The sequence below is a fragment of the Erinaceus europaeus genome, chromosome 11 (genome assembly GCF_950295315.1).
Source record: "Erinaceus europaeus chromosome 11, mEriEur2.1, whole genome shotgun sequence".
NCBI classification, from domain to species: Eukaryota; Metazoa; Chordata; class Mammalia; order Eulipotyphla; family Erinaceidae; genus Erinaceus; species Erinaceus europaeus.
Genome location: NC_080172.1, coordinates 14,789,247 through 14,933,425, shown reverse-complemented (window position 1 = coordinate 14,933,425; position 144,179 = coordinate 14,789,247). Strand labels below are relative to the sequence as shown.

General features: G+C 41.4%; 4 protein-coding genes across 5 annotated transcripts; 2 read left to right on the top strand and 2 right to left on the bottom strand.

Annotated features, from left to right (window-relative positions):
* The first annotated feature begins 34,799 nt into the window (after positions 1 to 34,799).
* On the top strand, positions 34,800 to 49,283 carry LYSMD3 (LysM domain containing 3). The gene is made up of 3 exons (XM_007518964.3): positions 34,800 to 34,972; positions 42,516 to 42,778; positions 44,791 to 49,283. The coding sequence occupies exons 2-3, from the start codon at positions 42,524 to 42,526 to the stop codon at positions 45,451 to 45,453; spliced, it is 918 nt and encodes a 305-aa protein (XP_007519026.1). The 5' UTR covers positions 34,800 to 34,972; positions 42,516 to 42,523; the 3' UTR covers positions 45,454 to 49,283.
* Positions 49,284 to 56,165: 6,882 nt separating this feature from the next.
* Positions 56,166 to 102,735, bottom strand: POLR3G (RNA polymerase III subunit G). Of its 2 annotated transcripts, none has more exons than XM_007518965.3 (8): positions 102,588 to 102,735; positions 82,050 to 82,191; positions 76,635 to 76,764; positions 71,955 to 72,011; positions 67,259 to 67,309; positions 65,699 to 65,781; positions 62,358 to 62,501; positions 56,166 to 57,256 (listed from the first exon to the last, which is right to left on the bottom strand). In XM_007518965.3, exons 2-8 carry the CDS (start codon positions 82,164 to 82,166, stop codon positions 57,170 to 57,172), a joined length of 669 nt encoding a protein of 222 aa, XP_007519027.2. In that variant the 5' UTR covers positions 82,167 to 82,191; positions 102,588 to 102,735; the 3' UTR covers positions 56,166 to 57,169. The 2 variants fall into 2 exon arrangements, with proteins under 2 accessions (XP_007519027.2, XP_060057144.1); XM_060201161.1 differs by having other exon boundaries at positions 65,699 to 65,778.
* LOC132541303 (endogenous retrovirus group S71 member 1 Env polyprotein-like) lies at positions 83,344 to 93,218 on the bottom strand. The gene is made up of 2 exons (XM_060201159.1): positions 92,724 to 93,218; positions 83,344 to 85,905 (listed from the first exon to the last, which is right to left on the bottom strand). Exon 2 carries the CDS (start codon positions 85,480 to 85,482, stop codon positions 83,992 to 83,994), a length of 1,491 nt encoding a protein of 496 aa, XP_060057142.1. The 5' UTR covers positions 85,483 to 85,905; positions 92,724 to 93,218; the 3' UTR covers positions 83,344 to 83,991.
* Positions 102,736 to 103,249: 514 nt separating the features above from the next.
* MBLAC2 (metallo-beta-lactamase domain containing 2) lies at positions 103,250 to 121,934 on the top strand. The gene is made up of 2 exons (XM_007518966.3): positions 103,250 to 103,842; positions 118,455 to 121,934. Exons 1-2 carry the CDS (start codon positions 103,389 to 103,391, stop codon positions 118,838 to 118,840), a joined length of 840 nt encoding a protein of 279 aa, XP_007519028.1. The 5' UTR covers positions 103,250 to 103,388; the 3' UTR covers positions 118,841 to 121,934.
* The last annotated feature ends 22,245 nt before the right edge of the window (positions 121,935 to 144,179 follow it).

Below are 144,179 nucleotides of genomic sequence, written 5' to 3'. Positions count from 1 at the left end.
TTCGAGCCCCTGGCTCCCCACCTGAAAGGGAGTCGCTTCACAGGCGGTGAAGCAGGTCCACAGGTGTCTATCTTTCTCTCCCCCTCTCTGTCTTCCCCTCCTCTCTCCATTTCTCTCTGTCCTATCCAAAAATGACAACATCAACAATGGCAATAATAATAACCACAACGAGGCTACAACAACAAGAGCAACAAAAAGGGGGGAAAAACTGGCCTCCAGGAGCGGTGGATTCATGGTGCAGGCACCGAGCCCAGCACTAACCCTGGAGGGGAAAAAAAATATGTTGTTAGTGAGAAAAATGTTCCTCAAGAAGTTCATAAAGCCTATATTGAGATATTGCAAGGCCAATGTCAGGTCCTGAGTAAGGATCCTGGTTGGAGCCCCCGGCTCCCCACCTGCAGGGGAGTCGCTTCACAGGCGGTGAAGCAGATCTGCAGGTGTCTATCTTTCTCTCCCCCTGTCTTCCTCTCCTCTCTCCATTTCTCTCTGTCCTAACAACGACGACATCAATAACAACAACAATAATAACTACAACAACAATAAAAAGTCAGCAAGGGCAACAAAAGGGAAAATAAATAAAAAATAATTTTTTAAAATTTTTCAGGGGGACAGGCAGTGGGGCACATAGTACTATGCTCAAGGAACTGAGTTCAAGCCCCTGCTCTTCACCTGCAAGGTCTTTCTTTCTCTCCCTCTCCATCTTCCCTTCCCTTTTCTCTGTCCTGTCAAATAAAAATAGAAAGAGAAAAGAAGAGAAGAGAAGAGAAGAGAAGAGAAGAGAAGAGAAGAGAAGAGAAGAGAAGAGAAGAGAAGAGAAGAGAAGAGGGAAAGGGAAGGGAAGGGGAAAGGGAAAGGGAAAGGGAAAGGGAAAGGAGAGGGACCATCAGAAACAGTGAATTTGTAGTGCTGGCACTGAGCCCCAGTGATAAACATAGAGGCAAAAAAAAAAAGGATTCTTTATATTTAAGATTATATCAGTGCAGGTAGGTTGAACCAATTTGCATACGCATCTATGACTTTTTTGGAAAAAAATCTTTATTTATTTGATAGAGACAAGGGAAAATTGAGAGGAAGGGGGAGAGACTTAGAGAGGGAGAGAGACAGAGAGATACCTGCAGCCCTGCTTAACCACTTTTGAAGCTTTTCCACTGCAGGTGGGGACCAAGAGCTTGAACCTGGGTCCTTGCACATTGTAATGTGTGCACTGTACCAGATGTGCCATCACCCAGCACCCCCCCCCCATTTCTTTCTTTTTTTTTCTTTTTTGCCCTGGCAACCCTAAAGCTCCAGATGATGCAGGTGATGGTGGTGCTAGGGACTGAACCAGGGCCTCTGGTGTCTCAGGCATGAGAAACATTTTATTTTATTTTATTTATTTTCCCTTTTTTGTTGTTGCCCTTGTTGTTTTTATCACTGTTGTGGTTATTATTGTTGTTATTGATGTCATTGTTGCTGGATAGGACAGAGAGAAATGGAGAGAGGAGGGGAAGACAGAGAGGGGGAGAGAAAGATAGACACCTGCAGACCTGCTTCACCACCTGTGAAGCGACTCCCCTGCAGGTGGGGAGCCGGGGGCTCCAACTGGGATCATTATGCCGGTCCTTGAATTTTGCGCCACATGCGCTTTACCCACTGCGCTACAGTCCGATCCCCATGAAAAACATTTTACATAACCTCTACACTATCTCTTCGCTATTTCTGTGACTCTTCCACAATTTACTTTTCTTATCAGCAAATCAAGATTCTTATAGTGCCACGTACATAGACATGTGTAGTGAGAGTGAAGTTTGGCAAATATTAAAATGATAGTAACAAAAACAACAAAAAATTTTAATGATTTTTTTCTCTAGCTATATATGTTTGTCTTGCTTTCTTTAATTTTTTGATAGAGACAAAAACTGAGAGGGAAGAGGGGATAAAGAGAAAGAAAGAACGAGAGACACCTGAAGTATAGCTTCACCACTTATGAAGCTTCCCCCCAGCTAGGTGGGATCTAGGAGCTTAAACTCAAGCCCTTGGACACCGTAACGTGTGTGTGTTGTACTAGATATGTCACCACCCGGCCCCTCTCGCTGTATTTTATATCCAGTTAAGAAAGTTTTACTTCTGGGAATCGGGCAGTAGCACCGTGGGTTAAACGCACCTGGCGCCAAGCAGAAGGACCAGCATAAGGATCCCAGGTGGAGTCCCCGGCTTCCCGCCTACAGGGGAGTCACTTCACAGGCCATGAAGCAGGTCTGCAGGTGTCTGTCTTTCTCTCTCCTTCTATGTCTTCCCCTCTACTCTCTATTTCTCTGTTCTATCCAACAACGACAACAATAACAACTACAACAATAAAGCAACAAGGGCAACAAAAGGAAATAAATAAATAAATATTTTTTGAAAAAGAAAGTTTTAATATGGGATGATCTCACTCTCAGGCCGAAGTTGAAAAACAAGATTAGAAAAGAAAACAGAAGTAGAACCTGAAATGGAATTGGCGTATTGCACCAAAGTAAAAGACTCTGGGGTGGGTGGGTGGGTGGGGAGAATACAGGTCCATGAAAGATGATGAATGACATAGTGGGGGTTGTATTGTTAAATGGGAATCTGGGGAATGTTATGCATGTACAAACTATTGTATTTACTGTTTAATGTAAAACATTAATTCCCCAATAAAGAAATAAATTATAAAAAAAGAAAGTTTTACTTCTGAGTTAATTAAATCAATATTAAAGACACTGCAGTGGCAATCATGAATAAGTAAATATACATACAAATTCATAATTTCTCTTTAAATTTTTAAATAACTTTTACTGTTTTAATATGTCCTTAATATATATTGATACATTTAAACTAATAAAGAAACTAATAAATAATAATTTAAACTAATAAAGAAATCCTATAAAAGATTTTATATGAAATTTCTTTTTTAATTTATTCATTTATAAAATGGAAACACTGACAAGACCATAGGATGAAAGGGGTACAATTCCCACCACCAGAGCTCCGTATCCCATCCCCTCCCCTGATAGCTTTCCTATTCTTTATCCCTCTGGGAGTATGGACCCAGGGTCATTATGGGATGCAGAAGGTGGAAGGTCTGGCTTCTGTAACTGCTTCCCCACTGAACATGGGCGTTGGCAGGTGGATCCATACTCCCATCCTGCCTCTCTCCAGGACATATTGGTGCGGTCATCTGTCCAAGGGAGTCCAGTTGGCATCATGGTAGCATCTGGAACCTGGTGACCGAGTAATGATGCTGAAGGGTTGACATTCCATGCCTGACTTCTCTGGAACATTCCGAAGTGAAGCATGCCGAGGTGGTATTCATTACAATGAATAGGTTGGGATCAGCCAATGCAGTATCAGTTGGTATGAATTGAGAGAAGCATGCTGGAAAGTGAGCCCCACCCTAGACATTCCAGGACTGGGGGAAATTTGGGCTTTATAGAGGAAGCAGGAGGTTCCTGCTGTCTTAGGGTTTAAGAAGGCACTAGATAGTTATTGCTATAATCAAATTATTTGGCAATTGGGTTGACTTTGAAAATCCCATGGTTAGGATTTGCTGTATCATTATATGAAATTTCTAACTGTCTCTATCAAATGACTAACAAAATCAACTAACAGCCATGTATGCAGATTACTTTCTAACATGCTTTCACCTTCTTAAACATCTAAGCACACACAGTAGTAAAAGTTAATTATATTCAATACTTACTGTGTTTTATTTTCATTGTGGCCACAGATACTCATTTGTTCTACTATTTAGCAAAGAGTGAATTAAATATAACTTTATATTTTGTGGAAATCTGTTTCCTCAAAACATCTATTTATGGGACTTAGAGAAAAATGCTACCTGATTTGTTTTTTTTTTTTAGATTAACAAGAGGTTTGATTTTTTGATAAGAAGCATGTCTCAGTTTTCCTCATTTTAAAATTAATTTCCTGAATAAACCAGATGAGTGTCTATGGAATTTTAATCCTTTCCGAGGAGCTAATTAAATCTTTTTTTTTTTTCCTAGCTGCCTCTGTTTAGCCACGCTGTGTGTGGCACTTCCCATGGTCTGTCATTCTGCTTTAATGGCAAAAAGAGGAAACCAGCGAAGCTCAGTAAACCACATTGCATATCAAAATGTCACCATGGCAGCATTTGTCCACTTGTCGGAGCCCCTCTGAAATGACTCGCCCATTCATTTTGTTGAATCAATATTGAAGCTTTTGAGGTTTATTACTTGAAGTTTGGGAGTAGGCAAAGCAAACAAATCCTTCATTCCTAACATCAAGTTCTAGTTGGACCAAAACAAGGTTTCTGTCTAAGGACAGATTATAAGATTTCCATTCCTTATGCAATTATCTTGTGATATGCTTGTATTTACATGCCTAGTAACATAGTGAAAACAAGATTTTTTACTAGTTTCCAGATATAGTTTGTGGGCTGTTGTAAACTGATCAAATGCTGCATTGAAGTAACTAATTTCCTGAGAGGTAGGGAAGGCAAGATGTAGATCTTTGGGGGGGGGGGGAACACTTTAAATCTTTTTTTTTTTTTTCTGCTTTGTGTTTCTACTTCTTTTTTTTTTTTTTTTACATGCATAACATTCCCCAGATTCCCATTTAGCAATACAACCCCCACTATTTAATTCATCATTTTTCATGGACCTGTATTCTCCCCACCCACCCACCCACCCCAGAGTCTTTTACTTTGGTGTAATACTCCAATTCCATTTCAGGTTCTACTTGTGTTTTCTTTTCTAATCTTGTTTTTCAACTTCGGCCTGAGAGTGAGATCATCCCATATTCATCCTTCTGTTTCTGACTTATTTCACTCAACATGATTTTTTCAAGGTCCATCCAAGATCGGCTGAAAACGGTGAAGTCACCATTTTTTACAGCTGAGTAGTATTCCATTGTGTATATATACCACAACTTGGTCAGCCACTCATTTGTTGTTGGACACCTGGGTTGCTTCCAGGTTTTGGCTATTACAAATTGTGCTGCCAAGAACATATGTGTACACAGATCTTTTTGGATGGATGTGTTGGGTTCCTTAGGATATATCCCCAGGAGAGGAATTGCAGGGTCATAGGGTAGGTCCATTTCTAGCCTTCTGAGAGTTCTCCAGACTGTTCTCCACAGAGGTTGGACCAATTGACATTCCCACCAGCAGTGCAGGAGGGTTCCTTTGACCCCACATCCTCTCCAGCATTTGCTGCTGTTACCTTTTCTGATGTGTGACATTCTCACAGGAGTGAAGTGATATCTCATTGTTGTCTTGATTTGCATTTCTCTGACAATCAGAGACTTGGAGCATTTTTTCATGTGTTTCTCGGCCTTTTGGATCTCTTCTGTGGTGAATATTCTGTCCAATTCCTCCCCCCATTTTTGGATAGGGTTATTTGTTGTCTTGTTGTTGAGTCTGGTAAGCTCCTTATATATGTTGGTTATTAAACTCTTATCTGATGTATGGCATGTAAAGATCTTCTCCCATTCTGTGAGGGGTCTCTTGATTTGGGTAGTGGTTTCTTTTGCTGTGAAGAAGCTTTTTAATTTGATGTAGTCCCATAGGTTTATACTTGCCTTAGTCTTCCTTGTAATTGGATTCGTTTCATTGAAAATGTCTTTAAAATTTATGCGGAAAAAAGTTCTTCCAATATTTTCCTCTAAGTATCTGATAGTTTCTGGTCTAACATCCAAGTCCTTGATCCACTTGGAATTTACTTTTGTATTTGGTGAAATACAGTGATTCAGCTTCATTCTTCTGCATGTTTCAACCCATTGTTTCCAACACCATTTGTTGAAGAGACTCTGCTTTCCCCATGTAATATTCTGGGCCCCTTTGTCAAAGATTAGATGCTGTCTTTGTGGCCTAACATATGGTCTATCCTTGAGAATGATCCATGTGGATTTGAGTAAAATGTGTATTCCAGTTTCTTGGGATGAATGACTCTGAAAATGTCCAATAGTTCTAGTTTATCTATCTCTTCATTTAGCTCCCTTATGTCTTTACTGATTTTCTTCCTGGATGATCTGTCAAGTTGAGAGAGTGGGGTGTTGAAGTCCCCTACTATGATTGTGCTACTGTTAATATATTGCTGTAGCTCTTTCAGTAGAAGTTTGATGTATTTAGATGGCTTCTCATTGGGTGCATAGATATTAATAATTGTTAAGTCCTCTTGATTGACTGATCCTCTGAGCATTAAGTAGTGTCCATTCCTATCTTTTTAAATCTTATCTATTTTAAAGTCTATCATGTTAGATATGAGAATAGCTGTTCCTGCCCTTTTTTGTGGGCCATTGGCTTGAATGATAGTTTTCCATCCTTTCACTTTAAGTCTGTGTTTGTCTTGTTGCGTTAGGTGAGTTTCCTGTAGACAACATATTGTTGGGTTGTGTTTTCTGATCCATCTTCCTACTCTGTGTCTTTTAATAGGTGAATTCAGGCCATTGACATTTATTGATATCAAAGATTGAAGATATCTTAACGCCATTCTTGTAGAGTTTTAGAGTGTTTTGATATATGTTCTATTTGTGGTGGTCTGGTTGTTTATAGGAAACCTTTCAGAACTTCTTTCAAGGCAGGCTTGGTGATGGTTGCTTCCTTCAACTGTTGCTTGTCTGAGAAGGTTTTGATGCTTCCATCTAGTCTGAATGACAATCTAGCAGGATATAGTATTCTTGGCTGAAAACCTTTCTCATTGAGCACTCGATAGATATCTTACCATTCTCTTCTGGCCTGTAGTGTTTGTATGGAGAAGTCTGCTGCTAATCTTATGGGTTTTCCTTTGTAGGTGACTCTTTGTTTTTCTCTTGCAGCCTTGAGGATCCTTTCTTTATCCTTATTGCTTTCCAATCTAAGTATGACATGTCTTGGTGTCTTTAGGTCTGGGTTAATTCTGTTTGGGACCCTCTGGGCTTCTTGAATCTTTATGTCTTTGGTGTTGTCTAGACTAGAGAAATTTTCAGCTATTATGGCCTGGAGAACGCTTTCTTCCTCCCCTTCTCTTTCTTCCTCTGGTAAGCCAATAATGCGTATATTGTTTCTTTTGAAGTCATCCCATAGGACTCTGTTGTTGTTTTCAGCATCTCTTAATCTCTTTTTGAGATCTCTTACTTCTTCTTTAGTTGTCTCTAATTCATCCTCAATCTTGCTAATTCTGTCTTCAGCCTCATTGATTCTATTCTCTCTGCCCTCTACTGCTTTCTGGAGTTCATCTATTTTGTTGCCCTGCTCTGATACTGTTTTAGCTTGTTCAGCTAGTTGCCTTCTTAGCTCAGCAATTTCAGCTTTCAGCTCTCTAATAGCCATGAGATTATTAGAATTTTCTTCCACATTCTCATTTGTTGTTCCTGCAGTTCTGATTACAATTTTTTCAAATTCTTTACTCACTCCTGTTATTATTTCCTTAGCTAATGTTTGGATGTTGAACTCGTTGTTTTGTGCTTCGCCCTCTGGAGGACTTTTAGCTGGACTCTTGTCCTGGTTCGAGTCTCCATTATTTTTTCTTGTTGTTTTAACCATTTTATATAAGTTAACAGTTTTTTCAATCCCTGAGTTGGAGTTCAGTGGTGTAAAAGCCTTTTTTTGTTCCCCCTGTAGGCTATGGTAGCCTGAGGGCTTTTAAACTATCAATAGGCTTCTTGGCTTAATCAATGACTCCTGACCAAGAGATAAAGCAGGGTGTGGCAGAGATAATCCAGTGGTTATGCAAAGAGACTTTCACAGCCCTTCAGCTATGCCACCGAGGTATAGGTCTTCTCCTGAGTTTCCCGGTTAGATCTCTGTGCCCTGGTGTCCCTCCCTGTTGCTGCTCCAGATTCTGAGGGTAGTAGCAATGGAGACTCAGAGTTGTACTTGGTGAGTCTCTGGGGAGTCCTTTCCTCCCTTCAGCTGTCCCCTTGTTGGTGGAGCAGACTGGAGGTGGTGTCTCCACTGACAAACTGTCGAACTGTTAGCAGTCACTTAATCTCTCCTTAGGCCCCTCTCTCCTCTCTGTCACCAGCCACGCGTGTTTGTACTCACGGGTGATTTACTGGGTTTCTGTGGTCATTCTAGTCCTGTCTTGTTTCGGTCCGGGTGGTCTCCTTTGGTATTCCTAGTTGATCCGGGAGAGGAGAGGAGAGGAGAGAAAGCGATCTGCTGCTCGTAGCTCCGCCTCCGGAAGTCGAATACTTTAAATCTTTAATATAATATATTTTTAATTTTTTGTTATCTTTACTTATTTATTGGATAGAGCCAGACAGAAATTGAGAGGGAAGGGGTGATAGAGAGGAAGAGAGACAGAGAGACACCTGTAGCACTGCTTTACCACTAGCAAAACGTTTCCCTTGCAGGTAGGAACAGGGACTCAAACCCAAGTCCTTATGTTTTGTAACTCAACTGTATTTGTAACGCTCAACTGTAGCATCACCCTTTAAAACAGTATTTTTAAGTTAATATATTTGTTATATGGAAGAGAATGCAGAACACCACTTTATCATGGCATAAATGTGGGAACTCACATCTATAAGTTCTATCTCAAAATATAACTAGTAAGAACCTGAATAAAGTTGTAGATCTAGCGAATATTTTTCTATAACTCATATTTATTAATGACTTTATCATTCACAAAAATGAGTGACTTGTAAAATTCGTCTTTTGTATTTTAAAATACTGAGATTCTGCCAAAGGCACCATTATTACTATTATTATATTATTATTACCTCCAGGGTTATCACTGGGGTTCGATGTCAGCACTACAAATTCACCACTCCTGGAGGCCTTCCCCCCCCCCCTTCCCATTTTATTGGATAGGACAGAAAGAATTTGAGAAAGGAGGGAGAAAGAGAATTAGAGAGAAGGCTAGACACCTGCAGATCTACTTCACTGCTGCTTGTGAAGCATCCCCCCCTGGAAGTGGGGAGCCAAGGACTTGAACCCAGATCTTGGCACAGGTCCTTGCACTTGGTACTCTGTGTACTTAACCAGGTCCACCAATGCCCAGCCCCCCTTTATTTTTTAAAATAATGACCTACACTTCTAGTGAATTCAAACACTCATGTACTTGTAGCTATCAATGAACTAAATAAATTCAATACTGTCCAAAGATGAAATTATGAAAAAAAATTATAAATACAAATCTGCCTGACAAGACCATTAAATAAAACTTCATTGATATAGTGGACCAAATTAAAGTGAGAGAGGGTAACCCTCTTTTCAGTACTCCTCCTTTTTGATCTTGTCCCAGGATTGACAGTCCTCCATTAGCATCCCATGACATAACATTCCAAGATCCCATTGGGTTCAGCACAGGGTGATGCTGTGTAATTATCTTCAATGGAGCAAGTCTGCATGCACTGTATAACTTGGTGTTGGGTTATAGGAACAGCTCTCCCAAGCCCCCTAAGCTCAGCTAAGAACTTTTCCAATTTGAAGTCATATTTATTTTTACCAGTAGCTACTTGCAAACAAAGCCACCGCAAACAAAGCTCCCACTACTTATTTCCCCATGGGGTGGAAAAAATCACACCCAGTAAGAGAGATTTGACTGACTATTGGTTTGGTGACCCTGTTGGACCTGATAAAGTTTAGATGTGTATGTAGGTGGTCTGTTTATTTAACACAGACATCCTTGCCAGCATTTCTAGACTTATATTTAGAGTGCTGTAACTTCCAAATGTCTAATCAATTTTTTTTAACTTTATAAGGCTATGGAAATTTTAGGGGTTGGGAGAAAGCGTAATGGTTATGCAAAAGGCTTTCATGTCTGAGGCTCTGAGTCTCAGGTTCAATTCCCATGACCACGATAAGCCAGAGCAGAGCAGTGCTCTGGTCATTTCTTCTCTCTCTGTCTCTGTCTCTAACTCCTTCTCTCTCTCATTGAGACAAATATTTTTAAAGGAAATTTCAAATCATACCAAACTATGTGTAAGGTGATGACAAAGTTTTGGATGTAGATAACGATGGCAGTTGTATAATATTATGAATGTATGTAGACCACTGAATCATATGACTCAAATGGAAAGTTTTGTGTTATGTGAATTTTCCACAATTAATTTTTTTTAATTGCCATCAGGCTTATTGCTGGGGTTTGGTTCAGGCACTAAAAATCCACCACTTCTGGTGGCCATTTTTTCCTCTCTTTTATTTTTTTCTTATTTTTAAAAAAATTTTTATTTATTTTTATTACTGGATAGAGACAGAGAAATTGAGAAGGGAGGAGGAGATAGAGAGGGAGAGAGATACTTGCAGACCTGCTTCACTCGTGAAGCTTCGCCCTTGCAGACAGAGGACCAGGGGCTTAAACCTGGGTCTTTACACACTGTAGTGTGTGCTTAACCAGGTGCACCACCATCAGGCCCTCTCATATTTTTTATTAGATCAGACAGAGAGAAATTTGAGAGAAGACCAGAAGATAGAAAGAGAGAGAAATATTGGCACATCCAGACCTGTTTCAGGGCTTGTGAAATGGATTCCCCTGCAGGTGGGGAATAGGAGCTCACTTAAAAAAATTCATGATGATAATGTTATTTGTTTCTTAATCTACTGAATCACATATTTTAAATGGGTGATTTATATGGTATATGCATTATGTCTCAAGAAAATTATTAAACATAGAAAAGAAAACATTAAATAGCAAAAAACCTTCTATACCTTCTTTAAAGTTGATATGTCATGTAATATCAGAAATTTTAAATTGGAATTGTGTCATTTTTCAAAAAAAATAATTTAAAAAATTTTTTTCTTCTTGGTAGTATTTTAAGAAAGTAAAAAAGGGTTTTAATACTGTGCTTACAAAAAGTACCAGGCTGACAAATCTAGCTTTCACATTGCAGAAAACCAGTTCTACATGGAATACTTTTCCAAGCAAAATCTAATTTCCTTAACACTAATTCTTCCTTTCTTTTTTTTTCTCTACTTTCTTTCTTTCTTTTTCTTTCTTTTTTTTTTTTTTTTTGTAAAAGAAAGGAAGTGGATTTTGACAATGTCCTGTAAAAAATGCTGAGCTGGTTAATTTCTGGTAATTATAAAATCACGGGTGGTCACTAGTTCAAAGAAAACCTTCCCCAAATAAAACCAATTATGAGCAGAGACTTTAACTATGTCCCTTTATCCACTGCCAAAACTCAGTATCAATAGAGCAGAATGTGAATGCTGCAGCTTTGATATGAAAGGTACTGAAAGTGCTTCATCTTTCGGTCGTTGTTCTGCCACCACATGGAAAGGAATAAAAGGAAAGAGAATCATGCAGCATCAACTTGTATTTTACAGTTATAGAAAAAAGAAAGACAAATCATAACCAGGTGCAACTATATATATTTTTTATAAGTTTTCCTTTAATCTCATCGTGCACTCACTCACACAACGCACTCTACTGCCTATCTGGAGCAATTGGAAAGGATATCATAGAAAAACCAAAAACTAGTGTGTATTATCATCGAGACAGAAAAAGCATGCACAACAGAAAATCCCATCACCAACATCTTTCAGATATTATTTTTAGAGTAAACCACATGAGATTGCTATTTTGTTAAGTCACAGTGGTCGGATAGTGCGTACCAATTGTAGAGCATATGTCTTGCATGTGTGAAGTCCTGGGTTTGATTTGCAGCACTACGTATGATAGAGCAGTGTTCTGCTCTTTCTCACACTCTCTCGCTCATTAAAGAAGTTGATTTAAATTACAATTTGTAGTTTATAAATTAATTAAATGGTCAAACACGGGCAAAATGGTTGACTAGCAGGAATTCCATATGATCTAATCACATACAGTTTTCCTCCTAGTTTCCATGGCAATGTGTTTTGTTCTATATTTTCATCACCCAACAGACTAAAACGTAGCTACTTTTTATGCACTCTTATGTAACTTACTCAATTTTTAAGTGATTTATCATTTTAGTTACCGTTCTAGATAATGATTTTTTAAAAATCAATGTTCCTTTTTTCTCTCTCAACTGAGAAATATTTTGTAAGTTGGATATACTAGAAATTTCCACTCGTAAGTCTACTGGGGTCTATTCTTTACTAGTCAAGAGGCAATTGCAAAAGCCTTCTTTATTTGAAATCATGAAAAGACGACAGTCCTGTGACAGAGTCTACTCCTCTATCCCTCCCACAAAATGATGAGCTAAACTTAGTGCCAAGCTTTCTCCCTTTGCTACTTCGTGTGATCCATGGGCAAAGCAAGTACTGTGGATGTGTTGAGGTACCAAAGAAACAGAAGGCTTGGAACTGTGCGAGTAGAACTGAGTGAAACTTAACGCTGGTGAAGCTAAAAACAAAGGGCAAACTCAACTGGGAATGACCACCCTACTGCCAATCAGAAGTATCACCCCTTCTAGAGGTTCTAGAGAGAAAAATCTAACACTGGAAATAGAAGAAAAGCAAAAGTTTAGAAGATGACACATCTGATAAATAACATTGAAAAAAGAGAGGCAAAATAGGAGGCAGAGTGAACTGAAAAAGGACTTGGCTTCTAAATGCTGCTAGGACAAGCTAGTTTAGATGTGGGATGGACATGCAGAGTGGCACTATCTGTATTCCAGACAGAATCAGTAGCCAAATAAATGCTTGGCCTACGTTCAGGCTATAGCAGTTGCCTCCCATTGTAGGTACAGAATCGGGGTAGTGGAACTGAACCAAAATTCATGCTGTCAGAGATAATTTACTCCACTCAACAACTGAATAAGTTCTGTTTACAATTCATAGAAAGGCAATGCACCACACAATTCTGGACAATGTCCCAGGATAACCACTGAACAACTTCCCCTAAATTAGAGTCAAAGATCAGAGGCAGCCTAGCAGTGAATGAGAAGAGTTCTTTTCTAGAGTCCGTGCAAGGTTAACCTGAAGAGAAAATTCAGGAAAGGCACAATATTTAATAACTATTTTATTTTATTCAATTCTGTATTATTTTTCCTTTTTTTTTTTTTGCCTCCAGAATTATCACTGGGGCTTGGTGCCAGCACTATGAATTCACTGCTCCTGGCGACCATTTTTTCCATTTTATTGGACTGGAAAGAGAAATTGAGAGGGGAGGGTGAAGTAGAGAGTGAGAAGACAGACACCTGAAGACCTGTTTCACTGCTTCTGAAGCTTCCCTACTGCAGGTGGAGAACAGGGGCTTAAATCAAGTCCTTGCATGAGTCCTTGTGCTTAGTACTATATGCACTTAATTGGATGTGCCACTGTCCAGCACCCCCTATTTTTTTTTATTGCCACCAGGATTATTAGTGTGGTTCTGTGCCTGCACTATTCCACTGCTCCTGACAGCCATTCACACACACACACACACACACACACACACACCTGTGAAACAATAAAAGAGGGAATGACTGACTGCTGAGAACAGTGGAGTTGGCAACAGGCACAAAGACCCAGAAATGACCTGGTCTTAAAACAAAATGAATAGGGTTAAGCGCAGGTGGAGAGAGGAGGGGAAGACAGAGAGAAGGAGAGAAACATAGAAGCACAAGGACTGGCGTTCAAGCCCCCGGCTCCCCACCTGCAGGGGAGTCGCTTCACAAATGGTGAAGCAGGTCTACAAGTCTCTATGTTTCTTTAAAAAAAAAAAAAAAAAATTTGTTAATCTTTATTTGTTGGATAGAGACAGTCAGAACTTGAGAGGGAAGGGGGTGACAGAGAGAGAGAGAGAGAGACAGAGAGACACCTGCAGCACTGCTTCACCACTTGTGAAGCTTTCCCCCTGCAGGTAGGGACCAGGGGCTTGAACCTGCACACACTGTAACATGTGCGTTCAACCAGGTGCGCCACCACCTGGCCCCTGTGTCTATGTTTCTCTCCCCGTCTCTGTCTTTCCCTCCTCTCTCCATTTCTCTCTGTCCTATCCAACAATGATGACATCAATAACAACAAAAATAATAACTACAACAATGAAACAAGGACAACAAAAGGGAATAAATAAATATATATTAAAAAGTTAAAACTAAGAAGAATTGGGAGTCAGGCGTAGCGCAGCGGGTTAAGTGCAGGTGGCGCAAAGCGCAGGGACCGGCATAAGGATCCCGGTTCGAGCCCCCGGCTCCCCACCTGCAGGGGAGTCGCTTCACAGGTGGTGAAGCAGGTCTGCAGGTGTCTATCTTTCTCTCCCCTTCTCTGTCTTCCCCTCCTCTCTCCATTTCTCTCTGTCCTATCCAACAACAATGACAGCAATAACAACAACGATAAACAACAAGGGCAACAAAAGGGAAAATAAATAAATAAATAAATGTAAAAAAATTTAAAAAAACTAAGAAGAATTAAGACATATTTATTAATTTAACAAATAATTTCATGGTGGGTATAGTATGGAACTATAATTTTACAATCTTGTAAAACACTATTAATCAGAAATAAAAAATGATTTGAAAAAAATTAAAGAAATGTGCTTCACATTAACATAAGCAATGTTTTAAGGAAAAATACATTTCTCCAAACAAAAATACTTAAGACAATCAGTGGCATTGTTTATTAGTCTGCAAATCTCATTACTATCTAGCTTAAATAATAGAAGTCTTTTGCAGATAGGCAGGTAATAGTAGAAGGACTTTAACAGCTTTTTTCCCCTTTTTAAAAAAATTTTGTTTACATATTTGTTAGATAGAAACAGAGAGATTGAGAAGGGAGAGGTTGAGAGGGAGAGAGACAGAGAGACACCTGCAGCTCTGCTTCACCACTCTGGAAGCTTTCCCCCTGCAGGTGGGGACCAGGGGCTTGAACCTGGGTCCTTGGGCCTGTAATGTGAGCACTTAAGCAGGTGTGCCACTGCCTGGCACCCAGCAGCTTTTAAGATAATTGTGAATAAAAAAATATGAATGTGTATATTTGCCTTAGGTACTATATAAAGAATCAATCAATAAGATAGTCTCACAAAGCTTATTTGTAATGGTGGTATCAGAAATCATATAAAGAACCACTTTTTGCTTAGTCACATTAAAATATTTTGCTTACGCTTATTTTCTTTCAAGATTATTTATTTTGGTCAAGAAATATAGCTCAACTTGCTATTGTACCATCTTGCATGCCTGAGGTTGCAAAAGTCATGGGTTCAGTTTCTTAACATTGCTTAAAGCCAGGGCTGAACACTGTTCTGTTCTTTCTCTGCTCTTTCATAATAAACAAACCTAAAAGAAGGAAAAGAAGAAAGAGGAGGATAAGGAGGAGGAGGAGAAGAAGGAAGGAAGGAAGGAAGGAAGGAAGGAAGTAAAGAAGGAAAGAAGAGCATAAAGAAAATCAAATGAAAAAAGAGAAGAAAACCTCTTATGTTATCTGAGTTCAAGTCCCCAATTTCTAGCTGCAAGTAAGAAATTACACAAATGGGTGGCGGGGTGGTAGCGCAGTGGGTTAAGCGCACCTGGTGCAAAGCGCAAGGTCAGGAGTAAGGATGCCGGTTCCAGTCTGGGGCTCCCCATCTGCAGGAGAGTTACTTCACAAGTAGTGAAGCAGATCTGCAGGTGTCTATCTTTCTCTTCCCCTTTCTGTCTTCCCCTCCTCTCTCGATTTCTCTCTGTCCTATCGAACAAGAACAACAGCAATGACAACAACAACAATAAATACAACAGGGGCAACAAAATGGGGAAAAAATGGCTTCTAGGAGCAGTGGATTAATAGTTCAGGCACTGAGCCACAGCGATAACCCTGGAAGCAAAATGAAAGAAAAAAGAAAAGAAATTACACAAATGGAGGAGCAGAAAATGTTTGTCTAGTACCCAAGACTTATTAGTCATGATTTTTCTGTCAGTCATTCTTGCTACTGAAAATTGCATTATACAAAAAAAAAAAAAAAAATCGATTTGTTTAACTTTCAATTCAAACAAGAACACAGAACTTAACTTTCAGATAGTTGTTGTACTTTGAAGTGCTATAAAAGACTTGTATACATATTTCCCCAGTTCATCAGAAAGAATAATGAAAAACTGTTTAATCAAGATAGATATTTAATAAAATGAACACTTTTTTTTTTTGGTTATTGTTGGGGCTTCACTGCTCTGAGTTTTCTCAGAGAAAAAGAAAGGGAGAGGGAGAGGGAGAGGGAAAGACAGCACAGCACCACAGTTTCTACCAGTGTAGTGGGTATGATCTCAAACCTGGACCGTAAGCATGCAAAACAGACACCCTCCAAGGTGAGCTGGCCCAAATAAATACTTTTTTAAAAAAAGATTAATTTTTTAATCTTTTAAAAGTCGGGTGGTAGCGCAGCGGGTTAAGCGCACGTGGCGCAAAGCGCAAGGACTAGTTAGAATCCTGGTTGGAGACCCCGGCTCCCCACCTGCAGTGGAGTTGCTTCACAGGTGGTGAAGCAGGTCTGCAGGTGTCTCTCTGTCTCTCTTCCTCTCTATCTCCCTCTTCTCTCTCAATTTCTCTTGGTCTCTATCCAATAACAAAAACAAAAAAGAAAAAAAAAGATTAATTTTATATGAGATGTAGAGAAAAGTGAATTGCAGATATGTGAGGGAGAAGCCAGAGCAACACTCCAGTACACGTGATGCTAGGAATCGAATTGGGAACCTCAGGCATGAAATTCTTGAGCTCCACCAATGAAGTTGTTACCCCGGTCTAGATGTAATAAAATGAATAGTTTTTTTTTAGTTAAATACTTTGTTTATTTTAATGAACTCGATAGAGAGATACTAGAGGACTGCTGAGCTCTGGCTTGTGATGATGCTGGGGATTCAAAGGTTCAGGAATGAATGTCTTTTGCATAACCATTCTGCTATCCCCAGCCCTAAAATGAGTATTTTTTTACAGCTTAGTCAAGGAACATTCTTTTTTCTTTAAAATGTTTTATCATCTTTATTTATTTATTGGGTAGAGACAGTCATAAATCGAGAGGGATGGGGGTGCCAGAGAAGAGAGAGAGACAGAGACACACCTGCCACACTGCTTCGCCACTCACAAAGCTTTCCCCCTGCAGGTGGGGACTGGGGGTTTGAACTGGTGTCCTTGCACATTGTAACATAGGCACTCAACCAGGTGCACCACCATCTGGCCCCCTCAAGGAACATTCTTTAGTTCAACTCACTTTATTGGGGTGGGAGGGATAATAATTTACATTATAGTTTTTACTAATTTTTTTAAAAAATTATTATTTGTATTTATTTATTAGGTAGAGACAGCCAGAAATCAAGAGGGAAGGAGGTGATAGAGAGGGAGAGAAGGGGACAACTGGTGGTACACCTGGTTAAGTACACACATTACAGTGTGCAAGGACACAGGTTCAAGCCCCTGGTCCCCACCTGCAAGGGGAAAAGCTTCAAGAGTGGTGAAACAGGGTTGCAGGTGTCTCTTGCTCTCTCCCTCTCTATCTTTTCCTCCCCCTCAGTTTCTCTGTTTCTAGTCAATAAAAAATAATAAAAATATTGAGAGAGAGAGAGAGAGAGAGAGAGAGAGTCCTGCAACATGGCTTTACCACCTGCAAAGCTTTCTTCCTGTAGGTGGGGACTAGGGACTTGAACCTGAAACTTTCCCATTGTAACATGTGTGCTCAATCAGGTATGCTACCACCGGCCCCATAAATTTTGTTTTCTATCTCCCTGTGATAGGTGTTTGCATTCCATACCAATCTACCATCAACTGAAGTCTTCCTCTATCATTCCTCACTAGGTCCCAATGCACTCCCAGTTTCCTTCTACCTGCCCTTTTTAGAACCCTTAACTCTGCTTAAATAGACCATAGGTAGTCTAAGTCTCATCTTGTGGTTTTTTTTTTCTTTGATTCTTAAGACCCACCTGTGAGTAGGATAGTTTAGTATTCATTTTTCTCCTTCTGGCTTATCTCACTTAGCACGAATCAAGAAATATCAAGTAAACTTTTTTTGTACTGGACAGTAGACCCAGGGTCACCTACATGTGAGTCATACACTCTACCACTGCTGGATATCCTTATCTCCTAACCTTTGGCCCTTTTTTACCGTGTAAGCAGCACATAAAAACATATACAGTCTGCTGTCACTGCATGACTCATGCCAGGAATCACTGTGAATGAAAATGAAAAGAGAAAAGTGACCAATGCAAATAAGTTCTTAAAATCAGTGCAAAATTACTTTTTTGACCTGGAGAATTGTATGAATGAGTCTTGGTGGGAGGTAAGATCTACAGATCACACATTAGCAACAGTTGGCATCAGCGGTGAAAAGAAGTTCAGTTTTTCACAGATTGTCTTGAATTCAGAACATTGAGAGACACTATTATTGCCATTTCTTTATTTTAATTCATTTTCCCTTTTGTTGACCTTGTTAATTTTTATCGTTGTTGTGGTTATTATTGTTGTTGTTACTGATGTCACTGTTAGATAGGACAGAGAGAAATGGAGAAAGGAGGGGAAGACAGAGAGGGGGAGAGAAAGATAGACACCTGCAGACCTGCTTCACCGCCTGTGAAGCGACTCCCCTGCAGGTGGGGAGCCGGGGGCTCGAACTGGGATCCTTACGTTGGCACTTGTGCTTTGCGCCACGTGTGCTTAACCCGCTGCACTATCACCCAACTCCCCTACTATTACCATTTCTATAATACTGCCCTTGTTAAAGTTTTCCAATCCTTTATCAATACACTGGGTGCTCTCATATACTTACCCAACCGGGAATACTGGTCTCTAATTCCAGTTCTTAATGAAACTAGAGGTTAGTAGGTGAAGAGCAAGTATTTAGGGAGAGATGAATACAGTTCACGGAAGGTACAAAAGAGAAAGGAAAAAAGAGTGCACAATAAATGTTTCTGTATTTTCATATCATATTCACCTCTAATCCTTATTCCTCCCAGTTATTAAAACCAAACAAAGCAGAAGAGCCAATATGCCTATTTTACTGAAAAAGTAATGGTTATAATGGCTTTATGCTTTTACCTTAAGAACAACTATATTTATATATAAAACATCATTTTTCTCTTTTTCTGCCATTATTTATTCTCTAGTTAATGCTTTGTTTGCATCAGCATTAATTGCTGACCATACATAAATTGCCTCTGAAAAAAAGTAAAAAATGACATGAAATGAATTTTCTTTTGATATTGTACAAGGAGCAACCAGTGAAAAATATCTTTAAAACCAGAAGTAAATAATCTTGTGAACTTGGAAAAGACATTTTTTAACCAAATATATATTTTAATCTAAATATATCTGACCATCGATGTTTTTCAAGATTCAACCCAATCTCCACATTGCCTGAGTTACTGCAACAGCTTCCTAACTCACCTCCCTGCTTTCACCCTTGCTCTCCTAAGTGATACTTTAAAAAATTAATATATTGAGCAATGGCTTCATAGTGCAGGCACTGAGCCCCAGCAATAACCCTGGAGCCACCAGGTTCCAGATGCTAACATGATGCCAACTGGACTTCCCTGGGCAGACAACCCCACCAATGTGTCCTCCATCCCCACTTACCCAGACCCCTGCCCCACTAGGGAAAGAGAGAGACAGGTTGGGAGTATGGATCAACCTGTCAATGTCCATGTTCAGCAGGGAAACAATTACAGAAGCCAGAACTTCCAACTTCTGCACCATATAATAACCCTGGGTCCATACTCCCAGGGGGATAAAGAATAGGAAAGCTATCAGGGGATGGAATGGGATAAGGAGTTCTGGTGGCAGGAATTGCGTGGAGTTGTATCCCTCTTATCCTATGGTTCTTGTCAGTGTTTCCTTTTTATAAATAAAAATTTAAAAAATTAATATATTTATCTTTTTATGAAGTGACTGAAATAAGAACTAAAAATCTTTTTTATTTATTTATTCCCTTTTGTTGCCCTTGCTGTTTTATTGTTGTAGTTATTATTGATGTCGTCATTGTTGGATAGGACAGACAGAAATGGAGAGAGGAGAGGAAGACAGAGAGGGGGTGAAAAAGATAGACACCTGCAGACCTGTTTCACCACCTGTGAAGCGACGCCCCTGCAGGTGGGGAGCCGGGGGTTGGAACTGGGATTCTTACGCTGGTCCTTGCGCTTTGAACAACCTGTGCTTAACCCGCTGCGCTACCACCGGACTCCCTTTAAAAAAATTTTTTTTATTTAAGATTTTACTTACCCATGAGAAATGATAGGAGAGAGAGAGAAAGAACCAGACATCACTCTGGTACATGTGTTGCCAGGGACTGATCTTGGTACCTCATGACTAGAAGTCCAATGTTTTATCCACTGCGCCACCTCCCGGACCACCAAACTAAAAATCTTTACTAGTCAAGACTCACTCATATCCTATAGAAAACCAACTTTATCCCAACACCTATGGGCATCTAATCTTTGATAAGGGGGCCCAAAGGATTAAATGGAAAAAGGAGGCTCTCTTCAATAAATGGTGCTGGGAAAACTGGGTTGAAACATGCAGAAGAATGAAATTGAACCACTTTATCTCACCAGAAACAAAAATCAACTCCAAATGGATCAAAGACCTAGATGTCAGACCAGAAACAATCAAATACTTAGAGGAAAACATTGGTAAAACACTTTCCCACCTACACCTCAAGGACATCTTTGATGAATCAAACCCAATTGCAAGGAAGACTAAAGCAGAAACAAACCAATGGGACTACATCAAATTGAAAAGCTTCTACACATCCAAAGAAACTATTAAACAAACAGAGAGACCCCTCACAGAATGGGAGAAGATCTTCACATACCAGACATCAGACAAGAAACTAATCACTAAAATATATAAAGAGCTCAGCAAACTTAGCACCAAAAAAGCAAATGACCCCATCCAAAAATGGGCAGAGGATATGAACAAAACATTCACCTCAGAGGAGATCCAAAAGGCTAACAAACATATGAAAAACTGCTCTAGGTCACTGATTGTCAGAGAAATGCAAATTAAGACAACACTAAGATACCACCTCACTCCTGTAAGAATGGCATACATCAAAAAGGACAGCAGCAACAATGCTGGAGAGGCTGTGGGGACAGAGGAACCCTTTTACATTGCTGGTGGGAATGTAAATTGGTACAGCCTCTGTGAAGAGCAGTCTGGAAAACTCTCAGAAGGCTAGACATGGACCTTCCATATGATCCAGTAATTCCTCTCCTGGGGTTATACTCCAAGGACTCCATAACACCCAACCAAAAAGAGGTGTGTACTCCTATGTTCATAGCAGCACAATTCATAATAGCTAAAACCTGGAAGCAATCCAGGTGCCCAACAACAGATGAGTGGCTGAGAAAGCTGTGGTATATATACACAATGGAATACTATGCAGCTATCAAGAACAATGAACCCACCTTCTCTGACCCATCTTGGACAGAGCTAGAAGGAATTATGTTAAGTGAACTAAGTCAGAAAGATAAAGATGAGTATGGGATGATCCCACTCATCAACAGAAGTTGACTAAGAAGATCTGAAAGGGAAACTAAAAGCAGGACCTGATCACATTGTAAGTAGTTCACCAAAGTAAAAACCCAGTGGTGAGGGGTAGACATGTAGCTTCCTGGGCCAGTGGGGGGTGGGAGTGGGCGGGAGGGATGGGTCACAGTCCTTTGGTGGTGGGAATGGTGTTTATGTACACTCCTAGCAAAATGTAGACATATAAATCAGTAGTTAATTAATATGAGAGGGGAAAAATCAATTGTATGTCTCAAAGTTTCTCAAAACACAAACTGAATCCTTTTAATATATAGGCTGTGTATTTGATACACAGACTCTCTCAAAAGCCTAGACCAAGTAGATTAGAAGCATCCAATAGCACAGCTATATACAAGATACTGGATACTGTACAGCAAACCATAACAAAAGGACTTTTCAAAGTTAACCCAATTACCAAATAATGTGATGATAACATTAACTATCGATTGTCTTTTGGAACCCTAAGACAGCAGGAACCTCACATCTCCACTATAGAGCCCCTACTTCCCCCAGTCCTGGAACCCTTGGATAGGGCCCACTTTCCCGTATGCATCTCCCAATCCAAACCAAATAATATTGCATCCGCCGATCACAACATAACCAACGCAACGATTGCCACCTCAACATGCTTCACCTCAGACTGTGTCCAGAGACTTCACGTGTGGAATGACAACACTTCAGCTTCATTACTCGGGTGAGACCTTTCCTTTTATAGTACACTCTAATTTCATCTCAGGTAGTTCACTTTCTAACAAAGTCCTATAACCTAGATATACACCAGTTTCTGTGAGAGAGAGCTTATGTGCACACGTATCCATAAACTACTGCAAAATATATACCTGAAAGCAGTAGTACACTAGAGTTTGCAGTGAGCACCTCCCTAACACTTCCTCTCCACTATTCCAAGCTTGGGATCCATGATTGCTCAACAAATTGTTTGGCAAGGAGTCGGACTGTAGCGCAACGGGTTAAGCGCAGGTGGCGCAAAGCACAAGGACCGGCAGAAGGATCCCGGTTCGAACCCCGGCTCCCCACCTGCAGGGGAGTCGCTTCACAGGCGGTGAAGCAGGTCTGCAGGTGTCTATCTTTCTCTCCCCCTCTCTGTCTTCCCCTCCTCTCTCCATTTCTCTCTGTCCTATCCAACAACGACAACAACAATAATAACTACAACAATAAAACAACAAGGGCAACAAAAGGGAATAAATAAATAAAATAAATATTTAAAAAAAAAATTGTTTGGCTTCGTATGTTAACTCTCTTTTCAATCACCAGGTTCCAGATGACACCAGGATGCTGGCCAGGCTTCCCTGGATTGAAGACTCCACCAATGTGTCCTGGAGCTCAGCTTCCCCAGAGACACACCTTACTAGGGAAAGAGAGAGGCAGACTGGGAGTATGGACCAACCAGTCAACGCCCATGTTCAGCGGGGAAGCAATTACAGAAGCCAGACCTTCTACCTTCTGCAACCCTCAATGACCCTGGGTCCATGCTCCCAGAGGGCTAGAGAATGGGAAAGCTATCATGGGAGGGGGTGGGCTATGGAGATTGGGTGGTGGGAATTGTGTGGAGTTGTACCCCTCCTACCTTATGTTTTTGTTCATTAATCCTTTCTTAAATAAAAAATTTAAAAAAAAAAAGAAAACCAACTTTATAGTATGACTTTATGGATGAGATGTTAGAGAGAAGTTAATCAAATTTCTAGTAAAACAAACTGAATTTTCTACAAAATAACAACTTGAATTTAGTTTTCAAGAGTACACCAGAGAAAAATAAGTCATTTTCAAAACAACAAACCAAAGAAATAAGTTTTGGTGTGTTTCTCATTAACAGGCTACTCACTGATCAGCTTATGTCTATGCCAAACACTATATTCTGTGTGGAAGAGAAAGTTCCACTCCTGCTATATACCCTACTGAGTAAATCCAAGTGTGAAACACTCTTTGAAGTCAGCAGGCATTCTTCACACAAATCTGAAAAAATGTAGAAACCACATAGGATTAGAGATTGAGGGGAAAGTGTGTGGGGGGGGAGCAGCTCAGCCTTAACTGTAAATAAAAGAAAATATGGAGAGAAAGGAGAAGGGAAGTTTAATTTAACAGTTATTCCAATAATAAGTCTGGCTTACTTAGAACTAATGGGGAAAGTGACTATAAGTTAAGACTCACTAATCAAAATGTACAAGGAGCAACCAGTGAAAAATATCTTTAAAACCAGAAGTGAATAATCTTGTGAACTTGGAAAAGACATTTTTTAACCAAATATATATTTTAATCTAAATATATCTGACCATCGATGTTCTTCAAGATTCAACCCAATCTCCACATTGCCTGAGTTACTGCAACAGCTTCCTAACTGACCTCCCTGCTTTCACCCTTGCTCTCCTTGCTCTCATATATTTAAAAAAAAATATGTTGGGGCTGGGTGGTGGCACACCTGATTGAGTGCACCTGTTACAATGAACAAGGACCCCGGTTCAAGCCCCCAGTCCCCACCTGCAGAGGGAAAGCTTCACAAGTGGTGAAGTAGTGCTGCAGGTGTCTCTCTGTCTCTTGCCCTATCTCCCCCTTCCCTCTCAAATTCGGACTGTCTCTATCAAATAAATAAATATAATTTAAAAAATTTTAAAATATGTTTGGGGGGATAGATAGCATAATGGTCGTGCAAAGAGACTCTCATGCTTGAGGCTCCAGGTCCCAGGTTCAATCCCCTGCATCACCATAAGCCAGAGCTGTGCAGTGCTCTGATATATAAAATATATTTATTTTACATGCCTTAGGCATGCAAGTTTCACAGTCTAGCACTTCAGCTATTTTCTCATTTACTTGTGATCATTTATAAAGACAGGCAGCATTGTCCTCTGTTTAAAACCCTCCATAGTTTCACATCTTATTGAAAGTAAAAACACAAGTCCTGTAAATGGCTTTCAAAATTTTATCTCTCTCTAGTCTCATCTTCTACTTGTGTAATTCTTACGCACATCAACCCTGCTCTACTGGGTGTGTCACCACCTGGCCATTAAAATGTATATTTTATTTGTTTATTTTGAATAAGACAGAAATTTTGAGAGGAGGAGGAGATAGAGAGAGAGAGAGAGAGAGAGAGAGAGAGAGCTGTAGCACTGCTTCACGACTTGTGAAGCTTCTTCCTGCAGGTGGGAACCTTAAACCTTGGGACTTAAACCTTGGTCCTTGTGCACTGTAATCTATAGAATTATAGAATGTATAGAATTCTAAGAAGAAAAAGCAAAGGCTCAAGTCTATTTCCTTACCACACATAGTTATTTTCAACCACTGTTAAAATTTTCTTGAGATGAATGCCAGATGATATCACTTAAAGGTGTAACTTAAAAAACAAGGGCAGAAAGGCAAAACACAAGATGAGACTTGGACTAGGTGTGATGTGTTGCACCAAAACATAAAACTCTTGGGGAGGAGAGGATAAGTAGACGTGGAGGAAGTGTTGCGGTCCTGGTACATGACCCTAGTTGGAGGAGGTGAAAATGTTCTGCAGGTGACTCCTATCACGGGGAGATGAGAAAATGTACCCCATTTGTCAACGACTCCACTGTAAAACATTGTCGTCCCACCCAGTAAAATGCTTTGCAAAAATTCCTTTTTCTCTTGAGTAACTTTTCAGAGTGGCAAATCAAATTCATATCCCTGCATTGAATAAATAATGTGTGAGATATGGAGGGCTGGGTGGTGTAGCCTAAACATTTTATTCAAAGGAATCCCATATGGCAACTTGTGTTTTTCTGTTTAAAATACATTTGTCTTCTGCACCTCATCATGATTCTGGGTCTATACTACCAGAAAGATAAAGAATAGGAAAGCTTCGGGAATCAGGCTGTAGCTCGGCGGGTTAAGCACACATAGTCAACGACTGCCACTTCTCCAGATTCAAAGGAGGTCTCGAAACTTGACATCAGGCTCAACCTGACGCTGTTAACTGGCTATGGAAGAAAGGCAAACGCTAGAAGAAGAAGCACACATGGTGCAAAACTTGAGGACCAGCATAAGGATCCCAGTTCGAGCTCCCGGCTTCCCATCTGCAGGAGGGTCGCTTCACAGGCAGTGAAGCAGGTCTGCAGGTGTCTCTTTCTCTCCCCATCTGTCTTCCCCTCCTCTCTCCATTTCTCTCTGTCCTATATGGCTACAACAACATCAATAACAACAACAATAATAACCACAACAATGATAAAAACAAGGGCAACAAAAAAGGACAATAAATAAATAAATATATTTTTTAAAAAAGAGAGAGAATAGGGAAGCTTCCAGTAGAGAGGATGGAATATGGAACTCTGGTGGTGGGAAATGTGTGGAATTTTACCCCTCTTATCCTATGGTTTTGTTGATATTTTCTATTTTATTTACTATTTTATTTTTTAATAAATTAAATAAAAATACATTTTAAAGATTACTCCATGTGCCTACATTTATTTGGTTTTTTTTATTTGCTAAGACAAAGAGAACTTGAAAGGGGAAGGGGAAACAGAGTGAAAGAAAGAGAGACACTTGCAGAACCGCTTCTCTGTAGCAAAAGAGATCTTTTCTTTCTTTCTTTTTCTTTTTTCTTTCCTTCCTTTCAGCTAAGCAGTATTTTGTTTTGTATATATTCACAACTCCCTCATCCAGTTCCCTGTCATTGGACACTTGGGTTCTTTCCAAATCCATAAGTGATATTTAAGAAATATAGTAAAGGAAAATACATCAATAAACTGTGATGGTCTATTTCAGAAGAACCACAAAAGAGGTTCCTGGAGGAGATTGAAAGTTCCAATAAATTTTACTCCTGTGCTTTTGGTTTCAGACAAAATCTGCGATTGCTGTTTTCTGGATATTGATATATCTGGGGGCTGAAACAAATCTGGTATCATCTGGTATCAGGAACAAATCTACACACACACACACACACACACACACACACACACACACACACACACACACACACACACACACAGCAGAGGTGTGGAGTGAAGATAATTGGTAGCCCAAATGCCCTACTGTGTCATGAGAGGACAACTCGGTGGTAGGTGAGATGTGCTGCTGACACCTGTCTTAGGAGATGTGAAACTGTCTTAAAAAATCTCCTGGGGGTCGGGCGGTGGCGCAATGGGTTAAGCGCATGTGGCGCAAAGCGCAGGGACCGGCGTAAGGATCCCGGTTCGAGCCCCCAGCTCCCCACCTGCAGGGGAGTCGCTTCACGGGCGTTGAAGCAGATCTGCAGGTGTCTATCTTTCTCCCCCCCCCTGTCTTCCCCTCCTCTCTCCATTTCTCTCTGTCCTATCCAACAATGAATAGCGTCAACAATGGCAATAATAATAACCACAACGAGGCTACAACAACAAGGGCAACAAAAGGGGGAAAAATGGCCTCCAGGAGCGGTGGATTCATGGTGCAGGAACCGAGCCCAGCAATAACCCTGAGGGAAAAAAAAAAGAAAAAATCTCTTACTGGAGGTCGGGCGGTAGTGCCCCAGGTTAAGAACACAGGGCGGGAAGCGTAAGGACCAGCGTAAGGATCCCGGTTCCAGCCCTCAGCTCCTCACCTGCAGGGAGTCACTTCACAGACAGTGAAGCAGGTCTGCAGGTGTCTCTCTTTCTCTCCCCCTCTCTATCTTTCCCTCCTCTCTCCATTTTTCTCTGTCCTAACCAACAACAACGACGGCAATAACAACAATAATAACTACAACGATTAAATAACAAGGGCAACAAAAGGAAAAAAAAATAGCCTCTAGGAGCAGTGGATTCGTGGTGCAGGTACCAAGCCCCAGCAATAACCCTGGAGGCAGAAAAAAAAAGTCCCTTACTTTGTACAACTACTAGAAACTTGTTTCACACTACAAAAAATGGGAATAGATGGAAAATTCCTGAAGATAGTGGAGTCTATATATAGCAAACCTACATCCAACATACTCAATGGTGAAAAACTGGTAGCATTTCCCCTCAGATCAGGTACTAGACAGGGCTGCCCACTATCACCATTACTATTCAACATAGTGTTGGAAGTTCTTGCCATAGCAATCAGGCAGGAGCAAGGAATTAAAGGCATACAGATTGGAAGAGAAGAAGTCAAACTCTCCTTATTTGCAAATGACATGACAGTATACATGGAAAAACCTAAGGAATCCAGCAAGAAACTTTTGGAAATCATCAGTCAATACAGTAATGTGTCAGGCTATAAAATTAACATTCAAAAGTCAGTGGCATTCCCCTATGCAAACACTAAGTTAGAAGAAATTGAAATCCAGAAATCAGTTCCTTTTTCTATAGCAACAAAAACAATAAAATATCTAGGAGTAAACCTAACCAAAGAAGTGAAAGACTTGTATACTGAAAATTATGAGTCACTACTCAAAGAAATTGAAAAAGACACAAAGAAGTGGAAAGATATTCCATGCTCATGGGTTGGAAGAATTAACATCATCAAAATGAATATATTACCCAGAGCCATCTACAAATTTAATGCTATCCCCATCAAGATCCCAAGCACATTTTTTAGGAGAATAGAAAAAATGCTACAAATGTTTATCTGGAACCAGAAAAGACCTAGAATTGCCAAAACAATCTTGAGAAAAAAGAACAGAACCGGAGGCATCACACTCCCAGATCTCAAACTGTATTATAGGGCCACTGTCATCAAAACTGCTTGGTACTAGAACATGAACAGACACACTGACCAGTGGAATAGAATTGAGAGCCCAGAAATGAGGCCCCACACATATGGACATCTAATCTTTGACAAAGGGGCCAGACTATTACATGGGGAAAGCAGAGTCTCTTCAACAAATGGTGTTGGAAACAATGGGTTGAAACATGCAGAAGAATGAAACTGAATCACTGTATTTCACCAAATACAAAAGTAAATTCCAAGTGGATCAAGGACTTGGATATTAGACCAGAAACTATCAGATACTTAGAGGAAAATATTGGCAGAACTTTTTTCCGCATACATTTTAAAGACATTTTCAATGAAACGAATCCAATTACAAGGAAGACTAAGGCAAGTATAAACCTATGGACTACATCAAATTAAAAAGCTTCTTCACAGCAAAAGAAACCACTACCCATACCAAGAGACCCCTCACAGAATGGGAGAAGATCTTTACATGCCATACATCAGATAAGAGTTTAATAACCAACATATATAAAGAGCTTGCCAGACTCAACAACAAGACAACAAATAACCCCATCCAAAAATGGGGGGAGGACTTGGACAGAATATTCACCACAGAAGAGATCCAAAAGGCCGAGAAACACATGAAAAAATGCTCCAAGTCTCTGATTGTCAGAGAAATGCAAATCAAGACAACAATGAGATATCACTTCACCCCTGTGAGAATGTCACACATCAGAAAAGGTAACAGCAGCAAATGCTGGAGAGGGTGTGGGGTCAAAGGAACCCTCCTGCACTGCTGGTGGGAATGTCAATTGGTCCAACCTCTATGGAGAACAGTCTGGAGAACTCTCAGAAGGCTAGAAATGGATCTACCCTATGACCCTGCAATTCCCCTCCTGGGGATATATCCTAAGGAACCCAACACATCCATCCAAAAAGATCTGTGTACACATATGTTCTTGGCAGCACAATTTGTAATAGCCAAAACCTGGAAGCAACCCAGGTGTCCAACAACAGATGAGTGGCTGAGCAAGTTGTGGTCTATATACACAATGGAATACTACTCAGCTGTAAAAAATGGTGACTTCACCCTTTTCAGCCGATCTTGGATGGACCTTGAAAAAATCATGTTGAGTGAAATAAGTCAGAAACAGAAGGATGAATACGGGATGATCTCACTCTCAGGCCGAAGTTGAAAAACAAGATTAGAAAAGAAAACACAAGTAGAACCTGAAATGGAATTGGAGTATTACACCAAAGTAAAAGACTCTGGGGTGGGTGGGTGGGTGGGGAGAATACAGGTCTATGAAAAATGATGAATGAAATAGTGGGGGTTGTATTGTTAAATGGGAATCTGGGGAATGTTATGCATGTAATAAAAAAAAAAAAGAAGTAGAAACGCAAAACAGAAATTGACTGAGTTTGGAGTATGGCACCAAAGTAAGAAAGCAGAAGTATACAAGAGTTTGCAGTGAGTACCTCCCTAATACTTCCTCTCCACTTTTCCAAGCTTTGGGTCCATGATTGCTCAACAATTTGTTTGGCTTTGTATGTTAACTCTCTTTTCAGTCACCAGGTTCCAGGTGTCATCAGGATGCCGGCCAGACTTCCCTGGATTGAAGACCCCACCAATATGTCCTGGAGCTCAGCTTCCCCAGAGACCCACCCTACTAGGGAAAGAGAGAGGCAGACTGGGAGTATGGACCGACCAGTCAACGCCCATATTCAGCGGGGAAGCAATTACAGAAGCCAGACCTTCTACCTTCTGCAACCCTCAATGACCCTGGGTCCATGCTCCCAGAGGGATAGAGAATAGGAAAGCTATCGGGGGAGGGGGTGGGATATGGAGATTGGGCGGTGGGAATTGTGTGGAGTTGTACCCCTCCTACCCTATGGTTTTGTTAATTTATCCTTTCTTAAATTAAAAAAAAATTAAAAAAAAAAGATCTGTGTACACATATGTTCTTGGCAGCACAAAATAATAGCCCAAACCTGGAAGCAACACAGGTGTCCAACAACGATGAGTGGCTGAGCAAGTGGTGGTATATATACACAATGGAATACTACTCAGCTGTAAAAAATGGTGACTTCACCGTTTTCAGCCGATCTTGGATGGACCTTGAAAAAATCATGTTGAGTGAAATAAGACAGAAACTGAAGGATGAATATGGGATGATCTCACTCTCAGGCCGAACTTGAAAAACAAGATTAGAAAAGAAAACACAAGTCGAACCTGAAATGGAATTGGAGTATTACACCAAAGTAAAAGACTCTGGGGTGGATGGGTGGGGAGAATACAGGTCCATGAAAGATGATGAATGACATAGTGGGGGTTGTATTGTTAAATGGGAATCTGGGGAATGTTATGCATATAAAAAAAAAAAGAATGAGAGCTCTATGAATTACAGAAATAAAAGTCTTCCTCTGTTCAAAGAAAAAAAAAAAAAGAAACTTGTTTCTGTAAGACAGAATGATGCCTGATTCATATAATTGAATAAATCCAGTAAGATCTTATGTGCTGATCCTGTCAAACTGTTTTAAACATGTATTAGTAAGTGAATCCTAAGAAAAAAATTAACAACGTAATAGTTGATTCAAATGCATCTTTCAATTCCATACACATCTCCAAGTACCACTCTTAATAGGCTTATCAATTTTCCCTCTCATCATACAATTTTTATTCTGCATCAAATCATAAACCTTTATGACATGCTGAAGCACACATTCTTAAAACTCTGTATGCTTCTACTTGCAACCTTAATAAAACTGCATCAGATGAGATCTCAAAAACCCGAAAATCCTTTTGGCTTTGAGGAGCACTGGAGACATCCTTTTTCTCAGAGACAAAGGCCAGCTTTTTGGAACATGGCCAAAATTCATGGCTAACTGCTTCCTTTGTATATACTAATAATAAATGTAATTCTATTACTGTCTTTTTTTTGTTAAGAAATTCAATAACTGCACCTGTGTTAAATATAAATAATAATTCATGAGCTTGAATGTATCAGCGAGAAAATATTAACACAAAGGAAACAGGTAGCAGTTCTGTAGAAATGCTTAAAGTTTTATCACTTGGTCTCTCACAGAGATTCCACTGCCTATTGACATTAAAATAAGTAACCTATATGCAGAAAGAGGTTGTATTCACATTAACATTCATGAAGGCTGAGCAGCTGAAGCCCTACACATCAAGTGGGGAATATACCCTTTGTCCACTGATGAGAAAATGTCTCAGTGATAAATGGTTACAGACAGGGGTGACAGAAGGGCAACTGCACACAGAACAGCTCCAGCAAACCTAAAAAAAAATTTTTTTTTTCTTTTTTAGTCCTTTTCTCCCACAGTTCTTTTTGCAGCATTGTGGAGAGCAGGATTTTCCCCCCGCCCAGCTCACCCCAATATTGTCATGCAGAATACCAGTCCTCCACTAAGGCACTTACCAGAAATAAAATAACGACAATAACATACGCTTTGAAGACAGTTTAAGACAAAGCTTCTAAGACTTCAGTGTGCAAAAACTATTCAGTGATGGTGAGAAGTGCTTTTGATCCCTGCACTGCCCCTATTCTGGGTCTCAAATGTATACTGTCATAGGACATCCTGGTCTTTAAAGTGCAAAGTCTGTAATATCAACACTGGGAGACTCTGGGCACATTAAATTTTCATATAATTTACATAAACACATATATCATCATGCTCTAATTTAGTAGATTTGTGAGAATAACAACATATAAAGTCACCAAATTCTTAATAAATTTATCACAGACCCCTAACAGTGCTTACTGTCTTCCCCATTTTAAAAAAACAAACATGAAACTTTATTTGATAGAACAGAGACAGAGAGGGAAGGGAGGTAGAAAGGGAGAGAGAGACAGTCATCTGCAACAAGGCTTCACTGCTTGTGCATATTCCCCTTTGCAGGTGGGGGCTGCGGGCTTGAAAATGAGTCCTTGCATGGTAATTTGACCAGATATGCCACTGCCCAGCCCTTCCATTAATTTTTACAAACAAAAAAGGTTAAACCCTAGACAGCTTTGTTTCACATCACCACAACTATTGGAGCAGGCTGGAGAGACAGCATAATGGTCATGCAAAAGACTTTCATGCCTGAGATTCTTGAGGTCACAGGTTCAATCCCTAGTACTACTATAAATCAGAGCTGATTAGTGTCTGGTTTCTCTCTCTTTCTAGATATCTTTCTTCCTGTATCTCTTTCATTTAAGTAAATAAATATCTTACAAAATTCACCGAGAATAACTCTAGGTGGCTCACTTTCTTCATTTTAAAAAACACACCCCATAATGATCCTGGTTTACGCTCCCAGAGGCATAAAGAATAGGAAAGTTTTCTGGGAGAAGATCTTTACATGCCATACATCAGATAAGAGGCTTATAACCAACATATATAAAGAGCTTGCCAAACTCAACCACAAGAAAACAAATAACCCCATCCAAAAATGGGGAGAGGACATGGACAGAATATTCACCACAGAAGAGATCCAAAAGGCCAAGAAACACATGAAAAAATGCTCCAAGTCTTTGATTGTCAGAGAAATGCAAATAAAAACGAGATATCACTTCACTCCTGTGAGAAAGTCATACATCAGAAAAGGTAGCAGCAACAAATGCTAGAGAGCTTGTGGGGTCAAAGGAACCCTCCTACACTGCTGGTGGGAATGTAAATTGGTCCAACCTCTGTGGAGAACAGTCTGGAGAACTCTCAGAAGGCTAGAAATGGACCTACCCTATGACCCTGCAATTCCCCTCCTGGGGATATATCCTAAGGAACCCAATACATCCATCCAAAAAGATCTGTGTACACATCTGTTCTTAGCAGCACAAAACAATAGCCAAAACCTGGAAACAACCCAGGTGTCCAACAACAGATGAGTGGTTGAGCAAGTTGTGGTATATATACACAATGGAATACTACTCAGCTGTAAAAAATGGTGACTTCACTGTTTTCAGCCGATCTTGGATGGACCTTGAAAAATTCATGTTAAGTGAAATAAGTCAGAAACAGAAGGATGAATATGGGATGATCTCACTGTCAGGCAGAAGTTGAAAAACAAGATCAGAAAAGAAAACACAAGTAGAACCTGAAATGGAACTGGCATATCGCACCAAAGTAAAAGACTCTGGGGTGGGTGGGTGGGGAGAATACAGGTCCATGACGGATGATAGAGGACCTAGTGGGGTTGTATTGTTATATGGGAAACTGGGGAATGTTATACATGTACAAACTATTGTATTTACTATTAAATGTAAAACATTAATTCCCCAATAAAGAAATAATAAAAAAAAGAAATGCAAATAAAGACAACGCGATATCACTTCACTCCTGTGAGAAAGTCATACATCAGAAAAGGTACCAGCAACAAATGCTAGAGAGCTTCTGGGGTCAAAGGAACACTCCTGCACTGCTGGTGGGAATGTAAATTGGTCCAAAGTTTGTGGAGAACAGTCTGGTGAACTCTCAGAAGGCTAGAAATGGACCTACCCTATGACCCTGCAATTCCTCTCCTGGGGATATATCCTAAGGAACCCAATACATCCATCCAAAAAGATCTGTGTATACCTATGTTCATAGCAGCACAATTTGTAATAGCCAAAACCTGGAAGCAACCCAGGTGTCCAACAACAGATGAGTGGCTGAGCAAGTGGTGGTATATATACACAATGGAATACTACTCAACTATTAAAAATGGTGACGTCACCATTTTCAGCCGATCTTGGATGGACCTTGAAAAATTCATGTTGTGGTCCGGGAGGTGGCGCAGTTGATAGGGCATCAAATTCTTGAGCATGAGGTCCTGAGTTCAATCCCCGGCAGCACATGTACCAGGGTGATGCCTGGTTCTTTCTCTCTCCTCCTATGTTTCTCATTAATAAATAAATAAAATGTTAAAAAAATGAAAAGAAAAATTCATGTTAAGTGAAATAAGTCAGAAACAGAAGGATGAATATGGGATGATCTCACTGTCAGGCAGAAGTTGAAAAACAAGATCAGAAAAGAAAACACAAGTAGAACCTGAACTGGAATTGGTGTTTTGCACCAAAGTAAAAGACTCTGGGGTGGGGGAGGGGGGAGAATACAGGTCCAAAAAGGATGACAGAGAACCTAGTCGTGGTTGTATTGTTATACGGAAAACTGAGAAATGTTATGCATGTACAAACTATTGTATTCACTGTCGAATGTAAAACATTAATTCCCCAATAAAGAAATAAAAAAAAATGAATAGGAAAGCTTTCAAGGGAAGGGGATGGGACACAGAGCTCTAGTGTTGGGAATTATGTAGAATTGTACCCCCTCTTGTCCTATGTTCTTGACAATATTTCTATTTTATAAATTTTTTAAAAGTACCAAAAAACACACACACACAAAAGGTTGAAACAACCACCATCTCCACTCCCTCAAACATTTCTCTAGCATTCTGCTTCTTCTGTAGCAGTTCAGAGACTAGGAATAGACTAATAAACTAAACGTGGTGCGACTTTATAAACAGTGGATGCCAGCACCCTGCTTTTCTGTCATTCTCTGTACCCTACAGAAATCTGCAAATGCAGAGCAAAAAAAAAAAAAAAGTGCATAACTGGTTCCCCCGCCCCTCCCCAATCCTCGGTGTTTTCCAGACACTCTTTGTCCCAAGGCTGTAGACTAAGGACAAAGGCGCAAAGGTCGCGCCCAGCGTACTGAGCCCAAGGGGCGGAGCTGAAAGGGGCGGAACCTGGTGCTCGCCTGCAACTCGGCCCCGCCCCATCCCCAGCCCGAGGGTGTCCTGCGCCTGCGCGTTGGCTTTGGAGTGTGGTTGGGGAGACTCGCCCGCGCCAGCGCGTCTCCGCCTCCTCCCCCGCCCACCCCACTCACCTCCGCCCACTCGACGCGATGACGCAAGCGGGTCTGCGGACGTGGCGGCGACGCACGGCCCGGAAGGCGTTGACGTTGACGGCGGCGGACGACCAGGGGCTTGAGCGAACCTGGAGGCTCGGACATGAGTTTCTCCGAGACGGCTGCGGCGGAGGGCGACGTGGCCGGCGTCTCCTCGTGCCCTCCTCCCTGCTAGTTGGACAGGTAAAGATGGCGGTGGGAGAGGTGGAGGAGGAGGAGCAGGAGGGGTGCCCGCTGCAGCTGGCGGGGTTGGACCGGAGCTGCGTCCTCGCCGGGGCGGAGCGGGGCTGCCCTCCCGGCCGGACTCGGACCCCGAGCCGCTTGCAAGAAGCGCCCGAGCCTGGGAGCCCTTCGAGGCCACCGAGTCCCTTCACGGTCCTGTCGGGAAAAACCGAGTCTCGGAGCGTGGAGTCCTCGCTGCCTGCGGGATTCCCGGGGCGGCGCCTTGCAAAAACAGCTCCTTGCATCCGTTGATCTGGGGGTTTGCATTGAGTATTTTCCGAGACCATCTCATCCACAGTAATCCACACGTGAGGATGATAATGACTTTAAAAAAAAAAAACTGGGAGTCGGGCTGTAGCGCAGCGGGTTAAGCGCAGGTGGCGCAAAGCACAAGGACCGGCATAAGGATCCCGGTTCGAACCCCGGCTCCCCACCTGCAGGGGAGTCGCTTCACAGGCGGTGAAGCAGGTCTGCAGGTGTCTGTCTTTCTCTCCTCCTCTCTGTCTTCCCCTCCTCTCTCCATTTCTCTCTGTCCTATCCAACAACAACGACATCCATAGCAACAACAATAAAAGGGAATAAATAAATATTTTTTTTAAATCTGCAAAACAACCCCTTACAGGAGATGGTATGGACAGAATAATAATAAAAATAGATAGATAAATAAATAAGTAAATAGAGGGAGCAAAGTTGACTTGTTGAAAGCTGATTTGCTCTTGCAATATGATCCCTGATACGGATTTCTTAATGCCTGCCGCTTTTTTTTTTTTTTTTTTTTTTTGGTGGGGTGGGGGGTGAGGTGTCACAGCGAAACAGCCCAGCAGCAGCTATCATCCTGCCTGTGCCTTATTGAGTTGAGTGTCCGCGGGTAATTTTCAGTGACAGTGATGTACACGGCTCTACAGGGTGGTTTTCAGTTTTCTAAAAGGTGACTCATGCTTGTTATTACGAATTACTATTTTATTCCTCCCTCTATCCAAAGGGTAGGTCAAGACAGGTGAAGAAATCTGAGCGAGGTGGTTTGAAGACTGTGGACTTTTCTAATCTCTATATGGTTGACCCCGGCGGTGACCTGCCTGGGCCAGAGTCAACGTGGCTCAGGAACACAAATACATGATTCTGAAGTAGAATCCCCAATTTGTGGTTTTCATTCAGCATTTTATGACAGAGGAGTGGAGTCAGCTCTTAGATGAAGCTCTCTAGCCTCTCGATAGGAGTGTGCAGTTGGTCCCGGAGAGGTTGAGAAGGAGTATGGATAATGTAAAGTTGCTTTGGGCCACTGATGTGTGAATTTCAGCGGGCCGGCGAGACTGCGTCGGGTTGGAGATCTGAAGGCATCTGGATTACATAGCATTATGAGTTTACTTATTATTATTATTTTTTAATTATCTATTTATTGGCTAGAGACAGCCAAAAAATCGAGAGGAAGGGGGAGATAGGGAGAGACAGACAGACACCTGCAGCACTGCTTCAGCACTCTGTGGGGACCAGCGGGTCTCGAACCCATATCCTTGCACATGGTAACCTGTGCGCTCAACCAGGTGCGCCACCACCCAGCCTCTAATGAGTTTTATTCTTTAAACTTATCAGAGTTGTCTGTCACTTGATACAGAATTTCTTGAAGGAGGGGGGGGCATTTATCAAGGTTTTATTTATTTTTTTATGTTTATGAAAGTACACGTCAAGAGGGGTTTAAAGCCACACCATGCAGGGGAGATAGCATAATGGTTATGCAAATCAGACTCATGTCTGAGGCTCCTAAATCCCAGGTTCAATCCCTGTACCACCGTAAGCCAGAGCTGAGCAGTGCTCTGGTGTCTCTCTGTGTGTGTGTCTCTCAAAAGAACAAAATAAATAAAATTTAAAAATAAATAAATAAAAGCCACACCATTCCCACCATCCAAGTTTTGAATCTTCAGTATCAAGATTTTAAAATTTAAATGTAAGCTGTGGGTATATTACTTTGATGGCTGTCAAAGTTAGAATCCAGATCCAGGATATGGTAATGTGTATGTATGTGGGGGGGGGGGCATAGGTGAAATAATCTACTCAGTATATAATATAGTATTAGTTATTTATGCTATTTGAATTAAAAACCCTTATCCATGTGACTGTAAGGTGGGATCAGAAATTGCATTTTGCAGCCTGGGAGGCAGAGTGTATAGGGGTTGGATTCTCAGTCATGACAGTGGTGCTCTCGTGTGTGTGGATGTCTCCCTTCCCCACTCTGCCCTTGAGGAATGGAGAAATATTTAGAAATAAAAAAGTAAAAGAGGGGGCCAGGTGGTGGTGCACCTGGTTAAGCACACACGGTATAGTGTGCAAGAACCCAGGTTCAAGCACCTGTCCCCACCTGCAGGGGGAAAGCTTCAGGAGTAGTGAAGCAAGCCTCCCCCTCCTCTCTCAATTTCTTTCTCTCCCTTCAATAATAAATGTATATATTTTTAAAAAGTAAATTATTATTGTTATTATTGCCTCTAGGGTTATTGCTGGGGCGCAGTGCCTATACTATGAATCCACTGCTCCTGGAGGCTTTTTAAATTTTTTTTTATATTTACTTATTTTCCCTTTTGTTGCTCTTGTTTTTTATTGTTTTTGTAGTTATTGTTGTTATTGATGTCATCATTGTTGAATAGGACAGAGAGAAATGGAGAGAGGAGGGGAAGACAGAGGGGGAGAGAAAGACAGATACCTGCAGACCTGCTTCACCACCTGTGAAGCAACTCCCCTGCAGATGGGGAGCCGGGGGCTCAAATTGGGATCCTTACGTTGGTCCTTGTGCTTCGCATCATGTGCGCTTAACCCACTGTGCTACCTCCCAACCCCCATAAATTATTTTTCAGTAGTTGAATTAATTCTGAATGTTTTATAAATATATGCTTACATACAGCATATAATCTGTTAACTGTATTACAAATTCAGGCTTTGGGATTTATTTATTGATTTATTTGTTACCTCCAGGGTAAAAAATTTGAAAGTTGTACAATGCATAGTGCTGGCACTCCAAATCCACCACTCACTCCTGGTGGTCATTTTTTCCTTTCCCATTTGATTAGATAGGACAGAGAGAAATTGAAAGGGGAGAGGAAGATAGAGAAGGAGAGAGAAGGACACCTGCAGACCTGCTTCACCCCTTGTAAAGCGTCCCCACTGCAGGTGGGGAGGGGCCTTGAACTTCGGGTCCTTGCAGTGTAGTGCTGTGTGGGCTTAAGGGGTCCACCATCGCCCAGTTCTTGGGGATTGTTCTTTTTCTGATAGATTTTTATTTCACTTTTTAAAAATTTATTTATTTTCCCTTTTTGTTGCCCTTGTTTTTTATTATTGTTGTAGTTATTGTTGTTATTGATGTCATCGTTTTTAGGACAGAGAAAAATGGAGAGAGGAGGGGAAGCCAGAGGGGGAGAGAGAGACACTTGCAGCCCTGCTTCACCATTTGTGAAGCGACTCCCCTGCAGTTGGGGAGCTGGGGCATGGAACTGGGATCCTCATGCCTGTTCTTGAGCTTTGCACCACATGCGCTTAACCCACTGCACTACCCCGACATCCTATTTCACTTTTTTTTTCTTTTTCTTTGTCTCCAAGTTTATCACTGGGGCTCAGTGGCTGCATTACGAATCCACTGGTCCTGGCAACCATCTTAACCCCCTTGGATAGGACAGAGAGAAATTGAGAGAGGGAGAAGGACAGACATCTGCAGACCTTGCCTGCTTGTAAAGCAACACACACACACCCACACCCACCCACCCACCCCGCCCAGGTAGGGAGCTGGAGGCTCAAATCAGGATCCTTCCTTGAGCGAGCGGGTCCTTGCGCTTAGTACTGTGTGCGCTTAACCAGGTGAGCCGCCACCCGGTCCCCGATTTTCACTTCACTTGTTACTCATTGGTAGTGGTAAAAACTGAACTAAGCTCTTTTCTTGCTTTGACTTCTCTAAAACAGCATTCTTGTGGATTCTTCCTTCTCTGAAAATATTCCTTTTCTGTCATCTTACAGCATCAGCTAGATACTAAAATGTTTTCTTTCTTTTTTAATATTTATTTTCCCTTTTGTTGCCCTTGTTGTTTTTTATTGTTGTTGTGGTTATTGTTGTTGTTATCGATGTCGTCGTTGTTGGATAGAACAGAGAGAAATGGAGAGAGATGGGGAAGACAGAGAGAGGAGAGAAAGATAGACACCTGCAGACCTGCTTCACCGCCTGTGAAGCGACTCCCCTGCAGGTGGGGAGCCGGGGGCTCGAACTGGGATCCTTATGCCGGAACTAAAATGTTTTCTTCAAGGTTCATTCTTGGACCTACTTTTCTTATTTTATTCTTTCTATTTAGGTAACCCATGTATATGTATCCACAGTGCCAGTTTCCACCTGTGTGCAGATGAGTCATAAAATTATATCCTTGGGAGTCTGACGGTAGCGCAGTGGGCTAAGCGCACGTGGTGCAAAGCGCAAGGGTCGGAGTAAGGATCCCAGTTCAAGCTCCCGGCTCCCCCCTTGAAGGGAAGTCGCTTCAAGCAGGTCTGCGGGTGTCTGTCTTTCTCTCCCCCTCTTTGCCTTCCACTCCTCTCTCCATTTCTCTCAACAACAATAAAAAACAAGGGCAACAAAAGGGAAAATAAATAATAAAATAAAATATTTTTAAAAATTATATCATTTACCTGGGGGCTGGGTGGTGGTGCACCTGGCTGAGTGCTCACATTACAGTGAGCCAGGACTCTGGTTGGAGTCCCTGCTCCCCACCTGCAGGGGAAAAGCTACACAGGTGGTGAAGCAGGGCTGCAGGTGTCTCTCTGTCTCTCTTCCTCTCTGTCTCCCCTCCCCTCTCAATTTCTGGCTGTCTCTCTTCAATAAATAAATAAAGTTAATTTTTAAAAATTATATCCTTTACCCAAACCTTTCCGAACTTGACTTCCCCACATGCCTCTTGACATGCCTTTTGACTGCCAGTAAGTAATTTATAGTCATAGACCCTCCCTCCACACCACTTTTCATTCTATTGTTCCATGTCTTAAGAGAATGCTGCTATTGTCTTCAGTGGCGGAAATTAGCGGTTTTGCTGTGGTCATTTTCTATATTCATCCCCAAGTCACACCTATGAAGTTCTGAGTGGTTTTCCTCCAGTACTCCTACCCCTCCCTATACCTCCTCCCCTCCACCTTCACAACAGTGACTTGAAGCTGTCTACTAAACTCTCCACATGGGAACAAGTAGCATGAAACGAACTGAATGTGGAATTAATTAGTTTCTATGTCCTTCCTTGGATTGTTCATTTTTTTTAGTGAAAATAGGTCAGCTTTTGATGAAGGTGAGTTGAGAGTTGTAAGGAGGCATTCACTGATAGATGTTCACACTTAGCTCTAGTGGTTTGTCCACTTGTTTTCTGAAGTAGAAATGTGACTAACATACATCTGTAGACTGTCTTTATGGGCTGTGAATTGAGCTCGGTGAGAAGTTTGATAAGCTGTAAAAAGTTTTGTGAGGGAGTCTGGCGGTAGCTCTGCGGGTTAAGCTTACGTGGCTCAAAGCACAAGGACCAGTGTAAAGATCCCGGTTCGAGCCCCCAGCTCCCCACCTGCAGGGGAGTCGCTTCACAGGCGATGAAGCAGGTCTGCAGGTGTCTATCTTTCTCTCCCCCTCTCTGTCTTCCCCATCTCTCTCCATTTCTCTCTGTCCTATCCAACAACAACAATAACATCAGTAACAACAACAATAAAACAAGGGCAACAAAAGGAAATAAGTAAATACGTAAAAAAAGTTTTGTGAAAGCTTCCAGGAAAGAATATCTGGGTGAGTGCCAAGCATTGATGTATATAAAATAGAAAGTACATCCTGAACAGACTTTAAAAACGGAAGTCAGCATTATTCAGACACAAGAAATTTCAATTCTTCTTCAACTTTAAAGGCAGATTGGAGTTTTGAGTTTTTAATTATTGTGTGTATATACGAAACACATTGATTCCATAGGAATTATAAATTGACTTTAAAAAAATTTTAATTATCTTTATTTATTGGATAAAGACAATTGGAAATTGAGCAGAAGGGAGAGATAGAGAGGGAAAGAGACAGAGAGACACCTGCAACCCTTCTTTACTACTCTCAAAGCTTTCCCCCTGCAAGTGGGGATGGAGGGCCGCGGGGGTTCGAGCCTGGGTCCTTGCGCATAGCAACATGTGCGCTCAACCAGGTGCGCCACCACCCAGCCCCACAAATTGACTTTTTAAAACAGTGCAAAATTATGTCCTTTATTTTCTTTACTTCTTCAGCGCAGGAGTAAATTAAATTTTTTTCTTGCCTAAAAAGCAGATTTCTGGTCTGGAGAGACAGCTTAATGGTAATGCAAAAGATTTTCATGCCTAGTAATGGACAGTGACACCTAAAAAGTGTACAGGTTATCATGAGGAGAGAACTATGTTTGAGTCCCCCTCCCCCTTGCAAGGGGGAAGCATCAGGAGGACCAGGCAGGTTGCATGTGTGTCTGTTTCTCCCTCTAGCTGTCTCATACCCTATTTCTCTTGGTCTCCAGCATAATTTTTTTTAAGGGAGGGGACGGGGAATGGCATTGATATCAATGGGTTTGTAATGCAGGCATCAACCCCAGAGATAGCCTTGATGGTGAAAAAGAAAAATAGAAAAGAAAATATAATAAAATCTTTGATGTCTGAGGCTCTGAGGTCTCAGGTTCAATCTCCAGTATCACCATATACCACAGCTGAGCAGTGCTCTGGTCTCTCTGTATCTCTGTCTCAGTAAAATAATAATAATAATGCTGGGTGGTGGCGCACCTGGTTGAGGGCACATATTACAGTGCACAAGGACCCAGGTTCAAGCCCCTGCTCCCCACCTGCAGGGGGAAAGCTTTGCCAGTGGTGAAGCAGGGTTGCAGGTGTCTCTGTTTCTCTCCTCTATCTCCGCTTCTCCTCTCAATCTGGCTGTCTCTATCCAATAAATAAATAAAGATAATAATAATAATAATGAAATAAAAATTAAAAAATGAAACTGGATTTTCCTTGTTAAAATATAACCCCCTCACATGTTTTGTGATATATGGCCGGTAAGAATGGATTACCTCTTTCCTCCTATCCAGCTGTCTCCATTACCAGGTATGTTCATTTTATTTGAACCGAATACCGCTTGATCTTAAAATGTTAAGTAACGGGGCCAGGAGGCGGTGCACCTGGTTGAGCGTGCATGTCATATTGCGTAAGGACCCGGGTTCAAGCCCCTGGTCCCCACCTGCAGGGGGAAAACTTCACAACTAGTGAAGCAGGGCTGCAGGTATCTCTGTTTCTCTCCCTCTACCTCCCCTTCCTTCTCAATTTCTGGCTGTCTCTATCCAATAAATAAAGATTTAAAAAAAAAATAACAAGAAAAAGAAAAAAATTAAAAAAATATATTTTAAAGTAGCTAAAGCCAATTTTTCAAAAGCAAGAAATAGAGTGTCCACAGTGTAAGGTAGTCAAATGGATCAGTGACATTTCGAAGTTTTTCTCTGCCCCCCTCCCTCCCCTCCAGATTTTGACATGGCCGGGAGGCATCAGAACCGTAGTTTCCCGCTGCCAGGAGTTCATTCAGGTGGTCAAGTACACACGTTTGGAAATTGTACAGATAGCGATGTGTTGGAAGAGGATGCTGAAGTGTATGAACTTCGATCCAGAGGAAAAGAGAAAATCCGAAGAAGTACCTCAAGAGATAGACTTGATGACATTATAGTATTAACAAAAGACATACAGGAAGGAGACACTTTAAACGCAATAGCCCTTCAGTACTGTTGTACGGTAAGTTTCAGATTAATCTTGCCTGATTCATTTCAGAATAAATTACTTGCTCACTACATGACTTGACGTTCGTTCTTTTTTCCTTTCTCCCCTCATTTCTTTCTTTTTCCATAAAAGTCTGTATCCTGTTGATGGGTGTTTACTCTAAAGATTTGTAGTGAATCCTTGAATTTCTCTTCATTTCTAAATCCATGATCCTGTTTTTATATAGAACAACACCAAAATATATTCTCCCTGTCTTTATTCAATTTGTAAGAGCATGTATGTCTGCATCTATTTATGTTTGAACACAGTTTTTCTTTCCCAGTTTCCTGAGATTAGACAAAATGGTATGTTTCCTTCTACCCCCTATTCTGTACTTATTCATGTGTTTGTGTATACAGCCTTCAGCATAATATTGCAGAGTTTGGTGATTTTTTTTTAATTGATTTACATAGCATGTTACACAGCAAGATGCCTTTGTCTTCATTTCTTAGTATATTATGGAATTCATAGCCATTTGGTCTTTTGATTTTAATTTTCTTTGCTATTATTTATTATCCACCTTTCAAATCTTTTATGTGTTTAAATCCTTTTAATGACTACATTTATATTTTCTTCAATATAACCATGTAAATTTATATGTGTGTGCATGTATGTATGTATGTATGTATGTTTTAATTTATTTGATAGGACAGAGAGAAATTGAGAGGGAAAGGGAAGATAGGGAGAGAGACACCTACAGAACTACTTTACCACTAGTGAAATTTTCCCCCTGTAGGTGTGGACTGGGGTCTTGAACCTGGGTCCTTGCTCACTGTAACATTTGCATTCAACTAGGGGTGCTACCACCCAGCCCAAACTAAATATATTTTATAGTCATGAGATTCTGTGTTTTTTCTTCCTCACTACAATAATCACTTGATTTATTTACAACTGATCATAATTTATACTGTATATTTTCATTTTAAATTAAACCTATGTAATAAATACTAAAGTTTGGTAACCTAGTTCAAAAAGAGTTTTAGTTATTAATCAGAATAGGTAGTACAGCCTGCCCCATCCCTTTTTTTTTCTTTCACCACTGAGAGCAGCGCTCAGTTCTGGCTTCTGCTGGTACCAGGGATTGAACCTGACACCAGGCATTTGCATAACCATTATGCTTATCTCTCTAGCCTCCTAACGTTTTTCCAAGTGAATCTACTCACTCTTTTGACTTCATTGATCATTTTTGTTGATAAGAAACAAATTATCTAACTGAAGTCCATCTGAATTTCAGAAATAAATCTATAGATACTTTCTACCTGCATATTTCAGGCATTTCAGAGTCAGTATATATAAAATCAAGGTGGGAACCAGAGGCTTAAACTTGTGTCCTCACCATCATCGGGCCCCTGTAAGTGGTATTTTATGGTTCTAAAGTATGTTTTTCTACATAATTAAATATCTTTAAAATTGAAATGGTAGTATCTTGAAATTCAGTGTTTTTGTCTTAACAATACATGAATTGAATGTTGCATCTCAGTGTTGATGTTGTCTTAGTTTTGATAAAATTAATAGTTTTAATCAGACACACTGACATTTGCCCTTACTCTGTGAAACTGGAAGAAAAGTCACATCTATAATTATTCACAAATTGTTTAAGTTAGCAGAAGGGTGACAGTTTTGTGATTACATGAAAAATAACAAAATTCTAGAATCAACCTAGTTATCCTTTAGAGTATATATATATAATCTGTAATTGGTAATTTCCCATGACCTGGTTGGCCAAACGTGGGTAAGATTATTACCCACAAAAAAATTTTCTCTGGGTTCTTCTATTCTTCTAGCGTTTGCCCTTCTTCTGTAGCCAGTCAACAGCGTCAGGTTGAGCCTGATGTAAAGTTTCGAGACCTCCTTTGAATCTGGAGAGGTGGCAGTCGTTGACTATGTGGGTCATAGTCTGCCTGTAGCCGCAGGGGCAGTTCTGGTCGTCTCTGGCTCCCCAGCGTAATACTACTAATCAGCTTCACTCTTTTTTTTCTTTCTTACAGGTAGCAGATATCAAAAGGGTTAACAATCTCATCAGTGATCAAGACTTTTTTGCTCTCAGGTCTGTCAAAATTCCAGTTAAAAAGTTCAGTTCATTGACTGAAACACTTTATCCTCCAAAAGGAAAACAGACTTCACGGTCCTCATTTGTTCAGTATGTTCCCGAACAACAAATTTTGTCAACAAATGAGTCTTTTTCTTCTAGTGAGTCAGCAGGCAGCTTTTTAAAAGAAGTTGACCGAGACATAGAAGAAATAGTAAAATGTACAGACACCAAAAGGGAGAACCTTAATGAAGTGGTGTCTGCCTTAACAGCACAACAAGTGCGTTTTGAACCTGATAACAGAAGCATTCAACGTAAGGATCCTTATTACGGAGCCGACTGGGGGATAGGGTGGTGGACAGCTGTAGTGATAATGCTGATCGTAGGTATAATCACGCCAGTATTTTACTTGCTGTATTATGAAATTTTAGCTAAAGTGGATGTTAGTCACCACTCCACAGTGGATTCTTCACATATGCATTCAGGAATCACAGCCCCATCACAGCAGCGAGAAATGGAAAATGGAATCACTCCAACTAAAGGAATATCCTTTGACCCACAGAGTGATCATAAACCACATAGTCAAGATCCTCAGTTACCTGCGGCTCAGCACAAAACGTAGCATTTACCTCACAACCAGTATTAATCACATGCACATCTGGAATGTGATGAACTCAACATTCAGTAACCACTTCGAAGGCAGGATTTAGGGAGATCATACTTGCTTTGCTTTCACCCTTTGGAGCCATTTACAAATAGAATTGAGTTTAAGTCCCCCGAGGTGGCTACTGTTGAGAATGGGATAACTATCTTGTCTCAGTGCTTAAAGCAGAAATGAATTTAAATGAGTTTTGGAAGCTTGGCAGATGTGTTACTTTTCTTATTCCAGTCTGGCTATGTTTAAATTTTATTTCTTCAATAATTATTTTTTGATCTAAGTTTATTAATGTTCAGTTGACTAAACAAATAATAATAGCATCAGCTGTCTATAACTGAAGACAGTTGACCACTGTGGACCATCAAAATACTTAGTTGGAAAAAAAAATTCTTTTATTCTGAAATTACTTGAGATAGCTTTATTTTGAAACACACTGTGCTTTGAAACATAAGTAGAAATGAATAGGAAAAGTAATATATGGTGTCTATAATAGAGATTTTGACATAAGATTAAATATTTTTAAGCTCCATAATGTGTGATGGTTGGGAGCTGCCATGTAGCCACTACTACACTGGTTAGGTCAAGACCTAAAAGTAACCTTTACTTTTAAAAATGCTACCTTTGCTTCAGTTTTCAAAATGATTTTTCAGTTTTTTTAATTTGCTTCTGATATTTCAAAGCACTTTTGTAACTCTGGTTAAAAAGAAAAAAGTATGATGTGTGTTCAAATTAGTGTTAATTAGGTGAAAATTCCTTATACTTATATGCTGTGTAACATGTAACATGCCTTAATTACATTAATGCCTTAAATACCACTTTACATAGGTTAATATGGTTTTTTTTAGACGTAAAATTAAGCATCATTTAAGGTGGTTTAATTGGATGTTTGTTTTTTGGTTTAATTGGATTTTTAACATTTATAAAAATCCATCGTCACCACATTACAATCAAGCATAAATTAATTTCAAAACAGATTTCATTGTCTACCTCTGAGATCTATTATATGATGGTTTATTTGATTTAGCAATAACAGGCCAAACATTTTTTTAAATTAATCCCTTCTGTTTTTCAGAGGGGGAATGATCAATCTAGATATTTTATCCCACTGAACTATAGTAGACAACAAACTGGAAAATGGACAAAATCTGTATTGGTAGATAGTGCCAATAAGAAGCATTTGTGTACTGATTCCATCACTTAATTTTTAAAAGTATGTCTTTTTAACATTAATCAGATGATTCATTAAAAGATATGGTGGAGTCTGGTTTGTCTGTTTTTGTGCATAGTAAAGTGTGTAATTTAAGATATACCATCTTATTTTGGGGGCATTATTTCCTAATGTTAGTGGTTGAGCTTTTTGACTAGTCATTTTATATTCCAGACTAATCTTGGTGCAAAGTAGGATGAATATGTTTGATAAGTGGGGGTTTATAGTATCTTCAGAATTAAAGTTATATCATAAAAAGCCAAACATTAAAGCCTTTGCATATGCTAAAGGGAGGGCCTTAGGCAATTACCAAAAAGTGTTAACATTATGGAAGTTTTTCAGTGACTCTTAAATTTGAAATATTTTTGTTTGAATGTGTTTTGGGCATTGAAAAGAATCTATATTTATGTTCATTGCTTATTAAGCCTGCTGAAAATAAGTTTATGGGAAGAAAATAAAGATCTTAGGGTAAAAGTCCTTTGAAGAACTTTGGTTTACATCAAATTGATGAAATTACAGGATCAGTGTAAAACCTTTTTTGTTACTGGTAATTTGAAGTTGTAGTAGGTCTGATTCCTAAAGTATGTAACTTAGGAGGTATACTGTGTATGTGCGGATCAAGAACCACTTCTGTTTTGCAGAATATGCTATTCCTTGAAGGAATTATAGTCATGGCAATTTTTCTTTTTCTATACATTTAAACTATATATATTTGAATAAGACTTAAATTATATAATTACATATAGAGTATGTATAGAATTATAATTTTTTATTTTGTCATTTTAAAAGGAAGAAACTTCTAAGTACTTAATTGTTCTAATATTTTGGCTTTTTTTTTTAAAGGATGAAATGGAGAGAGAAGGGGGAGGTGGGGGAGAGAGAAAGATAGACACCAGCAGACCTGCTTCACCATCTGTGAAGCAGTCCCCCTGCAGGTCGGGAGCTGGGGGCTGAAACCGGGATCCTCATGCCGGTCTGTGTGCTTTGATTTTTTTTTTTTTAATTATCTTTATTTATTGGATAAAGACAGCCAGAAATTGAGAGGGAAGGGGGAGATAGAGAAGGAGAGAGACAGACAGATACCTGCAGCTCTGCTTCACCACTCATGAAAGCTTTCCCTCTGTAGATGGGAAGCGGAGGCTTAATATTTTGGCTTTTAGAAACCAATATTACACATAAAAACTTCGAGCAAATGAAGATCACATTATAAAAATGATTAAAATATGAAGTTACCGTTGTTGTAGCTTTTGTTTTTCTTTTCTTTATTTTTGTCTATTAGAGACAAATCAAGAGTGAAGGGGGTGGTAGGGAGAGTGACAGAGAGATACTGCTTCACCACTTGCAAAAGCTTTACCCTGCAGGTGGGAACCAGGGGCTTGAACCCGGGTCCTTGTGCATTCTAACTTGTGCTCAAGCAGGTGTGCCACCACCTGGCCCCTTACTGTGGCATTTGTGTTAAAACCCTTCTTTGAATGTCCCATCAGGCCTTTCATTAAATTTCCTTTGAGGTTTAAATTTTTTGAGAGATTACATTTTATAAATCTAAATGCAACAGAACTAGGAATCATTGCATTTAGTTCACTTAAATAATTCAGAGCAGAATTCTTTTTATTATTATTATTATTTTAAAGCCTGGGTACAAACGACTGAAGTTTGTTTTGAACTACAAAAATGCCAATTTTTTTTTTTCATCCACCTCCTTAAAATTATGGAATTCATGTCTTCAGGTGATCTATTCAAATGGATTATACAGTCTGCTGGCCACTTTAAGAGTTATAAATAATCAATATTAAATTAAATCTCTCAGGATTTTTCCCAGGCCTCTTTTTAAAAAATATTTATTTATTCCCTTTTGTTGCCCTCATTGTTTTATTGTTGTAATTATTGTTGTTCTTGTTATTGATGTCATTGTTGATAGGACAGAGAAATGGAGAGAGGAGGGGAAGACAAGAGAAGGGGAGACACCTGCAGACCCGCTTCACTGCTTGTGAAGCGACTCCCCTGCAGGTGGGGAGCTGGGGGCTTGAACCGGGATCCTTATGCCAGTGCCTGCACTTGCTGCACTACCGCCCGACTCCCCCCCCCCCCCCCCGGCCTCCTCTTTTCCTGGATTCTACTTGCTATTCAATGTCCTGAAGAATTTTTCAAATGAATCACTATCTTACTAATTAGTTATTTTTAAACATTAATTTCTAAAATCACCAACTTGGGAATATTAAGGATATAATTAAGAGTTCTGGAGATAGGAAGCAAGAAACCACTCTCAAGAGTTGACAGGGTACATACAGGTAGGGTTTTCAGAAGTCTGTATTTACACATCTTATTTTGGATTACAAAAATGCTGCTCAGGAAGTGAGTATTTTTCTCCAAGTATGTGCACATTGCACTGTTAGATTATAGAAATATCTGAATGCTTTATTTAATTCTTTTTATGTATGCAAACTTTTGTATAATGTATTTTATACAAATGCAAAATGGAATTGTAGATTGTTAGCATGTATGTCTGTAAAGTTTTTTAAAACTTCTTCCTCTGCTATTTTAAAATAACTGCAAGATGTAATAAACTTACTGTTTTATTCACTCTTAATTGGAATTGGTGAATTTAATTAAATAAAGCAAACCTCAAATTGTTTGACATAGAGACACTATAGAAGTGGTTGAATTTTCAAAGGTTTACAATTCATATTTCCCCCCCCTCCTTGTTAGTATTGCAGCAGAACTCACCAGGTCATTTACTGGAGAAAATTTTTATTTTTCTAAAACTTCATTTTATTTGATAGAACAGAGAGAAATTGAGAGGGAGAGGAAGTAGAGAGGTGGGGCTGGACGGTGGCACACATACCAGCATGTCCAAGGACCAGCATTCCAGCCCCCTCTCCCCTCCTGCAGAGGGAATGCTTCATAAGTGGTGAAGCAGAGCTTCAGGTGTCTTTGTATCCCCATCCCTATCTCGCCTCGTTCAATTTCTCTCTGTCCTGTCAAATAAAAATAGGAAAAGAAAAGGGAATGGCCAACAATAGCAATAGCAATGGATTCGCAGACACTGAGCACCATGATAACCCTGGAGGCAAAAAACAAACAAAAAAACACCTGCTGCACTGCTTTACTGCTGAAGCTTTTCCCCTGCTTGAACCTGGGTCCTTGTGCATTGTATGCACTTAACCAGGTGTGTCACCACCTGACCCCCCTTAGAGTTTTTTTTTATTATTATTGATCTAGTAGTATTAACATAATGAAGAAGAACATGGACTTACTGCCTAGTGCTATAAATAACCCAATCATTGTCACATAATTCTTGTAAGATGGAAAAAGACTATATTGCTGTTCAAAAGCAATGTAGGCAGGAGGGATGCTGAAATCTACCTTTCTGTACCTTTGTCCTAGGGGGAAATACAGGTAGAAGGGGCTGTGGTCTGGAGGCCATGAGTCATCCCTGATTCCTGGTTTTCCTCAATTCCCTCCTAAAGCAAAGTTTATAACAGGCCTTAAAGACTTCATTGTTCTGAAGGACTAACCTTGAAAGCAGGAGTAGAAAGGGGTGTGAGATTCTAATAACTCCTTTTAAAAATTTTTATGTTTGGGAGTCTGGCGGTAGCGCAGCAGGTTAAGCGTAGGAGGCGCAAAGCACAAGGACTGGAGTGAGGATCCCAGTTCGAGCCTCCGGCTCCCCACCTGCAGGGGGGTCGCTTCACAGGCGGTGAAGCAGGTCTGCAGGTGTCTATCTTTCTCTCCCCCTCTCTGTCTTCCCCTCCTCTCTCCATTTCTTTCTGTCCTATCCAACAACGACGACATCAGTAACTACAACAATAAAACAGCAAGGGCAACAAAAGGGAATAAATAAATGTTAAAAAAAGATAACAAAAAGCCAACAAAAAATATGGGGAAAATGGCCTCCAGAAGCAGTAGTGCAGGCACTGAGCCACAGCGATAACCCTAGAGGCAAAAAAAAAAAAAAATTGTGAGGGGGTTTAATGGTTTATAGTATAGTCTCCCCCCCCCCTTTTTTTTTTTTTTTTGCCTGAAGGGTTTTACTGCTGCCGGGCTCAGTGCCAGCATTATGTATTCACGTCTGGCGGCCATTTTTCCGATTTTATTGGGTAGGACAGAGAAATTAGGAGGGGAGAGGGAGAGACACCTGCAGACCCGATTCACCGCATGTGAAGCCTCCCCCTCCTCCCCTGAGGTGGGAACAGGATCACGAACCTGGATCCTTGCGATCTGAGCATAACCAGTGTGCCACCGTCAGGCCCCTACAGTATCGCTTTAACACATAGGCACAGCCTCTCATCTCTGCTTGATTTGTCTGGGCGTCATCCTGTCCCATTCCCTCCTTCTCCAGAGTCCTTTACTTTTGTGCAATATGCCACACTAAGTCCAGCTTTCATCTTGCGCCCTCCCTTACTGTGTCTTTAGTTCTGCCTACAGGTGATAGCATTTGATACTGGTGTTTCTCTTTTTGGCTTGCTGATTTCCTTTTCTCCAAATTCAGTTCTAATATTAAATGTTCTGTGCAAAAACAGTTCCAGCTAGAAAAGTACTTGTTGTTGCTTGCATACCCCAACTTAAAAACTATCTTTTCGGGAGTCAGGTGGTAGTACAGCGGGTTAAGCGTGCAAAGTGCAAGGACTGGCATGTAAGGATCCTGGTTTGAGCCCCTGGCTCCCCACCTGGAAGGGAGTCACTTCACAAGTGGTGAAGCAGGTGTGCAGGTGTCTATCTTTCTCTCCCCTTCTCTGTCTTCCCCTCCTCTCTCCATTTCTCTCTGTCCTATCCAACAACAACAACAATAATAACTACAATAATAAAAACAAAGGCAACAAAAGGGAATAAATAAATAAAAACTACTTTTTGGTTCCCTCCCTTGCCAAAATATTAAAGAGGGTATACACAAATTTAATTGTGTGTCTACAGGGGCCCCGGAGACTAATTTCAAGTGCAAATCTGGTCAGGATTCAACTAGCCATTGAGCTAAGGGAATGGAACAAGCCTACTAGCCATTCTGAGCTAAGGAATGGAACAAGGATCTAGGACAGAAGAGTACTTCACAGAACGACAGAGCAGGTGTTTTGTAACTAGGTATTTTCCTTGTCATATGTACAGTCCCTTCATATACAATTAATAGCTCTCCCACCTCAACACATTTCATTCACTTCGGATTGTGTCCAGAGATGCCAGGTGTGAATGTCAACCCTTCAGCTCCAGTACTCTACCACCAGGTTGCAGATGCTACCGTGACACCAGCCTGACTTCCCTGGACAGATGACCTCACCAATGTGCACTTCCCCAGACCCCTGCCCCACTAGGGAAAGACAGAAACAGGCTGGGAGTATGGATCGACCTATCAACATCCATGTCCAGCAGACAAGCAATTACAGAAGCCAGGCCTTCTACTTTCTGCACCCCATAATGATCCTGGGTCCATGTTCCCGGAAGGATAAAGAATGGGAAAGCTTCCAATGGAGGGGATGGGATATGGTAGTGGGAGTTATAGTTTCCTTTCTTTTTCTTTTTCTTGGCCTCCAGGGTTACTGCTGGGGCTCAGTGCCTGTACCCTGAATCCACTGCTCCTGGAGGCCATCCCCCACCCCCCCGTTGTTGTAGCCTTGTGGTTATTATTGTTGTTTGTTGTTGGATAGGACAGAGAGAAATGGAGAGAGGAGGGGAAGACAGAGAGGGGGAGAGAAAGATAGACACCTGCAGACCTGCTTCACCGCCTGTGAAGCGACTCCCCTGCAGGTGGGGAGCCGGGGCCTGAACTTGGGTCCCCACACCCCACGCCACCATGTACTCAACCCGCTGTGCTACCGCCCGACCCCCTTCTCTCTTTCTTCCTTCCTTCCTTCCTTCAAGCCCCGCAGCGTGCACTCAACTCCTTCTTCCTTCCTTCCTTCCCTTTCACCTCCAGTGGCTGGGGCTCAGTGGCTCAGTGCCTGCACTACAAATCCACTACTCCTGAAGGCCCTTCTTTTTTAAAAAAATTTTTTTTAAAGATTTTCTTTATTTATTAATGAGGAAGATAGGAGGAGAGAGAAAGAACCAGACATCACTGTGGCACATGTGCTGCCTGGGATCGAACTGAGGACCTCATGCTTGAGAGTCCAAAGCTTTATCACTGCGACACCTCCTGGACCACAGGCCCTTCATTTTCCTCCCCATATTTGTTGCCCTTGTTGTTAATCATTGTTATTGCTGTTGTTGTTGTTGTTGAATAGGACAGAAAGAAATCGAGAGAGATGGAGAAGACCGAGAGGGGGAGAGAAAAATAGACACTTGCAGACCTGCTTCACCACTTGTGAAGTGACCCCCCTGCAGGTGGGGAACTGGGGGCTTGAACCGGGATCCTTACATTGGTCCTTGTGCTTCACACCATGTGTGCTTAACCTGCTGAGCTACTGCCTGGCCCCCTGAATTGTAGCTTTCTTATCCTACGGTCTTGTTGATCATTATTAAATTAAAAAAACAAATGAGTAGCTCTGCCATGCCCCATATATATCTCCAGCAAAAGTTTGCCTTTGAATCTGCCTTCAGCTCATAATAACCTACAAGCCAAAATGATACTGGGGTAAAACTTGTTTTGAACCCCTTCAATGTAGAGAAAACAAACTATAGCTGAATATTCTCGGTGGGGACTATGAATCTTCAATATCAGAGAAGACTTCATGAAGCTTAGCAAGTGACCAGTCAGATAACAATAGATTTTTTTTTTTTCGAGAAATAAATCTTTCTAGTTCAAGGATACTGATATTTTGTTTTCCTTTCTTCTTGTTTCCAGGGCTATCACTGGGGCTCAGTTCTTCCACTATGAATCTAGATAACATATTTCTAGGGTTTTTTTTTGGTCATCTCATGGACAGTTTTCACTAAACTTGATAATAGGGAACCTTCTGGAGAAAGAAGCTTTGTGGAGTTAAGTGGCATTCAGCAGCTGTCTGATTAGAAGAATTTCAGTACAAAAACCTTAAAGTATATAACGCTCTCCTGTTTCTGTTTGAGAATTTGCCCTTTAAGAGTGAATTCAACATTCCACAATTACTTGTCTAGAAGGGTTGTCAGATAAGCCTATTCCATTAAGAGCAGAAACGACATGAACCATAGTCTAGAAACATCCACAGGGCTGTTGTCAGTTTTGATGTTATGAGGAATGCCTCTAGTAGCAAAGGCAGAGAAAAAGTGTTCACAGATACGGGTTGCTTTCTCTGTGACAAGTTCCATGTATAATGCGTGAAAAAGTATCCAGAGACATGAACAAATTTCAATTTACCAAACTGAGAGATGTGTGTAACATCCATTTCTTCTCCTTTTTTAAAATAGTGACTTAATTAGTATTGACAATTATAATAGGGGTGTAGTTACAACCCTGATATCTTATACTTTTGTAAATCAGTATTAAATCACTAATAAAACAAAACAAACAAACACAAAAGCTCTAGGTTCAATCCCCAACAACACAAGTCAGAGCTGAGCAGTGCTCTGGTAAAAACAAAACAAAATAGAGCGGCTGGGTGGTGGCAAACCTGATTGAGCACAGATGTTACAATGTGCAAGGGCATGGGTTCGAGTCTCTGGTCCCCACCTGCAGGGGGAAAACTTTACAAGTGGTGAAGTGGTGTTGCAGCTGTCTGTCTCTCTCCCTCTCTATCATTCCCTTCCCTCTTAATTTCTGATTGTTTCTATCCAATAAAGATAATAATATATATTATAAACACCATTCCATATATTATATTCCATAATATATCCCATAATATATTCCATTCTATATTATATATAATATATATTATAAATATAATATATATATTATAAGCATAGCAATATATATATTATAATCACCATTCCAACCACCAAAAAACTGTCCTATCCCACCCCCTGCTACCCCCCAGTGAAGCTGAATTTCCACCCTTGCCCTCAACCCAGAGATTTTTACTTTGGTGCACTACTACAAATTCAGTCAAAACCTGCTTTGAGATAGTAAAATTTTTTTTAAAAAAAAAAGAAAATCTTTTGAATTTTCTAGCATTCAGTATAAAATAGTCATGATCCAATGATAGCATCAATTTTACAGTCTGCCAAATCTTTTTATGACTTCCATCCCTTAGAAGTTCTCCTTTGTTAGTAGTCATGGCTTATTCTAGAGTCTTTGATACTAGCATCCCTCTCAGGAAGCGTTTTAGTATGTAACATCTATAGTAACCAAATTTCTCTATCAAACAAATAATAAACAGGTTCAAAATGCAGAACATTAAAAGAGAACACATTTTTGTTTTGCAGGAATTTAATGTGTAAACAAATACAAGAAAATAAAGCATTATACCAACATTTTTGCCTCTTAATGTAGCAATTTTGTAGCTATTTCAGTTAGTTGGCTATTTGCATTAAAATTAACTTTCCTATGGAATAATTTCAGTGTCAGATTTTAAGGCAGAAAAACAAGACTCAATTTTGCTATCAGCCATCTATCTGCAATCTACAAGTATTTCTTCCTATTCTCATAATTAGTCTAGTTCATACTTTCCCAAAGGAGGAAGACAATACACTTAAGAGACAGCTGGGGCTTTCTAGCAAATCCTTGCCCAATGTTGCTGTCTTGTTAGCTGTAGGGTTAAGATGTGGAGACAAATTGAAAATCAAGGGAGCCGGGAGGTGGTACACTTGGTTATTAAATGCCTAGATTACCAAGTGCAAGAACCTGGGTTTAAACCCCTCCGCCCACCACACCTGCAGGAAGGAAGCTTCATGAGCAGTAAAGCGGGTTTGCAGGTGTCTCTCTTTTTCTCCCATTCTATCTCCCTTCTCAATTTCTCTCTGTCCTATCCAATAAAAAAAAAAAAAAGGTAGGGGGAATGGGCCCTGCGATAGGTGGATTCATAGGAGCCCCAGTGACAACCCTGGTGGCAATAAAAATAAATAAATAAAAATTAACAAATTAAAAATAATTGAAAAATCAAGAAAAGAAATACCATCATTACAAGTATATTTGCCCAGTTGATGCAGTTTACAGGTTTATAATAAGTCAAATAAACAGAACTATATGGATTTCTATAAATTACATGGTATATAACTATGGTTAACTAAGGTAATAAAATAATAAAACAACAATATCCTAACTGATTTTATTTTCCGTTTACAATTGAAAACACATTTGTGACATTTCAAAGTACAGTAGAGCTTTAAAACAGATTTGCTTTTATCCATAAAGCAAAAGATAACTTTATAATTAATACAGTACTGAATAATAATCTTCACACCCATCGTGAATTATCTGAGGAAGTGTAGGAACTGAAAACGACCTTTTTCCTAAGAAATTTATGTTACAAAAGGGTAAAGACAATATAAATTTCTGCATTCCCCCCACAAGAAAACAAGATGAGAAAAATCAGATAATAAAATATTTTGTGAGAAAAACATCTTTTATCTTTGTGTGTCAAAATTGTTTTAAAACATTTACAAGTTAACAATTTTTAGAGAGTAAAAACTAAGTTTAACAGTAAAGGTAGGCATAGAATTTAGCACTCAAATTCTCAAATTACTGGGCAATGAGTGGTGCCTTTCCAAAGAGAAAAATAAATTGGTTCCTTTTGGTGAATATCATTAAAAATATAGAATGAATTTTTCTTGAAATTCTTTGGCATCTGTGAATCTTTGGAGACAGAGGCTACTAGGTATTTTTCTCCCCAAAATATAAAAAGGCAGAGGGAGATACTTTTTAATTGAAGAAAAAAAAAGATTAATCTTATTTCAAAATAACCTGAGTCTTACTTTGCTTTGTGTGTATATATATATATATATATATATATATATATATATATATATATCAGATAGCTGTGAGTCCTGTGAAATGTAACAGGTGCCTCAGAAATTTCACACATGCATTCTGCAGTGAGAACTATATAGAACTTAATTTGGTCTTTTGTTTTGTCTTTAATGTAAAGCTCAAGAATAACTCAGGGCTTCCTGTATGTGCAGTAACACTGAATGGCCGGCCTTCCTTGTAGATGTATGTAGTCATTAAGTACCAAGTAGAAATAAAAAAGATTATTTTCAAGCTTCTTTTAAAGTGCTGCATGTGCAATATTAAATCAACTTTCAGATGACAGAGATTGACTATGATCACTAGTAATAGTTTTACAAAAGATCAGTAATTGAACAAGAATAGTTTTTTCAATCATGAATATACAGTAAAAGATACAAAAAAACCTTTTCAGGCAGTTTGAATCCAAATAATAAAAAAACTACTTGAATAAACACGAAGGCTGACGGAGGAATTGAGAAGGAACATCAGCATATCAGCGACATTAATGGGTAAGGAAATCAGTATGTAAACTCAAAGTGGTTCTTCTGTTTCAGTAACAAATACTTATCCAACAAAACAGCAACGAAAATGAAATACTTTCTCATTCACCGTCAGAAATAGAAACCAAGCCTGCAAACCTTCAGAGGGCATATCTTGGAAGTATTTCTCTAGACTGTCCACAGTGTTTAGTAGGTTGCTTCATCCATATTGTCATCACTGTCTACGCCAAAATCGTCTCCATTGTCAAAGTATGAATTTATGTAATCATTTTCCTAGGTGAAATGACATATTCCTCAGTAAGCATTAAAATGAACATGCAGGAACATTATTGTTAAAGAATACAGGGTAGGCTGTCCTTTTATTTTATTCATATTAAAACAGGTAATATAGTATACGAGGCTTTTCCCTCTGCTTTTACTTAAATCTACCTGTACTGCTTTCTTCTCCAAGCCAGTCTCTCCTAACTGTTCGCAGATGCAAACTAGCTAAGAGAATATGAAGGGATGCCCATGGCTAGGATGGAACATCCTCTAGTTAGCTAACCCACGTCCCATGCACACACAATACAAAGTCAATTCATATGAACATTAGAGTATACGAGAACTGACTTTTTGAGTCACGGTTATATAAATGAGCAAGCAGAATGATCTTTGCTTTGTTTTAAAAAGAAAAAAGCAGGGAGTCAGGCGGTAGCGCAGCGGGTTTAGCGCACGTGGCGCCAAGTGCAAGGACCGGCGGAAGGATCCCAGTTTGAGCCCCCGGCTCCCCACCTGTAGGGGAGTCGCTTCACAGGTGGTGAAGCAGGTCTGCAGGTGTGTATCTTTCTCTCCCCCTCTCTGTCTTCCGCTCCTCTCTCCATTTCTCTCTGTCCTAACAACGACGACATCTATAACAACAATAATAACTATAAAAACAGTAAAAAACAAGGGCAACAAAAGGGGAAATAAATATAAAAAAAAAAATTTTAAAAGAAAAAAGCAAAGATGGCAGCTTGGAGACAAAACCGGGTGTGAGCTCTGCAAGGAAGCTGCTTTCAGCCTGGGACTCTTGGGTGAGGCCACCAGGTTCCAGATGCTACCATGATGCCACCAGGCTTCCCTGGGCAGACGACTCCACCAGTGTGTCCTGGAGCCCTGCCTCCCCAGACCCCTTCCCCACTAGGGAAAGAGAGAGACAGGCTGGGAGTATGGATCGGTCTGCCAACACTCATATTCAGCGGGGAAGCAATTCCAGAAGCCAGACCTTCCATCTTTTGCACCCCATAATGATCCTGGGTCCATACTCCCAAAGGGATAAAGACTAGGGAAGCTTTCAAGGGAGGGGATGACATATGGGGCTCTGGTGGTAGGAATTATATGGAACTGTACCCCTCTTATCCTGTGGTCTTGTCAATATTTCCATTCTGTGAATAAACATAAAAGGACATGTGTGGGGGCATGGTAAGCTCAGCTGTAAAGTCAGGACTTGCATGCCTGAGCTGGTGCCCTGTCTTCTCTTTTCCATGCACATGTGCAATTTCTGGTGTTGGTGGGTGGGGGGGGGGGGCGCAGAGATCTCAATATGCCAAAGCAGACCTAGAGAATGTCATGCTACAGTGCATAAAGAACCTCTTCCATTACCTGTAGGTTAAGAAGAACTATGTCACAGAATATTTCAGTTCCTAGGAAGGGGGGTGACCACTATCCATGTAGCTGACTCAAAAGTATTGCTGTAATGTCTACCAAAAATTCAAAATGCTGTTTTGGATATCGGTTAAATGAAATGTAAGAATTGTTAACCAGTTTGAGTATACTTGAATTCGGAGTGAGACAAGTTAAGAAACTTGAGACAACTGAAAGATGTGAAAAAAGTTTTGTCTTAATATATGCTTTTTTTAAAAAAAAAAGATTTTACTTATTTATGAGAAAGGAGGAGAAAGAACCAGACATCACTCTGGCACATGAGCTGCTGGGGATCGAACTCGGGACCTCATGCTTAAGAGTCCAAAGCTTTACCACTGCGCCACTTCCTGGACCACTGTCTTAATATATGAAGACATTCAGTGAATTATATATTACTATGTTAGATGCAGTAATGTCAGTATACTATTATAGAGTCCTTATTTTTCAGTAAATCCTGACATCTTTATGAGTGAAATGATACAGTGCTTGAGATATCCTTTCTAATCTGAGGGAGAAGGAGTCTAACATATGGGGGACTGAGAGTGGACTGGATGAATGAATCAATGATTAAAAGGTTGCCTATGAGTTGATCATTGCTAAAACTGGACAACCCAGGTTCCAACCTAGACCCCACCACACTAAGAGAAACCTTGGTGTCTATTTGAAAAAGTTGGTCTGGAATGAAGCCCCAGTGACAACCAGAAAATTAAGTAATTGCTTAAATGAACTTATTGCAGGGACCAGGTGGTGGCACACCTGGGGACTCCCCATGCAGGGGGAAAGCTTCACAAGTGGTGAAGCAAGGCTGTAGGTGTCTCTCTGTCTCCCCCTCCCATCTCCATTTCTCTGTCTCTATACAATAATAAGTAAATATTAAAAAAAAATTATTGCAGACTTGACAGAAAAAAAAACATGTTATTCAGCCAAATGGGTCTGTATCTCTCCCTTTATACCAATATAAATTTCAAAAGAATCCAAAATTAGAGCACTTTTAGGTGAAAAAGATTCAGAATATGAGAAGCTAAAATTGAGTGAAGATAAAGGTCATTATGATGGAGAAGAAACTCTCAGACTCAGGTTACTGTGTGAAGTCTCTACGTAGATGAAAAGAGACCATGAACTGGGGTTGGGTGGTGGTGCACCCGATTAAGTACACATAGTACAAAGCACAAGGACTGGTCAAAGATCCTGGTTCAAGTCCCCCGGCCGCCTCACAAGCAGTGAAGCAGGTCTGCAGGTATCCATCTTTCTGTCTCCCCTCACCTCTCAATCGCTATCTGTCCTATCCAATAAAATGAAGGGAAAGGAGAGAGAAAAAGAGAGAGAGAAGAGAGAGACCATGACCTGTACAAAATTATCTGGATTGACTGCAGCTTCTTTTTAAAATGTGTCATATTGTTGGGCCAGGTGGTGGTGCACTCAAGCAGAGTGCACGTGTGACAATGCAAGAGGACCTGGTTTCAAGTCCCTGGTGGCCATGGAGGCAGGAAGCTGCAGGTATCACTTTTCTTCTCCTTCTATGTTTTTCTCTGACTCTATCAGAAAAAGATTTTTAAAAGAATGGCTAGGGTGTTGGCGCACATGGTTGAATGTATATGTTACCATGTGTATGGATACAACTGCAGGGGGAAAGCTTCACAAGTGGTGAGGCAGTGTTGCAACCTTCATTCTGTTTCTCTCTAAAAAAATATTTAAAAAATTTTATAACATTTTTATTTATTTTCTATTTATAAAAAGGAAACACTGACAAAAACCATAGGATAAGAGGGGTACAACTCCACACAATTCCCACCACCAGAACTCCGTATCCCCTCCCCTCCCCTGATAGCTTTCCTATTCTTTATCCCTCTGGGATTATGGACCCAGGGTCATTATAGGGTACAGAAGGTGGAGGGTCGGCTTCTATAATTGCTTCCCCGCTGAACATGAGCATTGACAGGTAAGATATATTTTTAATTATCTTTATTTATTCGATAGGGACATCCAGAAATCAAGAGGGTAAAGGAAAGATAGACAGGGAAAGAAAGAGAGACACCTGCAACACTACTTTACCACTGGCAAAGCTTAACCCCTAGCAGGGCCCGGGGGCTTGATTGTAACATATGTGCTCAACCCCCCAGCCCCATGTTAAAAGAAAAAAAAAAAAGAATGGCCAGTAGGAGTGGCAGATACTTGACATGCAGGTACTGAGTCCCAGTGATAACTCTATGGGAAAAACACACACACACACACACACACACACACACACACACACACACACACACACACACACACCATGCTTCTGAAAGTTGGATATTCCAAATCCAAAATACGGTTCGATGTATGACTTGGATTATGCTATGTTCTCCGACAGTCTAGCTCTATGTGCATGCTGGGATTTGAGATGCGATGCACAGCAGCTACTGCCTCTCAGATTTATAAACTATGGCTTTCACCACCTTAATCTATGGCTAATTTTTTATGTAGGTAAGTGTCAATTAAGCTAATCTGAACAATTTCCTTAACCAGTGGACTTCTACTTATAAAGTTAACTTTCAGATTACTTCAACCTCTTACATTCAATCTAGTATCATTACAATTCAATACTATAAACATTCTCTCACTATCAAAGAACATCTGTTGGCAGTGTTTATAAACATACCCATCCTTAGCAATAACTTGCCCACTATCTACCTGATTCTTTACCAAATAATCTTTAAGCTTAGTAACATTATTATTATTATTACCAGCAGGGTTATCACTGGGGCTTCGTGCTGGCACTATAAATCCACTGCTTTTGGCGGCCATTTTTTTTCCATTTTCAATTGACAGGACAGAGAGAAATGGAGAGGAGAGGGGGAGACAGGGAGAAAGAGGGTGGGGTAAACAGCATAATGGTTATGCAAAGAGACTCTCATGCCTGAGGCTCCAAGGTCCTTCCCAGGTTCCCACCATAAGGCAGAGCTGAGCAATGCTCTGGTAAAAAAGACAGAGAAAAAGATAAGACACCTGGGAGTTGGATGGTAGTGCAGCAGGTTAAGCACACATGGCGCAAAGCGCAAGGACTGGTGTAAGGATACCAGTTCGAGCCCCCGGCTCCCCACCTGCAGGGGAGTCACGGTCCTGAGGTGTCTTTCTCTTCCCTCTCTTTCTTCCCCTCCTCTCTCCATTTCTCTCTGTCCTATCTAACAATGATGACAATAAAGCAACAAGGGCAACAAAAGAGAATAAATAAATAAATATTTTTTTAAAAAAGGGGGAGTCGGGCTGTAGCGCAGCGGGTTAAGTGCAGGTGGCGCAAAGCACAAGGACCGGCATAAGGATCCCGGTTCGAACCCCGGCTCCCCACCTGCAGGGGAGTCGCTTCACAGGCGGTGAAGCAGGTCTGCAGGTGTCTACCTTTCTCTCCTCCTCTCTGTCTTCCCCTCCTCTCTCCATTTCTCTCTGTCCTATCCAGCAACGACAACAACAATAATAACTACAACAATAAAACAACAAGGGCAACACAAGGGAATAAATAAATAAAATAAATATTTAAAAAAAAAAAAAAAAGACAGCTGCAGACCTGTTCACTTGTGAGGCATCCCTCCCCCTGCAAGCAGGACCCAGGGGCCTGAACATGGATCCTTGCGCAGGTCCTTGCACTTCGCACTGTGGGCGCTTAACTGGGTGTGCTACCGCTCAGCCCCCGGGCTTAGTGACTTTATAACACTGCCAAAAAGAGGCCATTTACCTCTTCTTGTTCTTCTTCATCATATTCCTCTTGTTCTGCAGCGTCATCTTCGTCGTCTTCATCTTCTTTATTTTTCTCCTTGCTTCCTTCTGTTTCTTCATTTTCCTCATCGGATTTTTCACCATCACCTTTCTTTTCCAATTCCTGGTATAAATGAGTTTCATGAATATATAGAGAAACCAATACTTTTTTTTTTTTTTGCCTCCAGGGTTATTGCTGGGGCTCGGTGCCTGCACTACGAATCCACTGCTCCTGGAGGCCATTTTTTCCCATTTTATTGCCCTTGTTATCATCATTCTTGTTATTATTGTTGTTATAGATGTCATTGTTGTTGGACAGGACAGAGAGAAATGGAGAGAGAAGGGGAAGACAGAAAGGGGGAGAGAAAGATAGACACCTGCAGACCTGCTTCACTGCCTGTGAAGCGACCCCCTGCAGGTGGGGAGCCGGGGGTTCGAACTGGGATCCTTAGGCCAATAAATTTTGACCTTCCTGCTCAACCATGAGAGAATAGCTACCTACCATTTTATTATAATCTCGATCCCCTCCTTTTAAAGGAGTTATTTATAATCTTTTAATTTTATTATAGAAACAAAGAAACTGGGGGGGAGAGTTAGAGAGGGAAAGAGACAGAGAGATACCTGCAGCCCTGCTTTACCACTCAGGAAGCTTTCCCCCTGCATATGGGGATCAGGGGGCTTGAACTTGGGTCCTTGAGCACTGTAATGTGTGCGTTTATCCAGGTGCACCGCAGTCTGGCCCCTTCTTGCTCCCTTTGGCCACCACTTTCAGGTCACCAGCTAGAAAATGCGAAGTTAACTTAAGGAAGAACTCACTATCCTGTTTTACTTCATAATATAATTGGGTCTGAGGTAGTGCTGGAGTATCAGTTCTTTTTTTTCTTTTATAATTTATTTCTTTATTGGGGAATTAATGTTTTACATTCAACAGTAAATACAATAGTTTGTACATGCATAACATTCCCCAGATTCTCATTTAACAATACAACCCCCACTATGTCATTCATCATCTTTCATGGACCTGTATTCTCCCCACCCACCCACCCACCCCAGAGTCTTTTACTTTGGTGCAATACTGGAGTATCAGTTCTAATGCATAATGTTTCATTTTTATGATTTCTATCCTCTTTTCTTTTTGCCTTCAGGGTTATTGCTGGAGCTCAATGCCTGTACAACAAATCCACTGCTCCTGTGGCGATTTGTTTATCTATTTTTGGATAGGACAGAGAGAAATTGAGAGAGGAGGGGGAGACAGATGGAGTCAGAGTCGGGTGGTAGCATAGCAGGTTAAGCGCACGTGGCGCAAAGCTCAAGGACTGGAGTAAAGATCCCGGTTTGGGTCCCTGGCTCCCCACCAGCAGGGCCGTCGCATCACAGGTGGTGAAGTAGGTCTGCAGGTGTCTGTCTTTCTCTCCCCCTCTCTGTCTTCCCCTCCTCTCTCCATTTCTCTCTGTCCTATCCATCAAGGACAGCAATAACAACAAAGACAACAAAATGGAAAAAAAATGGCCTCCAGGAGCAGTGGATTTGTAGTGCAGGCACTGAGTCCCAGCAATAACCCTGGAGGCAAAAAGAGAAAAAGACAGAGGGGGCAGGGGAAACAGCATAATTCTTCTTCTAGCGTTTGCCCTTCTTCCGTAGCCAGTCAACAGCATCAGGTTGGTTATGCAAAACAGACTGTCATGCCTGAGGCTCTGAGATCCCAGGTTCAATCTCCATACCATCATAAACCAGGGCTGAGCAGTGCTCTGGTATTTAAAAACAAAAAACAAAAAAGAAGGGCAGAGAGGGAAAGACACCATGGCACTAACGTTTTTCCAGTGTGGTGGGGGACATGCTTGAACCTCGGTCACACTTGTGACAAGCTACCCTGGTGATTTTTCTGGCCTATGTGAAAGATTTTTAAAATATGAAAGTCATTCAGTGCTATACAAGGTTAATTGTCTTCATTTCCGTTACTGTCATCTCAATTTTTTTTTTTTTTTTTGGCAGTGTCCAGGTCTCATAAATACTCCACTACTTCTGGGGGGAGACAATTTTCCATTCATTTTATTTCAGGTAGTGGTGAAGTGAGAGAAGGAGAAAGAGAAGAGAGAGCCACCACAGCACTGTTCTACTTTCTTGGGAGCTTCCTCTTGTGTCCCCCATGGGTCAAGGTGTGAATCTTGGGGTCTGACGCATAGCAGAGCCTGTGCTCTATCATGTGAGTTATCTCTGGGCTCCTCAAAATAAATAATGTAAACTGACTTCTTTCACACAGACTCAAATCAAGCTCCTGAAATACTTACATAGGTAACACATGGAATATTTCTACAATGAAAACAATGACCTCAAGACTATGCATATTACTTCATTCCGTTTGCACTGACTCTACTAGTTATGGTTCTTATACTTAGCAATCTCCATTTTTCTCTCCTGTGAGATGACTATTTACCCAACTATTTTAAAGACTTGAATAACAAACTATAAAATACTTTAAAACTGTTTTGAACAGAGAACAGTCAGTCCTAGACTACATAGTACATAATCACTCTACTGAGCCTCCTGTATGTTAAGCAGAAACCAGCCCAAATATTCAGTTTACTTATGATGATGCCAACAGGAGAACTGAATGACTACAGCAGGCATGGAAGAGGGAAAATTTCAGTGTCTTCACCTTCTGAATTTGACAAATTTTAGTTTTTGAAATAGGTAAACATGAAGAAACACAGATAAGTTCAAAAGACACAATTCAGGAAGAACTCATGCTTTTCTCCCATGCATAATACATATGTTGGGGGAAATAGGGATCTTGGAAAAGAACTGGTTAGTAAAAACTGAGGCAACTTGACAGTTTGAGTGATCAAGGAATGATGGAGCTCCCTTAAGAGTCAACAATGTTCAAACCTTCTCAGTTATTTATGTTGTGGGCTTCATTCTGCTAAATCTATTTTTTCCCCTCTCCAGGGTTATGTCTGGGGCTTGGAGCCTGCACCACGAAGTCACTGTTCCAGTGGCTACATTTTTTTTTCCCCTGCAGGACAGAGAGAAATTGAGAGGGGAAGGAAGATAAAGACGGAGAGAGAAAGACAGACACCTACAGATCTACTTCACCACTTGAGAAGTGAATCCCCTGCAGGTGGGGGAGCCGGGGGCTTAAACCGGATCCTTGCGCTTTGTATTATATGCGTTTAACCCGGTACACCACTGCGTGGCCCCGATCCTGCTAAATCTATATCACACTAAAAAGGTGAAGAAAGAAGAAATGCCCATCAAAAACAAAAGTGAAGAAAGTATGACTTTTTTTTCAGATCAGTTTTATAATTAAGAAGAAAACCTTACCTCGATTTTTTTCAATACATCTGCAGTATTAGTGAGTGAAGTGCCTTTGTCTGTATCTTTCATCTTTGTGGGTTTGGAGCCTGCTGAAGTAAAATTACTATTAATATGTTTTTCTATAATGGCAACTGTGCATTTATTAGATTTATTTGCCCCTGAACATGTGGTCTAGGCTAGTAGTGTGTCCTACCAAGAAACATAAAACATTTGGATTAAACTTTCTTAAATTAAGAAAAAAAAAAAAAAGTCAGCCATTTCACCAGCTTTCCATGATGAGGAGTAATTAATTATTACTTAATTTGGATATTTTCTACAACTGCAAGCAGCTATCTTTTCATCAGTACTTAAAATGTGTATTGGAAATTGTCACCAGGGTCTTAACTGCTAGAATATAAACTCAGTAGAAGCATGAGAGAAGCAGTAGGAGTCTCTCCCAGATCTATCGTCTGCACCATTTTCCTTTGCAATGATTAGTGTATTTCGATTATAATAATTTTTATCAGATTTGGAAAATTAAAAAAAAAACAAGTACAAGTGCCCTGGGCGGTGGTGCCCCTGGTTTAGTGCACACAGTACAGCGCACAAGGCTTTGAATAAGAATCCAGGGTTAGAGCCCCACTCCCCTCTTGCAGGGGGAAACTTCACAGTGGTCAAGCAGGTCTGCAGGTGTCTCTCTCTTTCCCTATTTCCCCTTCCCTCTCAATTTTTCTCTGACCTATCCAATAAAATGGTCACAGGAGCCCCCCCGCCCCTCCCAAAAAAATACAGGATAGGCATTTACTAATGATAAAATAGATGAGTAGTGGGCCGGGTGGTGACACACCTGGTTGAGCACACTTGTGTTTGCTCAAACCAAAGTTAACTGTTAGATTCAATGATGGGCGACTTTCAACAGAGATTGTTGATATTTGAACATATATAAAATACTATAGTATATGAACAAAACCTCAATAAACATAATATTGCTTGATGCCAGAAAATCTTAACTAGGAATATAATTTACTCAGATCATGATGTCCTTTTCACTAAGAATCTTTTATTAAATCACTTAAATCTCCTAACATACAAGCTTGTTAAATGGCTATTACTGAGCATGGTCTGAGTGCCCGAGGAGATAGCATAATGGTTATGCAAAAAGAATTTCATGTCTGAGGGTCTGAAGTCCCAGCTTTAGGGATTGAACTTGAGGCTTCACATAAACCAGGTTATGAGTTCTGCTGGCTAAGCTACCTCCATGTTGTAAGAAGACAAACAAGCAAATAAATAAACATCGCCAGTTGCTTAAGCAAGAAAGTTCTTAATTAATACATAATTGAAAAATGTTTCCAAGTACATCACAACACCATAAATAATGAAAAACAACCAGACAAAACCAAACAACACAGAAATCAAACAGCAAAACAAACAAAAAAAACTTTTGCAAAATAATACAAATGCTAAGCTTAGTTGAAGAAAAAAAAAAGTTTAGAAGCCTGAATGTAATTTCATGTTAACAACTCGATCTATATTACATAAAACTAAAACAACAAACCTTTCTTGTCTAGAATGTTATATTCAAAGTACCTTTTTTGCATTTCTTCCTGGGCATCATTTCTCTTGGGAGTCTTCTCCAATCTGTGTATACAAAATAATAAAAATAGCAATTTCCTTTAGGCATCAAAGAGAGAGAGGGAGAGAAAGAGTCCTGCAGCTCTGCTTCACCACCCATAAAGTGAAGATTAAAATAATACCCACCTTGTAAATCTGAAAACTCAAAGCATAAAAATAAAACAAAGATGCTAAAACATCTTGGGGACATTTAAGTCATTAAAAAGAAAAAAACAAACAACAACCCCCCCCCAAAAAAAAACACCTCAAAAAATAAAACGCTGCATACTGAAGGGTAGAAAAAAAACTCACTCAGTAGAGTGCACCCTTTACTATGTGCATGGCTCTCATGAAGCTTCCCCCTTGCAGGTGGAAACCAGGGTTTGAACCTGGATTTGACTGTACAGATTTCACCTAAGAATTAAAATATAACAGTAATATATATATATTTTAATATTTATTTTCCCTTTTGTTGCCCTTGTTGTTTTTTATTGTTGTTGTTATTATTGTTGTTGTTACTGATGTCGTCATTGTTGGATAGGACAGAGAGAAATGGAGAGAGGAGGGGAAGACAGAGAAGGAGAGAGAAAGACGCCTGCAGACCTGCTTCACCGCCTGTGAAGCGACTCCCCTGCAGGTGCGGAGCCGGAGGATTGAACCAGATCCTTATGCCAGTCCTTGCGCTTTTCACCACCTGCGCTTAACCCGCTGCGCTACCGCCAGACTGCTGCCCCTGATATATTTTTTTTACAAAGAAAAGTTCAGTAATATAGTTTTGAAATAGTGCTAATACTTCCACAGCACGTTCTTAACAGCTATCTAGCATTAACATAACCCATTTTAAATAGTGAGAAATTTCATAATAAGAATAATGATATTAAAATATTGGGTTGGAGAGACATCGTAACAGCTTTGCAAAAAAGGGCACCAGAACTTGAGACAGCAAGAGTCTCAGATTCAATCCCCAAATTCCCAGTACCAGCATAAGACATAACTGAGCACTGCTCTGGTAAAAACAAAAAGGAAAAATAAATATAGGAAAAATAAATATAAATATATATATATATATAAAATAAATATATAAAGAAGAAGGGAGGAGGGAGGAAGGTAGGAAGGAAAGATGAAAAACATTTGCGGACATAAAAAAACTTCATAAATAGGGTGGGGTAGACTGCATAATTGTTATACAAATGATGTCTCATGCCTGAGGCTCCAAGGTCCCAAGTTTAATCTCCCACACCACCATAAACCAGAGTTGAGCAGTGCTATGGTAAAACAAACAAACAAACAAACGACAACAACAAAAAAGCCTTCATAAATAAAAGTTTCTCAAAATCTTATACAGAGTTCCATTAAAAACAAAACATATGGGAGTTGGGCGGTAGCACATCAGTTTAAGCACACTGGGCTAAGCGCATGTGGCAGCGAAACTCGAGGACCCGCATAAGAATCCCGGTTGGAGCCCGGGCTTCCCACCTGCAGGGGAGTCACTTCACAGGCGGTGAAGCAGGTCTACAGGTGTCTGTCTTTCTCTCCCCCTCTCTGTCTTCCCCTCTTCTCTCCATTTCTCTCTGTCCTGTCCAGCAACAACTACATCAATAACATTAATAACCACAACAATGATAAAAACAAGGACAACTAAAAGGAAAATAAATAAAATATAAAAAAAACATACATTTATGTATACATGCATATGTAACAAAGATATATATAGATATAATATATCTATATATATTACAAAGAAAGTTCTAGGTTGACAAAACACTAGAATTTTATTTTTTTGAGAGTTCTTATGGTTTTATAGTTGTTAGAATCATAGCTATTTTTCTCGTTTCATATAAACGCTTTTTCACCCTCCTCTTTTTCAGGGCTTCATGCTTGACCAACTCCACAACTCCTGGAAGCCTTTATTTTATATTTATTTATATCAGGGCACCACGTAGCAATGGCTTATGACAGTGCTAGAGGTTGAACTCGAGACCTCGGAGCCTCAGACATCAAAGTCTTTAGCATAACCATTATGCTATGTTACCTTGTTTCCTACAGTTATTTTTCTTTCTTTCCCTTTTGTTGCCCTGGTTGTTTAATAGTTGTTGCAGTTATTATTATCACTGTTACTGATGTCGTTGTTGTTGGACAGGACAGAAAGAAATGGAGAGGGAAAAACAGAGAGGGGGAGAGATAGACACCTGCAGACCTGCTTCACCGCCTGTGAAACGACTCCCCTACAGGTGGGGGGGGGGGGCTTGAACCGGGATCTCTACGTGGGTCCTTAACGCGCGGCGCTACAGCCCCCTCCCCACAGTTATTTTTCTTAAGAATAATTGGCTTACTATTTAACTTCTCTGTTTTTACCAAGTTTTCTGTAGTCCATTTCTTTTGTCTCTCTTTTTAAAGATTGATTTCTTTTTTCTTTTTTGTGTGGGGGAGAGAAGAGAAAATATTCTGGCACAGGATAGCAGGAATCAAATTTGGGATCTCATGTTTGAGAGTCTAATGGCGCAGCATGTCCTGGGTCTCTAGAGCTGATTTCTTATCATCCTTTTTTTTTTTTCTATTTATTTATCTTCCCTTTTGTTGCCCTTGTTTTTTGTTGTTGTTGTACTTATTATTGTTGTTGATGTTGTCGTTGTTAGATAAGACAGATAGAAATGGAGAGGAGGGGAAGACAGAGAGGGGGAGAAAAAAACAGACACCTGCAGACCTGCTTCACTGCCTGTGAAGTGACTCCCCTGCTGGTGGGGAGCCAGGGGGTTGAACCGGGATCCTTAATCCGGTCTTTGTGCTTTGCGCCACGTGCATTTAACCCTCTGCGCTACCGCGGGACTCCCACACATTTTTTTTTTAAATGTTAAAATACATGCCCACAGTTCCGATACATGAAACATTAAAATAACAGTTATACAGTTTACAACAACATTTAAAAGCGGTGGAAAGAAAAGTCTCTCCAATAAATGTTTTCCGTACATTGCTAGATAATTCCTCACTTGTAATTTTTAAGCCTGTTTAATCAACAACAACAACAACAACAAAATCAAAGCAAGAGCCACCACGAGAGTAAAAAAAAAAAAAAAAGCCTGATTAAAAGAACTCAGTCTATGTGATACAAAACATTTCTATGTCTAGTCATTGCAGCGGAGTGAATAGTTTAGCCTCAACTATACTTGTTTTTATAAATGATTCAAAGAGCCAGAGACTCTACAGAAAGATAACCACGGGGGGTGGGGTGGGGAAGGAAATGAAAGAGGATCATTTGGGAGATGGATTTTTAGATAGTTATAAATTGGAAAAAATGAGAGAGATGAGAGAGCTGCTTCCAGGGATGACACAATATTATCAGTAATCAACAGTGAAAAGAAAACAAACCCTGAAACACTATGCTTTAACGTAAGAGCAGTTTTGATAAAGCACCAAGGACACATGTTAAAGATGTTCTTGGATACTGTAAGTCAAACTCATCGATGTCCTGCCTCCCAAACAGATAAAAATCATGTGTAGTTATTATAAGATCCCTTATCAACAGAAGGCTACCTCAAGAATTTGTGTTTAAAATTTGTTTCGGTTACAGACAAGGCAGAAGGAAAGGGCTGGAGAGGATATCACATTCAGCCTACTCATTTTGCAGATAAAAAAAACAGTTGTCATAAAAATGAAGTGACCAGATAGGGTGTCTTGAAGAGCTCTATTAAAATCTGGAAGTGATGAAGTGAAGTCATCACTATTTGCAGGTGACATGATTGTATTGTATGTATCTAACCCTAACCCTAACTCACAATTCCTCTTCTTTTTTTTAAAAAAATTTTTTTTAATATTTTATTTTATTTATTTATTCCCTTTTGTTGCACCTGTTTTATTGTTGTAGTTATTGTTGTTGTCGTTGTTGGGTAGGACAGAGAGAAATGGAGAGAGGGAGGGGAAGACAGAGAGGAGGAGAGAAAGATAGACACCTGCAGACCTGCTTCACCGCCTGTGAAGCGACTCCCCTGCAGGTGGGGAGACGGGGTTCGAACCGGGATCCTTATGCCGGTCCTTGTGCTTTGCGCCACCTGCGCTTAACCCGCTGCGCTACAGTCCGACTCCCCACAGTTCCTCTTCTAAGGATTTATCCAAAGGACATGGAAAGGCACATCCAAAGAGCTCTGTGTCTATGTATAGCCACGTTCATAGCAGTACTGCCCGTAATAGCCCAAATTTGCAAAGAGCCGTATCTCCGACAACAGATGAACGATTAAGGAAGCTGTGGCATATGAACACAATGGAATACTACTCATCTGAAAGGAATGAGAAAAATTTTTTTCTTCCTGTGTCTTGGATGGCATTTGAGAGAATCATGTTAAATGAGATCAACTAGAAGGGTGAATACTGGATGACCTCTTTCATGGGTGAAACTTAAGAAACCAAGAAAGGGAAAATAAAAATTTAAAAAAAAAGGGAAAATAAAGAGTGGAATTTTAGACTAGTTGGGGTCTGTTATAGCAGAGCCAAAGATTCTAAAGGGGGGGGAGGGAAGGAGGGAGTTTAGAAGGTATGGAGGAAGGTGTGAGCTGGTGTCGGGTAGACACTTCTCACATGGAAAGAAGAAACTGTACTTATATGATAGCTATCTTGAAAGTCATCATTCTTCCCAGTAAGTGATTTAAAAGTATTTCAGCACTGTTAGTTTTATTATTACCTGGTATCCATTCTTCTTTGTATACCTTCATGTATCTTTTACTGTATCTTTCAATATCTAAAAACAAAAAGAAAAAAATTCACTGTGAAAATCATGAATAGACTTGAATTTAAGTCACTCTTTGAAAAGCAGCTGGGATACACGGCCAAAGGTAAGCAGAGACCAAAAACCTAATTACAGATCTTACAGCTAGACAATCTGACCGATTTCTGAGCTTTCATAAAAGTTCAGAATCACCGGAGTCCGGCGGTAGCACAGTAGGTTAAGTGCAGGTGGCACAAAGCACAAGGACCAGTGTAAGGATCCTGGTTCGAGCCCCCCACCTGCAGGGGAGTTGCTTCACAAGTGGTGAAGCAGGTCTGCAGGTGTCTTTCTCTCCCCTTCTCTGTCTCCCCCTCCTATCTCCATTTCTCTCTGTCCTATTCAACAACGATGACATCAATAACAACAATAATAACTACAACAATAAAACAAGGGGAATAAATAAATAAAATATAAAAAAAAACTTTAAAAAAAGTTCAAAATCACATAATATGATACACTTATATGAAAGGGTAGAAGGTCTCTTTCAAATTTTCTAATATTTATATGTATTTACATATATTTAGTTTGGACAGACAGTGAGAAATTGACAGGGAGGGGGAGTAGAGAGGGAAAGAGAGGGGCCAGGTTGTAGCTCACCTGGTTGAGTGCACGAGTTTCAGTGCACAAGGACCCATGTTCGAGCCCCAGGTCCCCACCTGCAGAGGAGTCACTTCACAGGCAGTGAAGCAGGTCTGCAGGTGTCTCTCTCTCCCCCTCTGTCTTCCCCTCCTCTCTCCATTTCTCTCTGTTCTACCCAACAATGACAACAATATGAACAATAATAATAGCAATGCCGATAAACAACAAGGGCAACAAAAGGGGAAAAATGGCCTCCAGGAGTAGTGGATTCGTAGTGCAGGCACCGAGCCCCAGTGATAACCCTGGAGGCAAAAAAAAAAAAAGAAAGAAAAGAAAAAAAATATATAGAGAAGGGGGCTGGGGGTAGGTGGTAGTGCACTGGGTCAAGCGCACATGGTACAAAGTGCAAGGACCCAGCAAAGATCCTGGTTCAAGTCCCCAGTTCCCCACCTGCAGGGGGAGGGTCGCCTCACAAGTGGTGAAGCAGGTCTGCAGCTGTCTATCTTTCTCTCCCTTCTCTATCTCCTCTAACCCTCTCAATTTCTCTTAGTCCTATCCAGTAAAATGAACAAGAAAGAAAGAAAAAAGGCCACGAGAAACAGTGGATTCATAGTGCAGAATGCTATCGCACAAGTCTCTCTCTCTCGTAAAGCAGACAGGTGACGGGATGGGAGAAGGCTGCTGAAAGTGCAGTGATCTAACATATGTAGAAAATGGCTCCTCTGACAGTCAGGTACTTGCTTTCAATCTAGCCAAAGCTTCTCCGTAAATTATGTATACATTTTATAAACACCATGTATCAGTATGTGTGCATATTTGTAAACATATAAGCAATTACCTACAGACTATTATTTACACATCATATAAAAGCTTTTCTATATGTACATATCCTTTATTTTCAATCATAGTTTTAAAAATATATTATGTCAGAACGAGTCTATAAATATTAAGACTTCAAGGAATATATACTTGAATCAGCTGAGATTCTAGTTACATGTTCCCCCCCTAAAAGAAACAGAAGTAAAAGGCTCCTTATGTTTTTCAATTTCTTGTGTAGTTATCAAAGATAAAGAGCCCCTTGATCTAAGTACCACTCTCAGAAACCACAAAAAAATTATGTTCTTAGTGCCCTGTCTAAAAGACTCACATAAGTGCTATGATGATATGCACTTTTAAATTACATAAGCACTTTAATAACGACCGCATTTAGCAAAGTGAATTTGTCACATGTGTAGAGAAAGATGCATTTAAGAGAGTGAAATATACCCTACACGATTTCTTCCTCCCTACTTCTCCTTCTCCTTCTTCTCCTTCTCCTTCTTCTCTCTCTCTCTCTCTTTTTCTTTTCTTTTTTTCCTACCAGAGCACTGCTCAGCTCTGGTTTATGGAGGTATGAGGGATTGAATCTGGGACTTTGGAGTCTCAGGCATGACAGTCTCTTTGCATGACCATTATGCTATCCGCCAATGACCTCCCTCTTTTTCTTTCCTTCTGCTCCTGTCTATCTCATTATTGAGAACAGGGAAGGAAAGAGAGAAAGAGAGAGAGAGGAAACGCCAGAGCATCACACCGCTAATGTGATGTCGGAGACTGAACTTAAGACTTCATGGTTGAGGGCTCTACACCTTGTCCACTGCATCACCTCCAGGCCACATTATTATTACTTTTTTCTATTTAGAACATTTATTCTTTTAACTTTATTTTTTAAAAAATCATTAAATTAGAGATTTGATTGCATTTTAAATTCAGAGCATGGAATATCATGAAACTAAAAACATGTTCCATCAAAATATCATGAAAAAAAACACTGCTCTTATCAAACTATTACATAACTTCAGTCATTTTCAAAAACTAAATGAGCATGTCTAATATGCTTTTATAATTAGAAGCATACATCATACTGTCCCACAGCACTTCCTTTTTGACTCTGAGCCAATTCTAAGTCTTTTTGCAAGAGAAAACACGAATGCATTTTTAATGCTAATGGAATGAAAAGACACAATACGAATTTCTCACGTTTTGAAGATGCTGTTTGGTGAACTCCAAGGTGATATTGATCTCTTTAGTTTCAACATTCAAGAGTAGAAACTGACAATCAATAAAGTTCTCCCGTGCTAAATAACTACTCAGGAATAGATTCATTTCCTCTTAAACCACTTCCCACTTCCAGTCTGAGACTATCAGTCCTTCTCCAACCATAATTTCCCTTCTATGTCCTTTGCAAGTACGTACACACAGGTTTTTAAATTGTTTTTGGTCATCATCCGAGCTTCATCACCCTGAGATGACTTTTCAGGTAGAAAGATACAGAGCAAAGAAGGGGAGAGAGAGAATGAGAGGTTATAGCACTGAAGCTTCCTTTAAACTGTGGGGGCCAGGCTCAAACCTGGATAAACATATATACATATATCCAAAGGGTACAAAAATAGTAATTCAAAAGGGTATATGTACCCCTATGTTTATAGCTGCATTATTCATTTTATGCAAAATATGGAATCAACTTAAATGCTCATTGATAGACAACAGGGTAAAGTTATAATGTGTGTGTGTGTGTGTGTGTGTGTGTATACTCTTTGTGTGTATAACAATACTTGTATCATTTGATGTTGATTGCTTCAATAAAATCAGAAATTACTGACTACCTTGGAAAAAATATGTATCATATAGTATATATGATATGTGCCTCTTCATATACACATATATGTATGTGTGTGTGTGTGTGTATATATATATATATTTTTTCACTCAGCAGTTAAAAAAAGATGATATTGTATCCCTCAGGACAAAAAGGGTAGAATTGGAGGTGATTATGTCAAGTGAAATAAGCAAAGAGGTGAAAGGCAAATAAGGGGCCAGGCAGCAGTACACCTGGTTAAATGCACACGTAGAATGCAGAAGGACCCAGGTTCAAGACCCACCTAGAGGGGGAAGCTTTGCAAGCAGTGAAGCAAGTGCTGCAAGTCTCTCTCCCCTCTCTATGGATTTCTCTGTCTTTATTCAATAAATAAATAAAATATTTTTTGTGGTCCAGGAGGTGGCGCAGTGGCTAAGTCACTAGACTCTCAAACATAGGTTCCAAAGTTCAATCCCGGGCAGCAAATGTACCAGAGTGATGTCTGGTTCTTTCTCTCCTCCTTTCTCATGAATAAATCAATAAATTCTTTTTTAAAAAATAAATTAAAAAAAAATTTTTTTAAGAGCGAATCTGATGGGTCTTTAAAAAATACTAAATGCCCACTCACAGGCAGAGTATAGATAACTTAGGTAAACAAAGTGCCTCTTGGGCTTTGCAAGCTCTACGGCGGCAATCAGATGGGCGTTGTGTATACGGAAGGAGGGCACGGGCACTTTGGTGGTAGGTATGGTGATTTGTATGCACACACGGACAGAAAACTATGCCCTTGGGAGTCGGGTGGTAGCACAGCAGGTTAAACACACGTGGCACGAAGCACAAGGACAAGCTAGTCAAGGACCAGCGTAAGGACCAAGGACCGGCGTAAGGATCCAGGTTCGAGCCCCGGTTCCCCATCTGCAGGGAGGTCGCTTGACAGGCGGTGAAGCAGGTCTGCAGGTGTCTATCTTTCTCTCCCCCTCTGTCTTCCCTCCTCTCTACATTTCTCTCTGTCCTATCTGACAACGACAACATCAATAACAAGAATAATAATTACAACAACAACAAAAAACAAGGGCAATAAAAGGGAAAATAAATATTAAAAAAAACTATGCCCCTAAAAAAATCTTACAATCTCCTACACCAATGCTAAATCAGTAATAATAATAATAGTAATACTAATAAATAAAGTTGATGTTTTTAACAATACAATACCAAAAAAACATTCAGCATACTTCCTGTTAAATTAACAAAGTTTTTTTCAAGGTGGTCGAAAATTCCCGACTGAATTGAAGCAATCAATATTAAATGACATATACACTGTCCCAAAATATTGTTTAATCTTTATCTATAGTGTATGTATGGAATCTGTACATACAGTCAGATAACCAGATCCCAATACCCACCTTGCTTTTCTTCAGGTGTTTCCATAAAATAAGGCATTCTTTTCACTGTTTCTCTCAATTCTTGTTTCAAGGCCAGGATATACTCTTCACTTTCTCCTGTTTTCAGTGGTACTGGCTTATAATCTGTATCCTGTTTAAGAGATAACGGCATTTAAGTAAATCCAGTATTTAGCAGACTGGGAGGTGGCACAATGGATAAAGCATTGAGGTTCTGAGTTTGATTCCTGGGTTTGCATGTGCCAGAGTGATCCTATGATTCTCTTTCTTTCTATAATCAATCAGTCAGTCAATCAATCAATCAATCAATCAATCAATATCTTCAAAATAAAGTATTTTAGGGGGCTGGCATACCTGCTTAAGTGCACATAGATAGTACTAAGCACAAGGACCTGCACAAGGCTATGGGTTTGAACCCTGGCTTCCCACCTGCGGGAGGATGCTACACAAGCCTCGAAGCAGGTCTACAGGCGTCTTATCTTCCTCCCTCTCTCCCTTCTCTCTCAGTTTCTCTCTGTCCTATAAATTAAGTGGGAAAAAAATGACCACTGGGAGCAGGATTTTCAGTGCCAGCATTGAGCCCCAGCAATAACTCCGGAGGCAAAAAAAAAAAAAAAAAAGTATTTTTCCTATTTTGCTCTCCTATTAAGGTATGAGAGTTAATTTTTTCTAATAGTTACACTAATAATCATTATGCTGTGTAGTCCATGTGATTCCATTCTTTTTTTTAAATTCTTTTCAATACTTATTGATTTTCCTTTTTGTTGCTCTTGTTGTTTTATTGTTGTAGTCATTATTGTTGTTACTGATGTTACTGTAGTTGGATAGGAGAGAAATGGAGAGAGGAGGGGAAGACAGAGAGGGGGAGAGAAAGATAGACACCTACAGACCTGCTTCACTGCTTGTGAAGCGACTCCCCTGCAGGTGGGGAGCCAAGGGCTCAAACCAGGATCCTTAGGCTGTTCCTTGTGCTTTGCCCCATGTGCGCTTACCCCCCTGCGCTGACTCCCTTGTGATTCCATTCTTTAAGATTCAAGCTACCCAGGGGCAGGGCCAAGATGGCAACTTGGAGATAACACCTGGTGTGAGCCCCTGAGAAAAGCAGCTTTGAACCTGGAATTCTCGGGAGAGGGAAGGATTTCTGACCATCGGTGCCACCAGGTTCCAGATGCTACCATGATGCCAACCGGACTTCCCTGAGCAGATGACCCCACCAATATGTCTTGGAGCTCTGATTCCCCAAAACCCCACCCTACTAGGTAAAGAGAGAGACAGGCTGGGAGTATGGATCGGCCTGTCAATGTCCATGTTTAGCGGGGAAGCAATTACAGAAGCCAGACCTTCCACCTTCTGCAACCCACAATGACGCTGGGTCCATACTCCCAGAGGGTTAAAGAATAGGAAAGCTATCAGGGGAGGGGGTGGGATATGGAGTTCTGGTGGTGGGAACTGTGTGGCAATGTACCCCTCTTATCCTATGGTTTTTGTCAGTGTTTCCTTTTTATAAATAAAAATAACATAAAAAAATCAGATTTAAGTCACCCAAAATAAGGATAGCTACTATAGTCTTTTACTAATCTCAATTAATGGTGCTAATATGGTAGAAATAATAGTATAAAAATAAATGTGGCGTAAAGAAAAAAACAAAAGAAAAAGATAAAAAAAGAAAATAAAAATAAAAACAAAAATAAATGTAGCGGGGCCGGGTGGTGACCCACCTAGTTGAGTGTACATTTTACAGTGAGCAAGGACCCGGGTTTGAGTCCCCTGTCCCCACCTGAGGGGGAAAGTTTCACAAGTGGTGAAGCAAGGCTGCAGGTGTCTCTCTGTCTCTTGCCCTCTCTATCTCCCCCTCCCCTCTCCATTTCTGGCTGTCTCTAGCCAATAAAGATAATACAAAGTTAAAAATAAATAAATATATGCAGCAGCTGTCATTTAGTTAGTATTTAGCATAAGTAGGATATGCTCACTATTAAACATCTGTGGTTAAACTTAAAGTTTTCCATATGCTTTCCATTCTACAATAAAGAATTTGAGAGGTGAAACTCTGTTCGTCTATATCACAGGTAAAAGGCAAAGAAGTTTGAATCTACATGTATATTTCAAACAATGACATGTATGCACACATACAGATATGGTTTTACATGTCTATCCACATAAATGTACACCTATGAATTTATATATTCATTAACAAGTGGGCTCTAAGTATACATAAAAATGCTCGGGGGGAGAGTACAGGTCCTGGAAAAGGATGACAGAGGACCTAGTGGGGGTTGTATTGTTATGTGGAAAATTGGGAAATGTTATGCATGTACAAACTATTGTATTTACTGGTGACTGTAAAACAGTCATCCCCCAATAAAGGGGAAAAAATTATTTCAACATTGAATAAAAAGAATACATTAAAAAAGCATATATGGTTTCAAAAGATAGGTATAGGGTTGGTACACTTTAAAAACTTCACTTTTAATATATTTATTCATTCTGAAAACTATTTTTCTTTTCTTTCTCTCTTTCTCTTTTTTTGTTTTTCCCTCTATTTTATTTTTTTAAGGATGTATTTATTTATTTATGCCTCCAGGGTTATCACTGGGGCTCAGTGCCTATACTATGAATCCACTGCTCCTGGAGGCTATTTTTTTTCCCTTTTGTTGCCATTGTTGTTTATCATGTTGTTGTTATTGATGTTGTTGTTGTTGGATAGGACAGAGAGAAATCTAGAGAGGAGAGAAAGATAGACACCTGCAGACCTGCTTCACTGCCCGTGAAGTGACCCCCCTGCAGGTGGGGAGCCAGGGGCTCGAATCAGGATCCTTGTGCCAGTCTTTGCGCCATGTGCACTTAGCCCGCTGCCCTACTGCTTGGGCCCTCTCTTTATTAGTGACTTAATATTGATTTATAAAATTACATGTCATCAGGGGTATACTTCCACACCATTCACAACACTAGAGTTCTGAATCCCCAGTCTCCCCACTACAAGCCACTGCAGTTCTCCTAAGGTTATAGACATGGGCCAACCATCATCTCTACAATTGTCTCTCTACATTTGTACATAATTGCCACCTTTTTCTTCCAGATCCAGTCCTCTCTTCCCCTCCAAGCAACTCATGACACCATGCCTACATCCAAACGTCCCCCTCCTTTTCCTCCTCTCTTTCCAGGTGCTGGAGTTCAGAGCCCTTATGCCAATTAAGTATACAGTATACTTATGAAGAGGAAACACTTGGGTTTTACACAACAGCAGCAAAATTCAGATTAAACTGAGCGGGAGGAAACAAGGTCGAGGGGTGTACATGGAAACGAAATTAGACTCTAGAGAGACTAAATGAAAGTCATAAATTCTAGGGAGTCGGGTGGTAGCGCAGCGGGTTAAGCGCACGTGGTGCAAAGCGCAAGGACCAGCATAAGGATCCCGGTTCGAGCCCCTGGCTCCCCACCTGCAGGGGAGTCGCTTCACAGGCGGTGAAGCAGGTCTGCAGGTGTCTATCTTTCTCTCCTCCTCTCTGTCTTCCCCTCCTCTCTCCATTTCTCTCTGTCCTACCCAACAATGACGACATCAGTAACAACAACAATAATAACTACAACAATAATAAAAAAAACATGGGCAACTAAAAGGAAAATAAATAAATATAAAAAAAAATTCTAGTAGAGTGGGAACTGAATACCACAGGCAAACCTTTCTTTACTTTCAAAATATAATTCTAATGTTGGAATATATTAATAAAGGCAATAGGCAACAGGGCAGTGGTGCAACAAGTTACTATGCAGGATGACCTGGGTTCGAGGCCCCAATCCCCATCTGTGGGGGGGAGGGGGAGTTTCAAAAGTGGTGGAGCAGGCTGCAAGGGTCTTTCTCCATTGCTCTCCCCATCTCTTGCCTTACTTATTTCTGTCACTATCATAATTAAACAAAACAACAACAACAACAAAATGAAGTCATCTCCTTTGCATCGTCTTAGATGGAACTTGCAGATACCATGTTGTATGAGATGAGCGGAAAAAAAAAAGGGACAATTACTGAATGATCTTACAGGCTGGACTTATTAAATAGGGACAGGACGAGGAACACAAAGTAAACCATGCACTGGGCATGGTGTTGTTGATGGCATCAAAGCAAAGGATTCTGGGGAAAGAGAGGGAGGAGGACTGGAGAGAACTTTGGGGTCTTGGTGTATGATAATGGAACAGGACCTAGGTTGTGGGTGTGTATTTTACAGAGAACTTTCACAGGGAGATGAGAAAGTGTACCCATGAATCAGTGACTGCACTATAAACCTTTAAACCCCCCCCCCGCCCCCGTAAAAATGATTAAGAAAAAGGAGGGAGGGTGCTCTGGGCAGCAGACCACCTGTTTAAGTGCACATAGTACAAAGTGCAAGGATTCCGGTTCAAGGCCCCGGCTTCCCACCTGCAAGGGGGGTGGCTTCACAAGTGGTGAAGGAGGTCTGCAGGTGTCTCTCTCCCCCTCCTCTTTCAGTTTCTCTCTGTCCTATCCAAACAGATACAACAGTGGGAAAAATGGCCACCAGGAGTAGTAGATTCATAGTGCAGGCACCTAACCCCAGCCATAACCCTGGACACACACACACACACACACACACACACACACAAAAATGGCCACCAGGAGTGGTAGACTTGTTGTGTAGACACCCAACCCCAGTAATGGCCTTGGTGGCAATAAAATAATAATCATGATTATGATAAAAATAAAAAGCAACAGAAGATGCAAGAATTGAAAGAAAAAAAATTCCCCTAATTTACAGAGTATGAAGTATTGGGTTGTCAGAAAAGTCATGATGTATTTTTTTTTTTTTTTTGCATCCAGGGTTATTGCTGGGGTTGGATACCTGCACCACAAATCCACTGCTCCTGGAGGCTGTTTTTTTCCCTTTTGTTGCCCTTGTTGCTTTATCATAGTTGTGGTTATTATTATTGTTGTTCGATAGGACAGAGAGAAATGGAGAGGGGAGGGGAAGACAGAGAGAGGGAAGTAAAGATAGATACCTGCAGACCTGCTTCACCACTCCTGAAGCAACTCCCCTGCAGGTGGGGAGCCGCAGGGCTCAAACCAGGATCCTTGCGCTTCATGCCATGTGCCCTTAACCCACTGCGCTAATGCCTGACCCCCATGATGTATTTTTCCATGCAAAATTTTGTGTCATGATTTTTCCAACAACCCAATATATTCATGTAAATGTGTACACGTTTTTGCATTCAGTATTTTAAGAACGCAGTCTGAAAAGAAAAATATTCAGCGAATTAACAATGGGACTAAGGTACAAGAAGGTAAATGAAATACCTTTGGTATATCACAATGATAGGTTTAAGTCATATATATATATAGAACTGTGATTTTTTTTTTTTCTCTGACCATGAAAAAAATACAGACCATAAAAACTTGGCTAGTCATGTACTCACAGGAAATAGTGGGGGTGGTTTCAATACTACATCCGGTAACTTATCGCCTCTGCTAAATCCAACCGCTTCAATATTAAAGGTGTAGGCAGCACGTCCTCTTCCTCTATTCCCAGCCATCAGATCTAATTATATTGGGGAAATCCTAAAAGACATATTAAAAAAATAAACCCAACAATTAAAACCACTTGATTTTGTCAGCAACATGGCCAATTTAAAATGCTTCTGGAAAGAGAAACTTGCAAAGAAATCATCTTGTGGGGAGTCGGGCTGTAGCGCAGCGGGTTAAGCGCAGGTGGCGCAAAGCACAAGGACGGGCATAAGGATCCCGGTTCAAACCCTGGCTCCCCACCTGAAGGGGAGTCGCTTCACAGGCGGTGAAGCAGGTCTGCAGGTGTCTATCTTTCTTTCCCCCTCTCTGTCTTCCCATCCTCTCTCCATTTCTCTTTGTCCTGTCCCGCAACAAACAGCATCAACAATAGCGATAATAACCACAACAAGGCTACAACAAGAGGGCAACAAAAGGGAAAAATGGCTTCCAGGAGCAGTGGATTCATGGTGCAGGCACTGAGCCCGAAAAATAACCGTGGAGGCAAAACAAACAAACAAAACTAAGTGCTGGGACCCATGCAAGGATCTGGGTTTGAGCCCTGGCTCCCCACCTGCAGGGGAGACGCTTTATTTCACAAGTGGCGAAGCAGATCTGCAGGTGTCTTTCTTTCTCTCTTACCCCCTCTTCTAGCAATTTCTCTCTGTCCTATACAATAAAATGGCCGCAAGGAACAATGGATTTGTAGCACTGAGCCATCCCCACCCACCAAAAAAAAAAAAAAAAAAAGCAAAAACAGTTTAAGTTCAGAAAAAAACATCTAAAATAGTTAAAGGTAACATAAGCATATACTCTCTAACTTTGGGAACTATAATGGTGTCATATGTTCAAGTCTTGTATGAATACCTAAATAGTCTAGCATGATTCAATTATGTAAGAGCCAGCAGTGTGTTAGGATTCCTACACTCAGTCTTTCATTATAACTGCATTCACTTGCAGTGATGATTAAAATGCAGTTTGTTTGTTTATTTTTCCCCCCTAACCAAAGCACTGCTCAGCTCTGGCTTATGGTGGTGCAGGGGATTGAACCTGTGATCCTCAGGCACCTAAGTCTTTTTGCATAACCATTATGCTATCTCCCTCACTACAACGTACATTTCTTTTTGCCACCAAAAACATTACGTACCATTCAGACCTGAGAGCCTAAGTGTTAGCGAGCATAAATCAAACCACCATCCACTGCAAGGAAGTAAAGATGTTTATTAACGAATTGCAATCCGGGCCGAGATGGAGACTGGCAGCAGTCTACCAAGCTCGACCCCGAACAAGGCTCAAACCACACAATATATAGAAATCCAGTACACTCAGGGAGGGGACACACACTTCATCTTAACAATCTGTACCCAATCATATTCTATAGAAAACGCGGAATCCAATTATTTTAAACTGAGCAAAAGCGGGGTCCATACAGAGCGAAGCGCGGGCAAATTTCAAACGTTGCAAAATCACACAACCAATAAGACTTAACCAGGTATTAGGCCCTTACATCCCCCTACCATCTTACCAGGCCATCTGGTAACCCGCATACTGCTGGGGCTGTGCAGAGGTCCTGATAAAACCAGTCTCTAGGCAGGGCTTCCAGCCCTCATACAGAACTTCTGCAAAACACCTGATGGCCCTCACTGATTAGTTCTGTTCAAGGGGAGAGGGCAAGGGACTTTCCACTTCACTCAGCAAAACAGCTCAACTCTAAAGAAAGAAAAAGGAACTTAACACTAAAACCTAAAAAGGAACTTAACCAAGAAAAATATTAATAAATCATTAATATTGAAGACGGGGTTCCAATGTAACAGCATGTTATTGCCTGTCACATTCCCCACTAGTCTTAGCCGCGAATCAAATCCTTGATTCTTCTTCACCTTTCTTTTCTTCTTCTGAGTCATAATCTGTGTCATAATAAATATGACCTCCATTAGCCTCTAGATAGGTCTCTAAGTTCATAACTTTTCCAGTCCGTTGCTGGATCATAGACACCAAGGTTCTCCACAGGCAGGGACCCAGGGTGACTATGAGTAACAAAGTAATCAAGGGCCCAGCTATGGTGGCAACCAGAGTTTTAAGCCAAGAAGGCCAGCTGGAGAAAATGTTTGAAAACCAGTTGGAGAACCAATTGCCTTTAAACCAGTTGCTCTCTCTCAGCTCCTTCCATTTCTGTGCCCGATCTCCTATCCTCCTCTTGACTTCACTTAGGCTTTTCCTCACCAATCCGGAGTGGTTGGCATAAAAACAGCAAGCTTCATTAAGGGCAACGCATAATCCTCCGTGTCTTAAAAAAAGCAAGTCAAGTCCTCTTCGGTTTTGGAGGACCACTTCAGCAAGGGAGGACAGTGACCCTTCAAGAGCTTCCATCAAGTCCTCTAATGTCCTTAAGTCTTGGTCTACCTGTTGGTCTAATTTAACTATGGTTTCTTCCTTGGCCAGGGCCGTTGCTCCTACAGCTATAGATCCGGCAATTGCTGCTCCTGCAAGTAGGGGAACTAATACCGGAGCACGCTTATGTTTAAGGTGAGCCTCCTCCTGATTCCTCAGGTGAGCCCAGCCTGTCCCGCCATGTGCATAATACAGGCGGGGCAGGATGTGAGTTAGAATACAAAGCTCTTCCTGATCCGCCCCCCAAAAAGTAACGCAGGGGGCCATTCTTGAGGTGCAGACCCACCAGGTTCCCTCTGGAGCCTTTAGGAGGGCGGACCACTCTTGGGTCCTGCTGGCCTTTATGGTGTGGGAGCAATGGACCCGATAGGGGGAAGCATCCCAAATGAGGGAAGCACCCAGCTGATAATATTCTGTGACAAAACAAGTTCCCTTTCCTTGGACGTCCCTCAAAGTTACCTGATGGAGCTGTGTCCCCCATTTACATTCTGGGCTATTCAAGCTTCCCGATGAAAGGGATATCTTCGTAATGTCCCCCTTACCAGGCCCTATCTGGGCTTCAACCGCTACTCCTATGTAGTAAGGGGGTTCAGGGTGTAGGCACAACCAACAGTCCTGGGTGATATTGGGGGCAGAGTCATTTAAAAGGTTATACATCAGTTCCGCAGACCTCACCAGTGGCTCCACAAGGGGATGTACATCAAATGAGGCATTTGTACCCTGTCTTCTCGTCCCGGTGAAATTCGGGCTGACATCTGCCACAGCTGGTGGGGGAGGGGTGTTCCGGGGGTTCTGTCCCAAATGAATGGGTTGCAGGGGCCCAACTGGAGCATGGGACCACGGCTTCTGTTGGATGGTGAAGAGCGCCCCTGGGTCCTCTCCGGTAAACACCAACCGGATTCCCCACTTCTTTCCCCTTCTCCAGGCGTCAGTCTTATGCCAGGTCTTGATCTTCATTTCCACAGGGTTGCAGTCCCCAAGGTTGCAGGTGCCTTGCTTAGTCAGGACACCAGACCTATCCACCTTGGTAAACTGCAAGTCCCTGTCATCGTCTTTCAATGAAGAGTCTTGCAGTCCCCCCAAAGGCCACAGAAAAAATATCTCTCTCCTCTGCAGCTGTCGCCAGGTGGGGGGTATCCTCCTTCCCTAGGACAGACATAGTAGTCCCGATCCCGAAGGCTATTTTCCAGGCTTGTGGAGCCGCACCCTCCATCAGTGGTAGTTGAACCAGTCCAGTTTTTTCCAAACAAATCACACAGGTCAAGGGAGAAAATCGGCTGACCAGCAGTTGACAGGCTTTTGATTACCGCCCCCTTTTGGTCTCTCAGCTCCCATGTGCGTATCGGGGCTACTTTGGGGAACTCAGCCTGGAAGCTCCGGCTGAAACAAAGCATAAACAGTAGTGTTAGGAGGAAACCAGTCGGACCTTCATGGGGTCCGACGTGGGCACTGCACGCCATTTCTTCTGCTTGTCAGCTTCCGGAGGGTCAGTGGGGTCTGGAACAAACTTCTTCAAGCAAGTGTGGTGGATCCAATGCCATTTCCCCGCGACTTTCGCCGCTGTCGGTGTGCTCAGGATGACAGTAAATGGTCCTTCCCACCGGGCCTCCAGGTGATCTGGGTGCAACTTCTTCACCAACACAGAGTCCCCAGGCTCAAACAAGGGTGCCATCCGGTCTCGGCCTTCCTCCTTCTGGGTTCCCGGTTTTACAGTCCGGACAGCGAGTCTGGCCTTTCCCCGCACTACCAGAAGAGCCTGCAGAGATTCTAATAGGTTACCTCGGGCTACTTCAGCCAGTTCCTCAGCCCCTATACGGGGCACCAGGGTGGGCAACTTGCCATACACAATTTCAAATGGGGTGAATACAGAAACACAAGGGGTATTTCTACTTTTTAACAAAGCAAAAGGTAAAAGGGTAACCCAGTTCCCGCCAGTCTCTATCTTTAGCTTAGTCAAAGTTTCCTTAAGTGTCCTATTCATTCTTTCTACCTGCCCTGAGCTCTGAGGGCGATAAATGCAGTGCAGCTTCCATTTAATTTGCAAGCGAGTGTGGTGGATCCAATGCCGTTTCCCCGCGACTTTCGCCGCTATCGGTGTGCTCAGGATGACAGTAAATGGTCCTTCCCACCGGACCTCCAGGTGATCTGGGTGCAACTTTCAGCCAATTGTTGGGTGACCTTGGCAATGAATGCCGGACCATTATCTGACCCCAGGGAATAAGGGAGACCAAACCTTGGGATAATTTCGAAGACCAATTGTTTCACCACTACCCGGGAAGTCTCTTTCTTAGTAGGGAAAGCTTCAGCCCAACCCGAGAAGGTGTCTATCATCACTAAGAGATACTTGTAACCTCCCGGAGCTGTGGGCATTTCAGTAAAGTCCACTTCCCAGTGTTCACCAGGCTCTTCTCCTCTCCATCGGGTTCCAGGCTGCTTGGCCTGGATGGGGTTGGCGTTGACTCTGGCACATGTGACGCAGCGGCTTGCCATGCTCCTGGAAACCCTGTATAAACCTGCTATTAGATAGAACTTGTTTATTAGTTCAGCTAACTTCTCTCCCCCCAGGTGAGTACTTCCATGAGCTAGGGTCACAACTTGTCTTCCCAACTGTTGGGGCAGCAGTATCCTTTGATCTGGGAGGATGATCCACCCGTCTTCACTTGGCTTTCCTCCAAGTCTCCTTCCAAATTCCTCCTCTTGCTTTGAATAGCTTGGTCGTCTGTCCGGTGATAACTCTGTAGGTGGGGCTACTACTAATTGGGCTTGAGTCCCCACTAGTCTTCTGGCAGCCTTCCGGGCGGTGTCATCAGCAAACCGGTTACCCTGCGCCACATCCGAGTCATCCCTTTGGTGGCCCTTGCAGTGTATTACAGCTACCTTCTCAGGTTCCCATATAGCTGCCAACAAGGCTAGGATTTCTGGTGCATGCTTGATGGCTTGACCTCCTGCAGTTAACAGTCCTCTCTCTTGGTACAATGCCCCGTAAACATGGACAGTGGCAAAAGCATATCTGCTGTCAGTGTACACGTTTATCTTCTTGCTCCCCACTTGAGTGCTTGTGTCAGTGCTATTAACTCAGCCTTCTGAGCTGAAGTCCCTTGAGGTAGTGAAGCTGCCCATAGGACCTCTTGGTTAGTGACCACGGCTGCCCCCGCATACCTCACACCGTCCTCCACAAAGCTGCTTCCATCCGTATAGAGGGTTACCAGTGCATCAGGCAGGGGGACGTCTGTCAGGTCAGCTCTCAGTGAGGTCAGGGCTTCCAGGATTTCTCCACAGTCATGGTTGACTTTGCCCTCCGGATTGGGGAGCAGGGTGGCAGGATTCAAAGCAGCTGTCTGCTTGAAAGTGACACGGGGTGGATCGAGCAATAGTACCTGATAATGCGTGATCCAGGCGTTGGTCATCCACCGGTCTGGAGGAGAGTGGAGCAAGCTTGCCAGATTGTGGGAAGTAACAATTTCTAGAGTCTGTCCAAATGTCAGTTTAGTAGCCTCCTTTACCAGTAAAGCGGCAGCAGCCACTGTTCTCAGGCACCCCGGCCACCCAGCTGCCACAGGATCCAGGCGCTTAGACAGATAGGCTACTGGTTTCTTCCAGGGTCCCAGGGTCTGGGTGAGCACCCCCTTGGCCACCCCAACACTTTCTGCGACGAACAGCTGAAAAGGCTTATTGAGGTCAGGGAGGCTCAGGGCAGGGGCACTCACCAAGCCTGTTTTCAGTGCCTGGAAGGCCTTTCTTTTCCTCTGTCTCTGTCCATTTTAATGACGCATCACCTCCTCCAGTGGCGACGTAGAGGGGTTTGGCCAGTTCTGCGAATCCTGGGATCCATAACCTACAGTAGCCCACTGCCCCCAGGAATTCCCTGACCTGTCTTTTTGTGGACGGGGTCGGGATCTTCAAGACAGTCTGGATTCTTGCCTGGGACAGCGCCCGCTGGCCTTCCTTTATTTGGTAGCCCAGGTAGGTTACTTCTTGGGCACACAATTGGGCTTTTTTGGCAGACACTCTGTACCCCAGGGACCCCAGTACCTTCAACAGGTTCCGAGTAGCCTCTTCGCAATCTCTCCGGGAGGAGGCAGCAATTAAAAGATCATCCACGTACTGTAGAAGGCTGCACCCTGGGTGTTCGCCTCGAAAACTAGATAAGTCCTTACTCAAGGCTTCATCGAACAGACTTGGGGAGTTCTTGAACCCCTGTGGCAGGCGGGTCCAAGTTAACTGTCCAGTCTCCCCTTCTTCAGGGTCTGTCCACTCAAAAGCAAATATGGGCTGGCTCTGGGGGGCCAGAGGGATGCTGAAGAAAGCGTCCTTCAAGTCCAAGACGCTATACCAAGTCCGTTCCGGTGGCAGGAGGCTGAGAAGAGTGTAAGGGTTAGGAACTGTGGGGTGAACAGTTTCTACTCTCTTATTTACCTCTCGCAGGTCTTGCACTGGCCTGTAGTCGTTCGTTCCAGGCTTCCGAACTGGGAGGAGAGGTGTGTTCCACGCAGATTTGCAGGTCACCAAAATACCGGCCTTCTTCAGGCGTTGGATATGTATCCTGATGCCTTGCTGGGCTTCTCGGCTCATGGGATACTGGCGCACGCGGGCTGGGGTAGCAGAGCTGATCAATTGCACCACTATGGGGGTCACATGTTTAGCTAACCCGGGGGGGTTAGTTTCGGCCCAAACATTAGGGATCTCCTGCTTCCACTTCTCTAACAGGCCCAAATCATTTGCCTGCCTCATGTCCTCATACAGTCGGTATTCTTCACTGGCTGGCATAGTAAGCAGGATGCGCCCACCAAGATGCACCGTGGGTCCCTTATCTACCTCAAATGAAACGGTTGCCTGTAGCTTGTGGAGGAGGTCTCTTCCCAGGAGTGGTTCCGGGCATTCAGGGATTACCAGGAAGGAATGGGTGATAGTCTGTAGGCCAGGGCCAGCAATCCTCCCGGTAGATTTTGGGTATCTTCTTACTTCCCCCGTAGCTCCCACAATTCTAACTTTTTCCCTTCCAGTGGGTCCTACGGGTTGCTGAATTACTGAATGTGTGGCCCCGGTATCCACTAAAAAATTAACTAACTTTCCCCCTACCAAGAGTTTTACCCTGGGCTCCCGGGGGCTGAGGGAGCCCTGACCTGCCTAATCAAAGGTTAATAGAGGTGCTTCTTCTTCAGGCTTCCTCCTCTTCCCTTTTTCCGGACAGTCCACTTGCCAGTGCCCTTCCCTCTTGCAGAATGCACACTGATCCTTTCCTAAAGGCTTTGCTTTTCCCGGGTTCCTCCACTGCCCCCCGCTCCTTTCTCCCCTAGTATTCTTCCTAAAACTCTTTCTCCCTTCTCTACCCTTTGTCTCTCTCATCATAAGAACCTGGGTCATCTTCTTACTGAGCTCCACTGTAGCCTTAGCCGGATCTTCCCTATTCTCGAAGACCTTCTGGGCTATGGCTAATAACTCAGAAAGAGACTTCCCCTGAAAACCTTCCAGCTTCTGCAATTTCTTTCTAATATCTGGGGTGGATTGGGCTACGAACTGGAGAATGACAGCCTGCCTATTTTCGGGGGCTTTAGGGTCTATGGGGGTCCAGGTCCGATAGACCTGGTGAAGCCTCTCTAAGTGTTGGTATACATGAGACCCCTTCTGTTTCATTAGGTTTAAATCCCCCCTGCTTAACACTATTCTATTTATATAACCACTTCATTCTATTTACATAACCACTGTTAACAAGTTCCACCCTCCCTCCAGGGCATTTGTGGTTCAGTGATAGGATTCTCGCCTAATCTGCCCCCTCTTTGTCACACTCTGATTTTCACCAGTCACTTTTCTCTCCACCCTCTCTATGTCACATCCTGTTTCCACCTTACTTGGCAAGTATATATAAAGACAGCATTGTGAGTTTTACAGTACTGTACTTTGAGTTTAACTTAGCTCGTCTTAGATTGTGCTGCGTCCTGCATGAATAAAGAGATACTGCCTACAGCTCAACCATGAGTCCCTGGTCGTCTGTTACCCGCCCGTGAAGCCAGCCCGGCGAAAACAACATAGCCCGGAGAAAACAACATCTAAGAAAGCCATCGGGCCCTCGCTCACACCCTGGATACACTCGGTCACCTTAGATAAATTAGTGGGCTTTCGGCCAGCTGCTCGAATGCCCTCTAATAGAGTCTGGCGATACCTGGAAAGGGCTTCAAATCCAGCGCGTGTGTTCGGGTCCCATTTTGGCCGACTGCGTGGGAACACCTCCTCCGCCTCAGCATCTGTGAGCGCCTCCCCTACCCATTCTGAGCCTGCTTCTTCCCCTCCAGTCTAATCCTCTCCCTCTCCTCTACAGTGAACAAGGTATTTAACAGCTGCTGACAGTCATCCCATGAAGGTTGGTGAGTGTAAAAGACCGATTCAAGCAGGGCTGCTACACCTTCCGCGTCCACGGAGAAGGGAGGGTTTTGATTTTTCCAATTATACAAATCAGAGGTTGTGAAAGGGACATATATCCTTAGTGGTCTCCCCTCTGCCTCTCGGTCCCCAGCCTCCCTTAAGGGAAAAACTCCAGCCGGTACCGCCTCCCCATGGGTCTCCCTGGGTCCGAAAGTCGTTCCCGCTCTGGTGTGGGATGGACTAAAGAGCCCGGGAGGGGCCCCTGAGGTGGAGTCAGGCTCAGGAGCAGTGGGCCTAAGGGAGCTGGAATATGGGGGAGGACCATTACCTCTCCTTCTACCTGGCCTCGGTGGAGACTCAGGGGGGCTCGGGAGGACGGGACAGCTGGGGCGCTGGGGGCGTCCCCGCTTTCCTGCCCCCCGTGCCACATATATCCCAGATTTTTCTTTTGACTCTCCCTTTTCCTTGGAACCCTTCTGACATTTTAGCAAATACTTGGGTTTATCATAAATGATACCAGCCCAGACTTCAATGTACGGCATCTGGTCAGGGTGCTCTGGTTCACCAAAAATTACATCCTGCACTGCCGCGCAAGTGCCAGGGTCCAGGCTCCCCTCCTCTGGCCAGCCCACTCCAAACATGGGCCATTCTCTGGCGCAGAATTTTTGTAGGGTGAAGGCATCTACCTGGACTCCAAATCCGGCTGCCCTGCGAGAGAAATCTGAGAAATTCTTAATCAAACATTCCAAGGGGGAGAGTGGGGAGGGTTTTGATGAGGCCTGTCCCATCTTCCTGTCAAAATGAAATAATAAGGAAACAAACAAGGCAACAATTGTCACTGCAATCGCACCTAGGATTACCTTCTTTCTTCCACTCACGTGCTGGCCAGCACACAGAAGATTTTCATACGTTCTCTCACTCGCACACCTTTTCTCCTTTTCCAATAACCCAAAGGGTGTCCACTTGGGACCTTCTCCTGTGTCAGGGTTATGGAATTCTTATATTAGTGGTGACTCCAGTTTCCTACTTTTTAACCTCTTTGTGGTACCGTAACACAGCACAAGGGGAGGAGACAAACGAAAAGACAACCAGCTAAAACTATAAGGCCAACAAGACAGATTGTTAGTGGGGAAAATGGAACTGACATCCGAAGGACGTCAGACACTCAACTGTGCCCGCCTGGCCAGGCCCCTCGCGGGACCTTAAGGAGTCTTAACTTTAGGGGTAGCTGTATAATCCTCGGCCCTGGTCTCAACTGAGTTGAGAATCCCCGTTTAGCTGAAACGACTCCACGGACACGCAGGTTAGGGCCCACTCAGGCCCCGCAGCCTTAAGGCCCTGAGGCACGCGGCATTCACACACACACAACGCATGCAGCAGATCACTCATTCAGTCAAGATTGGGCAATTACCATTCCGGCCGCCGCTACTAAGGATTTTTGCCAGTTAGGCCTTCAGGAGTCACTGGAGAGTAGCTCCGGCCAGACCCCCTCAATTGCACTAACAGGCTCAGCCTTTTCGCGAATTGCCAAAGTGAGGAAAAGCAAAAGAGACAAAGAGTGGCCACGAAGGACAGTTCGGAGGCGGACCCTGTTTCAGATTCTTAGGCGGACCCTGTTTCAGATACTTAGGCGGGCCCTGTTTCAGGTCCTTACCCTAGCAGCCTGGGAGTCGTCACTCTCCAGCGCTGCGGTCTGCGATTTTAGCGCGGCGTTCCGCAATCCACAGACCCCCAGGCCCCGCGGGGACTTACACAAAAATCAAGCTTGACTCACTGGTCCTCCGGAGGTGCAGAGCTAGAAAATAAATGGTACCATACAAAATTCAGGCCTGACTTACCGGCGCCGGGCAGGACTTCCAAGGCCTCTGAGGGTCTGGACCCAGGATGGGGTGTCCTCAGGAATACCCGTCTGAGGGATCTGGCTGGGGCCTCCAAATGTTAGCGAGCATAAATCAAACCACCATCCACTGCAAGGAAGTAAAGATGTTTATTGACGAATTGCAATCCGGGCCGAGATGGAGACTGGCAGCAGTCTACCAAGCTCGACCCCGAACAAGGCTCAAACCACACAATATATAGAAATCCAGTACACTCAGGGAGGGGACACACACTTCATCTTAACAATCTGTACCCAATCATATTCTATAGAAAACGCGGAATCCAATTATTTTAAACTGAGCAAAAGCGGGGTCCATACAGAGCGAAGCGCGGGCAAATTTCAAACGTTGCAAAATCACACAACCAATAAGACTTAACCAGGTATTAGGCCCTTACATCCCCCTACCATCTTACCAGGCCATCTGGTAACCCGCATACTGCTGGGGCTGTGCAGAGGTCCTGATAAAACCAGTCCTCTAGGCAGGGCTTCCAGCCCTCATACAGAACTTCTGCAAAACACCTGATGGCCCTCACTGATTAATTCTGTTCAAGGGGAGAGGGCAAGGGACTTTCCACTTCACTCAGCAAAACAGCTCAACTCTAAAGAAAGAAAAAGGAACTTAACACTAAAACCTAAAAAGGAACTTAACCAAGAAAAATATTAATAAATCATTAATATTGAAGACGGGGTTCCAATGTAACAGCATGTTATTGCCTGTCACACTAAGAAAGCAATAATGTGGTTTCCAAATTTTTGAAACTATTCTTCTTTGCCCCCTTACTATTTATGGATTAGAAACAAACAAACAAACCAAGGTCCTCTGGGCAAAAGAGCTCATCTGTTTTGCCATGTACTGGACCCTGGTTTGGGCTTGGCCTCCACAACACAGAGAAAGCAATGGCGCTTAATGTCTTTCCTTCTCACTCTCTTGTCTCATAACTGAAAAAAGTTATCCTGGAGTGGTAAAGCACAAGACAAAAGGGGGAGGGAGGGAAGGCCATTTTTCCACACACAGCTTCTCTAACTTTAGGGTATACTCAAATTATCTAGGACTCTTGTTAAAATGCATATACTATCAATAAATCAGCTGGTCATGGGAGGGATCTGAGAATTTGCATTTTAACAAGATTTTTAAATTGACACTTAACAAGCCCCTCTGGAGAGGTCAATGTTACCGCTTTGCAAGATTCACTTGAGAGTAAGAACACTGTACAGTTTCCTGTACCTTGGGTTTGAGTGATTGTATGTGTGGATGTGACTTAACACATACCTCTAACAGGTGAACTAGACACTTCCTTAGAGCTGGACTTGAATTTTTGCAAGAATACTAAAAAAAAAGAGACAGGGTCTCCCCCTTCCATATCTCATCAAGATACACAATAACTGTAGGTGCTATCAACCTGTTTTCTCTTGTATCAGGTTCCTCATCAGCAAAGACATTGGTGGGGGGGTTTAGAAAGAATAATGGTTATGCAAAGAGACTCTCATGCCTGAGGCTCCAAAGTCCCAGGTTCAAGCCAGAGCTGGGTAGTGCTCTGGTAGGGAAAAAAAGGGGGGGGGGCGGGGTATTAATGATATTAATGCATATTAATGATATTGTAATGCAGCATATATACTTTTTTTCCCTTGTCTGTTTTAAGTGAAATTCTAGCTGGAATCAATTCCTCTGACTCACTAATTATATTGAAAAACTATTCATACAGGAGAAGTACGTATTTTAATAGCTAAACTCATTCCATCTATCCACCAAAAAAAAAAAAAAAAAGAGGATATCCAAGTGGCATTCTATCAGTTGCTGATTCACTAGTGCATCTGCTGAGCTTGCAAAGAGCAGGTTTCTCAAGTAAGTTAATTGTTGCACAGCAGGGCTCACACCTTCACTCTCAGAAACTAGCTTTGGAAGCCCCGTAGATATTGTTTAGACCACTGGGCGAATTCCAGTGCAAAGTGCCACTGAAGATTAATAGATTTGGAGCAGTGAGTAGATTGCATAATGGTTATGCAAAGAGACTCTCAAGCCCAAGGCTCCTAAGTCCCAGGTTCAATCCTCCCACCACCATTAGCCAGAGCTGAGCAGTGCTCTGGCAATAAATAATAGATTTAAGTAAAGTTTCCCAAACACAGAATCTTTTTTTAAAAAAATTATTATTATTGCTGTTGTTGTTGGATAGGAAGGACAGAGAGAAATGCAAAGAGGAGGGGAAGACAGAGAGGGGGAGAGAAAGACAAGACACCTGCAGACCTGCTTCACCACCTGTGAAGCAACTCCTCTGCAGGTGGGGAGCCAGGGGGCTCGAACTGGGATCCTTATGCCTATGCCAGTCCTTGCACTTTGTGCCACGTGCGCTACCGCCGGACTCCCAACACAGAATCTTGAGAACTACTTGCAGGACTTGTTAAAAATACTGAGCACCAGGAGATTCACAAGTCATTAAACTGCTTTGAGAGAATTTTTGGAGACAGACCCTGGGAAGTAGTTTAGAAAATTAAGGTGGGGGGCAGATAGCACAATGGTTATGCAGTTACTCTGATGCCTGAGGCTCTGAAGTCCCAGGTTCAATCTACCCAACTATAATAAACCAGAGCTGATTAGTGCTCTGGTTAAAAACAAACAAACAATAAATAAACCATTACCTTTGAGGGTAAGGAGGTAGGAGTGGAGTTTCAGGAGCAGTAAAACTGAGGCAGGTCTCTCTCTATCACCCCATCCCTCTCTCAATTTCTGTCCTATCAAGTTAAATAAATAAATACATTTTTAAGAGTATTTCAGCTCTATGGTCTTATGGAATGTCCCTTAAGAAATCAGAAACTCTGGGGGTTCGGGCGGTGGCACAGCGGGTTAACCGCGCATGGCATAAATTGCAAGGACGAGTGGAAGGATCCCTGTTTGAGATCCCGGCTCCCCACCTGCAGGGGGTCGCTTCACAGGCAGTGAAGCAGGTCTGCAGTTGTCTATCTTTCTCTCCCCCTCTATATCTCCCCTCCTCTCTCAATTTCTCGGTCCTAACAGCAATGACAACAATAATAATGACAACAAGGGCAACAAAATGGGAAAAACGGCCTCCAGGAGCAGTGGATTCATAGTGCAGGCACTGAGCCCCAGCAATAACCCTGGAGGCAAAAAAAAAAAAAAATCAGAAACTGCTGACTCTAAATTTCTGTATGTAGCAAGCAACATTTAGGTGTATAAATTAATATCATTAGTGAATCTACTGTCTTTGGTAGAAAAAAATCAGAGCGCACATGTTACAGTGTGCAAGGACCCAGGTTCAAGCCTCTGGTTCCCACCTATAAAGGGAAAGCATTGTGAGTGGTGAAGCAGGGTTGCAGGTGTGTCTCTCCCTCTTTCCTCTCGATTTCTGACAGTCTCTATCCAATGAATAAATAAAGATAATAACATTTTTTTTAATTAAAAAAAGTAAAAAAAAAAAAATCAACCCTTGCTCTTGAGACAGTCTTAGTAATTACATGGTATTTTGGACTAACTGTAAATCCATCTCTTTCTCGTTTATCATGAAATCACTGTTTTTGTTTTACAAGGTGAGATATAGTTTCTGGATTATGTGAAAATTATGGGGAAAAAAATGTTCCCAAGAACCAAGGATTATTCTTTGAAATCCTTTCAGATGACTTTGTTACTGTCTTGTTTCTTTTTCATCCTACCAGACTTCTTGAATAAGGATTTCTAAAATCATTTTCCACACTTCATAAGTATCTGCATCTTCTCCTTCACAGAGACCAATTTCACTGAGTCATTCCTTCAATCAAATCTATGGATTCCAAGCACTGTGGTAAGTGCCAGAGAACACTGAAAAGCCTGAGTCCTTGACCAGTTTAGGACTTATATTTTAAGGAAAGAAGACAAACGTGTACATTGGCTATCTTGTTGTGGACTTATTATGACCCCTCCCCCCCAAAAGGGGATTTATAATCTTAAGTATCTGTGAATGTGACCTCCTTTATTTAGATTTAAATAAAGTCTTATTTACTCATTTATTTATTCTTTCTCTCATTCTTTCTCTCTTTTTTTTTTTTTTTGCCTCCAGGGTTACTGCTGGGGCTCGGTTCCCGCACTATGAATCCACTGCTCCTGGAGGCCGTTTTTCCCTTGTAGTCATTATTGTTGCCACTGATGTTACTGTTAGGACAGAGAGAAATTGAGAGCGATGGGGAGATAAAAAGGGAGAGAGAAAGATAAACACCTGCAGACCTGCTTCACCGCTTATGAAGTGACCCCTCTGCAGGTGGGGAATGGGGGCTCAAACCGGGATCCTTACGCTGGGTCCTTCCGTTTTGTGCCATGTGCACTTAACCCGCTGTGCTAGTGACCGACCCCGCTTACTTACTTATTTTTGCTTCCAGGATTATTGCTGGGGCTCAGTGCCTGCACTACAATTTACTGCTCCTGTGACTCCCCTTTAAAAAAAAATCTTTATTGGGGGGATTAATGGTTTACAGTCAACAGTAAAATACAATAGTTTGTACATGTGCAACATTTCTCAGTTTTCCACATTTCCATTCAACCCCCACTAGGTCCTCTGCCTGTGGCCATGGCTGCCAGTTCTTAGCAACTGAGAGAGGAGGCGAAGACAGAGAGAGAAAGATAGAAAGCTAAGGACCTGCTTCACTGTGAAGTACCACCACAGCCCCCCGACCCCCCCCAGGGGAGGGGGGAGCTGGGGGCTTGAACTAGAATCTTTGTGAGGGTCCTTGAGCTTCATATTATGTGCACTTAACCCAGTGTGCCACTGCCTGGCCCCCTGTACTAAAGTCTTTGTAGATATAATTACATTAAGATAAAGAGGTAGTGAATTATTAGGATGAGCCTTCTTCCAGCAGCTTGTGTCCTGACAATAGGAAAACTTTGACAGAGAGAAAAATAACCATGCTTCCAAAGAGAAAACAAAAAGTTTCAGACTCAGCAAAGATTGGAATGTAACAACAGCTTTTTAAAGAACCCCAGAAAACAGAAGAGACAGGAGAGAAACATGGCTTCTGGCCCTGTAACATGGGAAGCCACATCTCTGTTCTCCTTGGGCTCCCAAGGCTGAATGATACTCAATATTGTCACTGGAAACACTTCCTCAGAGCTTGAAAAAAAAAAAAAAAAAAAGAAAGAGAGAGAGAGAGAGAGAGAAAGGAGAAACCAACCTTGCTGACTCCTTGATTCCTAACTTTTGGCTTCCAGAACTGTGACGGAATAAATTTCAGTTGTCTTAAGTACCCCAACTTGTGGTAGTATGTTGCCGTTGCTTTAGGAAATCAATCAAATCCTAACCAAAAATAAGTCATGGTAAGAGGCTAGAGAACAGCAAAGAAACATAGTAGCGGCTTTTCCACTGCTCTGAGCAGTGTGCTAAAGAAAGTCTGTGAGCCAGGTGGATGGATGGATGGTGCGATGACCACAGCAAGAAAGAACTAGAAAGAACTGCAAGTGGAGAAGAGGAACAAGCTAGGCATGTCTAAGGAAAAAAAAAAAAAAAAGTCCATGTAGTTGGTGACAAGCAAGAAATAATAATTTCTGGAACCATCCGTTCCACCCCGGCCCCATGGCTGCCAGTTCTTAGCAACATCGCCCCGCCAGATATTCGTCGGGATGCGGCATCATCTAAGTTCATTTCCCACGTCTGCGCTCGACCGGACCTGCCAATATACGCGGATATCTTCGCCCACCCTGTCCAGCGCTTGATGTCTCGTCACCCAATCTGGTCCCCTACGCCTACACTGAACTTCTCTGTTCCAGTCTCTTGGAAACAGAGCTGGCAGTCAGCTGAGGTCAAGAACAAACACCTCATCACAGACCCCTGCGAGCGTCAACCCGGCTTTGACCTAGCACGTTATGATTGGGCCCTCCTCAATCGCTATCGAACAGGCCATGGCCGGTGCGCCGCTATGTTCCATCGCTGGGGAGCCAGAGACGACCCGAACTGCCCCTGCGGCTCCAGACAGACTATGACCCACATGGTCAACGACTGCCACCTCTCCAGATTCAAAGGAGGTCTCGAAACTTGACATCAGGCTCAACCTGACGCTGTTGACTGGCTACGGAAGAAGGGCAAATGCTAGAAGAAGAAGCAAGAAATAAGGAGAAAGGGCAGGGGTAGATAGTATAATGGTTATGCAAACAGACTCTCATGCCTGAGGCTCCAAAGTCCCAGGTTTCATCCCCTGTACCACCATAAGCCAGAGCTGAGCAGTGCTCTGGTTAAAAAAAAAAAAAAAAAAGCAAGAAAGAAAGGAAAAAAAAAGAGAGTCAAGGCCAGATGTTGTGGGTTCCTGTGTGAGCAGTGGTAAAGGGCTTGGCATCATCATACCATTGATAGGTAACTACACTTACAAAGATGCTAAAATGCAAGGTCTGAATGGTCCCCGGTGATAAAAATCCAGTCCTTTCCTCCTAGTCCATGCTCTTGAACTTTAAAAACACAAGTGTTCACTGTTGCTTTCTTCCTTTCGGCATGATCTCTTCCCTAGGCTTTAGCAAAATTCTGCAGAGGTTGAACTGATAATTTAAATTCCTTTGAGCTCCAACATTTTATGAGTTATGATTGTAGTTAAATGTATTACCCTCTATATTCAGAGTCCTTTACATATATCATCTGGGTGGACAAATGGACAGACGACAGCAGTGTTAGAAGCCAGAGGAGGCACTGCAAGTCAGTTCTCAGCTTAGTTCTTGTTTGGTCAGACCCCAAGAATCAGTTACTTGAATTCTGTCTCCTTTACTTTTAGATAAAGACTGCCAGTAATGTGCTTGCTTTCACGTGTTCCTTTTCCTTTACCTCTGCTTTAGTTCCAGTCATCACCATCTCTCACTATCTCTAAGATAGAATGAACAAATTTCCCACAACCAGACCCTTGTTTTCATTTCTTTCTTTTTTACTTTATTGCCACCAGGGTTATCACTGGGTCTGGGTACTTACATAAGAAATCCACCACTCTGGGAGGTCTTTTTGCCTTTTTAGGAGAGACACAGAGAAAAGTTAAGGAGGGGTGGTGGGGTGGAGGAGGCAAGGATAGAGGGAGAAAGAAACACACCTTGGAGCACTGCTTCACCATTTACGAAGTGTCCTCCCTGCAGATGGATAAAGGGGGCTTGAATCTGGGTCCTTGCATATAGTAATGTGTACATCACCATCTGGCCCCTAGACCCCTGCTTTCAGTCCACTCTCAACTCCCCTTTCGAACACAAGTCTTGATGTGTCACTCTCCTCAACTAGCGAAGCTTTTGAGTTTATAGCAGCACAGCCCCTCATCCTATGACCTCACCACACTCAACATTGCTAAACTAGCTCCAGCAGCAGTGTTCCTACTGCTAGGAAGGTCCTTTTTCTTCCACATCAAACCGAGCAAGCCCCAGCAACATTTGGGATATTAAACAAATTATATTTATCTTGTGACCACCCCCTCCACGCTACATGGAGGTAGGTGCTTCCTTCTCTCAATATATGCCCCTCAAGTACCATAGTGTGTTCACTATCCTTTGAAAAATCATGCTGTAATTGTCAGTTCTTACTGCCTCCCCAGTAATTTCAATTACCCATTTGTCAAGATTACTTATAAAGCATCTTCTGTGTTAGACCAACTTCTACATATTGCAAATATAACCTCGGAGAAGACCAAATCCCTGCTCCCACAGATTTTTTACAGTCTATCATGAAAACTATATTTTTTATAGAAAATCTCATATAAAAAAGTAGTACAGATGCTATTAAATAAATAGTGGGTAAAGTTTGCCCATATTTTGTAACATTTGACCACAAATCCAACAAAAGTGAGGGACAGAACCATGTGAGGGACAGTTATTCATCTTTTCATGCCCTTTCACTAAGCAGCACCTGGCAAAACCCCATTAATACTGGGGGAGCAATAATACCAAGATCATGGCCAATATCAAAACCAAAGTCACCCCATTTTTATCTCCAGTGTCTCTCCACCATCTTGAAGAAAATTACCCAACCTATAGTGAGCTTTGTACTTCTCTGCTGAAAAAAAAAGTTCCCAGGGGGTCGGGCGGTGGCAATGCGGGTTAAGCGCATGTGGCCAAAGCGCAGGGCCCGGAGTAAGGATCCCGGTTCGAGCCCCCGGCTCCCCACCTGCAGGGAAGTCACTTCACAGGTGGTGAAGCAGGTCTGCAGGTGTCTATCTTTCTCTCCCCCTCTCTGTCTTCCCCATCTCTCTCCACTTCTCTCTGTCCTATCCAGCAACGAACAACATCAACAATGGCAATAGTGATGACCACAGCAAGGCTACAACAACAAGGGCAACAAAAGGGGGAGAAAACGGCCTCCAGGAGCGGTGGATTCATGGTGCTGGCACCAAGCCCAGCAATAACCCTGGAGGAAAAAAAAAAAAAAGTTCTCAGAAGCAGAAGTCTTCCAAGACCAGCTTAAAGGTATTCCTCAATTAATGCCTTCCATATTCTATATTCTTTTAGATTCTACTGTTTTTTCTGTTTCTTCATGGTATAGATCATATTTTATTTTGTAATGAAATGTGTACAGATATCCCTCAGACTTCTTGTGAAAATAGAGCATGATTTTTTAAAACATAATTCTGTTCTTCATACATCATCTAGCTCAAGCATTTGCACATAAGGATAGTAGTGAATAGAGTGACAGGGTAACCTCTAACTACATCAGGAAAATGTGCAGAAAGGCTGCAACCCTATAGAAGGCTTTGGGAATACAGAGGTGGGGAGTACACCTCTACATAGTCTTATTAGTAGCTGCCACAATAAAGCTTTCCATAATTATTTCTTATAATGCTGTCTCATGGGTCTTTATAATTTTTCATGGCAGAAGAGTATGGTTAATCAAGTTCTCCAGGGAATATTTTTTAAAAAATTATTAGTGATTTAATATTGATTTACAAAACTATGAGATAACAGAGTACAGGGAATTTTTTAATCCTAAAAAGATGGCATTGCACCAAAGTAAAAGACTCTGGGGTGGGGGGAGGGTTCAGGTCCTGGAACATGATGGCAGAGGAGGACCTAGTGGGGGTTGACTTGTTTTGTGCAAACCTGGGGACTGTTAAGCATGTACAAACGACTTTATTTTACTGTCGACTGTAAGCCACTAATCCCCAAAAAAAAAGAAATTAAAAAAAAAAAGGATGACAGTTGGGAGGACAGGGTGGGGACTGGGACATTGCAGTGGAAGTGAATAAAGTGTCTGGAGGGGCCACACCCAGTCATTCTCCACTTTTCCTGCTCTAAAGGTGGCTGCCTCCACCTTAGCGTAGGTGAACCTTTCTGCCAACTTTCTTTGCTCTATTTCAAAAACACACAAACTGACTTTTTTAACGCGGGGGGGGGGGGAGAAGAATCTAACATTTATTTATTAATTCGTTTAAAAAGGGAAAACCTATTACTAACAACCTCTTCCTCTAGGATCAAGGATAAAATGCCAAGAGTTAAGAAAACAGACTGAAGAGTCCGTGCTCAGCTGCAACTCTGCGGCAAAAGATTTCCCGACTTGTCATTCATACATTCACAGTATATATATATAAAAAAGAATAAATTAAAAAGAAAAACCACTGTCAGTACGAGCACCAATGTCCTTGTAACTCAATGCCAATAGTCCCAGGAAGTGCAAAGTAGGTAACACTTGAAAAGGAGAAATTTTTTGTTTGTTTGTTTTCAGTTCAGATCAAGAGAAGAGAGACCACCACCCAGTGCCCCCCTCCAGCTAGAAGCGCTTTAAGGAATCTTCACCCCGGACCGAACCCCTCCAGCCTCCACGTGCCCCTTGCACTTGCTGCTACCCGCTCCATCCCTCTCCCACCCCCCGCCCCGCACCGCCCCCGCTTCTGCAGTTACCTCCTCACTAAGTCTCGCGGCTTGGACACAACCGTGCGGCTCCAGTGGCGGCTGGCAGGCAAAGGGCACCGCACGCCTGAGAGCCCGAGCACCGGGGTCCGCGAGAACCAGCCCTGCCGAGGAGGCGCGCTCCGCCCTCCACGCGGTCATGAAGCAGCAGTGCGCTTGCAAAAAAAAAAAAAAAAAAAAAAAAAAAATCCTACCCCGGCAGCTCGTAGGCCCCGCCTCCTGAGCGAGCGCTTTTTGGCCCTCGGCAGGCGCCGTAGTTATCCAACCGGTTGCGCCGTTTTTCGTGGGGGGGGGGGGAAGACAGGCGCCGCCGATCTGGGTGGGTGGGTAGGTGGGTGGGTTTGGCACCTCCCTTTTCTTTTTTTTTTTTTTTTGCACCCTGGAATCCGCAATCAGATCCCCGGAACCCGGAAAAGGTGTTTCCTTTTTGCATCTCCGGCCTGGCTGCAGGGTGGCCCCCGGCGGTGTGTTGTCGTTGGCTCCAGCGCCCCAGCGCGGACAGAGGAGCATCTGCTCCTCGCGGACGCGGAGGGAAACCGCGCGCCCGTCCGGCCCCCTCCCGGCTCCGCCCCTCACGGCCCCTCGAGACTCCGCGCCCTCCAGGCCCCGCCCCCTCACGGCCCCGCCCCCTCCGTGCTCGGCACCGCCTCCCGGGCTGCAGGCAGACAGCCCCGAGCCGCCGCGCTGCGGGTCCGACCCCACAGCCTGCGAGGGGGGTAGGTGGTGGTGGTGGTCGGAGGCGGGAAGCGCATCGCCAGACAGCCACCCCGCCGGACCGCAGCCCTGCCCAGTATGTCGGCGCTCGAGTGGTACGCGCACAAATCCCTCGGCGACGGCATCTTCTGGATTCAGGAGCGCTTCTACGAGTCGGGCAACCGCGCCAACATCTGGCTGGTGCGCGGCTCCGAGCAGGATGTGGTGATCGACACGGGCCTGGGGCTGCGCAGTCTGCCCGAGTACCTGCACTCCGCCGGCCTCTTGCAGGACCGCGGGGACAGAGACGACCGGGCTTGCCGGCCGCTGCTGGCCGTGGCCACCCACGTGCACTTCGATCACTCCGGAGGCCTCTACCAGTTCGACCGAGTGGCGGTGCACCACGCCGAAGCCGAGGCGCTGACCCGCGGGGACAACTTCGAGACGGTGACCTGGCTGTCGGATAGTGAAGTGGTGAGGGCGCCCAGCCCCGGCTGGAGGGCCCGGCAGTTCCGAGTGCAGGCGGTGCAGCCCACCCTCATCCTGCAGGATGGTAATGGGCCCTTGTCGGGCTGGCGCTGTCTCTCTCTCTCTCTCTCTCTCTCTCTCTCTCTCATTAAAGGGCAGGGATGAGGGAGACGCTGACCAAGGGGGAGGATGGATGCATGTTGCAGACGTGTGTAGCAAGAAGGGGTTCTTGTTTTGTCATGTTGTAAAAATGTCATTGTGCGTGTGTGTCCCATTGGATTAGAGCCGAGGCCATCGCAGCCTGCTCTGCTCAGCCTGCTGCACTGTCTTGTATGCAGAGTTCTTAGGGACCTGCCCAACCACCACCCCACCCCACCCCCAGTCCGTGTTCTGTGTCTGTAGTTACACTACAGAGACTTGTGATTAGAGATTTGCTTCTTTTTTTGCAAGCACCTGTGAGAGGCATTTCCAGGCGCTTTTATGGCCCCCCTCCAAAAAAAAAAGAAAGAAAGAAAGAAAAGAACGAGGCCTTATGTGGACTGCTTGTGGTATTCTGTGCCTCTGAGAACTGCTGACTTCATCCTCTCCCAACAGCGAACACCGCAGGGTATGAACAGTTGCCACCTGTAGACTTAACCATCCTAGAGCAGCGGTTTCAGTATGTTCAGACATCCTTATCTTCCACTGTTCTTAGTGATTCCTTCCAAGAGAATAGGCTTAATAGTGAATATAAAAAGTACATCATGTCTTACATGATGACAGATACCTGGTCTGTCTGAAAGTGAGGCCTGGAAAAGACTAATTTTCCGAGATGGTGATTTGGATCAGTGCATTGGCAGCCTTGGGTCTTTCTGGCTCTCGGAAAGACAAAAGGAGGTTCATAGAAAAATTAATAGAGAAAAATTAAATAGAGTAGGACCTCCACCCTTCTCAGCCCCATTCAAGAGCGTAGATAACTGAGTTGCCACAACTCTATGCATATTTTAATTTGTTTTTCTTTTTATAGTATTTTCATTTTCAGTATATTTGAATAGAGGTTGCTAACTACCAATACATATCATGTTTAGGGGGTCGGGCGGTGGCGCAGCGGGTTAAGCGCACGTGGGGCAAAACACAAGGAACAGCGTAAGGATCCGGGTTCAAGCCCCCCGGCTCCCCACCTGCAGGGGAGTCGCTTCACAGGCGGTGAAGCAGGTCTGCAGGTGTCTATCTTTCTCTCCCCCTCTCTGTCTTCCCCACCTCTCTCCATTTCTCTCTGTCCTATCCAACAACGAATGTCATCAACAATAACAATAATAACCACAACAAGGCTACAACAACAAGGGCAACAAAAGGGGGAAAATGGCTTCCAGGAGCAGTGGATTCATGGTGCAGGCACTGAGCCCCAGCAATAACCCTGGAAGCAAAAATAATAGTAATGTTTAGTGTCCACTGAATAAGGTAGTGACAAAAGCTTGAATTTGAACCAAACCACAACAGATTATAGCATACAAATCATACATAAAAACAACCTCAGAACATTGCAGTAATAGTGAACAGAATGTGAAGTCTCATCTTTCCTTTCTGTCCTGAAACCATTTAAATTAATAATTTCTTAACATATTTTTGAGGAAGTAGAAAAGCACAGCATCTGTAGTTAATAGTAAGACAATACTTTATGATTGACCAGTGACGAAGTATTTTTTTAAAAATCGGTTTAAGCTATAAGCTGACCACTTGAAATATAGAAGATAGAAACAGTATACCTCACAACCCACCCAGTATAAAGATTAAAAATAACAGGTTTATGTGGGAGTCATCATTTAAGAATAAAAGTGCATTAATCACTGCATTTCTTCATAAAGTTGTTGAAGGTTAGGATTTCTATGCACTTGATGGGTATTCAGACCAGATTCTGGCACTCGGATAAAAACCATTTGCAGGGGCTGGGGAGACAGTATAATGGTCATGCAAAAAGCTTTTCAAGCCTGAGGCTCTGAGGTCGCAGGTTCAATCCCCAGCACCACCATAAACCAGAACTGAGCAGTGTTCTGGTTAAAAAAAAAACAAAAAAAAAAAACATTTGCAGTAGTCCTTAAGATGTGTATAAATTGGGGGTCCGGCGGTAGCGCAGGGGGTTAAGCGCACGTGGCGCAAAGCGCAAGGATAGGTGTAAAGGATCCCGCTTCCAGCCCCAGGCTCCCCACCTGCAGGGGAGTCGCTTCACAGGCGGTGAAGCAAGTCTGCAGGTGTCTGTCTTTCTCACCCCCTCTCTGTCTTCCCCTCCTCTCGATTTCTGTCTGTCCTGTCCAACAACGAAAGACATCAACAACAATAATAATCACAACAAGGCTACAAGAACAGGGGCAACAAAAAAGGGGGGGGGGATGGCCTCCAGGAGCAGTGGATTCACGGTGCAGGCACCGAGCCCCAGCAATAACCCTGGAGGCATAAAATAAATAAATAAAATGTGTATAAATTTTGTAAATGATTTGCTTTTACTTTCCTGCCAACAATAAGAAATAATGTGGAAAATTCTAGACTTACTGTTTATAGAGGTCAGGTAGTAATGCATTCAATAGAGCATACATGTTACTATATACACAAAGACCCCAGTTCAAGCCCCTGATCCCTACCTGCAGAGAGGAAGCTTTCTGAGTGAAGACTAGGTTCTGCAGGTCACACACACACACACACACTCTCTCTCTCTCTCTCTCTCTCTCTCTCCCTCTTTTGACTTCAGGATTATCGCTGGGGCACTACAAATTCACTGCTCCTGGTGGCCTTTTTTTTTTTTTTTTCTTCGTTTTTGTTTGCTTTTTGGATAGGACAGAAAGAAACTAAGAGAGGAGGGGGAGATAGAGAGGGAGAGAGAAAGATACCCACAGACCTGCTTCATGGCTTGTGAAGCCCCCCCCCCAGGTGGGGAGCTGACATGGGCCCTTGCTCATGGTACTATGTGCACTTAATCTGGTGCGCCACTGTCCTGCACCCCCCCCCCCGCGTCTCTCTTTCTTGTCTGTTGACTTCCCTCTCACTTTCTCTCTGTATACACAATATATAATATATAGCATATAATATATAGGGGGGGTCGAAGCGCAAGGACGGGAGTAAGGAACCCCGTTTGAGTCCCCAGGTCCCCACCTGCAGGGGAGTGGCTTCACAAGCAGTGAAGAATGTCTGCAGGTATCTGTCTTTCTCTTCCCCTCTCTGTCTTCCCATCCTCTTCTCCATTCTTCTCTGCCCTGTCCAACAACAGCATCATCAATGACAACAATAGTAATAACTACAACAACGATAATTAAAAAAAGGGCAACAAAGGGAAAAAATAAAATAATATATATGCACGTATATACTTAAATAAAACTTATTTTAAAAGAATTACTGCTTATAGCTGAATATCATGAGCTCATATAGCCTTGGAAAACAGCTGGGACTACCTAGAATTTAAGTTTCCTAAATCCTAATGAATTGTTATAGCACTTCAGAGCTGTAGAGGGCCTGCAAGCTACCTTTGCGGTGCTAGATGCCTTTGAAGGTGTGAATAGAAAGCTGAATGTTTATCATACACTTTGAAGGTGGTAAATAGTACTCTGTTAAATCAAAAGTCATTTTTCCATGAAGAGTTAAATACCTTCATCCTCAAGTAGTCTCTAATTTCCTCTCCTCGGGAATATTAATTTCCTGTCTCTTCTGTATGGTGTGGTCTGCTAACTTGCTATTATATTTCTGATGCCTAGAGGAGATATGAAATATTTATATTAAAATCCAGACCATTACACATGCACGTGAACTGTATACACTAGAACTGCATAGAGTCTTCATTTTTTAACATTTCATGAACTGAATTAAATGATCACCTGTCAAGAAGAAACATACATCACCAGCCCACAAACTGACTTGTAAATGAGGGACAAAGAGGATGAAGAGAAATCATCCTCCATCTTTGTTGGAAAAAAACAACTTGCTCTACTAAAGATGACTATAGCGTATCCCTATAAGAAAATAGCAATTACCCTTAAATTGATGTATCACGGTTTTCTTCAGTGAGCAGCCATCATTTGCCTATTTTTCACAATATTCAAGTGATAGTAAATGCAGATATTTCAGCTTCTATTATACAGGTTTAAACAGTTTTCCCAGAGTTAATGAGATATTAGGTTGTCAAAAAAGTCATGACATATTTTTTCTACACACACACACAAGGTGCCATGACTTTTCTGACAGCACAATAGAAGAGTTATTTCAAATGAATTTAAATCATTTGGGATTTTTTTTTTCTTTTTTCTTTATTTTTTGCCTCCAGAATTATTGCTGGGCCTGGGTACTGGTTACGAAATGGTTTCCTGTAGCCATTTCCCCCCCATTTTATTGGATAGGACAGAGAGAAACTGAGAGGAGAGAGGCAGAGAGAAAGACACTTACAGACCTGTGAGGCACCCCCCCACGCACGTGAGGAGCTGGGGGGTTCAAACACAGATCCTTGCGCAGGTCCTTGCACTCAGTACTATCTGTCCTTAACCAAGTGCACTATCGCCTAACCCCTGAGAATAATTTTTTTAAAAAAAGATTCCAGAGGGGCCAGGTGGTGGTGCACCTGGTTGAGCGCACATGTGACAACGTGCAAAGACCCAGGTTCAAGTTCCTCGTCCCCACCTGCAGAGGCCAAGCTTCACACAGTGAAACAGTGCTGCCACTGTCTGTCTCTCTTCTCTATTCCCCCCCTTGATTTCTTGCTGTCTCTATCCAATATATAAAGATAGTAAAATAAATAAACAGAAAAGATTCCAGAAAGTAACCTATTGAGATTCAATCCCTTTCGCAGACCTCACAAAAATTAGTTTAAAAGGACTATAATTTATCTAACTATAAATCCATTTGATTAAGGTACTATTGTAGTTTGGATGCAAGAGTTAGTCGGTTTGTCCAGTAGGAGCAATGGTAAATCAAGATCCAATTCAATAGGCATTGCAGGAACCTTAAACGTTTGACATTCAGGGGGCCAGGCGGTGGTCCACCTGGCAGAGCAGAGACATTTTCCTGCACAAGGACCTTGGTTTAAGCTCTCTGTCCTCACTTGCAGGGGAAGGACACTTCACAAAAGTTGAATCAGTATTGCAGGTGTCTTTTTGTCTCTCTGTCTTCCTTTTTGCTCTAATTTTTTTGTCTTTATCAAAAAGAAAAAGAAGTTTTACATTCAAGAATTAGCAGTAGTTGACTCCATAATGAGAATAAAGGGGAAAAAACTGCAGTAAGTAGAACTGATTGAAAAAACACTGAAGGAGTTGTTAGATTTCTAGTACCTAATGAATATTCCTTTCCCATCAGTTTCTTCTCTGAGAAGAGTAAACAGAAGATCCCCCCCCACACACACACACACACACACCACACCGCATCACCAGAATGTCCCATAAATAAAATTAAAAAAATAATAAAATTTAAAAAAAAAAGGAAACACTGACAAAAATCATAGGATAAGAGTGGTACAACTCCAAATAATTCCCACCCCATCTCCTGAGAGCTTTTCCTATTCTTTATCCCTCTGGGAGCATGGACCCAAGGGTCATTGAGGGTTGCAGAAGGTGGAAGGTCTGGCTTCTGTAATTGCTTCCCCACTGAACATGGGCGTTCCCTGGCCAACTTCTACGTGCTTTCTATTTCAATTAGAAAGGTAGAGGGAGTGACAGCATCACACTCCTCCACTGCCCTTGGAACTTCCATAATGCTTATGGTCCTCCCATGTGGTAGTATGGCCTTTGCATGGGAAAACTATCACCCAACCCCAGAGGAGTTTTATGATTGAGAAATGTAAAGGACTGTTGAGCTCAAGAGTTTAAAATGAAAGATGAAAGGAGGGGCCAGGTGGCCTAGAACACACTTGTTAACGTGCATGGGAGCCCGAGTTCAAGCCGCTGGTCTCCGCCTGCAGAGGGAAGATTCATGAGCAATGTTGCAGCAGTCTCCTTTCTCTCTTTTTCTGTCTTTATCTCTGTCTCATACCCTCTAACAATAAAAGGGAAAAAAATTAGATCACCAAGAGTGGTGAAGACATGCAGGCACCTAGCCCCAGTGATAACCCTATTGTCAATAAATAGAAGTGTGTTGGGGTCGGGCAGTAGCACAGTGAGTTAAGTGCACATGGTGCAAAGCGCAAGGGCCGGAGTAAGGATCCCGATTGGAGCCCCCAGCTCCCCACCTGCGGGGGGGAGGGGTTGCTTCACAGGCAGTGAAGCAGGTCTGCAGGTGTCTATCTTTCTCTTCCCCCTCTGTCTTCCCCTCCTCTCTCCATTTCTCTCTGTCCTACCCAACAACGACATCGATAACAACAATAATAACCACCACAACAATAAAAAATAACAAGGGCAAGAAAAGGGAAAATTAAATAAAATAAATAATTGTGTGTATGTGCTACCTAATACTTCCTTCCCCTCCTATCCCCTCTTCTCTTTTCTTCTTTCCTTTACCTTTCTTCTCCTTTTCTCTTTCCCCTCTTACTTGATAAGGCAGAAATTGAGAGGGAGAATAGGAAAAAAGAGAGCCACCTGCAGCACTGCTTCTCTGCTCATGAAGCTTCTCTCTTGAAGGTGGGTACTGGGATCATGAACCTGGTACCTTGCACATGAGCCCTCAACTGGGCTGCCACCACCTGGTCCCTGCCTACTAGTTCCATAGAACTTGTCAGATGAGAAATTGGAGTATCCTCTCTGGGAAATCATGCCTAGCCTTAGAAGACTTAAGAGTCTGGTTGCCCGGGTCTGGCAGTAGCGCAGCGGGTTAAGCACACGTTGTGCAAAGCCCAAGGAGCGTGTAAGGATCCTGGTTGAAGCCCCCAGCTCCCCACCTGCAGGGGAGTTGCTTCACAGACGGTGAAGCAGATCTGAAGTGTCTCTATTTCTCTCCCCCTCTTTGTCTTCCCCTCCTCTGTCAATTTCTCTCCGTCCTATCCAACAACAACGACATCAATGGCAACAATAATAACGACAACAAAAATGGGGAAAAAAATGGCCTCCAGGAGCAGTGGATTCATAGTGCAGGCACCGAGACCCAGCAATAACCCTGGAGGCAAAAAAAAAAAAAAAGATTCTGGTTGCTAGTAACCCTTGACTTCATTTCTTCTCCCCCCTCCCCCCTTTTGCCTTGGAACCAGGTGCCTACATTACTCCAGGTGCTTCTGGAGGCCTTCCCCCCCCCCCCATTTTATTGCATAGATGGATAGAGAGAGAAACTGAGAGGGGTGGGGGAGAGGAAGATAGACACCTGCAGGCCTGTTTCATCTCTCATGAAGCATCCCCCCTGCAGGGGAGGATAAAACTATTTCTAGCCTAGAATTCTTTATTCTATCAAGTAAGTTTTCAAAACTCGTGTGTGTGTGTGTGTGTGTGTGTGTGTGTGTGTGTGTGTGTGTGTGTGTGTGCGCAAGCCACTTCCAGAGCTCATCACACTGGAATAACTTTCAGATAGAAACAGAGGCAGAGAGAGGGAAAGAAAGCACCCATCAACCCTCAGGGATACACAAATAGTAGGTCCATGACATTTTCTCCCAGAATGAGTTAACTGGGTAGATACTTTTTGTTAATGACCTTGCTTGGGTGCCTCAATGCAGAGATAACACTGAGTCATGAATAATTCTGCTATTGTTTTTGCAGAATTCCTTAGATATTAGTTGTAATCTTCCCTCACACATACTTTGTGTAAGATTGCCCAAGACCTAATCTGTGTACCAGTTCTTTCAGAACAATATGAGGTCTGTGTTTAGGCTTGAGTCCCTCCTGGGATCTAGTCTTCAGTTCAATTTTTTTTTTAAATAAACATCTTAAAAATATTCAGTTTTTTTTTTCCAGTTAGCATGCTACCCATAATAGAGAAAGCTACCAGAAAATATAATTAGGGTTGTTTAATGGGGTTGCCTCTTGGAACCATTGAAAATGGAACCAGGAGTAAATCACTTTTTCTTAGTTTTTTTTTTTTGTTTTTTTTTTTTGCATAACCATTTTGCTGTCTATCCCCCACCCTGTAGCTGAAAAGCTAAGAGAAGTCTAGTATGAGTAGAATCTATTAACATCTGGCTAAGGTCTTAGAAGCATGACACACACACTTTTTTAAAGATTTTATTTTATTATTTATTTTTCAATTTTATTTATAAAATGGAAATATTGACAAGACCATAGGATAAGAGCGGTACAATTTCACACAGTTCCCACCACCGGAGTTTCATATTCCATCCCCTCCCTTGAAAGCTTTCCTATTCTTTATCCTTCTAGGAGCATGGAGTCAGGATCATTATGGGGTGCAGAAGGTGGAAGGTCTGGCTTCTGTAATTGCTTCTCCACTGGATATGGGCATTGGCAGGTTGATCCATACTCCCAGCCTGTCTCTCTCTTTCCCAAGTGGGTCAGGGCTCTGGAGAGGTAGGGTTCTAGGACACACTGGTGAGGTCGTCTGCCTAAGTAAGTGAGGTTGGCATCACGGTAGCATCTGCAACTTGGTGGCTAAAAAGCATTAAGATTATAAAGGACAACAAGTTGTTAAATAATCAGGAACCTAAAGGCAAGAATATAGCAGATGAGATTTGTGGTCTCCATTTTGGAAAAGTTAGAAGGTCTATTTTAGGTATATTCCAAGATTTTATGTTTATTTTTTAAAATCGTCTTTATTTATTGGATAGAGACAGCCAGAAATTGAGAGGGAAGTGGATGATAGAGAGGGAGAAAGAAAGAGACACCTGTAATACTTCTTCACCACTTGAAAAGCTTTCCACCTGCAGGTGGGAACCAGAGGTTCGAACCTGGTTCCTTGTGCATTATAATACATGCATTCAACCAGGTGCACCACCACCCGGCCCCCTTATACACATTTGTAAACAATTTATACATCATTCATTCTGTAGACAGTTCTTATGAGAGAGGTCAAATATCACTAAGACAACTTCTGTTTTGTTCTCAAACTTCCCTCACATCCCTCCTTTCTGTATCCCTAGAGCCAGAGAGCTGTACTATTAAATAAATGTAGACAAAATTTTTTTCTTTTTTTTTCTCCAGGGTTATTGCTGGGCCTCGGTGCCTGCACCATGAACCCACTGCTCCTTGGAGACTATTTTTTCCCCTTCTTTTATTTTTCTATATTTATTTTCTCATTTGTTGCCCTTGTTTTTTTAATTGTTGTAGTTATTGTTGTTAGATAGGACAGAGAGAAATGGAGAGAGGATACGGGGAGAAAAAGACACCTGCAGACATGCTTCACCGCCTGTGAAGCGACTCCCCTGCAGGTGGAGAGCCAGGGGTTCCAGCCGGGATCCTTCTGCCAGGCCTTGCACTTTGCATGCGCTTAACACACTGCGCTACCGCCCGACTCCCTATTTTTTCCTCTTTTGTTGCCATTCTTGTTTTATCGTTGTTGTGGTTATTATTGATGTTGTTATTGCTGATAGGACAGAGAGGAGGGGAAGACAGAAAGGGGAGAGAAAGATAGACACCTGCAGACCTGCTTCACTACTGGTGAAGCGACCCTCCCCACCCCGCAGGTGGGAAGCGGGGGCTCGAACCCAAATCCTTAATGCGGTCTTTGCGTTTCACGCCATTTGGGCTTAACCCACTGTGCTACCGCCAGACCCCCTAAAAAATTTCTTTTTTAAAAATATATTTATTATTGGATAGAGACAGCAGTTGAGAGGGGAAGGTAGAGGAGGGAAGAGAGCAACACCTGTAGCCCTGCTTCACCATTGTGAAGCTTCCTCCCTGCAGGTGGGGACCGGGCGCTTCCTTGCTCACAGGCCAGATATGCCACTGCCTGGCTCCTTGACAAAGTTTCCTTACCTCACTTGCTGATCATGTAATCAATGTCCGTGGTTCCTGGTCTCTAGAGGTATCCTAAGTCTGAACCAATTATCTCATAAAGGAACATGGCCCCTTAGGATTAGAATGCAGAGAAATGTGTCTGGTTATATCCTAATGTAATTAATAGGATTCACTATAAGACCAGAACAATGCCTCCTGCTACTCCTGACTCCACTCATCTTTTTTGTGTCCCTATAATACTGCTTTCCTGAAAAATGTCTACAAATATCATATAATGTCTAGTTTTTTTTTGAGCTCTCTTATGATACTTGGCATGATGTTTTAGAGATTCATCCACGTTCTACCTATTAATCATTTCTTTCTATTACTGAAAATCAATCCATTTGTGTACGTGACTTTTTTTTTTTTCTGAGTCAGAGCCTTGTACATACATGATTCTATCAGTCTTAGGCTGACTTTTTCATTCAGATAGACACAGAGAGATGGAGTGATCCCTGGGAATGTACTCCCATATGGTAACAGGGCTCTAACCTGGACTGTGCATATGGCAAGGCAACACCCCATTTGAAGAGCCATCAGCTCCAGGTGTAGCATATTTTATCCTTTTTTTTTTTTTACCAGAGCACTGTTCAACTCTGGCTTGTGTGGGTGGGGAATTGAACCTGGGACTTTGGAGCCTCAGGCTCGAAAGTCTCTGCATAACCATTATGCTCTCTACCCTCGCCCTCTATTCACCTGTTGAAGGGATTTTGAATCTCTTTGGTCTGGTTCTTTATGAATAATGCTACATTGAGAATTTACATGGAAGTCCTTTTAAAGAATGCAATTTCTAGGAACTGGACCAAGGGCCTTATGCAGGCACGATACTACCAAGCCACCACCCTGTCCCAATTAATGTATGTACTGAGACAGAGAGGAAGGGAAAGGAGAGGACAGGAGAGGAGAGGAGAGGAGAGGGAAGGAGAGGACAGGAGAGGAAAGGAGAGAAAATATAAAATACTGCTTCACTATGATAGAGCTCTTTAGTGCTGCCCTAGGATTGAACCCAGGGTCTTAATTAAGTATAATAGGGTGTGCATTCTACCCCTGAACCATTGGTCCCTAATTAAATCTGTGTGCACACACATTTTCCTTTCCCTTAGTAGGTAGGTACCTATGTATGGAATTCCAAAGTCATGTAAGTGTGGTTAGTTTTTCTTTCTGTTGTTTGTTTTTTTCCCTCTAGGGTTATATCGCTGGGCCTTGGTGCCTGCACTACATATCCACTGCTCCTGGTGGCCATTTTTTTTTTTTCATTGCTTTTTTTTGGTGTTGCTGTTGCTGTTATTATCATTGCTGCTACTGCTGTTGTTGGATAGGACAGTGAGAAATTGAGAGAGGAGGGGAAGACAGAGAGGAGAGAAAGATAAGACACCTGCAGACCTGCTTCACCGCTTGTGGATCGACCCCCCCCCCACCACCGCAGGTAGGGATATGGGGGAAGTGTAGGTTATTTTTAAGAAAATGGCAAACTGCTTTTTAAAATGTGCTATTTGATGTTCCCAACTGTAGTGTATAATTGTTTTACTTTCTCCCCATCTTCATGAAAACTTGATTTTGGCAGTTCTTTGAATTTTAGCCACACCAGTGAGCTCATGATGGTATTTCATTGTGATTTAATTCACAACTCAGTATTAACTAATTATGTTGAACACCTCTTCAGGCAACTTATTTGCAGTTCAAATATCTTCTTTATTTTAAAAAGGAATCTGTAAAATCTTTTCTTTTTTAAAATACGGGTTTTTTATTACTGTTGAGTTACAAGGATTTTTATTTTTAGTTTATTCCGAATTCATGTTCTTTATCAAATAGATGTTTTATAAATAGTTTTCTTTCCATGTGTGGCTAACCTTTTCTTTTTTTTTTTTAAAAAAAAAAAAAGATTTATTTTGTTTATTTCATATCAGGGAGAGAGAGACAGACAGAGACCCCTGAGCACCACTCCCTGCGACTGGTGCATTGGACCGAGCTGAGAGCCACAGGCTTGCAAGCCTCATCTGCTACCAATTGAACTGTTTACCCAGCCAGACCTTTTCCTTAATGGTGCCTCTAAGCCAAAAAAAAAAAAAAAATTTTTTTTCAGGAAGTCACAGGACCGCCCCTGGACCCCATGTGCAGGGGAAAAGCTGCACGAATGCTGAAGCAGGGTTACAGGTGTCTCTCTGTCTATCTCTCCATCCCCTCTCAATTTCTCTCTGTCTTTAACCAGTTATAAATCAATAAATAATTTAAAAAGAAAGATAATTTAAAAACAAAAAGTTTTACCTTTGATCTACATTCTACAAATTTATAGGATAGATATTCTTTCTGTCTTTCATGATTGACAGACTGGATCAATGAAGACAGTTTGAGTCAGGATTTTTTTGTGGGTAATAATTTAAATTATTAATCAATTTCATTTGCTTAATATAGGTCAATTTAGATGTTTCTTTGATCACTTTTGGTAATGATGAAAGCTTTTGTCTAATATTTTTTCCATTTCAAATAAGTTTTCAATTTTGTTGGTTTAAAATTATTCGTAACCTCATATATACCTTTTCATTTCTTTAGGACTTATAATGGCATCTCCCCTTTCACCCCAGGTTTTTTGCATTTTCTTTTTCATTTTTTTCTTCTTACTCTTTCCAAAGAACCAACTCTTAATTTTCTTGATCTTTCTCAATTTTTTCCCATAGATTTACTTATGATTTACAATACTTTAAGATTTTAGGAGGTTAATTTCATACACGTGTGTGTGTTTGTGTGTGTGTGTGTGTGTGTGTGTGTGTGTGTACAACTCACTGTACTTAGCACCAAATAAGTTTGCCTTAGTTTTCTGTATTCCACATCTGAATGAAAGCATCTAGTAGTTGCCTTTCACTTCTATACTTATTGCACTAAGGCTAGTCACCTCCAGTACTATTCATTTTGTGTTGAATGATATAAAGCCATCCTTTCAATATCCTATTAATATTCCAGTGAGTACATATCCCATAACTTTTGTGTGTGTTTGTTTTCTTTAGAGATAAAAAGGCAGAGGGAGGGAGAGAGAGAGAGAGAGAGAGAGACCCCCGAGACCACAGCACTGAAACTTCAGGGAATCGGCCGAAGGTTTGAACCTATCTTGCCAGCTCCTCCCATACTTCTTTATCTAGTCATCTGCCGGTAGACAACTAGGCTGGTTTTATATTTTGGTCAGAGTGAATTGTGCAGCTGTGAATGTACAGGTGCATGCACCCTTATAATTAGTGGCTTTGTGTCCTTTGGATATGTCTAAGAGTTGTATTGCCACATCAAAGGTATTCCATGTGTTTCTTTGTCTGTTGATTGATTGATTGATTGATTCTATTCATGGTCTTACTACTCCAGATGGACATCTTCAGGTTTTTTTGTTTTTTTTCTTCTTCAAATTGAAGTATATATTACCTATGTTTCTTCTTTGTTTTGTTTGTTTCAGACCTAAGAGCCAAGTCTTTATTTTAAGTAAATTTTGGTGTATGGTGTTAATGTAATGTTGTGGAGTAGTTTCATTTTATTTTATATTTATTTATTTTGCATGTGGCTATTATTTCCCTACTCACTGTTGAAGAAGCTTTCTTTTCCCTATTGATTGCTTTTGGCTCTGTGGTCATATCGTGCCATATGTATCCATATGTTCACATGTTTATTTTTGAACTCTCTCCTCTGTTGTTCTGAGGGCCTATTTTTGCTTATTTGTTTCCATACCACACTATTTAACTTCTGTTACTTTATAGTGTAATTTGTAGTCAGGAAGCATGACACCTTTTTTTTTTTCCAGAATTATTTTGGATCTCTGCTCTTTTAAGGTTCCACATGCAATTTTTTTCACCTTTTTTTTTATTATTATTGTTTATAAAATGGAGATATTGGCGAGAACATAGGATGAGAGTGGTACAGTTTCACATAATTCCTGCCACCAGAACTCCCTAAACTCCCTATCCCATCCCAGCCCTACAACCCCCAAAGCTTTCCTTTTCTTTATCCCTCTGGGAGTATGGACCCGGGATCATTATGGGGTGCAGAAAGTGGAAGGTCTGGTTTCTGTAGTTGCTTCCCTGCTGAATATTAGCGTTGACAGGTGGATCCATACTCCCAGCCTGCCTCTCTCTTTCCCTAATGGGGCAGGGCTCTGGGGAGGCGGGGCTTCAGGACACATTGGTGGCGTCTTCTGCCCAGAGAAGTCGGGGAGGCATCATGTAGCATCTAGAACATGGTGGCTGAAGAAGAGTGAAGATACAAGTGGGGGAGGCTTTACAGTGGTGAAACAGTGCTGCAGATGCCTCTCTCTATTCCCCCCTTCCTCTCAATTTCTCTTTTTCTATTCTAATCAGTGCAATAATAAAATTAAAATGGAGTTAAATAAAGATAATTTAAGAAAAAAACATTTTACATTACTTACCTTGGCAGATGGTGGTTATCAAACACTAGTTGCAAAGCGAATGCAACTCTTTTTTAAATCCCAGCTAAGAAATATGGTATTTTAGCGGGTGGGGTGGTAGCGCAGTGGGTTAAGCGCACGTGGCATAAAGATCCAGGTTGGAGCCCCCGGCTCCCCACCTGCAGGGGAATCATTTCCACGAGGGGTGAAGCGGGTCTGCAGGTGTCTGCCTCCCCCCCCCCATTTCTCTCTGTCCTATCCAACAACGACATCATCATCATCATCAACAACAACAATAATAACTACAACAACAATAAAACAACAAGGGCAACAAAAGGGGGGAGAAGAAATATAGAAAAAAATATATATGGCCTTTTAAAAACAAGGGTAAAATGAATGAGATTTTTCCCCCCAGTCTCCTTGAAACCATTTAATGATCCTTTCATGTAATCTTCATATGATTGAAATCAAGTTTACAAAATGTTTATCTGTACATTCTCTTTACAGGTGATGTGATCAACCTTGGTGACAGACAACTTACTGTTATGCACATGCCTGGTCACTCCAGGGGCAGTATTTGCTTACATGACAAAGACCGGAAGATTCTCTTCAGTGGAGACGTTGTGTATGATGGATCCCTGATTGACTGGCTCCCATACAGCAGGATAAATGACTATGTTGGGACCTGTGAAAGGCTGATAGAACTGGTGGACAGAGGTCAGGTGGAGAAGGTGCTCCCTGGGCACTTTAATACTTTTGGTGCTGAAAGGCTTTTTCGTTTGGCTTCTAACTATATTTCAAAAGCCGGGATATGTCACAAGGTTTCTACTTGTGCCATGAGATCACTTGCAAGTTTAGCCCTAAGAGTAACAAATTCTAGAACCTCACCCTAGAAACAACTGTTAATCTGTTTTGATTAATTGTATAAGTTAGTCAAATTCATTTTGTGCTCTCTCAACATTAGTAGTGAGCTTCTCAAGAAGTGTTTTTATCATGTTATTGTACACTAGAGAAAGATTGAGAATGAGAAAGCCAAAAACAAAGGAAGTTCTAATTTTTTTTTTCCCTTTCTGCTAAATAAGAAACCACTTAGCTAGTTTACCATTTGCTAAAACTGTCATCCTGTAATATTTGCTCTATGACATGGAGAAGCAAGGAAGCATTTTACAGTGAGAGGAAAAAAAATAAGAAACTGTCCTCGTCTTACATTTGTTTTTACCATATGTGAGCTGTTATTGCCGTGGCCAGATGTTTTTTTTTTTTTTTTTCAGATAGAAACAGAGAGAGACAGAGAGACTAAGAGAAAGAAAGCACAACACCGAAGTTTCCTCCAGTGCAGAGGTGGTGGCCAGGTCCAAACCTGAGCCTCAGGCTTGGCAAAGCAAGCACACTTTCCAGGTGAGCTGTTTTGCCTGGCTCAGCTTTGATATTTTAAGTATATTATTTAAATATAAAGACTCTGGGGTTTAAAAGACCATAGAACTCAATTAAAATACAAACTAACATTTAGAATGACAGCTAAAATATTACATTGTTACAGTTCTGAATTTTTATTTATTTATTTATTCTGAATGATATAGTGCGCATTCTATGTTGTGTAATTTGCTTACAAATAGTACAATGAAATGGTTTTATTGCAAAGCTTTAAATATAAATTGCAGAGTGTTTCAGTAAAAAAAAGAAACTATATTTAGTGTTGGTAAAATGTAAGTGTAATATTTTCAGTCATCGAAGTGAAATTCAAATGTCTGTATCCTAACTAAAAATTGTCAAATTTCACAAAAGGACACTGTCAGGCAAACTTGAAAATATACATATTAAGAGAATTTTTTTATCATATCCTATTTTGATATTGACAGTTATTAACAAAATTTTTCTTGTTAAATAGCAGCTTTAATTACGTGTCATATTTCTTAACAGCAAAGCAACCACAGCAACCACAGAGATCTACATTGTCCTGATATAAACCGTTCTCTTCCTTAACATGCTTATTATCACAGTTGTAAAATATGCATTAGATAATTGACTTCAAGTGAGTTACCTTTTTTATCCTGATTCACAACACCTATTCTTGTTTGATATTCTTTGTCTTAAATGAAAAAAAGAGTACATTTATAAAGTTACTGCAAAGGTTACTTCACTGGTCAGTAAAAATGTTTAGATTTGGTGGTGCTCTTAATAATTTATCACAAAGCCTTTGGAAATATTTCATAATGTTTCTTAACAAAAAATTTCACTGCCTTTATATTATTGACATGTTTAAACTAAACTGAGATAGCTTTGAAATTTTTTTTTTAATGTCTGGAAGCTTCAGCAAATTTGATTTATGAAAATTTGTGAAACTTTTCCTACCCTACACTTACCCAGGTTTTTAAGTCTTTTATTCGTTCAGCAAGCAAACACAAATCCCATATGCATTCAAACAGCACACATACACTCACGCCCTGCATTGTGCTAAACACTGTGGCTGCTTCATCATCAGTCAAACAGCAGGAGAGCAAACTTTGTAGTCAAAGACAAAACACTATTGATGATGATAATAATAAATAACATATGCCGATAGATTTTAGTACAAATTACACAAGCGTGTCAGAGGCATACATGAAGAGTTGTGAACTTTGGGTGGTGCAGATGCTCCTGAGGGAGAGGTTATTTCTCAGTCTTATTTAAAAGGATGTTTTATTAGATAATGTAGAAAACAAAAGCTCTAAGAATATGTATATGGAAACATTACTGTCTAGAATAAGCTTTTCTTTGTGACAATTTAAATATAACTTTTAAGACTCTTCCAAACACCAAGTGTTTAGCATGAGAAAGTTGAGTTTGTGATTATGTATACGAGTCATTCTTAATGACAGGTAAACTGTACTACCACATGGACCTCTCCTTAAAATTCTTAAAACTGTCATGATTATTGACATGTAGATTGTCATAGGATTCTCTCTGTGATAGATGGTTGTTCCTGGAAGGAGGTCTGTCTCAACTATAACATCAAGAATATAGTTTAGTTCAGGGCAACTACAAACAATCGCTTAAGGAGCCTTAAATATAGCCATTATTTTTCTATCAGTAACACAAGAAAATTAAAAAAACCAAAAGTCCTTAATCATTGACCATTTTATCATAACTAGGATATTTTATTTTTAATCAGGGTATAATAGGCACTAAATTTTCTTGAGGGAAATGTTTAAACCTAACAAATGTGACATGCACAGATTGTCTTAAAATGTAGCTTTTCACAACACATTTGTGGTGGGTTTTAAATTTCTTAAGTTTGTTTTTGCTTTTCAAATTGTACCCCAAAAAAAGAAGGTACAATATTTTGCTATTGTTTCAAGGTAAATAAATTGAGGGAAGGATCTTTCATTCATTTATCTCCCATGGTAGGCATTTAAAAGTATAAATTGTTTAATTTAATCCTGGCCACAGTGCCATGAAGTAACTAACCAGCCTCACACAACACAACTTTGAACAAAGCTGGTAATTGAACATGTCTTTCTACTTCCCAAACCATACTCTTTTTCTCACATCTGCATAATAACATCAAATTGGCAAAATGTATTTTTACTTTACAATATACCACATGTGCCAAGAGTAGTCAAGTGATGTTAAAGCATAATAATAGCATATTATTTAAAAAAAAAAAGCTTTAAAAATATATTTTCATCCTGACAGTGACCCTTGTTGTAATTTATGGTTTTGGAAATAATAGTACTTAGTTTACTTCAAAGATGTCAAGTGTACATTACTAGAAATACTTTTATTATTTATATTGTTAATAGCTAATCTTTGGAAAGTCATGATCTTTATTTGGTATTTACTTTGAGCAGTCTAAAAGAAACAAAAGCAGTATTTGTTATCTTGATATAGCTGAGTAAATGACTATGTGTAGTTGTTGTCATATGGATGTAATATGAATGTGACATGTACAAGCTGTCCTGTCATAATTTTCAGATAAATGTAATTAAACAGGTGATATTAAAGTAAGTGGGCTCCTTATTTCAATCTATAGCTACTATTTTTTTAAAAGAATAATTTCTTTTTTTTTAATATTTATTTATCCCCTTTTGTTGCCCTTGTTTTATTGTTGTCATCATTGTTGGAAAGGACAGAGAGAAATGGAGAGAGGAGGGGAAGACAGAGAGGGGGAGAGAAAGACACCTGCAGATCTGTTTCACTGCCTGTGAAGCGACTCCCCTGCAGGTAGGGAGCAGGGTGTTTGATCCTTAGGCCGGTCCTTGTGTTTTGCGCCACGTGCACTTAACCCGCTGCGCTACTGCCTGACTCCCTAGCTACTAATTTCTATAATGTTATCTAAATCGCCATTTTAAGTTCCTATTGGAATCTTTTTTTTTTTTTAAGGTAAATACAGAGAGAAATAGAGGATGAGAGAAAGAGAGACACGGGGACCAGTCAGTGGTGCACCTCATGTTATAGTTCACAAGGACCTGGGTTCAAGCCCCTGGTCCCCACCTACAAGGGGAAAGCTTCACAAGTGGTGAAGCAGGGCTGCAGGTGTCTCTCTGTCTCTCTCCCTCTCTATCTCCCCCTTCCCTCTCCATTTCTCTCTGTCTCTATCTAATAATAAATAAAAAAAAATTTAAAAAGTGAGAGAGAGAGACAGCACTGCTCCACTGCTTGTGAAGTCTCCCTGCTGCAAGTTGAGGTCAGGGGGTTTGAGCCCTGGTCCTCATACATGCATGAATGGTAACGTGCACCACCACCTGGCCTGTAAGAATTTTATTTTATTAATTTTTTGCCACCAGGTTGTCACTAAGATTTGGTTCCTGCTTCTGGTGGCCATGCTCCTCTCTCCCTCCATCTCTCCCTCCCTCCCTTTCTCTTACTTTTTAATAAAGACAGAAAAATTGAGAGAGCAGGAAGAGACTGGGGGAGAGAGGGAGACATCTGTGGCACTGCTTCACGGCTAGTGAAGCTTCCCACCCTTCAGGTGGGAACTGGGGGCTTGAACCAGATAATGTGTGCACTCTACTGGGTGTACCACCACCCCACCCCAAGAATTTTTTTTTAATTAATTAATTAATTAATTAATTTATCCTGCAGGGTTATTGCTGGGCTCAGTGCCTGCACCACGAATCCACCGCTCTTGGAGGCCATTTTTCCCCCTTTTGTTGCCCTTGTTATTGTAGCCTCGTTGTAGTCATTATTATTGCCATTGTTGATGTCGTCGTTGTTGGATAGGACAGAGAGAAATGGAGAGAGGAGGGGAAGACAGAGGGGGGAGAGAAAGACAGACACCTGCAGACCTGCTTCACTACCTGTGAAGCGACTCCCCTGCAGGTGGGGAGCTGGGGGCTGGAACAGAGATGCCGGTCCTTGCACTTTGGCCACATGCGCTTAACTCACTGCGCCACTGCCCGACCCCCTATGTATTTATTTTTATATTACATGTAAAGAGGGGTTTGAATCCACACCATTCCCACCACCAGAGTTCTGAATCTTCACTCTCCCCACTGCAATTCACCACAGTTCCCCTAAGGTTGTAGACATGGGCCAACTATCATCTCTATAACTGTCTGTCCACATTTATACATATTTGCCTCTTTTTTTTTTTTTCTGATTCAATCCTCTCTTCCCCTTCAAGCTACTCATGACAACATAACTACCTCCACATGTCCCTCTCCTTTTCCTGCTCTCTCTCCAGGTGCTGATGGAGCTGGAGTTCAGAGCCCTCTTAATTTTCATCCTATTACTTCCCCCCTGCTGGGAGTATGGATCAAGGTTGTTTTGGGGGAACAGAAGGCAGGAGTTCTGGCTTCTGTAGTTACTTCTCCACTGAGCATGGGTGGTGGTGCACCTGATTGAGCACACATGTTGCAATGTGCAAAGACCCAGGTTCAAGCCCCCAGTCTCCACCTGCAGGGTGAAAGCTTTTTGAGTGGTGAATCAAGCCTGCAGGGGTCTTTCTGTCTCTCTCCTCTTTTTTAAAAAAATTTTTTTATTATCTTTTTTAAAAATATTTTTAATATTTTATTTATTTATTTCCTTTTGTTGCCCTTGTTGTTTTATTGTTGCAGTTGTTATTGTTGTCGTCATTGTTGGATAGGACAGAGAGAAATAGAGAGAGGAGGGGAAGACAGAGAGGGGGAGAGAAAGACAGACACCTGCAGACCTGCTTCACCGCCTGTGAAGCGACTCCCCTGCAGGTGGGGAGCTGGGGGCTCGAACCAGAATCCTTACGCCGGTCCTTGGGCTTTGCACCACGTGCATTCAACCCGCTGCGCTACCGCCCAGCTCCCTATTATCTTTTATTTATTTGATAGAGACAGCCAGAAATTGAGAGGAAGGAGGTGATCAAGAGGGAGAGAGACAGACACCTCTAGCACTTCACCACCTGTGAAGCTTTCCTCCTGCAGATAGGGACCAGGGGCTCAAACCCAGGCCATTGTGCACTGTAACAGGTGCACTCAACCAGATGCACCACCACTCAGCCCCTTCTCTCTCCCTCTCTATCACCCTTTTCCTGCTTGAGTTTTGGCTGGCTCTATCCAATATATAAATAAAGATAATATAAACAAACAAAACACCAGAAATTGAAAGGGGAGAAGGGGAAAGAAAACATCTGCAAACCTGCTTCACTGCTCATAAAGCTTCTTGCCTGAAGGTGGGGAGCGGAGGCTTGAACCAGGTCCTGGTGCATGGTAGTCCCTGTGATTAACCAGTTGTTCCATAACCTGGCCCCTAACATTGGATTTCTAAGAAAGAATATCAATAGTGCAAATTACATGTCAAACATTATTAGCATATTGTTTTAAATTTGTGGATAATATATTACATATATAATATATAATTCAGTTGTTGATGTTGGGAAAAGCCTATTAGAAAAAAAGACTCCAATGGATTAAAAAAATCTAGATGTGAAAAAGATTACTACATGTATCTTAAAAGAAGGTACATCATACATCATGTTTAAAATATTTGATAGGGAGAGTGTTTATATGGGAACAAAAGACAAAATTGTATCAGAATTTTAAATGCATGGAAGTTCAAATGTTATAAAGAAAATTAAAGAGTGGGAGAGATAGCATTTGGTTATGCAAACAATTTCAATCCGAGTATTCAATGCAACAGGTTCAATTTCTGACACCACAATAACTAGAGCTGAGCAGTAGTCTGGTTAGGAAAAAGAAAGAAAGAAAAGAAAAGAAAAGAAATCTGATAAAAAAAAAATTCGTGGCTTATATAACAAAATTTTGAAATAAATATAAAAGATGCCTAGGACAGGGAGTGGATGACATGATGGTTATGCAAAGAGATTTTCATGCCTGGTGTTCCAAAGTCCCAGGTTTAATCTATAAATAAAATTTAAAAAAGCCTAAAAGCAAGAAGGGAAAGGTAAACTACCTTTTTACCTTTATCCAGAGAGGAGGAACATGTTCTCTTCCTAAGGGAAGAGATGGATGGATTGTGGGTTCTATAATCACAGGCAGATTATGGGAGCAAAGCATACAAACTTCATTTGACCTTAATATTGTCACGTGCACATGAAGACTTTCACCTATAAGAAATGAAAGTACAAAGAAGCAAGTAGGGCCCAGGGAGATGTGCAGTGGTAGGACACAGCCTTCCGTGCCTGAAATCCCAGAGGCCTACGTTCAAACTCCAGTACTACCAGTAAACCAGAGCTGAGCAATGCTTGGTACTCTTCTCTCTGATGAAATTTAAGCCTTTTTTAAAATTATTATTATTTTAAAGAAGAAAATAGGCTTGTATATCATTTAAAAGATAAATTACAAAGACATGTCAAGATAGTAAAAAGGAATTTGGACTAGTGTCAGTAAATCGCAGGAAAATGACTGGGAAGTATTTAGGGAAACAAAGATAAGAATTATTTTTGTAGGGGGCCAGGTGGTAGTGTAGCTGGTTAAGTGCATATGGTGTGAAGCACAACGACCAGCACAGGACCCAGGTTTGAACCTCCAGTTCCCCAACTGCGTGAGGTGGTGGTGTGGGGGTAGCTTCATATTCGGTGGAGCAGGTCTGCAGGTGTCTATCTTTCCCCCTCTCTGTCTTCCCCTCCTCTCTCCATTTCTCTCTGTCGTGTCCAACAACAACAACAGCAATAATAACAATAACAACAAAAACAAGGGCAACAACAATGGAAAAAATGGCCTCCAGGAGCAGTGGATTTGTAGTGCAGGCACTGAGCCCCAGCAGTAACCCTGGAGATAAACAAAAAAAAGAATTGTTTTTGTAGACTTGTTTATGCTTATAAATAAGGTTACCTGTGTCTTAGGAAGCAGATGACTAGCCCCCAATTTCTGAATCTTTCTAGAATATTTGAAATAAAGAACATCCCTTTTGCTAAAGACAGGAGGAGGCACACACATGAAAGATAATTACTATTAGAGTAAATTCTTTGTTTCTTAGTCTTTTCTCCAGAAAGTCACCTTCAACCCCCCAGCATCAGCTCTCCTTCCTCTTCTTTGGCCAAATAATAATAATAACAATAATAATAATAAATAAGATTATTTTGTGTATCTACTTCATTGCTTCACAGACCAGTGGGGATTATTGGTAACAATAACAATTATCACAGACCTCTAAGGTTTAATTGCAATTTAATGGTTTCTTCACTTGAGAATGCAGATAATGGTTATGCAAAGAGACTCTCATGTCTCGATCCTTGCGTGGGTCCTTGCGCTTCGCACCTTGTGTGCTTAGCTGGATGTACTGCTGCACCACCCCCCCACGTCTTTTAAATTTCATAAGGTGGATTATATGCCTTCTCTGCCCAACACATTCAACAGTTTTTCTTTCTCCTTCCAAGTAAAAGTAAAGCCCTCTCTTTTTGATTTAGGTCCTGTATATAGTGATTCAAAATGAAAACTGCTGCCTTATAGAAAAGATTATCACAAACATTAAATGATACTGCTTTATAAAATATCAGTCAGTCAGTTTTGTATCTATAAGCAAAGTCTTTAAAATATATATTTTATTTGGGCCAGGCAGTGGCACAGCTGGTTAAGCACACACAGTGCGCAAGGACCCAGGTTCAAGCCCCTGGTCCCCACCTGCAGGGGGAAAGCTTCACAAGTGGTAAAGCAGGACTGCAAGTGTCTCTGTCACTCTCCCTCTCTGTCTCCCTGTCCCCTCCCAATTTCTCTCTATCCAATAATAAATAAGTAAATAAAACAAACATTTTTTTAAAAGTTAAAATATATTTTATTTATTTATTTGAATGGGAGAGTTAGAGTGACCAGTGCACTGCTCAGCTCTGGTTTATGACGGTGCTGGGGCTTGAACCTGGAACCTCCGATGTTCAGGCATAGAAGTCTTTTGCATAACCATTATGCAGTCTCCCTGACTGGCTGTAAGCAGATTCTTTTTAGCATCCCTGATTATGTGTAATGTATATTTTCAGAATTTTTCACTAAATGGATTCTTTCGTTACTAATGAGTTGAATACTATCTTTCACATGTGTTCACTTTATTTCATATTGGAACATTGTTTTCTTTTTAAACATTATATTTCAGCAGTTGGGCAGCTAATGTTTTGATTATTTTATTTCAACAGTTCGTAGTAAAGAAAAGCTCAAACAGGTTACTAAGTTTGTAAACCAGAATTACACAGAAACAGTGATAATAATATTGAGATAAGTAGAACATTTTGGACATAATTACTAGAGTTTTTTTCATACAGTATTTAACATTTTCTGTAGTAAAAGTCTCCTTTACACAGGTGAACTTTTTCCCCCTTTTGTTGCCCTTGTAGCCTTGTTGTGGTTATTATTGTTGTTGATGTCATTGTTGGATAGGACAGAGAAATGGAGAGAGGAGGGGAAGACAGAGAGGGGAGAGAAAGACAGACACCTGCAGACCTGCTTCACCGCTTGTGAAGCGACTTCTCTACAGGTGGGGAGCCGGGGGCTTGAACCCGGATCCTTACGCCAGTCCTTGCGCTTTGTGCCACGTGCGCTTAATCTGCTGCGCTACAGCCCGACCCCCGTGAACTTCTTTTAAACCCTGCCTTCCTTGAATGGCTGTATTAATTTTTTTTTTATTATCATTGTTTATTTTTCAGATAGAGACAGCCAGAAATTGAGAAGGAAAGAGAGATAGAAAGGAAGAGAGACACTTGCAGCACTACTTCACTTCTCCCAAAGCTTATCCCCTGAAGGTGGAGACTGGGGGCTTGAACCCTAGTCCTTGTGCATTGTAGCATGTGTGCTCAACCAGGTGCACCACCACCATGCCCCACTGACCATGTTTTTTAATCCACAAAGAGAAAAAAAAAAATTTAGAGATGTCATGAAAAAAAAAGAAGATAAAAGTCATTATTTTTAATGCATATAGAAAGTGTGTTGTATTATTCACTTATTTTTTTCTAGAGACAGCCTGGAATTGAGAGGGGAGTGCGAGACAGAGAGGGAGAGAGACAGAAAGACACCCGCAGACCTGCTTCACCGCTCACAAAGCTTTCCCCTGAAGATGGGGATCAGGGCTTGAACCTAGGACCTTGTGCATTGTAATGTGTGCACTCAATCAGCTGCACCACTGCCTGGCCCCCATTTTTATTTTTAATTGTGGTAAAATACACAATATACGATTTACTACTGTGCCTATTTTTAAAAGTACAGCGCTAGGACCCGAAAGATAATCATCTAGATAATGTTCTTGCTTTGACATGGACTCCATCTAGGATCACTCCCCACAGCACTGAGGGAAGCTTTGGTGCTGTGGTGACTCTCTCTCTCTCTCTCTCTTTCTCTCTCTCTCTCTACCTGAAAAAGTCAGCTCTGAGAAGTGAAGCAAAAATGACAAACAAAAAGTAGAACTCTGTGGCACTGAGCACATGTGCACTGTGGTGCAGTCACCACCCCTGAGGCCCAGAATTTCCTCATCCCAATTGAAACTTTGTGCCCATTAAGCACTAACTCCTCACCTCAGTCCTTGGCAATCCCCACTCCTCTGATTCTCTGACTTTTCCGATTACCATATATAAATTGGCTCATTCAGTAACTGGCTTATTTCACTGAACATGTGTTGAAGATGTAGAGAAATTGGAACCCCTGTGGTCTACTGGTGGGAATGTAAAACAGTGCAGTTACTACAAAAAACAACATGGCAGCTACTGAAAAAATTAAAAATAGATCATCCAGCAACTCCAGTTCTCAGTGTTCACCCAAAAGACTTGAAAGAAGAGTTATTGTGGCATCTATGTTCATAGCAGCATTATTTAAAATACTCAGAAGGTGGAAACAAAACAAGTGTCAACGGACGGATGGATGGAAGGAGGGAAGGATGGATGGATGCGTGGATAGATGGACAAAATGTGGTCTGTGCAGACAATGGGATGTTATTCAGTCATAATGAAGGGATTTGGGATACGAACTAAAACAGGGAGGACTCTTTACAATCTATTTTATCAGCATCACTGGGGGAAGGGGGAGGATGGGATGGGACAGTCTTTTGGTGGTGGGAATGGTGTTTATGTACACTCCTATATAAAAAAAAATCCAACTATTTTATCTGTGTCTTTTCCTATGCAGTCTCCTTCGGATCCTAAAAATCCTGGAAAGTTGCATGAAACAATCCCTATCCATGAGTGGCCCGGTCACTCTGATTTATCAATAAAGGATACAAATGTACCACAACCTAGACACAATAATATATGCTTTGCCTAGACTGGAGTTGTTTCATCTGTAGTTTTCTTTTTCCCTTCCTTCCTTCCTTCCTTCCTTCCTTCCTTCCTTCCTTCCTTCTCTCTCTCACCCTCTCTCTCTTTTCTTTCTTTCTTTCTTCCTTCCTTTCTTTCTTTCTTCCTTCCTTCCTTCCTTCCTTCCTTCCTTCCTTTCCTTTCCTTTCCTTTCCTTTCCCTTCCTTCCTTCCTTCCTTCCTTCCTTCCTTCCTTCCTTTCTTTCTTTCTTTCTTTCTTTCTCTCTTTCTTTTCCTTTTGCCTCCAGGGTTACTGCTGGGGCTCACTGCCTGCACCATGAATCCATTGCTCCTGGAGGCCATTTTTCTCCACCCTTTTGTTGCTGTAGCCTTGTTGTGGTTATTATTGTTGTTGTTAATGTCCGTCATTGTTGGACAGGACAGAGAGAAATGGAGAGAGGAGGGGGAGGACAGAGAAGGGGTGAGAAAGACACCTGCAGACCTGCTTCACTGCCTGTGAAGGGACTCTCCTGTAGGTGGGGAGCCCAGGGCTCCTTAAGAACAAGGTTCCTTACGCTGCTGGTCCTTGAGCTTCACGACACGTCTGCTACCGCTGTGCTACCGCCCGACCCTCTCTTTCTCTCTCTCTCTCTCTCTCTCTCTCTCTCTCTCTCTCTCTCTCTCTTTTAGCCAGAGTACTGCTCAGTTCTGGCTGATGTTTGTGCAGGGAATTGATTGGCCATGGGGCTTTACAGCCTCAAGCATAGAGTCTTTTGCATGATCATTTTGCTATCTATTCCTCTGCCCTCTCCTCTGTAGTTTTCTTTCTTTAGAATTAATGAATAGGGAGCCAGGTGGTGGTGCATTTGGTTAAGTGCACAGATTACCATGCTTGAGGCCCCAGGGTTCAGATCCCCTGTTCCTCACCTGCAGGGGGGTTGTTTCATGAACAATGAAGTGACTTTCTCTTCCTTTCTGTCATTCTCTTTCCCTCTCTTCCTCTCCCCTCTCAATTTCTTGTCTTGAAAAAAAAAAATGGCTGCCTGGAGCTGTGGATTCTAGTGCTGACACCAAGCCCCAGCAATAACCCTGCTGGAAATTATTTTTAAAAACTCAGAAGTAGTAATTTGGTAGTTGAAGTTAGAGTTTATACAATTAAAGTAATACTACATATTTTCAAGAGCTTCTTGCTAGTGAATTCACAAGGAAACAAAAACATTGCCATCTAGTGGTTTAAAGAAATTCATTAAAATAATTTTCTCAGTAAATTTCGTTTATATTTTAATATGGTCTTACGTTTAAAAACATGTTTATATAGACTTGTTTATATACTTATTCTTTTTTTAAAAAAATAATTTATTTCTTTATTGGGGAATTAATGTTTTACATTCAACAGTAAATACAATAGTTTGTACATGCATAACATTCCCCAGATTCCCATTTAACAATACAACCCCCACTATGTCATTCATGATCTTTCATGGACCTGTATTCTCCCCACCCACCCACCCACCCCAAAGTCTTTTACTTTGGTGTAATACTCCAATTCCATTTCAGGTTCGACTTGTGTTTTCTTTTCTAATCTTGTTTTTCAGCTTCGGCCTGAGAGTGAGATCATCCCATATTCATCCTTCAGTTTCTGACTTATTTCACTCAACATGATTTTTTCAAGGTCCATCCAAGATCGGCTGAAAACAGTAAAGTCACCATTTTTTACAGCTGAGTAGTATTCCATTGTGTATATATACCACAACTTGCTCAGCCACTCATCTGTTGTTGGACACCTGGGTTGCTTCCAGGTTTTGGCTATTACAAATTGTGCTGCCAAGAACATATGTGTACACAGATCTTTTTGAATGGATGTGTTGGGTTCCTTAGGATATATCCCCAGGAGGGGAATTGCAGGGTCATAGGGTAGGTCCATTTCTAGCCTTCTGAGAGTTCTCCAGACTGTTCTCCACAGAGGTTGGACCAATTGACATTCCCACCAGCAGTGCAGGAGGGTTCCTTTGACCCCACACCCTCTCCAGCATTTGCTGCTGTTACCTTTTCTGATGTATGACATTCTCACAGGAGTGAAATGATATCTCATTGTTGTCTTGATTTGCATTTCTCTGACAATCAGAGACTTGGAGCATTTTTTCATGTGTTTCTCGGCCTTTTGGATCTCTTCTGTGGTGAATATTCTGTCCAAGTCCTCCCCCCATTTTTGGATGGGGTTATTTGTTGTCTTGTTGTTGAGTCTGGCAAGCTCTTTATATATGTTGGTTATTAAACTCTTATCTGATGTATGGCATGTAAAGATCTTCTCCCATTCTGTGAGGGGTCTCTTGGTATGGGTAGTGGTTTCTTTTGCTGTGAAGAAGCTTTTTAATTTGATGTAGTCCCATAGTTTTATACTTGCCTTAGTCTTCCTTGTAATTGGATTAGTTTCATTGAAAATGTCTTTAAAATTTATGCGGAAAAAAGTTCTGCCAATATTTTCCTCTAAGTATCTGATAGTTTGTGGTCTAACATCCAAGTCCTTGATCCACTTGGAATTTACTTTTGTATTTGGTGAAATACAGTGATTCAGTTTCATTCTTCTGCATGTTTCAACCCATTGTTTCCAACACCATTTGTTGAAGAGACTCTGCTTTCCCCATGTAATAGTCTGGGCCCCTTTGTCAAAGATTAGATGTCCATACGTGTGGAGCCTCATTTCTGGGCTCTCAATTCTATTCCACTGGTCAGTGTGTCTGTTCATGTTCCAGTACCAAGCAGTTTTGATGACAATGGCCCTATAATACAGTTTGAGATCTGGGAGTATGATGCCTCCGGTTCTGTTCTTTTTTCTCAAGATTGTTTTGGCAATTCTAGGTCTTTTCTGGTTCCAGATAAACATTTGTAGCATTTGTTCTATTCTCCTAAAAAATGTGCTTGGGATATTGATGGGGATAGCATTAAATTTGTAGATGGCTCTGGGTAATATATTCATTTTGATGATGTTAATTCTTCCAACCCATGAACATGGAATATCTTTCCACTTCTTTGTGTCTTTTTCAATTTCTTTGAGTAGTGACTCATAATTTTCAGTATACAAGTCTTTCACTTCTTTGGTTAGGTTTACTCCTAGATTTTATGGTTTTTGTTGCTATAGAAAAAGGAACTGATTTCTGGATTTCAATTTCTTCGTAGTGTTTGCATAGAGGAATGCCACTGACTTTTGAATGTTAATTTTATAGCCTGACACATTACTGTATTGCCTGATGATTTCCAAAAGCTTCTTGCTGGATTCCTTAGGTTTTTCCATGTATACTATCATGTCATCTGCAAATAAGGAGAGTTTGACTTCTTCTCTTCCAATCTGTATGCCTTTAATTCCTTGCTCCTGCCTGATTGCTATGGCAAGAACTTCCAACACTATGTTGAATAGTAATGGTGATAGTGGGCAGCCCTGTCTAGTACCTGATCTGAGGGGAAATGCTTCCAGTTTTTCACCATTGAGTATGATGTTGGCTGTAGGTTTGCTATATATAGACTCCACTATCTTCAGGAATTTTCCATCTATTCCCATTTTTTGTAGTGTTTTGATCATAAAGGGATATTGTGTTTTGTCAAAGGCTTTCTCTGCATCTATTGATATGACCATGTGGTTTTTGGTCTTGCTTTTGTTGATGTGGTGGATCACATTGATTGACTTACGTATATTAAACCAACCTTGCATGCCTGGGATAAACCCCACTTGGTCATGATGAACAATCTTTCTGATATACTGCTGTATCCGGTTGGCTAGAATTTTGTTCAATATTTTCGCATCTATGTTCATTAGAGATATTGGTCTGTAGTTTTCTTTTTTGGTTGTGTCCCTGTCTGCTTTTGGTATCAGGGTGATGTTGGCTTCATAGAAGCTGGCAGGGAGTATTCCAGTGTCTTCAATCTTCTGGAAGACTTTTAAAAGTAGAGGTATTAGTTCTTCTTTGAAAGTTTTGTAGAATTCATTTGTAAAACCATCTGGGCCAGGACTTTTATTTTTGGGGAGATTTTTGATAACTGTTTCAATTTCATTAGCTGTGATGGGCCTGTTCATGTTATCTACTTCCTCTTTACTTAGTTTTGGAAGTTGGTAGGTATCTAGGAAATCATTCATTTCTTCCAGGTTCTCTAGCTTGGTGGCATATAGTTGTTCATAGAAGCCTCGCATGATATGTTGAATTTCTGCAGTGTCTGTTGTGATTTCTCCTCTTTCATTTACTATCCGATTTATTTGGGTCTTCTCCCTTTTTTGTTTTGTGAGTCTGGCTAAAGGTTTGTCGATTTTGTTTACTCTTTCGAAGAACCAACATTTACTTTCATTGATCTTTTGTATGGTTTTCCTATTCTCAATGTTATTTATTTCTGCCCTCACTTTAGTGATTTCTGTCCTTCTGGTTGCTTTAGGATTCCTTTATTGTTCTTCTTCTAGGTCTTTAAGATGTGCAATCAGGCTGTTTATTTGTGCCTTTTCTTGTTTCCTAATGGGTGCTTGTATAGCTATGAACTTCCCTCTTAGGACTGCTTTAGCTGTGTCCCAAATATTTTGATAGCTTGTGTCTTCATTTTCATTGAACTCTCGAAATATTTTGATTTCTTCCTTGATTTCCTCTTTGACCCAGAAGTTGTTAAGAAGTGTACTGTTGAGCTTCCACATTTTGGGACTGTTACTAATCTTTTGTTGATTGTTAAGTGTTAGTTTAATTCCACTTAAGTGTGGTCTGAGAAGATGCTTGGGATGATTTCAGTGCTCTTGAATTGGCTGATGCTGTCTTTGTGGCCTAACATATGGTCTATCCTTGAGAATGACCCATGTGGATTTGAGTAAAATGTGTATTCCAGTTTCTTGGGATGAATGACTCTGAAAATGTCCAATAGTTCTAGTTTATCTATCTCTTCATTTAGCTCCCTTATGTCTTTACTGATTTTCTTCCTGGATGATCTGTCAAGTTGAGATAGTGGGGTGTTGAAGTCCCCTACTATGATTGTGTTACTGTTAATATATTGCTGTAGCTCTTTCAGTAGAAGTTTGATGTATTTAGATGGCTTCTCATTGGGTGCATAGATATTAATAATTGTTAAGTCCTCTTGATTGACTGATCCTCTGAGCATTAAGTAGTATCCATTCCTATCTTTTTTAATCTTATCTATTTTAAAGTCTATCATGTCAGATATGAGAATAGCTGTTCCTGCCCTTTTTTGTGTGCCATTGGCTTGTATGATAGTTTTCCATCCTTTCACTTTAAGTCTGTGTTTGTCTTGTTGAGTTAGGTCAGTTTCCTGTAGACAACATATTGTTGGGTTGTGTTTTCTGATCCATCTTCCTACTCTGTGTCTTTTAATAGGTGAATTCAGGCCATTGACATTTATTGATACCAAAGATTGAAGATATTTTAACGCCATTCTTATAGAGTTTTAGAGTGTTTTGATATATGTCCTATTTGTGGTGGTCTGGTTGTTTATAGGAGACCTTTCAGAACTTCTTTCAGGGCAGGCTTGGTGATGGTTGCTTCCTTCAACTGTTGCTTGTCTGAGAAGGTTTTGATGCTTCCATCTAGTCTGAATGACAGTCGAGCAGGATATAGTAATCTTGGCTGAAAGCCTTTCTCATTGAGCACTTGATAGATATCTTGCCATTCTCTTCTGGCCTGTAGTGTTTGTATGGAGAAGTCTGCTGCTAATCTTATGGGTTTTCCTTTGTAGGTGACTCTTGGTTTTTCTCTTGCAGCCTTGAGGATCCTTTCTTTATCCTTATTCCTTTCCATTCTAAGTATGACATGTCTTGGTGTCTTTAGGTCTGGGTTAATTCTGTTTGGGACCCTCTGGGCTTCTTGAATCTTTATGTCTTTGGTGTTGTCTAGACTAGAGAAATTTTCAGCTATTATGGTCTGGAGAATGCTTTCTTCCTCTCCTTCTCTTTCTTCCTCTGGTAAGCCAATAATACGTATATTGTTTCTTTTGAAGTCATAGGACTCTGTTGTTGTTTTCAGCATCTCTTAATCTCTTTTTGAGATCTCTTACTTCTTTTTTAGTTGTCTCTAATTCATCCTCAATCTTGCTAATTCTGTCTTCAGCCTCATTGATTCTATTCTCTCTGCCCTCTACTGCTTTCTGGAGTTCATCTATTTTGTTGCCCTGCTCTGATACTGTTTTAGCTTGTTCAGCTAGTTGCCTTCTTAGCTCAGCAATTTCAGCTTTCAGCTCTCTAATAACCATGAGATTATTAGAATTTTCTTCCATATTCTCATTTGTTGTTCCTGCATTTCTGACTACAATTTTTTCAAATTCTTTACTCACTCCTGTTATTATTTCCTTAGCTAATGTTTGGATGTTGAACTCGTTGTTTTGTGCTTCACCCTCTGGAGGACTTTTAGCTGGACTCTTGTCCTGGTTCGAGTCTCCAATATTTTTTTGTCCTGGTTCGAGTCTCCAATATTTTTTCTTGTTGTTTTAACCATTTTATATATTATGTTATGAGTTTCCTTTATCAGTACTTTTCAAAGTATTGATCACTATTGCCTGGATTGACTTGTGTCTAAGTAATTTAATTAAAGGTTTTACCGTGGTGAAAGTTAACAGTTTTTTCAATCCCTGAGTTGGAGCTCAGTGGTGTAAAAGCCTCTTTGTTTTTCTTCCCTTTAGGCTATGGGAGCCTGAGGGCTTTTAAACTATCAATAGGCTTCTTAGCTTAATCACTGACTCCTGACCAAGAGATAAAGCAGCGTGTGGCAGAGATAATCCAGTGGTTATGCAAAGAGACTTTCACAGCCCCTCAGCTATGCCACCGAGGTATAGGTCTTCTCCTGAGTTTCCCGGTTAGATCTCTGTCCCCTGGTGTCCCTCCCTGTTGCTGTTCCAGATTCTGAGGGTAGTAGCAATGGAGACTCAGAGTTGCACTTGGTGAGTCTCTGGGGAGTCCTTTCCTCCCTTCAGCTGTCCCCTTGTTGGTGGAGCAGACTGGAGGTGGTGTCTCCACTGATAAACTGTTGAACTGTTAGCAGTCACTTAATCTCTCCTTAGGCCCCTCTCTCCTCTCTGTCACCAGCCATGCGTGTTTGTACTCACGGGTGATTTACTGGGTTCCTGTGGTCATTCTAGTCCTGTCTTGTTTCGGTCCGGGTGGTCTCCTTTGGTATTCCTAGTTGATCCGGGAGAGGAGAGGAGAGGAGAGGAGAGGAGAGGAGAGGAGAGGAGAGGAGAGGAGAGAAAGCGATCTCTATATACTTATTCTAATCAATATTTAAAGCTTGGTTACTCTTTTTTTTTTTTTTTTTTTAAATTCAGGGTATATCTGGGTCCATACTCCTGGAGGGATAAAGAACAGGAAAGCTTCCAGTAAAGGGATGGGAAACGGAACTCTGGTGGTGGAAATTGTGTGGAATTGTACCCCTCTTATCCTATGGTCTTGTTGATCATTATTAAATGAATAAGAATAATAAATAAATAAATAAGAATAAACAAATAAAATTCAGGATCTATTTTCTAGCTATTATACTCACTATATATGTCAGGAAAAGATGTCTGTGGACAGGGGTAGATAGCATAATGGTTATGCAAACAGACTCTCCTGCCTGAGGCTTCATAGTCCCAGGTTCCCCTGCACTGCCATAAACCAGAGCTGAGTAGTGTTCTGGTTAAAAAAAAAAAAAAAGGAAAAGATGTTTACATCTTTTTGAAGATGGAAGAAATTGAAGAAAAATGCTAATAAAATATTTCACTGTTGGAAGTTAAAAGCTTAAACTCAATCATCCAATCAAGCTAATACTAAAATTAATAGCTAATATCAAATTGTAAAAAGGAAACATATGTAGCAACTAGGTATATTTAAAAAATTTTAAATATTTATTTATTTATTTTCCCTTTTGTTTTCCTTGTTGATGTAGTTATTATTGTTGTTATTAATGTCATCGTTGTTACGACAGAGAGAAATGGAGAGAGGAGGGGAAGACAGAGAGGGGGAGAGAAAGATAGACACCTGCAGACCTGTTTCACCACCTGTGAAGCGACTCCCCTGCAGGTGGGGGCTTGGGGCTTCGCACCATGTGCGCTTAACCAGCTGCGCTACCGCCCAACTCCCCGCGAATAGGTATATTAAATACTAGCACTGTTGTGATCTGTAAGATGACGCAGTGGTTAAAGCATTGGACACTTAAGCAGGAGGTCCAGAGTTCAATCCCAGGCAGCAACTGTACCAGAGTGCTGTCTGGTTCTTCCTCTCTTTTCTTCTATCTTTCTCATTCATAAGTAAATACAATCTTAAAAAGAAAAGTACTAGCAGTATCTGCTGAGGTATGGGCTAAAATTACAGCCTTATATCAGAATCCTTTGCTTTTATTAAAATCCTTTGCTCCATTATAGTAAAATTAGTCAAAGTAATATTCAGTTACATAAAGCGTTACTTCGTTTATAAAATGAGAAACATACATTTAGAAACTCTCCAATACAAACCACCTCATGGTTAAAATCAGTTATAAATACAGTGAAATTCTATTTATAGATAAAGATAAAATTCATAATTATTATCCATTTATTTTCTACATTGGTACAGTATAATTTTATTTAGCTAGTTGTTTTTATTGTTACCATGGTTATTGCTAGGGCTCTTTGCCTGCACCAAGTATCTATCTTGGAGGCAACTTTTATTATTTTTTTTTATAAGAAAGAGGGAAATTGAGAGAGGTGGGAGAGATAGAGGGAAAGAGACAGAGACACCTGCAGTACTAGCTTCACTGGACAAGAAGCTTCTCCCCCTGCAGGTGGGGAATGCAGGTTCGAACCTCACTGAATACAGTCCAAATTGAGGTATTCAATTTTTACAATAATAAAATGACTGTCATAGTAGCTCCTCTTCCCACTTATTTGATATATATATATATATATATATATATATATATATATATATATATATTTACTAATTCTATGTGAGAGTGAAAGGAAAAAAAGATGAGACTATCAAGTGAAGAGTCACAGAATCTAGGTTAAAAAAACAGAAGCAAACAATTCGTTCCTAAAAGTTGCAAGAACAACAGTTGTTATCTTTGGAAGATGGAGCACAGAACTTTGGTGGTGGGTGTGGTGTGTAATCTTGCATTCTTGTAACCTGCTATTAATCACAAATAAAAAACAAAAGGGGGGGTTAAATGTAGGTGTGGGAAGTATAGAGTGTGCAAAGTAGAATATTCTTAATCATCAAGGAACTTAAGCAGAAGTTGAGAATTCATCTGACTCAAGAAGTTAAAAGTTCATGGGCTGCGGAGAATGTGTGTTGGAGAGGAAGAGATTGATATGCAATTATTTAAAGCTATACTATGTTGATGTAGAAAGTCAGATTACAAAACTGGGAAGATAGTTCAATGGTTATGCGAAAGACTTTAGTGACTGAGGTTCTGGTGGCCCTGGCCCTGGCTTCAACCCCAGAGAACCACCACAAGCCTGAGCTGAGTAGTACTCTGATTTGAGAAAGAGAGAGAAAGAAAGAAAGAAAGAAAGAAAGAAAGAAAGAAAGAAAGAAAGGAGGAAAGAGAGAAAGAAGAAAGAAAAGAATAAGGGAAAAAAGAAAGAGAAAAGAATATTATAATGTGAATAGAGTATATAAATCATAAAACAAATAGAAGAAAGCACTGACAAAACAGTACATAATATTTGTTTTGGAAATGTCTTCCAAGACTCAAGTGAGCTCAACAGCAAGGGGGATAAAAGCCCTCTGCCACCCAGCCAAAAAAAAACAAAAAGATGTGCCCCGCCCCCCCAAAAAAGTGTGTGTGTAGGGTGTGGGAGTTGCATCGAACTGATGCACAATGAAAGAAATGACCACCTAAACAAATAAAACAGAAAGATACCTGCTGAAAAGGGGGGAAGATATTTACATACCATATATCAGCTAGAAGGCTAGTAACCAAAATATATAAAGAACTCTCAAAGTTCAGCAAGAACAATAAATAAATACTTTTTTATTATCTTTATTTGTTTTTTGAATAGAGACAGAAATTGAGAGGGGAGGGGGAGATAGAGAGGGAGAGAGACAGAGAGACACCTGCAGCCCTGCTTCACCACCTGTGAAACTTTCCCCTTGCAGATAGGGACCAGGGGCTCGAAGCTGGGTCCTTGCACATAGTGACATGTGCGCTCAACCAGTTGCACCGCCTCCTGGCCCCCAAATAAACATTTTTAGAAATGGAAAGAAGAACCGAACAGGCTCTTTGCCAAAGAAAGTATTCAAATGCTTAACAAATGTATGAGGAAAAAAAAAAGTTCAAAATCACTGATGATCAGTGAAATACAAATCAAGACAATAACATAAGACCTCGCCATTGAGATTGTTCTACATGAAAAAGGGTAGAAACAACAGTGCCAGTAAGGGTGTGGTGAGAAAGAGACGCTTTTACACTGCTGGTGGGATTATAAATTGACTCAGTCCCAGTGAAAAACAGTTTGGTGATTCCTCAAAAAATTAGCCACCCGTATGCTCCAGCAATTCCTCTCCTAAGCATCTGTGTCAAAGAACACAAACATCCTTCTCTGAAGAGATCTATGGATGCCTATGCTTATGGTTGCACTATTTCAATAATGACCATTGGAAAGCCATTCAATGATCAAACAATAGATAAGTGGATCAGAAAGTTGAGGCATATGTGTTGTGGCGGTCTGCTGTCGGGCTGCACCGCAGAGAAGAGAGTGGACGTCCAGAGCAAAGGGGTACACAAATCTTTATTATAGGATGGGGGGGGGGGTTTGGTTCAGACCACGTGGGGCCAGCCGGCAATGGCGGTCCCCACTAGCTGACCACAGGGGGAGAGAAGAGGGCGAGATCTGAGAGAGGGAGAGCTGAGAGCCCAGAGAGAGAGGGGTGGGGGTGAGGGGGCTTTTTATTGGGCGACAACCAGGGGTGACGTGTGGGGCCAGGATTGGTTGAAGGGGGCACTGCTAGGATTTCGTGGGGCGTAGTAAAACCTGGGGGCGGAGACTGCATCAGAATCACTCCTCAGCAACACATATGTACACAATAGAATACTGCACAGGTATAAAAATGATGAAATCTCTTTGTCTACAGTATGGATGGAAATGTAGGTAATTGTGTTGAATGAAACAAGTCAGCTTGGACTGGAGTTGGTATATTGCACCAATGTAAAAGACTCTGGGGTGGGTGGGTGGGTGAGGAGAGTATAGGTCCTGGAAAAGGATGACAGAGGACCTAGAAAGGGTTGTATTGTTATGTAGAAAACTGAGAAATGTTATGCGTATACAAACTATTGTATTTACTGTAGACTGTAAAACACTAATTCTCCAATAAATAAATTTAAAAAAGAAAGAAACAAGACAGAAGGACAAATGTTGGAAGATTTCAACAACAAGAACAAAAGTAAATAAAGTGTATAAATCATACATGAATCATAAATCATATGATGACCATGCCCTTTTAGATGCACAGACTTTGGTCTTGCAATTTTAGTTTTAAAAAGAAGCATACATTTTTTTAACTTAAAAATTATTTGTTTATTATTGGATAGAGAAAAAGAGTGGGGGTAGATAGCATAATGGTTATGCAAAGAGACTCTCATGCCTGAGGCTCCAAAGTCCCAGGTTCAATCCCCGGCAACACCATAAACCAGAGCTGAGCAGTGCTCTGGTAAAAAAAAAAAAAAAAAAGACAAAGAGAAATTAAAAGGGGAGGGGAATGAGAGAGAGAGAGAGAGAAAAAAAAGAGAGAGAGAGTGAGTGAGAGAATAACACCTGCAGACCTGCTCTACCACTGTGAAGCTTCCTCCCTGCAGGTGGGGACCAGGGGCTTGAACCTGGGTCCTTGTGCACTGTAGCGTGTGTACTTGACCATCAGGCATACGTTTTCTATCAGATTTTATTTAGTTAGATGACTTTAAATGCCATCTAACTACTGAAAACTCATCAATTTATTCCTAGTCTTTATCTTTATCTGTAACTTCACATACTTGCATGAGCGTGTGTTAAGCACACATGGGGCAAGTTCAAGGACTGGCATCAGGATCCTGTTTTCAGCCTCCAGTTTCCCACCTGTAAGGGTGTCGCTTCACAAGCGGTGAAGCAAGTCTGCAGGTGTCTGTCTTTCTCTCCCCATCTCTGTCTTCCCTTTCTCTCTCGATTTCTCTCTGTCCCATCCAACAAAGACAGCAACAACAACAACAACAACAACAACAATAATAACAATGATAAACAACAAGGGCAACAAAAGGGAAAAAATGGCTTCTAGGAGCAGTGGATTCGTATGTAGGCATTGAGCCCAGCAATAAAAAGAATCCATTGGTCCTGGGGGCCATTTTTTCTGGTTTTTTTTTTTTAATATTTTATTTATTTATTAGTGAGAAAGATAGGAGGGGAGAGAGAAAGAACCAGATATCACTCTGGTATATGTGCTACTAGGAATTGAACTCCAGACCTTATGCTTGACAGTCCAATACTTTATCTACTGTGCCACCTCCTGGACCACCTTTTTTTTTTCTTTATATTTTTATTTGATAGGACAGAGAGAAATTGAGGAGAGAGATAGAAAGGGAGTGAGAAAAGTCATGAATAGTCAAAGTATTTTTGACAAAATAGAATAATAATGGAGGCCAAAGCACTTTTGACAGAATGGAATAAAAACAAACTCACCAATTTCAGTTTATATTAGAAAGCAACCGTCATTAAAACAGCATGGTACTGGGATAAAAATGGATATTGGGATCTAATGGAACAGAACTGAAACCAGCCCCCCCATATAGACATTTACTTCATATGTGACAAAGTGGCCAAAAAGCATTCAATGAGGTAAAGAAGGCCTCTTCAACAAGGACAACAAGGACAACTGGACAGCCGCATGTAGAAAAGTAAAGCAAGATAATCATCTAACACCACAAACCAAAATCAGATCAAAATGGGTCAGATATAGACACTAGACCGGAAACTCTAAAATTGATGGAAAAAAATATTGGCAAAACATTAAAGGATCTTAACACTGGCACCGTCCCTTGGAAGAGGATATGGAGTGTCCTTAAAAATAAAATGACTGTATGACCCAGCCATACCACTCTTAGGCATGTACCCAAAGAACACACATTTACCCAAAAGGACATAGGTACCCCCTTATTCGTAGCAGTATTGTTGACAATGACCAAAGAGTGGGAGCCCCCCAAGTGCTCACTGATAGATGACTGGCTAAAGAAGCTATAGCCCATTGAATATTCCTCAGCAGCCAGAAGGGACAATATTGTGTCTTTTGGGAGAAAATGGATGGAACTGTAGGTGATTATGCTCAGTGAAATAAGCAGAGGTGAAGGATAGCTACTGGGTGGTTTCACTCATATGTATAGTCTAAAGAACTAGTGGAGGGTAGATAGCATAATGGTTATGCAAACAGACTCTCATGCTTGAGGCTCCAGAATCCCAGGTTCAATCCCCTGCACCACCATAAGCCAGAGCTGAACAGTGCTCTGGTTAAAAAAAAAAAAAGAATAAATAAATAAAGAACTGATACACATGAATTGGCAATAAAACAAAAAGCAAAAGCAAGCAAACTACTTCTGGGACTTGTGAGAACTAAGGTGGTTTGTTTTGGCAGGTGGGAGGGTAGGAACACAGCACTTTGGTGTGTGTGGTGTAGAGCTAAACTCCATAATCCTAATCCTACAATCTTGTGAACTATTGTTTTTTTAAATAAAAAAAAGTCACAGAAAATTTAAAAAGAGAAGGAGAAAGATACCTACAGAGCTGCTTTACTGCTCTTGAAGTTTTTTTTTTAAAAGATTTTATTTATTTATTCATGAAGAATCATAAGAGGAAAAAAAGAAACCAGACATCATTCTGGTACATGTGCTGCCGGGTATTGAACTCAGGACCTCATGCTCTGAGAGTCGAAGGCTTTATCCACTGTACTACCCCCCGGACCACTTGAAGTATTCCCCCTGCAGGTGGGGAGTGGGGGTTCAAACTTGGGTCCTTGAGCAATGTAATGTGTGTTCAACCCGGTGCATCACTCCCTGACGCCCAAAATACCATTTTCTTTTAATTATCTGTATAAGACTAATTTGCTCCTTCTTTTTTTCTCTCTCTCTCTCTCTCCCTGCCTCTCTCTATTCTGATCCAGTTGCCAAAGCAATCATTTCATATAAATAGGTACTCTAATTCTGACAGGAGAGAGAATTTTTCAGGAATATTTCGTTTAATCTTACAGAACCATTATTTCCCCTCCTGCTCTTGATGTTGCTTGCCTCTAGCATGTAGGTGGTAGCCAAAAATAACTATACCGATCTTCTCTCTATATTGTATTTGTAGAATATTGATTGCCTCAGTACTAAAGAGACTTCATCAAAAACACAATGTAAATCTGTGTTTTCTTTCTGACTGTTGTGATAAGAATATGATTTAGGCTCAAATACAGACACAAATGTTCAAATACAACTTACCTGATTCTAAGAAATGTAAATAAAGCTACACAAAAAGGAGGCGAGGGTACAGAATTTCTCTTGCTTTGGGCGTAGCTCACAAAAACTGGATATTAGAAGACAACAAAGGGCAACAAGAGGGAAAATAAATAAATAGATAAAATAAAAAACAAACATTAAACCACTGCTAGCTATTGAATATTCTGCT

Bases quoted from the DNA above. Each gene is read 5' to 3' on its own strand.
- LYSMD3 (XM_007518964.3), top strand. From the start codon at position 42,524: ATGGCCGGGAGGCATCAGAACCGTAGTTTCCCGCTGCCAGGAGTTCAT. The intron at 42,779-44,790 runs GTAAGTTTCAGA...TCTTTCTTACAG, and splicing joins CCCTTCAGTACTGTTGTACG to GTAGCAGATATCAAAAGGGT.
- POLR3G (XM_007518965.3), bottom strand. From the start codon at position 82,166: ATGGCTGGGAATAGAGGAAGAGGACGTGCTGCCTACACCTTTAATATT. The intron at 76,765-82,049 runs GTGAGTACATGA...TCTCTTAAACAG, and splicing joins AACCACCCCCACTATTTCCT to GATACAGATTATAAGCCAGT. The intron at 72,012-76,634 runs GTGGGTATTGGG...TTTTGTTTTTAG, and splicing joins AACACCTGAAGAAAAGCAAG to ATATTGAAAGATACAGTAAA.
- LOC132541303 (XM_060201159.1), bottom strand. From the start codon at position 85,482: ATGAAGATCAAGACCTGGCATAAGACTGACGCCTGGAGAAGGGGAAAG.
- MBLAC2 (XM_007518966.3), top strand. From the start codon at position 103,389: ATGTCGGCGCTCGAGTGGTACGCGCACAAATCCCTCGGCGACGGCATC. The intron at 103,843-118,454 runs GTAATGGGCCCT...TTCTCTTTACAG, and splicing joins CACCCTCATCCTGCAGGATG to GTGATGTGATCAACCTTGGT.